The sequence below is a fragment of the Rattus norvegicus genome, chromosome 19, assembly GCF_036323735.1.
Source record: "Rattus norvegicus strain BN/NHsdMcwi chromosome 19, GRCr8, whole genome shotgun sequence".
NCBI classification, from domain to species: domain Eukaryota; kingdom Metazoa; phylum Chordata; class Mammalia; order Rodentia; family Muridae; genus Rattus; species Rattus norvegicus.
Window position 1 is genome coordinate 68,280,386 of NC_086037.1, and position 139,310 is coordinate 68,419,695.

The 139,310-nt window shown below is 50.3% G+C and overlaps 6 protein-coding genes and 1 pseudogene across 16 annotated transcripts in view; 6 read left to right on the forward strand and 1 right to left on the reverse strand.

The window, feature by feature from the left end:
* The first annotated feature begins 1,492 nt into the window (after positions 1-1,492).
* Spire2 (spire-type actin nucleation factor 2) lies at positions 1,493-40,042 on the forward strand. Its single transcript, NM_001127538.2, has 15 exons — positions 1,493-1,754; positions 15,019-15,062; positions 22,279-22,635; positions 24,942-25,022; positions 25,133-25,297; positions 25,914-26,000; positions 26,360-26,483; positions 27,626-27,795; positions 28,795-28,984; positions 30,325-30,425; positions 33,864-33,998; positions 34,101-34,168; positions 37,536-37,563; positions 39,068-39,183; positions 39,703-40,042. Exons 1-15 carry the CDS (start codon positions 1,499-1,501, stop codon positions 39,923-39,925), a joined length of 2,145 nt encoding a protein of 714 aa, NP_001121010.2. The 5' UTR covers positions 1,493-1,498; the 3' UTR covers positions 39,926-40,042.
* A 3,361-nt stretch (positions 40,043-43,403) lies between these two features.
* On the forward strand, positions 43,404-77,841 carry Tcf25 (transcription factor 25). Of its 9 annotated transcripts, none has more exons than XM_006255792.5 (19): positions 43,410-43,958; positions 51,288-51,452; positions 52,459-52,533; positions 53,240-53,358; positions 54,310-54,375; positions 58,665-58,747; positions 59,701-59,831; positions 60,746-60,845; positions 61,530-61,623; positions 62,969-63,061; positions 63,180-63,285; positions 65,219-65,378; positions 66,420-66,507; positions 71,077-71,235; positions 72,255-72,345; positions 72,964-73,043; positions 74,289-74,361; positions 74,726-74,839; positions 77,169-77,841. In XM_006255792.5, exons 1-19 carry the CDS (start codon positions 43,767-43,769, stop codon positions 77,172-77,174), a joined length of 1,995 nt encoding a protein of 664 aa, XP_006255854.1. In that variant the 5' UTR covers positions 43,410-43,766; the 3' UTR covers positions 77,175-77,841.
* A 2,723-nt stretch (positions 77,842-80,564) lies between these two features.
* On the forward strand, positions 80,565-83,492 carry Mc1r (melanocortin 1 receptor). Its single transcript, NM_001401091.1, has one exon. The coding sequence runs from the start codon at positions 81,356-81,358 to the stop codon at positions 82,307-82,309; it is 954 nt and encodes a 317-aa protein (NP_001388020.1). The 5' UTR covers positions 80,565-81,355; the 3' UTR covers positions 82,310-83,492.
* Positions 83,493-85,301: 1,809 nt separating this feature from the next.
* On the forward strand, positions 85,302-94,356 carry Tubb3 (tubulin, beta 3 class III). The gene is made up of 4 exons (NM_139254.2): positions 85,302-85,407; positions 90,722-90,830; positions 91,218-91,328; positions 92,920-94,356. Exons 1-4 carry the CDS (start codon positions 85,351-85,353, stop codon positions 93,993-93,995), a joined length of 1,353 nt encoding a protein of 450 aa, NP_640347.2. The 5' UTR covers positions 85,302-85,350; the 3' UTR covers positions 93,996-94,356.
* An 8,551-nt stretch (positions 94,357-102,907) lies between these two features.
* Def8 (differentially expressed in FDCP 8 homolog) lies at positions 102,908-123,748 on the forward strand. 2 transcript variants are annotated; one of them, XM_006255769.3, is made up of 12 exons: positions 102,908-103,051; positions 108,631-108,764; positions 110,139-110,236; positions 112,824-112,973; positions 114,565-114,706; positions 115,749-115,913; positions 116,709-116,836; positions 116,967-117,080; positions 118,926-119,006; positions 120,012-120,152; positions 120,306-120,415; positions 121,943-123,748. In XM_006255769.3, the coding sequence occupies exons 2-12, from the start codon at positions 108,641-108,643 to the stop codon at positions 122,043-122,045; spliced, it is 1,356 nt and encodes a 451-aa protein (XP_006255831.1). In that variant the 5' UTR covers positions 102,908-103,051; positions 108,631-108,640; the 3' UTR covers positions 122,046-123,748. The 2 variants fall into 2 exon arrangements, with proteins under 2 accessions (XP_006255831.1, NP_001019945.1); NM_001024774.1 differs by lacking the exon at positions 102,908-103,051 and adding an exon at positions 107,951-108,019.
* LOC120098741 (U5 spliceosomal RNA) lies at positions 107,433-107,555 on the reverse strand (annotated as a pseudogene).
* Positions 123,749-136,715: 12,967 nt separating the features above from the next.
* Positions 136,716-139,310, forward strand: part of Afg3l1 (AFG3 (ATPase family gene 3)-like 1) — a 27,160-nt gene continuing 24,565 nt past the window's right edge. Inside the window, exon 1 of one of the 2 annotated variants that reach the window (NM_001108456.3) lies at positions 136,716-136,876. In NM_001108456.3, the coding sequence (NP_001101926.3) occupies positions 136,739-136,876 (138 nt within the window). In that variant the 5' untranslated portion in view covers positions 136,716-136,738. Of the gene's footprint in view, positions 136,877-137,374 lie in introns of those variants that run through there. The other variant, XM_063278164.1, reaches the window with a different exon arrangement.

A 139,310-nucleotide genomic window follows, 5' to 3' on the forward strand; every position in this document is an offset into this window, starting at 1 on the left:
GTGTGTGTGTGTGAATTTAAATGCACTTTGAGTGTGCACGTGAAGCCCATTGTTTTAAATATTACTGGATGATACCCCGGAAGTACTTAGGGATTCTCTGAACAAGTTCCAGATGCAAAAGTCAGCAGCTGCTGGGGCCAGCACTTACTATAGAAGAACTCAAACACTTGTAGCCAATAAAGAAAATTCAAAGGTTTGAGAGAAAGAGAGCAGGCATGGAAGATATTTTGTTGCTGGGACACAATTCCTTAAGAAACAAACAACTAAAGGGGGCTGGAGAGATGGCTCAGTGGTTAAGAGCACTGACTGCTCTTCCAGAGGTCCTGAGTTCAATTCCCAGCAACCACATGGTGGCTCACAACCATCTGGAATGGGGTCTGATGCCCTCTTCTGGTATGTCTGAAGATAGCTACAGTGTGCTCATATACATTAAATAAATCTTTAAAAAAAAAAAAAATTAAGAATCCAGAGGAGATTGTCAGCCACCCCACACCAAGTCTCTCTCAAACGAGGTGAAACTATCTTACACCTATGTTCCAGCCTTAGCTGTCCAGAACTTCAGGGAACTCCACAGTTGAGAGTTTCACTCCAACAGATCTGGTCAGATCCGGTCCTAGCCTTGTGCTTCCTAGGTGATTATTCTACCCCCACCCCCCACCTCGTAGCCAAGCCTGAGACCAACTGCCTTGTTATTGATCTCCCAGCTGCATCTTTTTGCTCTGTTCTTCTCAACAGTGGTAAATATGGCTGAAATCGCTTTCAACAAAGCTTGTGTGCTGTGCTTAGCTTGCTACCACTTCTGTAACCTGTAGTAGCTGGCCTGGAATGAAGGCAACACACTCTGGAAATGAGGTGTTGTGTTAGCACGGTCACATTGTCACTAAGTCACTAAGGGGTTTAAAGCTCATCCTTCCGAGCAGAGAAAGGACCATTTACGAAGTACTCCATCCCTGAAGGCCTGTATCATCTTTGCGCCAATCACACCATAGCGACCTCCTAAGGTCCTTTGCTATCCAGGCCTTCCACAAAGGCTATCACAGGCACTGTCTGCTTTAAAGAGCCAGAGCCAAGGAGTGCGTGAACGTGTGTGTGTGTGTGTGTGTGTGTGTGTGTGTGTGTGTGTGTGTTTTCACGGTCCCCATCATGCTCAAACCCACCCCTCTTCAATCCGCTTTCTTCCTCTCACTCCCCCAACCCTCCTGAGTCCTCTGCTCTTGTGCACCCTCCCTCTCCCGCTGCCCCCTCTAGCTCTACCCCTCCTCCCCCGCTCGCCCTTTCCCTACTGGTCTTCTCTCCCCACCCCGCCCGGCCCCGCCTCTTCGACAGTCAGCCTCCTCCTCCTCCACTAGCCCCCGCCCTCACCTGCAACTGCCCGCGAGGGGCGGGGCCGGAATGACAAAGCACACGGGCGGCGCGGGACCCGCCCCCTCGCTCGGCGGTGCGTCGCCCCGCTGTTATGGAGACCCGCCGCGCGCGCGGGCGGCGATGATGGGCGGCCATGGCCCGGGCGGGCGGCGGCGGCGCAGCAGCTCCCGAACGCGCGGGGGGCGCGGCGCGGCCCGAGCCGTGGGAGCTGTCCCTGGAGGAAGTGCTGAAGGTGTACGAGCAGCCCATCAACGAGGAGCAGGCCTGGGCGGTGTGCTTCCAGGGCTGCCGCGGGCTGCGGGGCGAGCCGGGCGGCGTGCGGCGCATCCGGGACACGGCAGACATCCTCCTGCGTAGGGACGGCTCGGTTGGCGCGCGGCTGGAGCCCGGTAAGGCGCCGCGGAGTGGGTGGGGGTGTGGCCGGCGCGGCGGGCGGGCGGGCGGGCGGGCGGACGGGCGGACGCGCCGGGGGCACTAGGGTGCCAGGTGACCGGGCCTCGACCTTTCTCTCATCAGTGCTGATGGCTGTCTGCCGGACCGGGAAGGCCCCACCCTGCCCTCTGGATCGGGGACTCCTTGTCTTCTCTTTTGATCCAGGAGAACCCCAGTCTCCCCTCTCTTTCTCTCTCTCTCTCTCTCTCTCTCTCTCTCTCTCTCTCTCTCTCTCTCTCACACACACACACACACACACACACACACACACACACACACACACACACACACACACACACACACACACACACACACACAGGGTCTGGGATAACCCTACCAGCAGACCATCACTCCTGATGTGAAGCGGCCCGTTGGCAGCTCGCGCCCAGGGACGCTTTCCCCAGGGGAGAGGGACTTTGGTTAAAAGCCAGAGTATCTTTTACCTTAAAGTCCCTGAGCACAGCATTCCAGAAGCCTCTCGATAGCCAGTTCCCTTCAAGATGGGTTTGGGGGAGTCTGTAGTCCTCTGGCCTTGCTCTGGCAGGGCCCCTGGGTGATTCCTTGCTATTCACATGAAACTGGTACTCTCCGCTGGGGACACTGCAGACCTTAAGGTTACTTAGAGATGTGTGTCTTTTCCTCGGGGCAGGGAGAGCAGGAGAACTGTGCCTTGTTCTGAGTCTGTACTGAATAGATACTAATTTCCTGAGTTTAATTGTTAAGTGCAAGTAGATTGTATAATCTGATTTAAAAAAAAAAACCAACCTTAAACATCAGTGAGAACCAACCGTTAAGCTTTTGAAAGATTATTGAATTCTATTCAGAGTGGTGAGTTCAAGCTTCTATTTACCATTTCCCCCCTGCCCCCCTGAGAATTGTAGTTCTAGTATACAGCATACAGTGATAGTACCCTAAAAGTTGATACCCTGTTGGGAGCACAAAGGCAGGCTGTGTGTTTGCTGAGTGAAGGCTGGCCTCTCTCCAACCCTGAGAGCTGTGGGCTTGCAGAAATTCTCTCAAGCAGGCATCTGCGGGGGACTAGGAATGACAAGCGAGGAGGAGAAGTGGACAACAGCTGCCTCTGTAACAGGGAGGGCGCACTGTGCACACACAGGAGCCACCATCATTTCCCAGGCTCCTCAGCCTGTACCCGTGTCCTTCCTCCTTTCTCACCCCTGCCTGACACTTGCAAGTTGTTAAATTTTGCACAAAAGCACCCATATGTTTCACAGGGAAGTAATAAACACAACCCCCTGGTAGGCGGAGGTTTAACCTTGGTCAGTTCGCTCAGAAAGTAGCATGATTTGCATAAAGTGTCTGGCTCCCTCTTCCAAGGCTGGCCTGAAGGGACAGGTGCGCCACCATCAACTCTCACAGCCTGCAGACTCGTGAAGCTTCTGAGGCTCCGGCCTTCTCACAAGACTATTCCTGGGCTCACCCCATTGCTTGCCATACAGACTGTAACCCAGGATCTGGCTCTCAGCACTGCAGAGCAACTCAGGAATACAGGCAGCTTGGTCTGGCCGTGATGTTCAAGACAAGGAAACTGAGGGTTAAGGTTGTAAGTGGCTTGCCACTGTCATGGTGATGGGCTGCACCATGAACAAACCAAGCAGAGCTCCCTGCTGGGTTTCTCCTGAACCTCAAAAAGGATACTCATAGCCTGGCTCTCCACCCACCCACCACCCAGAGTTGCATGCCTTACCGTCTTATTGTTCTCAGACTAGTAGCACTTCCTGCTAGGTCAAAGTTCAGAGAAAGTACTCTATGTTGACCTTTGGGGAGAGGAACCTGTCTGTGTCAGGCACCAAGGGGTCCAACTTCACTTTCTATCCTCTATTATCTTTGGTGTCTGTCGTTAAACACACCCCACGAAGGCGAATGAGGGTCATGACTTGCTTTGGGGTTTGGTTGGTTGGTTTAGAACAAGATCTTGCTATGTTGTTTGGGTTGATATTGAACCCTTGAGGTCAAGGCCCCCGATGATGCTGGGACTACAGGGCTTGCTGGATCCTGAAGGAAAAAGTAAAATATATTTACCAGAGCGGTCTCTGAACTTCATAAAGCTGCTGAAACTTGGAGGTAGCCACCCCCTGAAAGTAGCTAGCCCAGCATTTTTCTGGACTTGAGGGACCAGTGAATTCCCTACAGGATTTTTGTAGTTTATTCCTGAAGTAGCTGTTTCTGACCTGCTGAGTAGAGTTTCTTAACCTTCTGTGTCAGATGTTTGATACCCTGGATGCTGTCACTCAGGTCAATCTCTGAGCCATGCAGGTCTGATCCTCCACCTGACTCTCTCACTAAGCCTGAAGCCCACTGTTTCTGCTTGACTGGCAGCTGCGTGGTGTACCACACTATCTCCAGACCCCAGCACTAAAAGAAGCTGCTAACCTCAGCTTTCTTTTTAAAAAAGGTTTATTTACTTATTATATATACATAAGTACACAGACACACCAGAAGAGAGCATCGGATCTCATTTCAGACAGTTGTGAGCCACCATGTGGTTGCTGGGATTTGAACTCAGGACCTCTGGAAGAGCAGTCAGTGCTCTTAACCACTGAGCCATCTCTCCAGCCCTAACCTCAGCTTTTACATGGGTACTGCCGATCCAAATTTAGTTCTTCATGCTTGTGCGGCAGGACTGTATCCACTGAACCATCTCCCCAGCCTCCTGATTTTGTTTCTTTGACACAGCATCTCCTCATGTAGCTCAGACTGGTCTTGAATTTGCTATGTAGCTCGGATGGCTTTAAACTCCTCCCACCTTTGTGTCCTGAATGTTGAAATTTCAGACGTGAAATTTCTGGCAGTCTCTTAATCTTAGATTGGAAGACTTCTTGATAGTCACTCCTAGGTGTGTGTGTGTGTGTGTGTGTGTGAGAGAGAGAGAGAGAGAGAGAGAGAGAGAGAGAGAGAGAGAAAGAGACAGTGACAGAGAGGTTCTTGGGACTCAAGTCCCTTTTTTGCCTCAGCCTCTTAAGTGCTCAAATTGCCACTATACCTGACCTCTCTTTTCTTTTTTAAATTAATAATTATTTTTATTATTTTTAATTGTGTGTGTGCGTGTGTACATGTACACATACACGAATGCAGGAGGAGTCTGCAGAATTCAGAGGTATGAGATGCCCCCAGGAGGTTGTAAGCTACCTGATATGGGTGTTAGGAATTAGAGTTGGGTCTAAGGACAGTAGATGCTTTTTTTTTTCTTTTAAAGATTTATTCATTTATTATATATAAGTACACTGTAGCTGTCTTCAGACACACCAGAAGAGGGCATTGGATCTCTTTACAGATGGTTGTGAGCCACCATGTGGTTGCTGGGATTTGAACTCAGGACCTCTGGAAGAGCAGTCAGTGCTCTTAACCGCTGAGCCATCTCTCCAGCCCCAGTAGATGCTTTTAACCACTGATCCACTTCTCCAGTGTGGAGGATGAGTATGTTGAAGAAAGGGTGACTTATTTTAGTGTGTGTGTGTGTGTGTGTGTGTGTGTGTGTGTGTGTGTGTGTGTGTGTTTCAAGACAAGGTTTCTCTGTGTAGCCCTGGCTGTCCTGGAACTCACTCTGTAGACCAGGCTGGCCTTGAACTCACAGAGATCCACCTGGCTCTGCCTCCCGAGTGCTGGAATCAGAGGTGAGCGCCATCACCACCTGCTGTATCTTCGCTGTTATTGCTGGACGATGCTAAAGTCACAGAGAAGTGGTGGGAGGTTAGAAGGAGGCCGAGTGTGCTCACTCGGGCGTATCCAGAAAGAGGCCAGCGCTCCTGGGTCCTCTCCCCACTCCTCAGTTGTGTTGCTGTCACTGTAACTGCATGTGTAAATGGGTCATCTGTCGCACCTGGGTGTTCCTTTGTCTGTCTCAGCCCAGTGCCCCCTCTTTGAGCATAAGTAGATCTTTGGCTACTAAGAAATGTCACTGAACCTCTGGAGTTGGAATCCTTGGCCTTTATCAGGTACCAGGGGCTCCCTGTTCCGATGGCTTTTCTTCTTTAAAAGCTCAGCACTGCATGTGGCCCTATCCAAGGACAGTGCTCTCCCAGTCATTGTGAGGGGACCCAAAACCGATTAGGAGGAGGGAATCTGTCCCTCCAGAGTCTCCTGGGTGTCAGAATATTTGTAGTTGAAACAAGCTTGTTTGTTGAGCGAGGTCCTTCCCAGGCAGCTCCTGCTCATGTTTCTGGAGTCCTGGTCGCAGCTGTGTTGTCTGCCTCATGACTTCAAGGCACCCAGAGCTGTACATCCTGTGCCCTGTGAAGGTCACAGTGCTAAGTGATGGTGGGCTAACGTTAGGCTTCCTCGGATGGGTGGTTGGAGCATGCTCAGAGACGCCAGTGAGGGGAGTGCCCAACAGTGTTAGGCTCACTCTCCCTGCCATGCCAGAGCATCCTGTGGAGATCCCCACTCTGCCTACCACATAGGAGAGACAGCTGCCCAAAGTCAACAAGATGGGCACGACATGGCGCCTGCCTCAGAACTAATGTCTGTGTGTCTGTAGCCTTAGAGCTCACCACCAAAGGAGAGCCCTGGCCTGAGGTACAGCAGCAGGTGTCTGTGGGCCACACCCTTGTGTACCTTGGCCATGCTGGGCCTGGGATACAGTATCCAGGGTCCATGCACAGGAACCCTTGGCACAAATGCAGGCTGTAGCCTAAGGAATGCAGTCCTGCAAAGGGCTCCCTGTGTACTTCTTGATGGCCAGTGGCCTCTCCCTGGGACTTCCGACTCAGAAAAGGAAAAGTGGGGGTATTTTGTGGGGGGAGTGGGGTCTTAGTGCTGTGGGGTTGTGGCAGGATGCCTGATGTGGGTGTGAGCTGGGTATGAGTGTGTGGACAACTCTTCTGACTTATTTTCACCTCTGAATTAGGCCTTGCAGGAAGACACTTTTTAAAAAAATTTTTTTTTGGTTCTTTTTTTCGGAGCTGGGGATCGAACCCAGGGCCTTGAGCTTCCTAGGCAAGCGCTCTACCACTGAGCTAAATCCCCAACCCCAAAAATATTTTTAAGATGTATTTATTTTGTGTATATGAGTTCACTGTAACTGTCTTCAGACACACCGGGAGAGGGCATCGGGTCCCATTACAGATGGTTGTGAGCCACCATGTGGTTGCTGGGATTTGAACTCAGGACCTCTGGAAGAGCAGTCAGTGCTCTTAACCCCTGAGCCATCTCTGCAGCCCAGAAGACACTTCTTCAAGTGTATTTTCCCTCTGTGATACTTCCTGGGGCCAAGGTTGGCAGCCCAGAAGATTTCAAGACACAGAAAGGCAGGATGCTGGTCCCTGGCCCACCTGCTTGTCTCTGTGTTCTGTAGAGCCCTTCTGGAAGGATAGAGCCTTGGGTCTTAGGCAGCCTGTGGGGGCCCCGGGTAACTCGCATGGTTCGGCCTGTAGTAGGGGTGCGGCCCCGGCATGCTGCCATGTTCAAGGCCCTGGTTTCCACCACACTCATCTGTCACTACCCCACCTCACCCCTGCCCTGATGTGCACAGAGAATCATTTCATTGTCCAGCTCAGCACAGGTGTATTAACGGTGTGGGCACAGTGAGGGTCCTCTCCACCCTTCATACTGGGAGTTCTGGCCCTAGAATGGAGACCATTTAAGCATCTCTGGCCATTCCTCAGAGGAAGTTGTCCTCTAGGTAAGACAGTGGTGAGGGGGATGGCCTTGCTGCCTGGAAATGCCACCATGATGGTTAGGTAAGCCAGCCCCAGGACCAAAGTACCCGGAAGAGGTGTTTAGCTCCTGCTTTCTCAGTGACCAGTGACTCCTACTTTATTCCAGGGCAGAGGGCTTGTGGTCCTTTCCCTGAGGAAGCAAGAGGAGAGTGTGGGCAGAACTTTCAAGAGAATGTGTGAGGTTCCTATAACTTTGTAAATAGACTCTTAAACCGCTGGCTTAAAACAACAATAGTATATTCACTCCCAGCTTGAGAGGCTATAAATCCAGAATAATGTCTTCCCTGAGGCTGGCTATTTCCTTTACCACACATCACAGTCTATCCACAGGATAGAGCATGCCCGTGTGCAGGTGTCGGATCCCCTGGACCTAGAGTTACAGTCGTAAGTTATAAGCCTCTGTGTGGGTGCCGGGAGTTGAACTGGAAGAGCAGCTAGTGCTCTTAATGGCTAAGCCACCTCTCCAGCCCTGACTTGCAATGTTTTCATACATGAACATAGTGTATTCCCATCAAAATCTCTCATTCTCTGTGTTATTTTTAGTCCATTTCAAGGAAGTTGTTGACACCCCCTCCCCACCACCCCCGCTAAGTACTTCAGTATAGATGTCATTTAGCATTTGCTCAGAGCCCACATGCAAGCTTGGGATGGAACCCAAGGCCTTGTGCTTGCTGTGCACCACTGAACCGTAACCAGGCCCCTAGTTATTTCTTATAATAAAATAAAAACCTCGCCTGCAGCTGGGCATGAGGGCACGTTCTTAGGAGGTCGAGGCAGGAGGGTCAGGAGTTCAGGGTTCTCTTCAGCGACATAGTGAGTTCAAAGCCAGCCTGAGCTATATCAGATCTCAACGAAGTGAAATAGAAAACGGGAAATGAAATTAAAGTCCCATGTAATGAAACACATGAATGTCATGGTTCTATTGGTCTCTCAGCTCTGTGCCAACACTTCTGCCGTGGAGGCTGTGGAAGCCTTACCCCATTGTTCACGTTTCCAGAACAGGTCACCTTTGCGTGGCCAGAGATCTGTATCCTACACCTGCCCCGAGCTTGGTTCCAAACTGTACTTGTATCAACTGCCTTCTCGTTGGTCACTGGTGGGCATATTGTACCAGGCCTTGACTCCTACCACCATGTGTTCACTAGTTTTTTTTTTTTAAAGATTTATTTATTATATATCCATACACTGTATGCTGTCTTCAGACACCAGAAGAGGGCATCGGATCCCATTACTGATGGTTGTGAGTCACCATGTGGTTGCTGGGAATTGAACTCAGGACCTCTGGAAGAGCAGCCAGTGCTCTTAACCACTGAGCCATCTCTCCAGCCCGTGTTGGCTAGTTTTCTGTCAGCTTGACATACGTCATCTGAGGAGAAACCTTGATTGAGAAATGCCTCCACTGCCGGGGGTGATGGCACACGCCTTTAATCCCAGCACTCAGGATGCAGAGGCAGGTGGATCTCTGTGAGTTTGAGGCCAGCCTGGTCTACCCAGTGAGTTCTAGGATAGCCAGAGCTACATAGTGAGGCATTGTCCCCAACACCTCTCAAATAAAGAAGCTTGGAATGACAAATGACCAGAAGCTGAGCATGGAAGTTTAAGTAGAAAAAAAAAATAAAGTTTGAGGCTGGAGCGATGGTTCATGGGCTGAGAGAACTTGCTGCTCTCGCAGAGGACTGGGTTTGGTTCCCAGAGGACTGGGTTTGGTTCCCAGCACCACCAAGCAGCAGGCTGCTTTAACCAGAGCCAAAGGGTCTGATGCCCTCTTCTGGCCTCTGTGGGCACTGCATGCATGTGGTGAGCTTACGTATACGCAGGCAAAGCACTCATAGACAGGAAATAAGAAAACAATTGATCTTTAAATATATTTATTTTGTGTGTGTGAGTGTAGACCCCATGGCAGGCATGGAAATCAGAGGGCAACTTTCAGGAGCCAGTTCTCTCCTTCCATAATATGGACCCCAGGGCTTGAACTCAGGTTGTTTGACTTGGTGGGAAGGACCCTTATCCACGGAGTCACCTCATCAACATCCCACACCAAGGAATAGCATCTGTCTAACCTGTTTTCACAGTTTCTCTCTCTCTCTCTCTCCCTCTCCCTCTCTCTCTCTCTTCCTCTCTCTCACCCCCCTCTCTCTCTCTCTCTCTCACACACACACACACACACACACACACACACACACACACACACACAGACACGTCATGACGATGAGCATACCCGTGCCAGCCATAACACAGGTGGATAGCTTCCAGATCTTTCCTTCCTCTGCGCTTCTGAGGCTGGCACTCAGGTCTTCAGAACGAGCACTTTTACCGGCTGAGCCATCTTGCTGAGTCTATGTCTGTCGACTCTGTGCATTGTCTTCCTGCTGGGACCAGTTGGGGCCTTGGTCATGTCCCTGGATGTGCTGTCAGAGGTTGGATATGGAGCTGTGTGGGGGCACAGAAGCCAGGCCTGCCCATTGCTCTGTCTTGGTTGTCAATTTATCATCCCCACTCCAGTCTCCGAGATTAGCCCATTGTTAGAGAATTATGAACACTCAAGGTTCGGGGTGCAAGGCAGATCTCAGCCTTGTGCGCTGCTGACGTGGGTCACCTCCAGATCTGCCGCTGGTGGACGGGGTTCCTGCTGTTGCAAGGAGCTTCCTGGGAGTGGTGTGTGGGCATCGGGCGTGTGGGTGAGTGCTTAGAGAAGCCTGCTGTTCTCACTCAGGCCAGGATCGGCCACCGCCCAACTGTGGAGGAGCAGGGCAGACACACCTGTATCCCTTTGCCCCACAGAATTCGTTTGTCAAACAAACACGGGACTCTGACTGTGTGCCTTCCTGTGGGTGGTTCTCCCTCTCAGCTTTCTCCAGTTTCCAAGGCTGATGCTTGACCTGGGTCACAACTCAGTTTTACAGTTCATTTCTTGACAGTGGAAGCTACCCACCCGTATGTGTGGCTTACTTACCGAGAGCCAGTCCCTGGGTGTGTTTCCACCCAATCCTGACAAGCCCTTTGTGGTAAGTGATACCACTTCTGCGAGAGGAAACTGGTACTGCTCAGTCACATGACCTTTGACTCCAGTCTCTCAGCTGGAGGCCGTAGCCAGACCTAGGAGAAATGTAGGTGCTGCATTTTCTCTCTCCCAAATTTATTTATTTATAGGGTTTCTCTGTGTAGCCCTGGCTACCCTGGAACTGACCCTGTAGACCAGGCTGCTCAAACTCAGAGAGATCCACCTGTCTCTGCCTCCTGGGTGCTGGGATTAAAGGTGTTTGCCACAATGTCCAGCCCCAAATTTACTTCTTGAGTTTAGCAAATCCACGTATTTTAAAATTCAGATGGCCTCTGTTTAAATTTTATTTCACGTGTATGAGAGTCTTCCCTGAATGTATGTACGTGTACCGTGTGCGTGTCGGATGCTCATGAAAGTTAGGAAGGGCGTTGACTCCTCCAGAACTGGAGACTGTTAGTGTTGTGGGCTGTCCTGTGAGGGCAGAGACATGTCCTGACAATGTCAGTTCTCTCTCAGAGCAGCCGGCGCTCAAATTCAGAGAGTTTGGGGAAGACCTTGAAGGAGTCCTTGTGCCGATGCGCCTGGGTGCCCGTCCTCCCTCCCCACAGGCTGCCAAGAATGTGAGGGTTTCCTGCACATATCAGGACTCGGGCTGTGTACTTCCTGCTAAGGGCAGCCATTGCTCTCTGTTCTGTCTTTTCCCCCTGAGTGGGGGCCTTGGATCAATTCAGCACACAAAAGACATCTTATTGGTTGTTTGAAACAGGGTCTTTCTTTCTGTGTTACTGAGGTTGACCTTAAACTGGAATCTTATTGCCTCAGCTTCCCAGATCCAGTTTCAAGTAAATTTTTTTCTCTTCTCTTCTCTTCTCTTCCTCCCTCCCCCCTCTTTCTTTCTTTCTTTCTTTCTTTCTTTCTTTCTTTCTTTCTTTCTTTTTTCTTTTTTTGTTTCTCCGGGCAGGATTTCTCTGTGTACCCTTGGCTGTCCTGGAATTTACTCTACAGACCAGGCTGGCCCTGAACTCAGACATTCACCTCTGCCTCTCAAGTGCAGGAGTTAGAGCTGCGCCACCTCCTGGCTCAAGTAAATGTCTTAATCTGACCCCTTGCCAGGCCATCTTGTTCTTTTTGGTGTCACCTACTGTCCCAGGTGCAGGTGCCCTGTGTGTGTATCAATCTTTAGAGGACTCTAAAGATTTTTTTTCTGTAGGATAGATGTAGCACTGAGTGATCTCGTAGGTGTCGTGATGCAGGGGTGTGCCTTCTAAAAGCTGGCGTGCTAAGTTAGAAGGTGAGAGAGCTGATGACTTTGAGAGACTTGGCAGGCCGCCTTCTGAGGGCTGTGGCAGTTCCCTTGTCTGCCGGGGACTGTGTCTGCCACTCCTTCATTGCCCTGTGCCTGAGAGGCAGGGCAGGAAGTCTTTTTGATCTTAAAAAGGCTCTGCTCCTTCCGTCCCTCATTCACTGTCCGAAATACTTCCAGGAGCCCAGGCATGGGCGGGGAATGTGTAGCAAGAGGCCTCCCTAGGATGTATAAAGTCCTCCTTAGTAGAGTCAGGGCTGGGGCGGGGTTGAACCAGATGGATGGTTAACCCTGACCCTGACCTATACCCCACAAAGGAGTTAGTCAGCCACTGCACGACTGCATATCCATCTGGTATCCCCACCCTAGGAAGTGTCTCTGCGTCTGTGAGCTCACTCCTTCCTTGAGGTGATACCTTGAGTTAGGCAGGAAGGTGCCATTTCTGTTCCCTGGATGATGAAGTGATGTCATCCACTTGCCCCATAACCGTGGCCTGGTCAGAACCTGACAGCTGGCTCCCCGGAGGCAATGCCACCTCGCACCACTGGCGGCAGACACACCTTCCACTGGAGGGGGCTGGGCAGTCCTCCAGCTGAAATCTTCCAGAGACACTCCCCAGCCCCTGGACTTCTCATTTGCTCTTCAGCTAAAGAATCTGGAGTGGCCATCTCTTTCAGGGCGAGGATACCCTGCTTGGGTAAATTAGCGCCAGGCTGCGGCTGCATCTGACAGAAATGACGATGATGGAAACTGAGCGCTTGCTCCAACTCCGTCCTGACCTAGCATTTCAGACATAACGGGAACTCGTTGGCCCTGCTCCATTATTTATTATCCCTATGGTTTCAAGTAAATTCCTCACTCTGCCTGAGCTCCAGTTTCCTCGTGTGTAGAGAAGAAATCTGGGCAGCTGGGTGTGACAGCACACATAGGTCTCACCCCTCAGCCCCAGCCGAGGACTAACATTTGTTAGTTTTGTGTTATCTCTAGGCCTGGCTGTGTGCACTGTCACCCCAGGAACTCACAAAGCCATAGCTTGCTCATTAAAACCCAAGACCCCACGGAATAGTGGTTACCCCTGTAATCCCAGCACTCAAGAAGCCGAGGCAGGAGGATTGTAATGACTTTGAGCTAGACAATAATAGTCTGCCTCAAAACGGCCATAAGCAAACTCCTTAAATCTTTTGCAACTTGAAGCTTAATTAGATCTGTAAACAATTTTGGGACATCTTTTGTTAACATAGTGACTATTGTACTGGCTGGCTTTGTGTGTCAACTTGACAGAAGCTAGAACCACCAGAGAGGAAGGAGCCTCAGCTGAGGAAATGCCTCTATGAGATCCAGCTGTAAGGCATTCTCTAGTCTCTCAATTAGTGATCAGTGGGGGAGGGCCCAGCACATGGTGGGTGGTGCCGTCCCTGGGCTGGTGGTCCTGGGTTCTATAAGAGGGCAAGCTGAGCAAGCCAGGGGAAGCAAGCCAGTAAGTAACATCCCTCCATGGCCTCTGCATCAGCTCCTGCCTCCAGGTTCCTGTCCTGCTGGAGTTCCTGTCCTGACTTCTTTGCTGATAAAGGGTAGTGTGGACGTATGAGCTGAGTAAGCCCCTTTTCTCACCAACTTGTCTTTTGAGCATGGTGTTTTGTTGCAGGATTAGAAACCCTAACAGAGACAACGATTGACGCACTAAAAAACGTTCTTCTCGCAGGCCAGGATGGCAGCACCGTCGGTAGAGCCATCTGCACCAGCATGCACAGGAGGTGCGGGCTCAGTCTCTACCACATTAACCGATGCATTTGCACTGGAGGTGGAAGCAAGAGGGTCAGAAATTCAAGTTTCTCCTTAGCTACGTGCTGAGTTTCAAGTCCAGCCTGGGCTCCATGAGACATTGTCTTTTTACAAATTCCAGCCAGAAAGCTGCTCTGGGCTGAAGACTAGGACTGGCTGGGTGCTCAGAACCAACTAATGTCCACCAGCCTGCCCCGCCTTCCTGATCCCCAGCGTGACCTTTCCAGGAGGCTCCCTCTTCTTGCTCAACGTTCGTTCATCTTTCCAGTGCCTGGATCCAGTCACAGCCACAAAGTTTTGCTAAGCATTCATTGTGGGTGGGGGACAGTCCCTGGGATGACAGATGACAAACCTCCAACAGCATGCTCTCTCAGTGCTCGCTCTCTCTCTCTCTCTCTTGCCTCACTGATTTGGGGGATGGGCTGTTCCCCATTATTTTTATTTTTTTCGGAGCTGGGGACCAAACCCAAGGCCTTGCGCTTCCTAGGCAAGCGCTCTACCACTGAGCTAAATCCCCAACCCCTGTTCCATTATTTTAATGGGGCTCTCAGTGTCTTTGGCGGCCTTCCTGGCTCCGGTCGCAGTCTGAACGCATTTGTGGAGTCAGCAGGTTGTTTGTTGCTCTTCACTCTAGAGCTTCGGGAAGCTGCGGTTCACATCCTTACACGGTTCTACCTCTACACCCGGTCAAAGGAGGCCTGGGAACGGGACGGGGATGGCTGGAAGTGGGGTAGTTGAGGGGTTGCTGGCAGCCACATTCTAAGGTCTCTGGCCTTCCTCCTTGAGCCACCCTCACCTGCCAGCCGAGGCACTTGATTGTCAACCCCTTCACCTGTTGCCTTCGGCTCCTCATCCATGAAATGGGCCGAAGCCACCCATGGCCTGGGCTGTAGCTGAGCCCACGACACTCTTCTTGGCGTTCACACTGATGTGTTTGGTAAATAGAACACAGAGTCCAGCTTCCGCCTGCCCTCCAAACCAGGGACTCCTCCTTTGAGAGGTGCCTTCGGAAAAAGCCCAACCCCTGGGTCACCCGTGAGATGAGGATTATTTGCCTATGGACCCACGGTTTCCTATCTTCCTGTGCGTCCTTGCTCACAGGACCCCAGTTCTAGGGAAGCCGTCTCAGACTATTGGTCTCCCCCACAGTGACAACTGAGCGGCCCCCATTCTTCAGCTCGCACCCAGCCCTGCTGACTCTCCGTCCCTGACTTCCTCCTCTGAGCTGTTGTATGGACCACGGGAGGGAGACCTGCCTACGAGGCTCCACCTCACTCATGCTCTGTAGCCTGAGCCCTGCCCACACTGGCTTAGGCTTGGGGGTGCCAAGTATCTGTGCTTTCTGGTGCTCCTTTGGGGGTGCCCTGTACAGCTTAGGGAACATGGAACAGAAGGAGTGAGTAGCCATGTTTGTGGGGTCTCTGGGCTTCCGAGATAATCTCGATTGTTTTCTCTTGCAGAGCCTTCGACCATGGTGGTCCCACCCGCCAACTCAGAAGCCCAGGTATTGAAAAGCCATTTTAAACTTCCTGCTATAATAAAATCTGGTCTGTTGTGCTGGATAGGTTTTGTCAACCTGACACAAGCTGTATCATCCGAGGGGATGGATCTCAGTTGAGGGTATGCCTCTATAAGATTGCCCTAAGGGGCTGGAGAGATGGCTCAGTGGTTAAGAGCACTGACTGCTCTTCCAGAGGTCCTGAGTTCAATTCCCAGCAACCACATGGTGGCTCACAACTATCTGTAATGGGATCTGGTGCCCACTTCAGGCTGCAGGCAGACATGCAGGCAGGCCACTGTATACATAATAAATCTTAAAAGAAAAAAAGTTTGGCCTGTAGGCAAGCTTGTGGGGCATTTTCTTGGTTCCTGATTGATGTCATTGTGGGAGTGCCACCCCTAGGCAGTGGCCCTCAGTGGTGTGAAAAAGCAGGCCGAGCAAGCCACGAGGAGCAAGTCCACCGTAAGCAGCACCCCTCCGTGGGCTCTGCTTCAGTTCCTTCCCTCGGTGGTGAGGGTTTACACCCTGAGAGTTGTAAGCTGAAGGAAGTGTCTTTTTTTTTTTTTTGGTTTTTTTTTTTTTTTCGGAGCTGGGGACTGAACCCAGGGCCTTGCGCTTGCTAGGCAAGCCTTCTACCACTGAGCTAAATCCCCAACCCCAGAAGTGTCTTCTTCAATTGCTTCAGTCGTAGTGTTTTATTGCCATGATAGGAAACTAATTAAGATGCCTGTATGGTAGAATATCAATATGAAGTATACAGAGTTATTCTATCCTTTGGTTGAGCCTCGTGTGCTTAGAACACAACATACTGGATCCTTCCCCTGTTTGGGAGTGGGATCATTAAGGGAGCCCGTCTGCTGACCACAGCCCGTCTATTGACCATACTCTCTGGGCCGCTGGAAAACAATGTGGTCTGCTGACAGGCTTCTCTGCAAGGAGTTCCTGGCACACGGAAACCAGCCAATGACCAATGACCAAACCTTGCATTTCCACGCATTGTCTTGAGGTAGTGGTCTGATGTTTATTTCTCTTGTTGTATTATATGGTTTTGTGTAACCCACACAGACCCCAACTTTACATGTAGCCATAACTGGCTGAGACTTTGAAATCCTGATGCTCCTGCCTCAGTTTCCCAAGTTGTGCACCACCCTGCTTGGCTTTCCACTGCCTTTTTGCTCTGTTTCAGTTCTGGTTCTTTTTTTTTTTTTTTTCAGTGAGTGATATTTATCTGTTGTGATATTCCCGCTGTTTCTTCTAATTGTTTCTCAAGAGCGGAAGCCACTTATGTCCTAGGATGAGAAGGGACCTTTGGGGACCAGAAAAGAGCAGTGAGTGCAGAGTTAGAAAGTGGGGTCCCAGTACACATGGCCTGCTCTGCTGTTTTATTCCTTTGAAATGTGGCCTTCAAAGTGTAATTTATAAAATAATTTATAAGGCCATAGGCAGTGGTACAGACCTGAAATTCCAGCTTCTTGGGAGACTGAAGCTTTGAGGGAAAATACTGAAGGGATGTGAAGGGAGGGAGAAAGGGAGGTGAGGAAGGAGGGAGGGAGGGAACCTTTGCATTTATGTATTTAGCATGATAGCATTTCAAGGGCGAGGTAAGCATGGATCAGGGGGATTCCGTGTGTTACATAAAGACAGCAACAAAGCCAGCTCAGAATCTGAATGCCTCCTCCTCCCCCTTCTCCCCACTTCTCTCCCTCCTCTTCTTCCTCCTCTTCCTTTTCCTCCTCCTTCCCCTCCTCTCCTCCTTCTTCCTCCTCCCCTCCTTCCTCCACCTCCCCTCCCTTCTCCTCTTCTTCTTCTCTAACCTACACCTTTCCTCAAGAAGAAAAATATACTTCCTTGTATTTAATTAATTTGTTTGTCTACTTGGTTTTTCTGAGGCAGGGTCTCTCTACCTAGCTCTGGCTGTCCTGAAACTCACTGTGTAGACCAACTTGGCCTCAAACTCACAGAGATCCTCCTGTATCTGCCTCCCAAGTGCTGGGATTGAAGGCAAATACCCATGTACCCGTCTGGCACTGCATCTTACCAGCACACATAGTTCTCAACGCCAGCGACAAGAGGCAAGACACCCCGCGACCTTGACATGTCACACTGAGTGCACTGCCAAGCGTTGCTTATGAACTCTGTGAAAATGGCGCTTTTATAGATCGTTAGCCGGAAGTTGGGAAGGAACAGCTGTGCTTCTAAGACCTCCCTATCGCCACGTGGCCCTCGGCTGTCTGTACTCACAGCTGTATCAAACTCGGGGTAGCTGATTTCGCTGATCCCAGGTGGGCTGGCCTGGGACATCAGCTGACCCTCGTTATCCAGAGTTCACAGAGGTGCAGCTGCTACCCGCCTCCTGGAGGACGCCTCCAATTCCACGCCATGACATACCTGTAAAGAGCTTTGAACGGGGAGTCCTAGATGGGCGTTCTCAGAGGCCGCATGTGAGCCTTTCAGCTCTGTCTCCTGAGTACAGTGAGGGAGCCACTCAATAGTTAAGCTTTGTCCTGGCTTCTCGGGCTTCACGAACTGCCCGCCTGGCTGGGCAGCCCCTCTAATTGCAATCAGATTCCAGGCTGATGGCCATGCTGGAACTGGTAGGGTTGGAGGTCCTGATACTGGCCAGCTGCCCAGCTCTCCTAATGGTAAGCATTCTCCATGTCCCAGAGAAAGTTTCCAGAGAGCTGGGACACAGAAAGGCTTTTACCAAAGCAGCCATCAGATAAGAGGCTTGGCTGGACAGCCTTTCCCCTGGCTTGCTGCCAGTGTAGGCCAGCAACCAGAAAAAAGAGTGGCTGGGACAGATTGGTGCATTGGGATGGGTGGGGGGCTTCTGGCTCGCTTCTCAGTCTGTCTCCTACCCATGGAGTCATGTGGAGACCCTACCAGTGCTATGCAGCTGAGCATCACACAGCCCCGAAGCACATGGACACCTTGTAGCCCCTCACTCTTACCTGGCATCTACCGCTACACAAATGAATTTACTGCGTGAGCTCTCCATGCTTCTGTCCCCTCACCTTGCTAGCCCTCCCTTTCTGTGGTCATAGCCAAGAGCGGTCGGTCCTGAGATGGTCCCTGGAGTCTCCAGTTTCCCAGAGCACTCTACCGTGACCGCGACTAAAGCCCTGTCGCCATCTTCCACCTGTCAGGTGTGACCAGCCACTAGATGAGTGCCAAGCCCTCTTACCCTGCATTCATGGGTGTGCCCTGGAGCCAGTCTGTGACTCTGACCTGCTTAAGGTAGAGAAAACTCGAATGAAAGCAGCCCAGGGGTGGGCCAAGGTTTGCTTACTGTGGCTTTATTTACTCTCTCCACCAGTCCTCTTGAGTCCAGTGTTACCTTCCCCAGGTACCTTAGGCTCCAGTGATCTCTTCCGAGATGTCCCTGTAGGACCCAGAGACCTTATCTCTTGCCCAACCCCGGCTTTGACCAATTATTGCTCTGCCTGCCTCAGGCTCAGGTTTCCTGGGATACCGGGCCAACCAGGAATGAGTGGAGAGACCACTGGTGCATGCAGAAAGTTTAGAGCATAGCACAGGCGGACCCAGCTCCCAGGTCTAGCTCGTCCAGCTTCTAGTTGCGATTAAGCAGTTTGAGCTTTCTGTCCCTCTGTCCCTCTGTGCATGAGATGGGAGGTTGTGTCAGGGGGTTGTCGTGAGGTTAAGTAGGAGGAGTCTTATAAAGGCCCAGGATAATGTCTGACATGGTAGAGCTCTATTTGTGTGCGTGCCTTTGATAGGCTTTCCTTTTTTCTTAACAAGTATGTGTTTTATGTATTTGTGTGGTTTTGGGTCTGTCTGTCTGTTTGTTATCCATCATCTATCTATCATCTAACTATCATCTATCTATCATTGATCTATCTATCACCGATCTAGCTATCATCTATCTACTATCTATCTATCTATCATCCATCTACCTATCATCTACCTATCATCATTGATCTATCTATCATCTATCTATCTATCATCTATCATCTATCTATCATCTATCATCTATCTATCTACCTATCTATCATCTATCTATCATCTATCTACCTGTCTGTCTATTTATCTATCTATTTATCTATCTACCTGGCATGTATGTTGTACTTTGTGAATACCTAGTACCTGAGGAGGTCAGCAGAGGGTGTTGGGCCCTTTGGAACTAGAGTCATGGACGTTTGTGAGCCACCAGGCAGGTACCAGAAACTGAACCCAGGACCTCTGGAAGAGCACCCAGTGCTCTTAACCACTGAACCATCTCCAGCTCCAGATAGTCTGCCCAAAGGAGGAAAATAGGGCAACCATTCATTCAGTAGTACTGGGAATTGATCCTTAGATCTTGCACGTGCCATGCAATATCCTCCAGCCTCGGTTTATCTTTTTATTGTGAGATGGGATTTCACTAAATCGCTTAGGCCCGCCTCAGTCTTGCAGTGTAGTCCAGAGGCAGGTCTTGAACTTGTAATCTTCCTGTCTTTGCCTCCCGAGTCCCTGAGGTTTACAAACTGAGTCACTAAGTTTGGCCTGTAACCCTTACGTTTATATTTATTTGTTTCGAGACAGGCTTTCAGTCTGTAGTCCAGACTGGCCTCAAGGTCAGAATTGTCTTGCCTCAGCCCCTCACATGCTGGGATCACAAGTCTGTGCCACCTCAGCCAAATTTATGGAAGCCTTTTGAAACATCAAATTTATGGAAGCCTTTTGAGACATCAAATTTATGGAAGCCTTTTGAAACATCAAATTTATGGAAGCCTTTTGAAACATAAGAGCAAGGCTAGGCAGATGAGGGGTCCTGTTACCCCTCCTACGTATTCAGATGTGCCAGCGCCCATTGCAGTGTTCCATGTCTGATTAACCCTAACTGGTGGAGGGGGATAGTCACATGGGCATGGAGGAGAATCTGGAGGCAGCATCTGGAGGACAAACAGGAAACAACAGCCTCCAGTGCACTCCCCAGCCGCCACCGTCCCCAGGTCATTGTCGGCGGCTCTGAAGGTAGCTGTGAGGGTTCCTTGCCAAGTGAAGCAGAAATGCTGAGGTAAGAGGACTCTGCAGAAAAAAACCTCAAAGATGCTTCATGTGCTTTAAAAAAGAATTACTGAGGCTGGAGAGATGGCTCATCTGTTAAGAGCACTGGCTGTTCTTCCAGAGGATTTGGTTCTGATTCCCAGCACAGACAGGGAGGCTCACAATGTCTGTAACGCCAGTCTTGGGGGGACCTGGCATGCTATTCTGGCCTCCACAGGCACACAAAACACCCATACACATAAAATAAAAATAACATGAAAGTTTAAAAGACTTATTGTAAGGCGTGGGGACATGCCTGGAATCTTTAGGGAAGTTAGAACAGAAGGCTTAGAACTTTAGGGACAACCAGGGCTATGTCATTTGAAACTTTGCCTCAAAATAAATATTATGGAGAATTTCAGGAAACCCAGTCAACTGAAGCACCGAGGGCCTCTCACAGTGAGTTCCACCAGTCCCCAGGTCCTGACCCCGTGCCCTCCATGCCTTCTTGCCCATCACATGCCCTCAGTGAGGTGGTTTTCTCCCGGCTTTGGTCAAGCATGTATATATTTCCAGAAAAGTTATGTTCCTGTACAAAGATGTGAGGCTGGGTGTGGTGTGGAGCACTGCTGCAGTCTCAGCACTCAGGAGGCTAAAGCAGGAGGGTCATGAGTTTGAGGCCAGCTAGAGCTACATAGATACCCTGACTCAGGCTGGCTGTTACTGTAACAAACTCCTCAGATGATCAGAAAGGGAAGATTTGGCAGGCAGTATGATTCAGTGGCAGAACGCTTACTCAGCATGCCACATGGGTCTGGTTCAAGCCTCCCCAAAGCAAGGAGAGATTTATTTCAGCTCACAGTTTCAGAAGTTTTAGTTCATGGCTGCTTAGTTCTACTCCTCTGGACCTGTGGTGATGTAAGACACCATGGCAGGATTTCATGGAGAAGAAGGCTGCTTATCCCTTAGCTGGGTATAAAAAGAACAAAATAGCTGGGTATGAAAAGAACAAAAGTTGGAGGTCAGTTTCCAGCAGCTCTTCCTAGGCTATGCCTTCAGTGAGAGAAAGACCCCCCCCCCCCATTCAACCTCACCTCTTTATTTTTATTTATTTATTTTTTGGTTCTTTTTTTCGGAGCTGGGGACCGAACCCAGGGCCTTGCGCTTCCTAGGCAAGCGCTCTACCACTGAGCTAAATCCCCAACCCCTCACCTCTTTATTTTTGACAGGGTCTCACTATATAGCCCAGGTTAGCCTAGAACTCACAGAGCTCTGCCCTTCTCTGTCTCCCAGATGCTGGGATTGAAGGTGTATATAGCCATGCTCCAGCAGTTCCCCCATGGAAGCACATAGGCCTTTGGTGGGGGGACGTCTAAGAATTTAACGCTAGGCCTGGGTGTGCTGTAGTGGTAGAGCACCTTCACATCATGTGTGAAGTCCTGGGTTCGATACCCAGCACTACGAAACCAAGCTCCCAACCCCCAAACTACAGTAATCAAACAGCATCCCAGCAGCAGTCGGAGCCAGCTGGTCTTCCTGCTCTGATTTATGCCGCACCGTTACATGACAGGAGATGCTAGTGCTTATCTAGATTACCTCTTTACTAATTATGTTTTGGAGGACATATACACTGCAATCAGCACCAGTGCCAAGACAAGTTCTTTTCTTTCACGTAAAAGGCATGAGCCGTCCCATCCCAATTGGGCCCTGGCTCAGGGAGCTCCTAATTTTTCTATTGACCTCGATGGGCTCAGCTTGCTTAGAGTCAAGCCAATGGGTCCGCAGTATATCAAGGCTTTTCATCTCATCTACGGTGTGTGTTTGTCTGTTCCCTGTATTACGATGCCCCGCTGTGGACACATGCCACCTTGTCTCTGCTAGGAAGAACAACACATGACTGACTAGTTTATAAGCTAGTCTTGTGTGGATGTACTTTCCCGCTTCTCTGGGTTAAATACCTGGGAGGGGAGGGCACACATCCAGTGTATGTTAGTAAAAATTTTCCTGTTTTCTAAAGTAGCTGTGCTGTTTGGGGAACATCTTTTTAACAGTGGTCTATGGTTTGTACCACGATGATTCCTCTGTGGCAAAGCCAGGCTGAGATCTCTTTTCCCAGTGTCTCATTCTGTCTGCTGTCTCATTGGTCTTCTGGTGGAGGGTGCTGCTGGTTGTGGGCTCCAGTATCCTTGTGACTCAAAATCTCTGGTGACCATATGACATCTCTGTCCCTTAGATGGTGCAGTCACTGGGCTTTGCCATCTACCGTGCGCTGGACTGGGGGTTAGACGAGAATGAGGAGCGAGAGCTCAGCCCGCAGCTGGAGAGGCTCATCGACCTCATGGCCAACAGCGACTGTGAAGACAGCAGCTGCGGGGCAGCAGATGAGGGCTACGGGGGTCCAGAAGAGGAGGAGGAGGCTGAGGGCGGCCCCCGAGCTGTGCGCACCTTTGCTCAGGCCATGCGGCTGTGTGCCTCACGCCTGACGGATCCCCACGGTGCGCAGGCCCACTACCAGGCAGTGTGCCGAGCTCTCTTTGTGGAGACGCTTGAGCTCCGTGCCTTCTTGGCCCGGGTGAGGGAGGCCAAAGAGGTGAGGATGTGGGTTACAAGTAGTTGGGGCTGGTGCTGGGCGGAACAGGGGAGATGGATGGGAGGTGGGTGTAAAATCAGGTGGGGATGGGAGTAAGGAGGTGATGGGGCCTGTCTTTCGTCATCCAACAGGCGGGAAGAGCCTTGGTACCTGACTGTACCTTCCTAGGAACACCTATAGCTTTGCTCCTCCCCCAAGCTGGGCACTGTCCTAAACGTTCATACATTTTAAACTTTGTGCTTTCTTTCTATCGGGTGTTCAGAGAAGGGAATCAGGAGTGGGCCGTAGCCTTTATTCCTACAGTATCACTCCTGTTTCCTCTAAATTAGCCATTACCCTCCCAGACCTGGCTCTCAGCTCTGCAAGAGGGAGATCTGCTATGGCTGGCCTCTCTAGGCCCAGCTCCTTTGGAAAGTGTGGTGTTAAAGACACATGAGGAAGTGGCTGCTTCTCCCTTGCAGACCACACAGACAGGTCCACCAGCTTGGAGAAGTGAACAGGCGCCACCTCTGAGAGTTGGGGTTCCTCGTCCCAGTGCCAGAGCCTATTTAGAATACAGTGGGTCCCTGAGCTAGATTCCCTCTAGGTTTCCATAACCCAGAGTTCTGGCTTGGCACCTTTGACTCTATACTTTGTTGAAGAACTTGCTACAGCTTGAAAAGAACCACTATTTTTTTCTGTGAAGTAGGCCATCCTGCACCCCCAACATTTCAGTGATGGTGAAGGGGGCACTTAGCAGAGGTCAGGTGAGGCCAGCTATTCTCTTAGTGTGTTAGCGTGTTAGTGTGTTAGAGTCACGTCTTTCTGTCTTGCTCAGGTAGAAGCTCATCTGTAAGTGAGTTGATGCTGACCTGGGATTCCACATTGCCCTTTTTTTTGCTGGATGGCTCTTCCTGTACCCTAGAGGTCATAGCTAACGTCCTGACCCTCTGGAGCCTGCATGGGCTCTGAGGAGTGTTGGAGTAACAGAGTCTGGGATCCAGCTTGAGCCAGTTGATCCTCACTTGTAACTACAGCATGCCAACCTTGGGGGGCTCTCCTTTCAGCTCCCAGGATTCAGTGTACCGACCCCATCTTCCCTCTCCACTCCTCCCTGGCACCTTAGAGACACTCTCCTGACTATGTTCCCTGTGGCTGTCAGGTGGTCCTTGGGCACAAAAGTTCTCTGCACACAGTCTGTTCTGTTGCACAAATCAATCTCTTACGCAGACAAAGGAGCTATTGCTTAAGCAGGGACACACACTTCTACACTCCATTCCCCTGGTCCCAGAGACAGGTCAGGGAATGGGTGCTGGAGATGTAGGGTCCTGGACAGACACGCCCGGGCTAGTCTGGGCTAGTGTTTCGGCCAGGAGCAGGTCCTTGGGGTCAGGTGTAGCTATTCTAAGTAGGCCAGGAGAGCACCCTCCATGCCCTTTGCCCCAGGAATCCCACACAGTAGTGGGGCTCTCAACAGTTTGGCTTGGGGAGAAAACCAGGGTAGCTTGCTGGCTCTGCCCTTGTTGGGTGGGAGCTTCTAAGGAGTAGATATTTCCCTACAGCGAGGACTCAGTGAGAGCAGATGCTCCTGGCTTCTGCCTAGAGTCAGAGCCCCCAAGGCAGTAAGTTCAGCATCTTTACCCCCCAGTTCCCGGGCCCCTCACCATGATGTTAGCACTTTATACCTAGACTGCATCCTGGGACCTGCGGGCAGCTCACCCTGTCACCTGACTACCGTCAGTTCCACCCTTACTTGAAGACTAGCACTTGCCATGCTATGCTGGGCTCGAGACTTAGAACAGCAGCTAAGGGAGCATACACAGTTTCTGAGACGCTAGTTGGCGGTGACCTCCAGTGTGGGCCATGCATAGAGAAGCAGCCACTAACACACCAAGAGAAAAGCTGGGCTCATGGCTTGCCTAGGGTGTCCTGAGGTGCTGGGTGAAGTGAGATCTGGAGGGAAACGGGTACTTCCTTTTCTGCATGAACAAGCTGTCTGGGACAGTGCCCCTCTGAGGCATGTAGATCAGATGGGAGCCAGTGCCATGCGGACACCAGGCTCTCACCAGGCCCTGCTTAAGAGAAGTGACCAGAGAGAAGATGAAAAGTCCCTGTGCCATTCCAAAGCTTAGGTACAGTTTCCCAGATTTCCCAAGCCACAAAGCCAGGGTCAGGCGCCTTCATGGGTCTTTTTTAGCTGGTCAAGTGGTGGATGTGCCTCCTGCTGGGTGGGACTTGCAGGCCTGCTGTGCGTCCCTCCGCCCTCCACACTAAACTAACTAACTAACTAACTAACTAACTAACTAACTAACTAACTATGGTCCCAGATGCTGCAGAAGCTAGGAGAGGATGAGCCACGGGTAGAGAAGCCGCTGGCCGAGCTCGACCACCTGGGACACACAGACTGGGTAAGACACGGGTTCCTCCGGCCTGGGACAGAGAGCACAGTACACCCAGAAGGGTTCGTGCTGGGAGGGCCATGAGTGCCAGAGTGGAGGCCATTTTCTTTTCTGGTCAGGCCCGGCTGTGGGTCCAGCTCATGCGGGAGCTCCGTCACGGGGTGAAGCTGAAGAAGGTGCAAGAGAAGGAGTTCAACCCCCTGCCCACCGAGTTCCAGCTCACGCCCTTCGAGATGCTGATGCAGGATATCCGTGCCAGGAACTATAAGCTGCGAAAGGTCATGGTGAGCCAGGGCCCTGTTGTCCTTCGCAGCAGCCCGGCCTGGTCCCCTCGTCCTGCCGGCTGCCGCTCCCTTCGCTCCCCACTAGCAGTCCTTGTCCCTATCCTTGTGCGTGGTCAGAGTTTGATATTCATCTGCAGATGTGAACAAGGCAGATGTGTTTCCACATCTCTTGGCTGTACTGGAACACAGTATATGAGGGCATGAAGAAGGTTCCTGAGGATCAGGGGGGCCCTCAGAGCCAGTCGCAGTTTCCATTTTATACACATGGGCACAGCCTTTTGTGCACTGGTGTCAGCCTTAACATTTCATACAAAGAAGTTCATTCCATCCCTAGAACAACCCATGAGATGGGCCCCACAGCGCCATTTCCTGAAGACACTGGATCAGGTAGCTGTGGCAGTCGTTACGGCTCATTAGACCTTGAATGCCATGCTGTAGCCACTGCTGGGTGTGGCCCACATCTCTGCTACGCACCTGTTAGAGAAGCACCGGGTCCCAGAGAGGGAAGTTGGCCATGATGACCAGGCTGTACTCAAAGCTGTGTGAGCCACCCTGGTCACCCTAACACCAGCAGTTGGCCCTTGCAAGCTCAGGGTGGCCCCGCCCCTCCCGGCAGGTCGATGGCGACATCCCTCCCCGAGTGAAGAAAGACGCCCATGAGCTCATCCTGGACTTCATCCGTTCACGGCCTCCACTGAAGCAGGTACAGGTCCATACCGTCTCCTCCGGATGCTCTGGGGCTGCTGCCCTCCCGACCACCCTGGGAGGTGTCTTAGTGCACCTCTGCCTGAGGTGCCGTTGAGGGCGCTTTTGCCCGCTAGCTGGAAGGTTGGGCATGATCCTTAGCATAGGGCTTTGGGGTCTCTATCTTCTTCCTCTCGGGGAGAGGTTTGGGCCATTTACACCCCACGCCAAGTGTCACAAAGCTTCCTTGGGTAGTTCTTCCTTCTGGGTTACTGAGCGGTAGCACCGAGTCTCCCTGACCACTCCGGCCTTTCCCTAGGGCGGGCCCATGTCACCTCCTGCACCCCTTTCCCACTTAGTGTGTCATGTCGATGGCAGGTCTCAGAGAGACGGCTTCGCCCTGTGCCACAGAAGCAAAGAACACTGCACGAGAAGATCCTGGAGGAAATCAAACAGGAGCGGAGGCTTCGTCCAGTAGGGGCCGAGCACTTGGGAGCCCGTGGTGAGCAAAGGGACAGGGTGCATGGTGGGAGAGAAGACATTCCCCAGTAGACCTAGCTGGGGCCACAGATCAAATTTTGGGACTGGTTTTAGCCCTCAGAGCTCCTTAAGTTTATTTTATTTTAATTCGTAAACTTTTTTTATGTAAACCTGTGAAGTCTTAACCAGAGGCCTGTAAAAGTGAAGTAATCTTGCACTCTAGGCGCCGAGCTGATTTTGCCTTTATGTGTTGTTATAATGGATGACAAATCTCAACATTTGAGAGGCAAATGAAATAAAAGCCAAGTTTCTAAGTGCTTGAAAGCCAGGTGTGTATTCAAATATCTGAGACCTGGTCTTTCTGGCAAAATGAGGCTGGTGAGTTCAACCCTGCTTCTTTGGGTTAGGTGGGTCTCTCGAGGCCAGAGTTACCCATTGTTAATGGATGACCAGCCTTCGGTCCCCTTCTAAGTGGAGAATTAAACCAAGTGGTACTCATGAAGCTGTTCACACCCATGTTGTCCCCTGTCCTCACCCTGGCACCCTCCTCATAGTCCTCTTCATCCTCCTCCTCCTCCCACTCACCATCTACTCCTGCCCTGAGAGACTGTCTTCCCTTAGCATCCACTGCTTTGCCTTTCTTGCCTGCCCCCACCCCCAGTTCAACATCTCTTCTTTTTTCCCTTGAGAGAGAGAGGGAAGGGAAGTCTTCCTGTGTAGCCCTGGCTAGCCTGGAGTGCTGTGTAGACTGGGCTGGCCTCAGACTCACAGAGACACCTACCTCTGTCTTCTAAGTGCTGGATTAAAGGTGTGCACCACCACTCAGTTCAACGTCTCTTCCTGCCGTGCTCTCCTTCCTCTTCACTCCTGCTCAGGTCTCCTCACTTCCCCGCTTACCGTCCACTCCTACACTGGCCTCCTTGTCTTTCCTGACCACCGTCCACTCCTTCACTGGCCTCTGCATCTTCCTTATTCATAGCCCACTCCTGCCCCGGCCCCCTTGTCTTTCTTGCTGGTCCTGCACTCTGGCTTTGGGCTCCTTGCCCTTCCTGACTCACATCCACCCCTGCCCCGGTCTCCCTGCCTCTGCTGCTCACCGTCCGCCCCTGTGCTGACTCTCTCTCCACTCACTGTCTACCCTGCCTTGTTTTTTCCTGCCGTCAGGGTTTGGTTCTCTGCCCTGCATCCTCAACGCCTGCTCCGGGGACATCAAGTCCACTTCCTGCATCAACCTGTCTGTCACAGATGCTGGGAGTGGGAGTCAGCGCCCACGGCCCCGGGTCCTGCTGAAAGCCCCGACCTTAGCAGAGATGGAAGAGATGAGCACGCCTGAGGTCAGGGGGTGGAGATGCTCCATGAGACCACGCCGACGGGGCTGGGGAAGGCCGGACAGGACAGGGGTCTTTGGTCAGCTGAGTAGGCATGCTCTAACCATTGGGTGGCAGGGTCCCCTCCCTAACTTCTCAGATCAAGGGTACCCTTGGATCAGAGGGACAGAGCCCTCTGAACAACACAACCACAGAGGCTGAAGTGGAGGTTGTTGTCTTGTGGCCAGACGAGTAGCCTGAGTAGCCGCAGATGCTGTGAGAAGCTGGTCCCGGGAAGCTCCCTGGCCTAGGATGGCAGGGGACCTCAGTGCTGGCCATCTCCGAGGGCTCAGCCCCCTGTAGAGCTGCCTTCTCCAGGATTTTCTGGAAGACCCGAGGGAATGGTTTGATCATTGATCACACTTGCTATGAGCTATCCAAAAGACCAGAGGGCTAGTGATGTCTAGAGGACAGCCTAGGGCCTCAGTGGACTCAGTTAGCACCCTTGGGTTCACTGCCTTGGTCCAAGGTTGAGCAAGGGGATATGGAGAAAGTAGTCAGAACTGGAGGTGGGGCAGTGGTTAGGAGGGGCAGTGGTCAGGCCGAGACAGTGGTCAGGAGGGGGCAGTGGTCAGGAGGGGGCAGTGGTCAGGAGGGGGCAGTGGTCAGGAGGGGGCAGTGGTCAGGAGGGGGCAGTGGTCAGGAGGGGGCAGTGGTCAGGAGGGGGCAGTGGTCAGGAGGGGGCAGTGGTCAGGAGGGGGCAGTGGTCAAGAGGGTTAATGGTCAGGAGGGGGCGGTGGTCAGAGGGCAGTAGTCAGGAAGGGCAGTGGTCAGGAGGGAGCAGTGGTCAGGAGGGGGCAGTGGTCAGGAGGGGGCAGTGGTCAGGAGGGGGCAGTGGTCAGGAGGAGGGGGCGGTGGTCAGGAGGGGGCAGTGGTCAGGAGGAGGGGGCGGTGGTCAGGAGGAGGGGGCGGTGGTCAGGAGGAGGGGGCGGTGGTCTGGAGGTGGGTGTGCTGCTGTGCTTTCAGGAAGAAGAGTCCCCATGTGGTGAGGTGGCGCTGAAGCGGGACCGCTCTTTTTCGGAACACGACCTGGCCCAGCTTCGGAGTGAGATGGGATCTGGCCTTCAGTCAGCCACTCAGCCCCCAGGAGGGACAGAGCCTCCTCGGGTCAGAGCAGGCAGCATGCACTCCTGGAGGCCCAGCACCCGAGACCAGGGTAAATACTGCCTTTTCCAGCACCTGCTTTTCTCATGCTGATCCCGGGGACTTTGTGTTGCAGCCTCAGACTCACAACATCTTCGAGTGAGCGGGCAACTACCCAAGGTGTGAAGCTTGTGCCCTGCAGGGAGAGCATGGCAGGGAGAGCACGCTGCAGCCTGTCACCACCTAAAGCAGGCATTCTTGCTTTCCAGTTGAGACTAACCAGCCTGTATTCATTGCAAAACATTTTCTAAAGCACTCGAGTCCTTGGAAGATGGAGGGATGGCTTTGTGGTTAAGGGCACTGGCTACTCTTGCAGAGAAAGGGGGTTCAAATCCCAGCTGCCACACGGTTACTCCTACCATCTTGAGTTCCAGTTATGGTAAATCCAACGCCCTCTTCTGGCCTCTGTGGGTACCAGGCACACAAGTGGTCTTTTACCTAGAGAAATGATTATCAACCTCCTGAGGCACAGTAAGAAAGCTGGCCTGACACTTTATTCCTTTCCTTGGTGGCTCTTGAGGCATCTGCTTTGTCACCAGCCCTGTCCCCCACCGTGCTGGCCTGGTTGCACATGGTTAGTCCTATCCTATCAGCGGCTGGGCTTACCCTGGAGTGGTCAGTGTTAGGAATGGGTCCAGGGGCCCGAGAACATGACCAAACAACCCTAAGGACTTTGGCAAGGCCAAAAGTTTTAGTTTAGCAGAAGTGTGCATAGCCGTATCAAATCAAGCGGTGATGTCCTATGAGTTTTTATCTGTAAAGGAGTCCAGTGTCTCCCAGTGGTTAGAGCTTAGCCTCTGGTTCCCACTACTGGCTAATGATGTGACCTTGATCAGCAGAACCCATTGTTCACTGAGTAATGTGTGCAACTTTGTAGCACATATTTTGATACTAGGAGCTGAAAACCCTGGAAATCTTCTTTTGTGTGGCTTCCTCACAGAGGTCTTTTAATTAATGTAAAAACGTTTTTATCTTATATGTATGGTGTTTTGCTAGTATGCCTGTGTACCGTGTGCATGTATATGTGTATATGTATGTGTGCCTGGTACACCTGGTTTCGTGGTTTCTGCTGAGGTCAGAGGAGGGCGTTGGATCCCCTGGAACAGATGGTTGTGATTCACCATGTAGGTGCTGGGAATCGAACCCTGCTCCTCCACAAGAACCACTGAGCGGACTCTCCAGCTCTCCCCTTGACTTTTAGCTTGTTTGCCATCCCCACTGCGACACACATGCTGTCCCCATTGTCCATTTGGCACAGCACCTCCTGTCAGTTGGAGCTGGGGACCAACCCAGGGCCTTGCGCTCGCTAGGCAGGCGCTCTACCGCTGAGCTAAATCCCCAACCCCCCTCCAGGTCTCTGTTCTGTGAGTGGCCAGTCTCAGCCTCACCCCAGCAACTTGAGCTCAGCGGATGGACCTGAGGCTTCTGCACCAGATGCCAGACATCTATGGCTGGTAAGTGACAGGGCAAATAGCCCCGATGGCTTCTTCAGCATCCACTTCATCCTTTCTTTGTGCTCAAGAGGAGAACATGTGTAGCATCCCAGGGTTCCTTTTTGTCTGCGGGTGCCAGAGTCCAGTCCCTGATTCTGGTGAGGTTGTTCTTTGTTGCCACCTGCTGGTACATGTTGGTACTGCAACCCCCAACTGCAGAGAATTTGCCTTTCTACTGGTCTAAAGTGGTTTGTTTAATTCCAGTGGGGTCAGGATAGACAATGAACCCGAACGGTGTGACTTGAGGTCTTTCAGGGGGTGTGCTGTTGGCTGAGACTTGGACATGCTGTCCCATGAGTTTTGTGTTGTTTGTATGAAGAGCTAATAGTTCCGGCTGCCGAGGAGCCCTGATTCATTGTGCAAATTTATCAAATGAGGTAATGGGAAAAGGCTGATGGTGGGCAACAAGGCTCCCGCAGGTGTCAAGGAAGGCTGATGGCTGATGCCGTTATCTCACACACAGAGGCTCAGATTAAACAAAACATGTTAGAGTGCTTCGAAGATTGTAAGTTGTATGTAAGTTTGAGGTGGCCTTATTAACTTTAAAGGAGTATTTATTTATGTATATGAGTGTTTTGCCTGCATGTCTGTCTGTGTACCACATGGATGCCTGGGGTCTGCTGAGGCCACAAGGCATCAGATTTCCTGGAACTGAAGCTATAGATGTTAGCGGGGTGCTGGGGACTGAACCCAAGTCCCTCTGAGAGAGCAGTAAGTGATGTTAACCACCGACCCATCACTCCACCCCTGCATTATTTTTAGTTGAAAGGTGGTGCCCATACATGGTACGAGAGAACGGCTCCAAGAAGTTACTCCTTAACGTCCACATGTATGTACACATACATACGTACACACACACACAAACACACATGCACACACACATATATACATGAGATAAATAAACCTTAAGAAACTGTTACAGAAGAAGCCCCTTGTGTCCTCCACTGTGGTAAAAAGAAGGTCTGGTTGGACCCTAATGAGACCAGTGAAATCCCCAATGCCAACCCTCATTCAGCAAACCTGGTAGCTAATCAAAGATGGGCTGATCATCCGGTAGCCTGTGTGTGACTGTCCGTTCCTGGGCTCGCTGCTGGAGAAACAACCAGGGAAAGGCCAGGTGTGTGGGCGTAGGGAAGCAGGGCGTAGGGAAGGGGAAGGGTACTGCCAACCTCGGATACCCGAGAAGGTGACCTGGGTGAGAAGGATGAGGATCCTGCGCTGGCTTCTCCGGAGACACCGGGAATCTAAGAGGATTGACTGCCATATGTATCACAGCCTGTACCTGAGATCAGAGAAATGCATTCAAAAACAAGCGGATTCCCATGGAGCAAATCCACAAACTGAAGGCAGACAAAGCCTGCAAGAGCTACTGGCTGACCAGGCTGAGGCTCGCAGGTCTAAGGCCAAGAAAACATGAAAGTGCCAGGCAGAGAAGGAAGAGATCATCAAGGCTCTGTCCAAGGAGGAAGAGACCAAGACTCTTGTCTGTACAGTCATTAAATTAAAACAAGCCTTTGTCAGTTAAGAAAAAGTAAGTGACTTCTCAATTTGTCATCTTAAAATAGCAAACATTATCTTATAGTTTCTGAGCATTAAAACTACAGAAGCAGCTGATCGGTGGCCCACACCTTTAATCTCAGCACTGGGGAGGCTGAGGCAAGTGAATCTCTGTGAGTTTGGGCCAGCCTGGTCTACAGAGAAAGGCTACAGAGTCCCTGTCTCAACAAGCAAACCAAAACCAAAACCAAAAACTTGCTTGTTTGTCTTATTTATGGGTGTTTTGTCTGCATGTAAGTCTGTGCACCACATGCATGCACTGCCCATGAGGCCAGAAGAGACGGTAAGATTCTCTCGGACTGAAGTTACAGATGGTCGTGAGCCACCATGTGGGTCCTGGGAATTGAACCTGGAACTTCTGGGAGAGGAGCTAGTGTTCTTTTCTGCTGAACCATCTCTCCAGCCCCTTTATTTTTTATTTTGAGACAGTCTCACATTGTACCTCAGGCTTGCCTGGAGCAAAATTATGTAGCTCAGGTTGGCCTAGAACAAAACATGTAACCCAGGCTAACCTCAAACTTGTTCCTGCTTCCACCTCAGAAGCAGTTTAACTCAGGGACATGGGTAGAGTCTCCCTGAGGTTTCAGGTAGAATAAAAACAGGGCTACAGGCTCCATAGAGGCTGTATGACCTGGAGAGTCCTTATGTCACGCCAGCTGAAAGCCACAGCATATTTTATAAACGAATGACAGTAGCAATGACGTAGTGTCACTATGAACCAAGTGTAGCCACTTCTTTTTCTTTTTCTTTTGGGACTGAGTTTCTCTGTGTAGCCCTGGCTATCCCGGAGCTCCTTCTGTAGATCAGGCTGGCCTTGAACTCACAGAAATCTACCCGCCTCTGCTCCTGAGTGCTAGGACTAGGGGTGTGCGCCATTGCCCGGATAGCTGTGCAGCCATTTCCTAAGACTAGAAAACCAAGGCCCATTTTTTGTTCAAGGAAAGGAAGGGCGTGTTGTAAAATTCCACAAGTCCACAGTGGCCTTTCAGTTCTGAGATCTCACAAAGTACTTTCTGAAAGGTAGGCCATCAAAATCAGAAGAACCTGCCTGAGTCCCTGGGAGGCAGCTGCTACCCTGTCTGCATTTGGTGTGAAAACTCCCGGCCACAAATACCATGAGAAAGGAGCTGGAAGTCCTGATGCCTCAGATCGGGTGGAGCATGAGAAACTCCTGACCAACCCGCTGCACATCTGAGGAAAAAACACCTCAAGGAGCTGAAACAACCCCCCTTCACAGACAAAGCAGATCTACTGATGAGTTCTATGTTAGACCAGGATAGCTCGCTCATAACACCAGTTAGGGCAGATGCCTGCTTGGGTGTAGAAGAGCATACGAGTCAGGCAGGCAGGGCTCACCAACTGCTCTTCCAGAGGTCCTGAGTTCAAATCCTAGCAACCACATGGTGGCTCACAGCCATCTGTAATGAGATTTGATGCCCTCTTCTGGTGTGTCTGAAGACAGCTACAGTGTACTTAAATAAAATAAATAAATAAATCTTTAAAAAAAAAAAAGAGTCAGGCAGGTAGAGGATACCCAGGGCTCCCAGGGACAGTACAGACCAGGGGAGAGGAAGGTTGAAAGATTCGGTGGTGAAGGCTTCCAAGGAGAAAGAAGGGTAGAGCCATTGCATTTGCAAGCAGAGTGGGTAATGGAGTTTCTCTGGCATGGATGGGGTTAATGAGGATGGAGTCCTGGGGCCTTGGGGTTGCAGAACCTTACTACCCAGTGGTAAGAGAGCTGACACACATACTTTAGTAAGTTGCCAAGTTGTTTGGACTGAGACCAGGGGACTGCGGGATCCCCAGGGTGTTGAGCAAGCAGGACCCTCCCCATCCCACTAGGAGTTCAGCCATCCTGTGGAGAGCCTGGCTCTGACTGTAGAAGAGGTGGTAGATGTGCGGAGGGTGCTGGTGAAGGCAGAGATGGAGAAGTTTCTGCAGGACAAGGAGCTCTTCAGCAGCCTTAAGAGGGGGAAGGTAAGACCTGGGTGCTCTGGGTGCAGGGCAGGAGCTGCTGGGAATTCCTTGTTGGGATCGGGCCTTCACACAGCCATGCTCTAACCTGGCCTCTCCCTGCAGATTTGTTGCTGCTGCCGAACCAAGTTTCCCCTATTTTCCTGGCCACCTACCTGTCTCTTCTGCAAGAGGTGAGCTTCTGTCAGCAGACAGACAAACAAGGGGGATGTTCCGCCACATCCAGCCAATCGATGTTTTCTCTTCTCTGCCTCTTTTTCTGTCTGTGTCTCTCTGTCTCTCTCTGAGACAGGATCTTACTGTGTACCCCAGACTGGCCTCAAACACGATCTGCCTGCTTCAGTTTCTTGAGTATCAGGGACAATAGGTCAGTGTCACCACACCCAAGGTTAAATTTATTTATTTTTATTTGTTTGCTTGTTTTTTGTTTTGTTTTGTTTTTCTTTTGAGACAGTGTTTCACTATGTAGCCTTGACTGGGCTAAAATTCACTATGTAGACCAGGGTAGGAACCCATAGAGGTCGCCTGCTTTTGCCTCCAAAGATTTGGGACTAAAGGCACGTGCCACCACATTTGGCTTAGGTTAAATCTAAGTAGTGAAGGGACACCCATGTTTAGCCAAGATGGGGCAATAGCTGCTTTCTAGACGAAACAGCCCCAAACAGTTAAACAATGGATATAAAACATTAGGCTTTACAACTGGGTATCAGGCAGTGGTAAGAAGCAGACAAGGGAGCCTGTGCTGGCCTGGGGATGTTTCTCTTCACCAGTTGGACCTGGGGTAGGAGGGCAGGGCATTTAGAGGTCTTAGAAAAGGGTTGGGATGGGGTTGGGGATTTGGCTCAGTGGTAGAGCGTTTGCCTAGGAAGCGCAAGGTCCTGGGTTCGATCCCCAGCCCCGGGGAAAAAAAAAAAAAAAAAGAAAAGGGTTGGGAGAGGAGAGAGTGGCACAGAGAGACCTGGAGATCTGCCTTAGAGATGTACTTGTGCACGAAACAGTAACATGCTTGTTACTGTTTCTCCAAAAACTGAAAAGGGGGATCATGAATTTGAGACTAGCCTGAAGTAAAAGAAAACGTATTTAAGGGGTTGGGATTTAGCTCAGTGGTAGAGCGCTTGCCTACCAAGCGCAAGGCCCTGGGTTCGGTCCTCAGCTCCAAAGGAAAAAAAGAAGAAAATGTATTTAAGAACTCCATTAGTTCAAAAGAAGGCAGAAAATGGAAAAAAAAAGGAACAAATATATGTGTAAAAATAGCAAGATGATAAACTTGAACACAATTCTGCCCAACTACTACATTAACTGTAAATGGCCTAAATAAGCCAATTAAAATGCAGACTATGCTGGCATGTTGTGGAGGATAGTTATGAATGTAATCCAACACAAAAACTGTAAATTACATTACAAAGTACTGAAGTGCAAGCTTTATAGATGACAACGTCGATAGGTTGAACATGCGAGCTGGAGAGATGTGTCAGCAGTTAAGAGCTTTTTTGCAGAGGATCTGGGTTTGATTCCCAGCTCTCACAAGGCCACTAGCAGCTGTCCCAGGGCATCATCTGACCTCTGCAAGCACTGTATGTTGTGCACAGACACACATGCAGGCAAATACCCATGCTTATAAAATAAAAATAAAGTTTTAACTTTTTTTTAAAAGTCTGGACATGCCTGAGTTGTACAGTTTTTGAGTTTGAACAAAAGCGCAAGACCCAGAGCCAAAGTTTAGTGGCGCATAACTGTAACCCTGGAACTCAGGAATCTGGGACAGAGGACTGGCAAGAATTTGAGACCAAATCCTGTCTCCAAAAAACCAAGACAATGAAGAGAGTAGATTTTAGAGCCAAGACTAGTGATAAAGCAGTTCATCCCCTAAGAAAGGACCACAATCTCTATCATTAATAATCATAACAGGTTCCAAGCACAAGCAGCAAAAATAATGGGACTGCAACATTTGTACTTAGTCATCTAAGCGCTTCGCACTCCATAATCAATAAAACCAGCAGACAGAAGCGGAAGGAAACAGGAGATTTGGACAGTGTGTGCTTGAAAATGTCTTGCCCCACAGCAGCTGAGTGCACATTTTTGTGGGCTGTACGTGTGACATTTACCAAGGTTATTACCTTGGACCACAAAATAAGTCTCAGTGTTTCGTTCAAGCTGAGCTCGGTGATGCATACGTGCACCCTCGGGACTTGGGAGGTAGAGGAAGGAGGGTCAGGAATTCAAGGTCATTCTTGGCTATACACTGAGTTCGAGGCCTCTACGCACTGCTTGAGGCCCTGTCTTTAGGTAAGTGAGGGTACTGGAGAGAGGGCTCAGCAGTTAAGGGTACTTGCTGCTCTTAGAGGACCCTGGTTTGGAGTCCAGTACCTACACAGTGGCTCACAACCCTTCAGAACTCCAGTTCCAAGGGATCTGATGGCCTTCTTCTGACCTCTACCGACACCAGGTGAATGTGCGGTCCACATGCACACATGTAGGCAAAACACTTGTAGACATAAAATTAAATACATAAATCGTTAAAGCTTGTAGCTGGGTGGTGGTGGCTCACCTTAAACCCCAGCATTTGGGAGGCAGAGGCAGTGTATCTCTGAGTTCAAGGCCAGCTTGGTCTACAAAGTGAGTTCTAGGACAGTCAGGGATACAGAGAGAAACCCTGTCTAAACAAAACAAAACAAAACAAAAACAAAAACTGAGAACAAAACCAAAACCCAAAACCCTGCAATACTCAAGTCCTACAAAATATGTGCTGTGACTACAGTGAAGTAAAATTAGGTTGACCCAGGAATCCCCCACCCCATCTTCAGTCTGGATATTTAACCTAGGACGAGATGCTTGGTAAACGTGTACTCTCCTATTGAGCCACACTCCCAGCCCCAACCTAGGGATTTATCGATGGGAAATGAATTATAGGGCATTCCCCCCAGGAACATGGCCCATTGTTTTAGAAGAGGAATTTTGGCCACCTTCATTAATACGGTGAAGAGCGGGTGGTATGTTTGTAGGACAGTTTGTACACCTCATTGTCGGCAATCGTGTTTGCTTTATTGGCATGTGCCTAAAGCCATCTGAAGGCTGGGTCTCTACAGAATGGTCCTCTAAATTTAGGGTTGAGTTTTTACAAGAAGGAATTTGTTATCTTTTAATGAGACAGGGCCTCACTGTGTAGCTCAGGATAGCCTCCAACCCACAGTCCTCTTGCCTCAGTTCCAGAGACAAAGATCCATGTTACGTGCCAGGCAGGCGTTTACCTCTGAAGTTGGATATGGGAAATTTTAAAATACTAATTGCTGTATAAAATTGGACATTGTATGGTGCTTCTGTGGTGAAAGGAACCGGAAATAGTTGAGGCCAGATATTCCCAAGAGGGATGGGGCGGAGGTAAATGAATATCCCAGAGAGATGGGGGAGGATGAAAGGAAAGTACCCAGTGACTGGGATCTGGCTGAAGTGATGATGGTTGAGTCACATATGAGGGGAGAAGGACATCTTTCCTCCCTACACTTCCTTACCACTGACATTGTTTTTCTCTGTCCCTTCCAGAGCCGTGTGCACTTCCTGTAGCGTAAAGGTGAGGATTTGGGGGAACCTTTTGGGACTTGGTGAGGTAGGATGGGGCACTGCTGTTTCCAATTGGATGTGTTGGGCAAACCCCGCTCCCCCTACCCCCATGAGGCCCTTCCTCCATTCTCTTCTAAGAAGTAATCTGCTCTTGCTCTACCCAAGCCTGTAATTACTGCGCTTGCTTGTTTTGATTGTAAGATAGTCTCTCATAAACTCTCTCTATATCTGAGGAGGACTTTGAACTCCACCACTTCCTCCTGTCTCTGCCTCCCAAGCGCTGGATTTCAGGCAAGAACCACATACCTCTGTGTGTGTGTGTGTGTGTGTGTGTGTGTGTGTGTGTGTGTGTGTGTGTGTGTGTGTGTGTGTCTTTTAGACAGGGTCTCACTATGGAACTCTGGCTGAGCTGGAACTCGCTATGCCTGGCCAAGAAACACTACAATTTCTTAAAATCTTTATAGGTAGCATTTATTTTATTTTAGACTTTTTGAGACAAAGTCTTCCTGTGTATAGCACTGGCTGGCCTGGTACGGGCTATGTAGACCAAGCTGGCTTTGAACTTAGAAATATGCCTGCCTCTGTCTCTTGAGTGCTGGGATTATAGGTGTACACCACCTTGCCCAGTCCTCATAAGTAGTCTTAACACTTGTTAAGGTGCTGGAGAGATGGCTCAGAGAGTAGAAGCACTTGCTGCTGTTACAGAGGACCTGGACTTTGTCCCCAGAACTCACATGACAGCTAACAAGTTTGTAACTCCAGTTCCAGAAGATCCGACACCCTCTTCTGTCTTCCAATGGCCCTGTGTGCACATAGAGCATAGACAGAGATGCAGCAGGACACCCATACGCAGAAAAGAAACATAAATAAGTAAAACATTAAGCATCCTGTGACTGGGCTGGAGGCGCAGTTTCTCTCTCCCTTCTAAACACTCTTCAGTAAGGCCAGGCTGCATTTAGATGCATGCTTCTACTCAGAGGAAACAGACAGAAACTCTTGGAAGTGTACCTCCTTAGCTCAGAGAGAGGAACCTATATTTCTTTCTTTTTTAAAAAGATTTGTTACATATTTATGAGCACACTGTAGCTGTCTTCAGACACACCAGAAGAGGGCATCAGATCCCATTACAGATGGTTGTGAGCCACCATGTGGTTGCTGGGAATTGAACTCAGGACCCCTGGAAGAGCAGTCAGCGCTCTTAACTGCTGAGCCATCTCTCCGGCAGAACCTACATTTCTAAAAAGTCCATATAATCTGTCCCTGGACCACAGGAACACTCCATCCTTGTTGATGTAAAATATTGGTTGCATGCAGAACCTAAAATTATACCCTTTGTGGTAGAAATATAATGTTCCAAAAAAAAAAAAAAAGATACAGTTCCTCCTGACCCTAAAATGTTACCCATGCTGGGTCTTCATGTAAGAGTATAGAGAGCGCCTGAACCTTTCAGTGTCTAGTCCCCAGGATAGTGTGCCTGTGTGTCTGCTGAGGAACCTTGTCCCTTCCCTGTGTAGATGAAGATGCCTTCCAAGAAGCATGGACACATCCCTGTGTACACACTTGGTTTCGAGAGTCTCCAGAGGGTGCCAACTACCAAAGCCTCGCCAGCACTGAGGAGAGACGCCTTCCAGTACGTTCCGTTGCCTTGCGGCTGGTATCCTGTGGTGGTGAAGCATTGAAAGTAACTGGGGAACTGGGGCAGGTTCCCACGGACCTGTGAGGATTTTCCCACGCCATTTGGCTCTAGAGGCAGAGTGGAGGGAACTGAGTTTGGGGGGTCTGGGCTCGGCACCTCCGTGCCCGTCGAGGAAGGGCCTTTGCAGGGGTGCACGTTGATTGCCAGGTGTGTTCACTAAGATTCCTGTGGATGAGGAAGGAGAGAAGAGGCGGTTGCAGCTTGCAGGGGTGGCTGTGGACATGGAAAGTGAGGTTTGGGATTCTGAGGTGGCAGGACAAGGCCTCCCTCTGGGAGATCCTAGCCCCATAGGCTTCTCCCCTCTCTTTTTTTTTTTTTTTTTTTTTTTTTCCGGAGCTGGGGACTGAACCCAGGGCCTTGCGGTTGCTAGGCAAGCGCTCTACCACTGAGCTAAATCCCCAACCCCAGGCTTCTCCCCTCTCATGGTTCTTTCCTGGCATCTCTCCGATCTAGATGCCTGCAGGGACCGAAGTGGCGGAGCGTGGAGGAGGAGTTCCCCCACATCTATGCCCACGGCTGTGTCCTCAAGGACGTCTGCAGTGACTGCACCAGCTTTGTGGCTGACGTAGTGTGCTCCAGCCGCAAGAGCGTGGATGTCCTCAATGCCACGCCACGGCGCAGCCGCCAGACGCAGTCCCTCTATGTCCCCAACACCAGGACTCTCAACTTCCAATGACTGTTTGATGGCCTCCCTGCACCCCACCCTGGAACACAGCTGCCATCAGCCCCCCTCGCGCATGTACATATATACATATATAGATACATTTATAATATATATATGGCCTATATTTATATACATTGTCTCGTTCCCTACAGTTCATTCAGGGCCAAGCTTACTCCAGCTCCCTTTCCTCTCAGGAGTCCTTGGAAAGGGGGCGGGGTAGGGGATGGAGGGAGGGCAGGGGACTTGTGGTCTCAGGAGTCAGCTTTCCAGGCCCCTTACCTTGGTTCTCTTCAGCAGTGAGTGTGGGGCAGCCTCTCCTCCCTGGGTAGACTGGGTCTACCAGGACTAGGAGCTCAAGCCTCAGGCACCAGGGAGGCCTCTGGGCATGTGGCATTCTGCTGGGAAGAAGCCCAGGTGCCCCCAAGTCAAGCTTGCTCTTGGTCTCTTGCTAGCATTGTGACTTTTCCTAGGGGGGTATGAACAAGCATCCAGATACGGCACTGATAGACCAAAGAAATGATTCCACTCAAGTCCAACTCGTTGAACCAATCAGTTTACTGAGATTACAGTACTATAGCAAGTGGTTACTTATGGGAACATAAGTGACTCTCAGGTAGTCACATGACCTTGAAGCACCTTCCCAGCATGGGCTGTCACCCATGAAAACTACATCCCTGTAATTCACACCCCCAGCCAATTTTCTACTTCCTATACCAAGACCATGGTGCATCTGGGGTGAGTGGAATCTCCTGTGAGGGCTTGGTGACATGCTTCCTATCAGGGAACGTTGATAACCCTACAGCCATTACCACAGGCTTGCATACCGTACTATTTCCCTGCCGTGGTTGCAGGCCAATGTGTTCTGTAGGTTAGCACGGCTGCTCGCCAAATGATGGTGATGTCACCTTCTTTAAGCCCGGAGGCAGCACCTCGTGGACTCCAGGGCAAGCCTGTCTCACCCCACCTTACAGATTAGGAAAGAAAGGCTCAGTAAGGTAAAGAGACTTGATTGCTTATCTCAGAACATGACAAAACTTCCACTGAAGCCTGCTAGCCGAGGCCTGCAGGCTGACTCCAGCCTCTAACAGCCCGCTTAGGACTATAGGAGGCACCAAGGGCTCATGACTACGACAGACAGACAGATCTGTGGAAGTTATCTTTGAAATTAGAACACCCAATAAAAGCGGCTAGCTCCCAGCACTCACTCATTTGAGCACCTCACAGACTGCCTTTGTATTTTGACATTTTTGAATTTTACAAGATATCCTTGCTTCTGTTACATTTGCTTACATTAATTTATATAAACTACATATGTACAGGAGGCCATGGAAGCTATCAAACTGGGGCTGCAGGCAGTTGTGGGTCACACATGGGTGCTACGAGCTGAACCCAGTTCCTTTGTTTGGACTGCAGCAAGCACTCTAACCACTGAGCAATCTCTCTGGCCCTTTGTTTTGTTTTAAAAGAACAGGCAGAGAAGGTCAGGAATCTCACTGTCACTCAGCCAGCAACGACAACAACACTCACGTTTGACCAAGTGTGGAGGCTCACAGTTGTGAGGCCAGCACTTGGGAATTAGCATCAGGAAGATCATTAGTTTGAGGCCAGCCTGGGCTACAGAGCAAGCTACAGACATCTGAGCTACAAAGTGAACTCTCGAACAAGAAAACCCTCATGGTTGTGTAGTGCCCTCATAGACAGCTGCTCCCAGAACTAAGTACAATGGTTGATCTACAGACTCAAAAGCAGCCACATATCCAGCTCACACTCCAAGCACAGTGTCGCCAGTTCTGATCCTCACACAACACAAATGAAAGCCATAAACTCACATCTTGGGAAACACCTCGCCAAGCTGAGGGGCAATGCCTGTGTTATACGGTGCCCTATAACCACTTCCCGAGGCTGCTTAGGCAGCGGGGGCAGCCTGTAGGTTGGTTGTGTGTCAGCCCACCGAACTTTCCTCAGCCTCTTCTATCAGAAATGACGCCAAATACAGTGGTTTAGAGCTGAGATTCCCATAAGGCCCAGATCTGCAGCAGTTCAGGGAAGACCAACTCCATCCTTCAGGATCCATGACCTCTGCCTCAGGAGAAGCAGTTCCAGACTGAGACCTCCCGTTTTATTCATAGGTAAGGCCTGTGTACGCTGGCCACAGCACTTGTTCATGGAGGACACAGAAGCCAGCCTGGTCCTGATCAGTCAGGGTGGTGGTTTGAGCCTGGTGTGGAAGAAGCTACAACCTCTAACATTGATTAGAAGCAGGGAAGAGGGCTGTCAGGGGCACCTTGAGACAGCAGCTGTGGATCAGTGGCTTTGAAGTACCTAAGGAATCTAGCATAGCATGGGCAGAGAGCTCATCATCAACCCAAGGGAGGAACTAAGGCTCCTGGGAGAGGCAGGCTGGAGAGGAGCACATGGACAGTGAGTGGACTCACACCAGAGCTGGAATTAAGGGATGCTGCCCTGCCCGCCTTCTCTGTCCTCGCCAACTGCCTACCTTGGGTGGACTTTGGGAGTCACATGAATTCAAGGCCAGGTTCTCTCTGGGGTACTTAAAACTCCTTCAGTCTTCACCTGTAAAAGGACATCTGTCTCCCAAAATGAAGTTGGAATTTAGAGTGGTGACTGACCTAGCTCCTCTCTCCACACCCACACAGCCCTCTCCTGCTCTCAAATTGGGAAAAGGTTCAACCCAGCACCATTTTACTTTGGAGGTACTCAATCCTGGCTTGTCTAGGAAAGTTTTCCAAAACACTAAAAAAAAAAAAAAAAAAAAAAAAAAAAAAATGGGGCCTGGACTTGGAATAGCTCTGTAACTCCAGCCCTTCAGAAACAGAGGATTTGTGCAAGCTTCAAGGGCAGCAGGGTTACACAGCAAAATTTTTTTTGGGGGGGTGTTGTTTTATTTTTTTAAAAAAGGGTGTGGTCGCACACACCTTTAGTCTATCACTTGAGAGGCAGAGGCCAGCCTGGTCTACAACAAGGCGAGTGCCAGGACAGCCAGGACTACACAGAGAAACCCTGTCTCGAAAACCAAAACCAACCAAACAAAAAGAACATGGAAAAAGAAAGGATCTGTGCAGAGTGTCCCTGTTTCCTCATTGTGAAAATCTTCCTTAATTAGAATACACGTAGGAAGGACTGCCGCCTCGACTTCAGACCATGGATCCACACCTAGATAGCTCCTGATCACCCAATATTAACATGGTAGTCCCTGTTGCGTTCGCGACAATAAAAAAGCAACCCGGAACACCTAGGAGAACAGATATTCAGTCTTGAAGATGTTAGACTGTTTCTATTAAGGCGAAAACTGTCCCTTTGCAGTCTAGTAGCATCGTGGAGGTGGGGATCATCGGGCAGGTCGAATGGGTAGGCTACACAGAGATGGGCTGGCGACTGGGTCCCTCGCTCCTATCACAGCAGAAATCTTTGCGCACGTGCCTTGCGGCGAGCGCACTTGCTCTCACTGCCTCTTGACCTGCCCCGCCCTCCTGCCCGCCCGCTCGCCCGCTCGCTCGCCCGCCCGCTCGCTCGCCCGGGGATTCTCGTCCGTGGCGTGCAGCGTTCTGAGCCTGCGCGTTGCCATCCGCCGCACAGCCAGCTTAACGCAACCCATACACCTCGAAAGCTGAAGTGCCGCACTCCAGCCGCCGCCAGGGCTCGACTCTCGCGAGAACTCCCTGGGCCACCCTCGCACCTTCCACGACTCCTCCGGGGATCGGGAGGAAGTTCCGGAGAGCCGCGGCGCGCAAACGCGACACGCCAGCCTTGCGCCAGCGCGCCGCAAGTGCGCAGGCGCCGCCACTCTGCTGCTCTTCCTCGTCCCTCTGCCTACATCTGGTTGTCGGGTCCTATGTCGCGCCGGGCCCTCCGGAGACTGAGGGGGGAACAGCGCGGCCAGGAACCCCTAGGGCCCGACGCCCTGCAGTTTGTCCTCCTTGATGACGATGACGCAGAGGAAGAGGGACCAAAAACGGGGCTGGGTGGCCGGCGCCCCGGGGGTGCAGGGAAGGAAGGAGTCCGTGTCAACAACCGGTTCGAGCTGGTGAGGAGCTGGGCAACCAGAGGGGGATGGTAGGGGGCATGACGTCATGCGAAGGGGCATAAAGTTGGGTCTGGACTGCAGTCGGTGGGCGGAGAGAAGAATTGCGCCGCATCGGGGGAGGCGGGCCTTCGGCTGGGTGGGTGGGGTGATGAGGCCGTGCTGAATTGCAAGTCCCGGAGCTGTCGAGGGGCGGCGTTCCCCATCCTAGATCTAGCTGGGGGTTGCTGTCAAGGGGCTGAGTGACAGGACTTTGCTGCAGTATAGGGCGTGTCTCAGGGCAGGGTCTAGCGACCCGATGTGACGTAGGGGCAATACAGGACCGTGACGTCAGTGTGGGCGTGGCGTGACATCGGAGACAGCTAAGGGGAGGGCCACTATGGGCGGTGAGTGGGAGGTGGGGTTCAGTTGGGTCTGGGCTTCACTGAATAGGGTCGTGGTATCTAGGGCAGTGCTATAGTAGGGTAGTCATGGTTTCCTATCTGCTACCCGAGGGGAGGTCTCTCTATTCTAGCTCGTTTGCAAACATTTCGGGCTTATTCGTCACAATTATTTCTGTGTGTCCCAGCTAGTTATACCTCAGTGGGTCCCAGCTCTTTGTACCTAGCGCATTCCTGGCAGCAGAAAGACGTGTAGTCCTCCTGAGGCCCGCTTTTTTCCTTACATCTGACTGATCTGGGTCTGCAGTTTCATATGTGTGGGAATTATGATCTAGACTTCACGTGTGGGCAGGTAAAATGTTTTGCTCGTTTTGTATCTCCAGCGTGCACATATGGTAAGGTGTCAGTGATCATTTTCGAGTGAGTTAAAACTTGTAATGTGTCTGATGCAGTGAGGTGTCCTCAAGTCGCAGATAGGAGACCATGTCTCTATGGCACCGCCCTAGACAGCACAACCCCAGTTGTCCCCTGCTTTTTATCAGCAGGTTTAAAAGTTCCTAGCCAAGATAAAGAAGAGTGTGGGAAATGTCACAGACGCTTTGGAAGTTTGGGTCAGAGATTGGCAGTGTTGAAATAAGTCGCTCCCTGGTACAGTCAGAACTCTCCTACCTCCTCTGACTTTCAGCCTGAAAGTCACCCCCATTCCTACTATTTCTTATCCCTTCATTGTAACTGATTTATTAGGTTTTGCTTGTCATTATTTCTTTTTCGAGATAGGCTTTCTCTATGTAGCCCTGACTGTCCTTGAACCCACTCTGTAGACTGCTTTGAGATGCTTCGTCTCAAACTCAGAGATTCACCTGCTTCTGCCTCCTGAGTGCTGGGATCGAAGGAGTGTGCCACCACCTTCCAGCTAGGTTTAGTTTTCAAACACACACACACACACACACACACACACACACACACACACACACACACACACACACACACAAAGGAAATATGGGGCTGGAGAGATGGCTCAGTGGTTAAGAGCACTGACTGCTCTTCCAGAGGTCCTGAGTTCAATTCCCAGCAACCACAGGGTGGCTCACAACCATCCGTATTGGGATCTGATGTCCTCTTCTGGTATTGTCTGAAGACAGCAGACAGTGTACTAGCATACATAAAATAAATAAATAAATCTTAAAAAAAATAGGGAAATACAAAAAAACCCATATGTGCCCATTAGTATAATTGTACTGCCTGTTCCCTAAGAAGAGGTGGTTTCAAAGCAGAGCCCAGACATCACATCATTCACCCTTGCACAAGTCTTCCTTGGTATTGGGATTCCTCCCCTGACAGCCGGTGGTATTAGCTCTCAGACCTTAGGTATCCGAGACCATTGGTCTACAGATTTCACAGCTGTCCTCGATTTTGCCGTCCCTGGCTCTTAGCAGCTTTTACCTTTAGCCTCAGCTCCTGTCTGCTTCTGCCCTCTGTCCCGTCCCACACTGGTCAGTTGCCTCTCTTTAGTTGTCAAGCAGCAGCTAGCTATCTTGCTGCCTTTGGGGCCCTGGCTGCTGACCGCTCGGCCACTTCTTTGCCCACACTGCTGGTAGGCAAGCAGGGGGGCTGGAGATACAACCCAGTGGTGGAGAGCCCTTGCTGCCTCTCCAGAGGACTGGGGTTTGGAATTAGCTACAAATCAAAACCAAGGCTCATGGCAGCCGAAGGCCAATAGGAAGGGAAGCGGTATTTCTGAGACTGCGAGTTTCAGCGCGAGCAGTCCGCTGTGATCATGGCGTGTGTTTCCTCAAGATCTCAGGGATGTTCAAAGCAATGCTGACTATGGGCCATCTGGCTTATGGTTTGGCAGATGGTTCTCTTCCTCAAGGCACCTGAAGAAGAGTCCCAACAATTGCCCAACAGTTAGAGAACCGAAATGCTCCGTCCCCTCAAATCATTACTTAGTTACAGGAAACTAACATCAGAATGCGAGGAAGTTAGAGATTCTAACAGTGCCTTGAATCTGTACAGTGCTGGGGTGGAGTGAGACCCCTTTATCTGCCTCCAGTCACAGGGAGAATTCAGCATTGCTGTGATCCGTGGCGCAGTCTGTCCCGAGTTCACAGTGATGTCGGGAGCAAGGTTTGTGCAGCCTGCTAAGACAGCGCTCCCTGCCTTGCCTTTTTTGCTCACTGTTTGAGCCATCCTGTCCTCCCTTTGCCTCCCCTCTGGCTGCAGTCCCCAGTGCTGAGACACTAAGATGAGTCTTCCTCCCCCACTCCCATGGGCATGCTTAGGTGTGACCCCAGGTGTGTCTGCTCTTAGCATCTATACTGGCTGCTTCTGTGTGTCAACTTGACCCAAGCTGGAGTTATCACAGAGAAAGGAGCCTCAGCTGAGGAAATGCCTCCATGAGACCCAGCTGTAAGGCATTTTCTCAGTTAGTGACCAAGGAGGGAGGGCCCAGCCACAATGAGTGGTGTCATCCCTGGGCTGGTGGTCCTGGGTTCTATAAGAGAGCAAGCTGAGGGCTGGAGAGATTGCTCAGTGGTTAAGAGCACCGACTGCTCTTCCAGAGGTCCTGAGTTCAAATCCAGCAACCACTTGGTGGCTCACAACCATCTGTAAAGAGATCTGATGCCCTCTTCTGGTGTGTCTGAAGATAGCTACAGTGGATAATAAATAAATAAATCTTTAAAAAAGAAAGAAAGAAAGAAAGAAAGAAGGAAAGAAAGAAAGCTGAGCAATCCATGGGAAGCAAGCCAGTACGTAACATCCCTCCATGGCCTCTGCATCAGCTCCTGCTTCCTGACCTGCATGAGTTCCAGTCCTGACTTCCTTTGGTGATGAGCAGCGATGTGGAAGTGTGAGCTGAACAAACCCTTTCCTCCCCAACCTGCTTCTTGGTCATGATGCTTGTGCCATGACTAGAAACCCTGACTGGGACAGCATCCACCTAGATTTACAGCCAACCCCGTTCACCTTCCCCTTCCCCTGGCAGCTCCCAGCAGCCACACTGCTTCTCTCCTGTGTGTGCCAGTTGTCTCCCACTGCTAGACACAGAGACTTGTGTTCACTGATGTGTCGCTGCCCCTCAGGACAGTGTCTGCCACCCAGGATGCACGTTTATCTGTGCTGATTTTAATTTAAAAAAAAAATTAGTACTCAGGCAGTGGTGGTGCACACTTTTAATCCCAGAGGCGGGAAGATCTCTCTGAGTTCAAGGCCACTGTGGCTGGTCTACAGAGAGAGTTCTAGCACAGCCAGGGCTACACAGAAAAACCCTGTTTCAAAATAAAATAAAACTTGCCTTATCCTGTACAAGGGTGTAGAGTCAGAGCCGCCTGTCCTGGCTGTCCCAGGACACTGAATGAAAGTGTGGGGGATATTCCTGCTAATTCATGGGGCCATATGAAGACCACACCTTCCAGCTAGGTTTAATTTTCAAACACACACACACACACACACACACACACACACACACACACAGAGGAAATATGGGGCTGGAGAAATGGCTCAGCCTGTAGCATGTGCTGGGCATGTGATCAGCACTCAACAATGTCGTTGTGTGCAGTTGGAAACTGAGGGGACTGAAGAGCTCTGGAGACACATGACCACAAGCGGTTTGTTTGATACATACTTAAGGGCTGATGAGGGAGGAAGCTGATAAGATGGCCTAGGGCCACGCCTGACTGCATTAGAACTCGACTGGACCATTTCAGTCAGAAGACTTTAAAAGTCCGTCTATTGCTAGACGTGACAGCTTACACCTCGCGCGGGTCCCTGCACTAAGGAGGATTCCTGAGTTAAAGGACATCTCGGCCTACATATCAAGTTCTAGGCCAACCAGGGCGACATATTGAGACCCTGTCTCAAAAAAAAAAAATCAACTTATTGAAGTTATATAATAAAGTACATGGAGTACGAATTTGACATTCCCAACTGTGCAAACTGTCCGTGCCTTCCACGTCTGGCGTATGCTCACTCAGGCCTGGCGCCTTGCTCAGAATATACCTTTGAGATCCATTCAGTTCCAAGGGTTTATCGTTTGTTCTGTCGAACTGCTGAATAGTGAGTAATATATTGTGTTCGTTTTGCAGGGATGGGGTTGAACCCAGGGTCTCAGGAAGTCCTTACTTTCCTGTTTGTTTACGTGACATGGTCTCCTGGGCTTGGTGGCACCAGGAGTAGGCAGATCTCTGTGAGTTGAGGCTAAACTAGTCTACATGGTACGGTCCAGGACAGCTAGGGCTACATGCAGAGATGCTGTCTCCAAGAAAACCAAAATAAAAACATAATTTATACTATATATAGACTGATATATATAATACATACAGTATATAGAAATATATGCTAATGTAAATATATAAGACTATAAATATTCATGGAGTATAATATAAAGTGAGTACATATAAAATATATAAATAAATGTATTTAATGTAATAAAATACATACTTTACATAAATATATAAGTAATAAAAATATATTAGTAATAGAAATATATATCATATCTACATCATAAATTTATATATGTGTGTTTGTTATAATATAAATTTATATATAGTAATTTGAATAGATTACTAATATATTTATAGTATATAATATTTACAATATATATTTGTATTACTTGTATATTTTTAAAAATTGATTCAGAGTTGGGTGTGGTGGCACATGGAGGCTAATGTAGGAAGATTGATGTGAGTTCAAGGCCAGCCTTGAGTATGTAGTTATATTGTCATAATTAATTAATTAATTAATTAATTAATTGGATGGTCTGGGGAGATGGCTCAATGGTTAAGAGCACTGACTGGGGCTGGAGAGTTGGCTAAGAGGTTAAGAGCACTGACTGCTCTTCCAGAGGTCCTGAGTTCAATTCCCAGCAATCACATGGTGTCTCATAACCATCTGTAATGGGATCTGATGCCCTCTCCTGGTGTCTGAAGACAGCTACAGTGTACTCATGCATAAAAATAATTTTTTTTTCTTTTTTTCGGAGTTGGGGACTGAACCTGGGGCCTTGCGCTTGCTAGGCAAGCACTCTACCACTGAGCTAAATCCCCAACCCTATAAATAATTTTTTAACAACAAAAAAAAGTTTGAGCTGGGAGTGGTGACACTTGCCTTTAATCCCAGCAGAGCCAGAAGCAGATGGATCTCTGGGTTTGAGGCCAGCCTGATCTACAGAGATAGCTTCAGGACAGCCAGAGCTGCACAGAGAAACCCAGTCTCAACAAAACCCAAACTAATCGAGAGTTAACCAGCACTTTTGCACACTGCAGTGGTTTTATTGTACGAGAACAGTGTGTAAAGCAGTCCCTCACCTCATCCAAACCTGCATGAGCAGGATTCTCCCAACTGCAGAGTATGGGGGACATCACACAACTGCCCTTCTGACATTCATTCCAACTGTAGGGGTGCTTGGGGCCACCTTTCAAGCACAGTAATTTGTGAGAAATACAAAATTCACTTTGTTCTTAGAGATTACACCAGGGAACATTTACAGAGTAAAGTCCCAGAGCCGTGCCTGCACTGTTGTGTACAGGTGATGTTCTCACTGTGACGCTTCTCACGCATTGACAATGTGTATAGGGCATTCCCAGCCTTGTGTCCGTGTTGAGGTTTTTGTTTTGTTTTTAGCCCCAGGGGTTACAGGTTGAGCTTTGTACACAGTGTGTTGGTGGAGTTCACTAAAAGGGGCTTTAATAACAGCTCCCATGGCTGCCCTGGATCTGCAGTACTTCAGGAGGTTGAGTTACTGCCTTTGGATGCCCACCTTAGATCTTGTTGCTATCATCTGACTTGGCCTCACGACCCCTGTATATGCTCTGGTCTGTGTGGGTTGAAGCCCCAGTAGAGAATACATTGCTTTGGGAAATTAGCAGAGCCTTAGATTTAACTACTCAGAGACCGGAGCAAAGGCCAGGCCTCCATTTGGATAGGAGGGTAGTGACGGGTGTGTTATTTATTTTTTTTAATGATTAGTTTTATGTGTGTGGATTTGCTTTGTCTGCATATACATGTGCCTGGCGCCTGGGAAGGCTTGAAGAGCGCACTTGATCCCTTGGAACGAGCTGTAGATAGTTCTAAGTGAACGTGTAGGCCCTGGGACTCAAACCCAGGTCTGCAAGAGCAGCTGGGCTCTTAACTGCTGAGCTCCCTCCCATCCATGTTGATGGTTTTTGCCTTCCACCCTGGAGGGGTTATCCTTAGCAAGGCTTGCACAGTGAGAACTACTGTGAGGAAAGAGCGAATGTGTTAGCATTCTATTTGCGAGAGTTTTTCAGAATGAAAGAGGGAAAATCTGTGATGTTTTCAGTCTCGGTCACTTCTGCCCTTATGCCCGGATACATAATCGCTCTTCACAGTGAAGAGTTCTGCTGGCTTCTGCCGATGCAGAAAGTAAATTCGCTTTATAGGAGTCCTTTACAGGAATCGTGGTACCTTGTCGGGAAGTCTAAACAATTGAAAATAGTTTATTGAAGCTGGAGTTGGCTCTGTAGTCAAGACATTGGGCGCTCATCCAGAGAACACAGGTTTGATTCCCATCACTCACATGGCAGCCTGCAGCTCTCCCATTTCAGGGTTATGACACCCTCCTCAGGTCTCTGGGCACCAGACACATACATGGGACACAAACGTGTATGCAGGCAGGACACCTATACACATAAAGACAAATTAAAGTTGCCCTGTGTGATACTCAATAAACGGGATTCTGCCTGTCATGCCTAAAGGTGACATACAGCCTCAGTCACTGACTCAGCCAGAGCTCATCCACAGGCTCAGAAGTGCTGTAGTGCTGCCTGGGTCAGCTGCTGCCCTCCACCACCTCATTTGGAGCCTTTCACAGTCCTCTCTGTTGTCAGCTGGACGGAGTCTCTATGCGCTGCACTGTGGGGCTCTGCAGTTTCCCTGTGCGCCGCACTGTGGGGCTCAGTTCCTTTCATCTCCTTCTCATCCTTTTTTCCAGATAAACATTGAGGACCTTGAGGATGACCTTGTGGTAAATGGGGAGAGGTCTGACTGTACCCTGCCAGACTCTGCATCATCAGGGAACAAAGGAAGGGCTAAACATGGAAACCCAGAGAACAAGCAGGATGGAGATGCTGCAGCCAAAGCAGGGTCCTCGGAACAGGTACAGAGGATCAGTCACGTGGCGATGGGGAACTGTAAGACACACCAGAGGGAGCCCCAAGATGCTGGCCACACACACTCTGTGCTACCAGTTTCCTGACTTCTTCTGAGTTTGAGTTCATCAATGTTTGGTTGCCCTGAAGAACCTGGATGGGTTTCTTTAGGAATCTGCAGACCAGGTAGCTCAGGATGCCCTACAGAGTGTCCTCCTGCCTCTTTGGGGAGTGCCTGGACCAGATGAAAACTTTCGGTCTGGTGGCACTCAAGTGCTCACAGGACTTGGCTACAGGAGGCCCTGTGGGAGAGCAGAGGCCTCATAGGGAGCCACCCTGGCCCAGTGAGTCCTTCTTCAGGGTCTGTAGAGTGCAGGTTGCCAAAATGAAGACAGAATGCCAGTGCCCAGGTGGCTGGGTGGTCCTGTGCGCCATCTACTTGTAGGCTGTGTGAAGTCCTATAGGGAGGACTCCCGAAGCAGATAGGGAGGGGTAGACATTGAGGGAGGGCCATGGTAGGTGTCTCTTACTACTGAGAGTGTAGGAGGAATGGGGACTGCCACAGGGGGTTGGGGGGATTGGGGTTGCTTACATTTGTATCTGTATATTTTATTTATTTGTTTATTTATTTACTTTGCGCTTTTGAGACAGAGTTTCTCTGTGTAGCCTTGGCTATCCAAGAACTTGCTGCTCTGTAGACCCGGATGGCCTCAAACTCAGATCACTTGCCTCTGCCGGGATTAAAGGCATGCACCACCACTGCCCAGATTAAATTTTTATTGTTATTTTTTGTTGATTTTTTTTTTTTTTTTAAATTCAGGTCTCACTGTGTAACCCTCACTACCCTGGAGATCTCTATGTAGACCGGGGTGACCTCAAACTCAGAGAGATCTGCCTCTGTCTGCCTCCTGAGTGCTGGGATTAAAGGCGTGCGCCACCGGGCCTGGCTGCTGGGTATTTCTTAATGTTTATGATTTTATTTCTTTCCATTGATTAAAATGTCTCTTCCATTAGTCTAATGCAAGTGGCAAACTCCGAAAGAAGAAAAAGAAGCAGAAAAATAAGAAAAGCTGCACAGGAGAATCCTCGGTATGTCGTCAAACGGCCTGGTTCCTCAGCCTGAGCCTCGCTGTTCCCTGCCGCCCCCTCAGGCTGGCTCTGAGAGAAGGTTTCCATATACGAGCTCTCTGATAGCTTCCCACAGAGGTGTAGCTCAGAGGTCAGGCGAACAGAGGGGAGGACCCCTTAGAGATCCTGTGTCTGGCTTGCTCCCTTTGCCCCTGGTGTCAGACCCCACTCCAGGTTTGGAGTGTAGTGTTCCTTGTCTCATCCTGATGACTGAACTTGGCAGTGAGTGTAGAAGCCATGGCAGGCGGACCTGCCGTCATAGGTGGTGCAGTCCTCTTGCTACCTCATGCCCCATGTCTTACTGTCAGTTCTGGAAAAAAAAAAAGTCATAGCTTTGTTTCTGCCAGTGAGGGGTCATGACTCAGTTTACCAAGGAAGCAAGGCACTGTGTGGTGTTTGGCCTGTGCTTTGCAGGACCCTCTGGGTCTGTGACTCCGGCTCTTCTGGATTTCTCTAGTGAAACATGTCTCCTTTTTGAAAGTATGTGCAGCGTATGATAATGTCTTTCAGGAAGTAAGTCAATGTAATCATTCTTTTTCAAAATCAATCATTCTGTCACTGGTGGTATAACACTGACAGTAAAGGCAGAGCCAGGCGCGGTGGTACACGCCTAGAATCCGGGCAGTGAAGGCCAACGCAGTGACTGACGAGCTCTTCTGGCTTTTAGGAGAATGGACTAGAAGACATTGATCGCATCTTAGAGAGGATTGAAGACAGCAGTGGGTTCAGCCACCCAGGCCCCCCTCCACTGAGCTCCAGGAAGCATGTCCTGTATGTGGAGCACAGGTACAGCCCTGCCCTCACTCCACAAGAGGAAAGCAGTATTTAAAGAAAGGCAGACCAGGCTGTTGTGGTGCACACCATTAATCCTGGCACTCAGGAGACAGAGGCAGGCAGATGTCTGTGAGTTCGAGGTCAGCCTGGTCTACAGAGTGAGTTCCAGGACAGCCAGGGATATACAGAGAAACCCCATCTTAGAAAACAAATAAAAGCAGAAGAAAGTTTTGCTGTCTCTTTTTAGTCATGTCTAGTGGCAAACACCTGCAACCCTCAGCCTCAGCACTTGTGAAGCAGAGACAGGAGAGTTGAGAGTTCAGGGCCAGCCTGGGCTGCATAAGAGAAACTCAGAAAGAAAGAAACGCACTGTTTGGAAAGTGGTAAGGTGTGGAGATGCGGCGCAGGGATAGCATGCAGAAGACCCTGGATGCCACCTCCCGAACAGCAGCTTCACACTCAGTGCCTTAAAACACAAGCTGTGTAGAGCTGGGCGTGGGCTTTACACTTGTAATCCAGCACTCAGTGGACACAGGCACCAGTTCAAGGTCAGCCTGGGCTACGGAGTGAGACATTCCTCCTCAAAACAAACAAATAAGCTCATTATCAAACATCTAAGACATGAGGAGGAGGAAGGACTCCTCCGTGTTTCAGAGGACTTCTTTACTTGGATTCCTGAACTGTAGAGCCCCATTGCACATTTGGGTGAGTACCCATCTGTGGTCTTCCATACACTCAGTAAAGTGTAGTTCCTGCCACAGCTGTTTCCAGCTTCTTGAAAATGGGTCTCAGTGCTCAGAGCTAACAGGGACCGCTGCTTCCCTCCTCAGCCTTCTGAGCACTGAGATGACAGGCAGGTACCACCGCTCCAGCCGAGCCCCCTACTAGGTTTATGTGGCTTTATAAAAACGTCAAGTTATTATAAAAGAACTTAATTCTTCTTTCTAAACTCTTTTCTCTCAGACACTTGAATCCAGACACCGAACTGAAGAGATATTTTGGTGCTCGAGCGGTCCTGGGTGAGCAAAGGTGAGGTTCCGCTCAGTCAGTGTTCTTCAAGTTCTGTCTGTCTTTCTCACACTCTAGACGGAAGAGTGTGTTGAGGGAAACCAAGGCAGAAAGATTGCCATGGGTTCTTCATAGGGGGAAAATATTTACACTCATGGTGATCAGATAGGACTCTTAGCAATAGGTCCGAACCGATCAGAGAAAAGGCTTGTGCAGTCATCAAGACTCCCGGAGCTGACTCTGTCCTTCTCACCTTCCTCTCTAGGATGTACTCGTATTTGCAGAGATGCCAAAGACATTGTGGTCGCTGACTTAATAGTTGTTAGTGCTGATGTCATGCCACAGGGATGGCGATGCAGCCTGCCTCAGGAACGTGTGCGTGCGTGTGTGCTCTCTGCTTCTCTGTCAGAATGCCTAGGAAGCCTTATCTTTGTTTGACTGTTTATGACAGGGTCGTCTCTGAGACCCAGGACTTGAATTCTCTGTCCTTCTACCTCAGCCTCTCAAGTGCTATGGTTAGAGGCTTATGCTATCAAGTCTAGCTTAGTACTGTCCTTTAAAAAAGATATTATTTATCAGTTATTATAATCATTTGTTCTGATAAAATATATAAAAATAGAGTGCTTCACGAATGCAGTCCTAAAGTGGCTGCCTGTCTGAAAATGTACTATGTACATGCACAAGCCAGAGAGGGCGTCAGGTCTTCTGGATTTGTGGTTACACAGTTTGGAGCACTCTGGGTTGTGGGAACCAAGCCAGGCCTTCTGTGAAGGCAGCAAGCGCTCTTAACAGCTCAGTCCTTTTCCAGCCCCTAGCATTGTCTTTTAAGGTTTGTGAGGGTTTTTCTTGATTGTAAACAAGTGCTTCTTGTTAAGAAATATAATCAGTTTAGTCATTTGACCTTGGACTCTCACTCTGTCACCACACCCTGAGTTATTTTTAGTAATTGATTATAGCTTGCAGGGCACATGCCAGTCTTTGCTTTATGTGACCATGAGAGAATCCTACTGGCTCTGTAACATCCTGTCTTGCACATCTGGTTTTTGGTGTGCTGCGACATGCCAGGGTTGGTCATTTAGCCCAGGTGCTGGCTTATGTGCAGCCCAAGGCTGTCATCTCTGTGCACCCTGCACACATCCTGTGACGCTGAGACCTGCCTGCTGCTGAGCTGCCCTCAGAGGGGTTGTGCACTTAGACTTGCACTCCGACAGGGTCAGTCTCTTCTCTTCCCCGTAGCAGACACAAGAGGATTTTGGTTTTTTTTATGTCATCGCAACTCCTGTCTTTTAGCCTATGACTTAAGTCCACTGGCTTTTCATTCACAGTTAGCTGCTACTTTCCTTGTGTTTCCTGTGAGGTTTCGTTTGTTTGGGCTTTTTTGTTCTGTATTTTTGAGATAAATCTCACCATGTAGCTGTCTAAATCTCATCATGTGTCTGTTCCTGTTCCTACACAAACATCATGACTGAGAAGCAAGTTGGGGAGGAAAGGGTTTATTCAGCTCACACTTCCACATTGCTGTTCATCACCAAAGGAAGTCAGGACTGGAACTCAAGCAGGTCAGGAAGCAGGAGCTGATGCAGAGGCCATGGAGGGATGTTACTTACTGGCTTGCTTCCCCTGGCTTGCTCAGCTTGCTCTCTTATAGAACCCAGGACCACCAGCCCAGGGACGGCTCCACCCACAGTGGGCTGGGTCCTCCCCCCTTAATCACTAATTGAGAAAATGCCTTACAGCTGGGTCTCATGGAGGCATTTCCTCAAGGGAGGCTCCTTTCTCTGTGATAACTCCAGCGTGTGTCAAGTTGACACACAAAACTAAATGGTACATAGTCCTACTTGGCCTGGAACACCAGACTAGCCTGAAACTCAGAATCCACCTGCCTCTGTTCCTCAGGTATTGGGATTAAAGGTGTGTGCCACCGTGCCTGACTTACCTGTTTGTTTCTTGCTTTTTTTTTTTTTTTTTTTTTTTCCCGGAGCTGGGGACCGAACCCAGGGCCTTGCGCTTGCTAGGCAAGCGCTCTACCACTGAGCTAAATCCCCAACCCCTTTGCTTTATATTTTTAATGATGAATTTTTTTAACTCGTGTCTTCCTCTGGGAACACTGATGAAAATGATTTCTATTTCAGATGTTCCCTCTGGGGCTGGGGTCCTGGGCTCATTTGGTAGAGCACTGGCCGGTTATGCGTGAAGTCCTAGGTTTGATCCTCAACACCATGTCACCCAGGCGGTAACTGTGCTGCAGCGCCTGGGAGGAGGAGGCAGGAAGATCGATCAGGAGTTCAAGGCCATCCTCAGCTGCGTAGTGAATTTGAAGCTAGCCCCGATTACATGAACCCCTATCAGTCAGTCAGTCAATTTTACAGTCTTTTGTTGTACTGCCCTGGGCCATTTTCTGTTTTCTTATATTATTTCCTGTCCTTGTATTAGTGACAAAGTATCTGAGAAAAGGAACTTGAGGGAGGGTTTGATTTGGCTCGCAGTTTGAGGGGATACCGTGCATCATGCTGGGAAAGGCATGGAAGCAGGATGTGAGGCAGCAGGTCACATTGTGTCCAGTCAGGAGGCAGAGAGAGAGAGAGAGAGAGAGAGAGAGAGAGAGAGAGCGCCAGCCAGCCAGCCAGCCCAGCCCAGCCCAGCAGCTCTCTCCTTCCTCACTGTTTGTTGAGTCCAGCATCCCGCCCATACGATGGTGCTGCTCACATTCAGGGTCAGTCTTTAGTTTCTTTTAAAGATGTATTTATTTATTATATACGAGTGCACTGTAGCTGTCTTCAGACACATCAGAAGAGGGCATTGGACCCCATTACAGATGGTTGTGAGCCACCATGTGGGTGCTGGGATTTGAACTCAGGACCTCTGGAAGAGCATTCAGTGCTCTTAACCACTGAGCCATCTCTCCAGCCCAGGGTCAGTTTTTCTGTTAGTGCCCCACAGACGTATGGAGATGCGTCTTAGTAATCATAAGTATTGTCAAACTGACAGCGAGGGACAGTTTACCCTCCTCCCCACCTGTCCACAGCCGTGCTTTGTCTGTCTGCCATTTTATTACAGTTTATATGTCCTGTTTCTGTAAATTAGTTACTGACATAATTAATAATTACACTTCTTTCATCCTATGTAGTGCTGCGGTTAGACCCACAGATTACAGAGCCTGAATGCACACTGAGCGTCACCCAGGCCCTGTCTGAACAGCTGCATTTCTCACCAGGACCGCGGCTCCTTTACCTTTATAGCATTTTACTTTGAATTCTATTTCTTTCTTTAAAACTAAGTTGGGCCCGAGCTGGAGCTGCCAACTTCAGGTGAAAGGTTCACTGCAGGACGGGGCGGGAAGGCCGGGGACCTGGGGCCGATCTCTTGGCACCTCCCACCAGGAACTCTGCGTGAGTTAGCTGCCTGCCTCATTTCCTCAGAGTTGACTGTTTGTCTAACGCACTTGAGGTTTTTTCTGCAGCTGTTTCCTTTTTGAAGCTTTTCTGCCTTGTTCCTGAAAGTACAACTTGTTACTCATTTCTGCATAGCTCAAATGATCAAGGAAGCCTAGAGAGTGTCAGGGGTTCACAGGTCACTCCCTCGGTCAGCCTTAAGAAAGAAGGCTCCTCTGACCTGACACAGGAAGGTGGGGAGGGCTTGGCTCCTGTGATCCACGCAGGATCTATGTGGGGAGCCTGCCCTTCCTCTCCTGCACAGCCTGGTGTCCTTCCAGAGCACCAGTGCCGCTGTGTTCCTCACCCTTGCCATGGCTTCCTCCCCACTCTCCTGTGTTAGTTTATCCGCCACACGTTCGCTCATCTCAGCACTACGCGGAGTCCAGGTCTGCTTCTGTTGAGGTGGAGCGCGTCACAGCTCACTCCTGTCCACAGCGCAGCAGCCCGGCTTCTTCCTTGTGTTAGGCTACCACTTTTCGGGTTTCTTTATTGATGCTCCCACCTTTTCACTCAAGGCATGGTCGTACTGTGTAGCCTCGGCTGTCTAGAGCACTATGTGTGTAAACCCGGCCAGCCTCAGGCTAGAGATCCACCTGCTTCTGCCTCCCTCATGCCTGGGCCCTCCAACTTTTTATTGGACTGCTTGGACTTTCTCTTTTGTTTTGTTTTTGCTGAGGAGGAGCCTCATGTGTGCTGGACAAGCTAATGCTGGGTTCTGTCTGCCCTCGTCTTACCCACTAGGCACCCATTCCCTTCCTTCCTTTCCTTCCCTGCCTGCGGTTTGACTTTCACAGTTCCCGTGGGCACCAGGTAGACAGACCAGCCTGGGCCCTGTCTACCATGGAGAATGACACTGTGTTGTTCTGTTCTACCCAGACCTCGGCAGAGACAGCGCGTGTATCCCAAGTGTACATGGCTGACGACCCCTAAGAGCACCTGGCCCCGATACAGCAAACCAGGTAAGGCCCTGCTGTGTTAGGCAGTGGCTTAGATCCCAAACTAATGTTCTCAGTTCTCCTGGGCGCAGTTTATTTTAACTTGTTATGGTTTTATATTTCACAGAAAGCTAGCACGTATGTGTATTTAAAGAAAGAGGGCAGCAGTATGGAGAGAGGCAAGAGAGCATGACGTAAACATCCTTGGCTGTGTGGCATGGCTGTGTCCATTATCTTGATTGACAGACATAAAAGTCCCTCACAGGGCAAAGGCAGGGAAATGCATATTGGTGTGTGACTGCGCTGGTGACAGTGCTGTGGTGGGCCTGCCCCTCCCAACACCCCTGCCTCTGCTCTGCCTGGGACCCTGTGTAGGAGCTCTGGGCCTGTACACTGGTGCCTAACAGAACACCTGTGCACCGGTGCAGACAGGCTTATTGACCATGGGGTCGTGCCAGACCCTGGCCTTAGGTAGAACCACTTTAGGACAGGAACTTAGAATTACTGGCCAGCATTGTACATAAGGGACAGCGAACAAGAGTCATCAGCCAGAATCACCTGCTGGACCTGGTGCAGAGCTCACTCTGGTGCAGAGCTCACTCTGGTGCAGTGCTTACTGTACAGACACTGTGGATGCTGGTCCCTAAACCCTGGGCGTGTCACCCACGCTGTAATCCCTGGTATTGCTCCTAGCCAGCCACAGTGATGTGCACGTTTCCCTTCTGTGTATACTCAGGTGGGTCTTCTGAGGAGCAAATAAGACAAGCTCTAGGGCTTGGTGCAGCTCACAGTCTGAGCAGGCCTGCGCACTCTGCAGGAGCTCTTGGCAGATGTTAGCTTATAGAGTGGTGGGAGGATGGCCCCAGAACTGGCCAGCCTGTATCGGTGTCAAGAACAACAGGAACGTTGTTCTAGGTCTGTGGAGTCCTGCAAGGCACCACAGCCTGCCCTCCCTGAGCAATATTCCTTCCTTGCAGGTCTGTCAATGCGGCTGCTGGAGTCCAAGAAAGGCCTTTCTTTCTTTGCATTTGAGCACAGTGAAGAATACCAACAAGCACAGCACAAGTTCCTGGTGGCTGTGGAGTCCATGGAGCCAAACAACATCGTGGTGTGTAACCCTGTGGCTCCTGATGGGGGGTCAGGCCATGTGCTGTGCCTGGTCCGGGTCTGGTCCTGATCTGTGATTGGGGAGTTATGTCTGAGGCACAGCTGCTTCCCCCAAGTGTGGAGGATCCCTGTGTGCAGCGCAGTTGGACCGTGTGTTCAGAGGGAGTGTGCTTGGGACTACTGGTCTAGCCTGCCCTTCTCAGAGGAAAGCCTTCTGGGGACCGTATACAGGCCCTGTGGGATCTTTCCCCAGTGCCTTTGCCTTTGGTGATAGAGCACGAGGGATGCTTGGTCCCTTCTCCTAGGCAGCCCGTCCTTCTGTGATGAGCAGTCTGTTCTGTCTGTTCATCCTTGGACCGCAGTTAAGTTTGCAGTCACTGAGGACGAAGAGAAGCTCATCCTTGGCACCTTTGTGTACCTGACCCCTGAATGATGTCATAGTTCTTAGGAGAGAAGAGAAATTCTGGTTTCCATGGCTTTTGACTGGGTCATAGAGAGCTAATTAGGCCAGTTTCTGAGTTCTTACCTTGAACTAGATCAGTGGTTCGCCTGAGCCACAACATCACATACTTTGAGTTAATAGTGAGTCATGAGTCAGGCATGTTGGTGCACGCCTTTAATCCCAGCCCTTGGGGGGCAGAGGCCTGTGGATCTCTGAGTTAGAGGCCAGCATGGCCTACATAGTGACTTCCAGGTCAGCCAGGGATACATAGTGAAGCCCATGTCTCAGTAAACAAACAAACAAATACAATTAAACAAACAAATGCAATTAAAAAGAAAAAACAGACTTTCCATTTGATCATCTTCTCCAGCACGGGGCACGGCCTGCGCCCTTTGTAGCATGTTTCACGGGGATTTCTTTAGGGCTGTGTGCTACCTGCAACCTCTCTCTAGGGCTGTCTTCTGTCCCAACAGGCTCTGCTCCAGACAAGCCCCTATCATGTCGACTCACTTCTTCAGCTCAGTGATGCCTGCCGCTTTCAGGAGGATCAGGAGATGGCTCGAGACCTGATCGGTGAGCCAGCCTACCCGCACCTGCTGCCCATGGAGAAGAGTTGGTGCCGTAGGCCTCACTGGTGTAGCGCGTATAGCTCACTGTTTACTGTATGCGGCCATCACCACCATCTGCGTCAGTTTTAAAGCAGGCCCCGTTCTTTAGTCCCGGGAACTGCTTCTGTGTTCTGTCTATGGTTGTGCTTGAAGGGTCGAGTCCATGCAGCACGTGGCCCTAGCTTGACTTCCTTCATTTCCTACCTCTTTTGTCCCTGCTGGAGCATGTACCGTCCTTGTACCTGTTTGTTGCTCTATAACACTCTATCTGTGTGTAGACCAGACCTTCTGTGTCTGTCACCAGTCGGCGGACATTTAGGTCGTTTCCTGGCTGTTGGAAACGGTGCCGCTGGGAATGTGCTTGTGCAGGTTTTGTGGTGACGCATGTTGTTGAACAAGTGGGTATCTGGTGTGAACAATCACAATCCCAGTTGTATGTCCTGGTGTAGGAAGCATTTCCCTCTGAAGCTTACATTGCACTAAGGTAGAGCCATTCAGGAACACCTGGGAAGTCTGTGTGTGCTGTCCCTTTTTCAGGGTCCCAGTTACATGACCTCTTTCCTCCCAGAACTTTCCTTGTGAGCTGTTAGAGGAGGGAGTTGTAATCATTGTGTCAGTAACACCGTCTTCTGATGTTTGTGGCCCACAGAGAGAGCCCTGTACAGCATGGAGTGTGTGTTCCACCCCTTGTTCAGCCTCACCAGTGGGACTTGCAGGCTGGATTACCGCAGACCTGAGAACAGGTGAGTCTGGTCCACCCTAGAGTGGGTTATGGGTACCCTCAAGTCACATGATGACTGATACGAATTTAGTGGGAACAGGTGCTACAAGATTGTCCTGTCCCGGGGCTGGGGATTTAGCTCAGTGGTTAGAGTGCTTACCTAGGAAGCGCAAGGCCCTGGGTTCGGTCCCCAGCTCCGAAAAAAAGAACCAAAAAAAAAAAAAAAAAAAAAAAAAGATTGTCCTGTCCCTGTGTCCCTGAGGATGGATCAGGGCCCTGAAGGTCCAGGGTGCCTTTTACACTTTGACGTGTGGCCAGCTGAACAAGCGTCAGACCGGTACGATTAAACGTAAACCTGTACACCTTAGAAGTGAGCCTGACAAGCCACAGGCCAGCGAGGTTAAAGTACGGCAGCGTGCTCTGTCGTGGTGTCTCCTGGTTTGTAAATCTGAGATGAGCACAGCGTAGCTTGACTTCAGCGATCACAGAGCACTCCCTTCCGGTCTTCTCTCAGTCCGAGCAGCCTCTGGTTTAGCCCAGGTGTGCCCTTCCATCCTTGAGACCGAGTGCTCTGCCTCTCTGCCTATCCCTGGGCTGCCACAGCAGGCCTCCCCACCTTAGTCACAGCCATCGTCCACTCCTGCACTGAGTGTTGGGTTTGGATCTCCTCTGGTTCTGAGTATTTATTGCTTTTGTCTCTTCCAGTTAAACTCTTACTTCTTGGAAACAGGGTTCTAAGTTAAATCAACAAGATGACTTAAAGCCACCTAGCTTTATGAGTCCCTGTGCTATGACAACTGTTAAAATCTGAGCACAAGTGAATATTATAATTATACAGGTTAAACACCTTCCCTTAAATGGAAATCAGTAAATAACTAGCTAGAAGACAGGTTTGCGAGCACAGAGGCATGGGCTGCAGTCTCAGCCCTGAGAGGTCAGCTTTGGTTATTACAGAGGGAGTTTGGTGCCAGCCTGGGCTACATGTAATTGCCTCTCAAGAAACCAGAAAAGAAAGAAGAAAAAGGAGTCAGGAATTTCACATACGCTTGGTTATGGCCGAGCATGGGGCACCTCTGTATAGGTTTGGCATTCGGAAGTAGATCTCTTGAGCCAAGGAGTTCAAGGTCAGACTTTGCAGCATAGTCAGATCCCGTCTAAAACCAGAAAAACTTGATTTGTGTGTAAGTGCATCTGCGACTAATGGAGAACACATATTTCTTCTGGACACAGAGAGAGTTCACAAACACTCCATCTGGTCATGGAGGAAGTGCTGTCTTGACCCAGAGGAGACACAGCGCTGGGCCGTTCAGGCCACGCTCAGTTGCTTTTCTGTCACGCTAACGCACCGGGAACTGTTTTCAATCTAGGAGCTTCTACCTGGCCCTCTACAAGCAGATGAGCTTCTTGGAGAAGCGTGGCTGCCCACGTACTGCACTCGAGTACTGCAAGCTCATCCTGAGGTAAGTACGCACGTTCACTGCATGGCCACCTGTGCTCAGCACAGACCTGCAGGGGCTCCAGCCATGACAACATTTCCCTGTCTCCCTTGGTCTCCACTCACCGTGCTGCCTCCGGAAGCCTTGAGCCGGATGAGGACCCCCTGTGCATGCTGCTGCTCATTGACCACATGGCCTTGCGGGCCCGGAATTATGAGTACCTGATCCGCCTCTTCCAGGAGTGGGAGGTACGTGTGCCATGGACCCTGCCTTGAAGGTGCAGCTGTGCCTCCCTTTCCTTTCTGTCCACACCGTAGATGTTTGGGGACAGTCTTAGGGTCAGATGCTGGGAGCCTGAGTCAGAGCTCAGGTAGACCCTAGGGCCTCCTGCCTTCTTGGCTTTCTTGTTAGTTTTGCTGAACAAGATCCAGTCTTCTAGAGGTGCTCCGGCAGTCCTGTGAGAACCACTCTTCACAGACCTGCACCAGTTACGTGTGCAAAACAGTGGCGCAAGTGGTGGTGAAAGGTTGGGGAACCCCAGGACTCACTGTGGTCACACAGGAAGCAGTCATGAAGCAAGGCGCCATATGAAATTGACACACGAGCACCCTCAGCACACGGACTCACGTTCTGTGGAAATCCTGGACAGACGGACAGGCAGACATATAACCATAACCAGTCACTTGTGCCTTGCCAGGTTTGCATGGAAATAAAAATGGAGGGTGAACTGCACCACACTGCCACCTGGCCCAGCTGCTGTGAATGCCCCGCACACCTGGGGCTAATGGCCCCAGGAAATAACATGGATTTCGTAGTTCATGGCTGTGACATGTGTTGAAGTGACGCTTTCCGTTCATTGGGGTCGCTGCCATGCTTTACGATCAGCCTGCTATTCTCCGTAGTGCAGCCACTAGACACTTAGAGGAGAGCAAGGTCCCATCAAAGCCACTGTTGGCTCTTGGAAAGGAGAGCTGCATGGGTTTGTGCTGCTTGCTTCCAGCAGGGCCTTGTAAAGGAGTTGGTTTGTTTTTTCACAGTACATGTTTTCACATTAACTAAAAAGATAAATCGTTGTAAGTTACTTACTGCTTTGCATAGCTGGCCAGATTTTGCTTCTTGGGGTCTAGTTTAATCCTGGAGCACAAGAACGCATGGCTGTAGGAGATGTCATGTGGGGCTGTAGGTGAGCTGTAGGTAGAATTCTGTGATGATGACAGTTCCCAGGACAGAAGTGACCAAGACAGTGGCTGTCAGTAAAGTGCTCACTGTACAAGAATGAGGACCTGAGTTTGGATAACCAGAGCCCACATGAAAAGCAGGGCACAGTAATGTGTGATGTAGCCTGGTTATTGCAGGGACAGGGCAGGGGCACTGGCTATCAAGTGCAGACAAATGCACGAGCTGCAGGTGTGGTGAGAGGCCTTGTCTCAAAACATAGAGGTGGAGAACCACAGAGCGGCTTGACAGGCAAAGCACTGACACCACGCCTGATGACCCGAGTTGGATCCTTAGAACCCACATATGGAAGGAAAGAACTGACTTCTGCAGGTTGTCCTCTGGCCTCTACACATGTGCCATGCTATGCATGTGTGCATGCACACCAAATAAGTAAATAAGGTCTAAATAAGGAAATATAATCGCAGAAAGACCCCATTATTGACCTTCAGCCTCTGCACTTGTACACGTGTGTGCACCATACATGCATGCACAGTAGAGACATGTGCAAGTCAGCCTCTGCACTCATGTACATATGTGTGTACCATACATGCATGCACAGTAGAGACATGTGCAAGTCACTTGTCTTCTCAAAACAAAGAAGGGAGGGCACTGGGAAAGGCGTGTGTGTTAGGTGAAGTCAGACCTCTCTCCTGCCGAACTGACTTTGTGAGCTCTGCGCTGACTTCCCTGCTTCCAGGGCTGACCTGCTAGGCCGGGGTATCTGACCTTAGAGGCCTGAGCCCACCTGCTGCTGTAGCATCATCAGTCATCTAACTGGACTGATTCCTGCCCTTCTGGGTCCCTTTGTCTGTTCTGCATGGCGAAAATGGGTTTTCTTGTCTTAAGGTCAGAGGCCCAGGAGGAAGCAGCTGCGGGTTACGTGGTGTCCACTGCACATCTGTAAACCAAGTGTTTGTCTTCACAAGCTTGAGGCTTCAGACTTTGCTCCTTCATCCCTTACAGGCCCATCGGAACCTGTCCCAGCTCCCAAATTTTGCCTTCTCAGTTCCATTGGCGTATTTCCTTCTGAGTCAGCAAACAGACTTACCTGATCATGAGCTCAGCTCTGCCAGGCAACAGGCTTCCCTCCTGATACAGCAGGCGCTCACCATGTTCCCTGGAGGTGAGTGCCACCTCTTGTGGGGACAACTTGTCTTCTTGGGGACTGAGTCTAGGTAGCCCTTTCCATACATAATGCAAAGATTGCATTCCCTTAATGGCCTACTGACTCAGCGTAGCTCTCGTTAGACTGTAATCTCCTCACTTCAGGGAGCCTGCTACAGTAAGGAGGTGTGAGAGGGGAGGAAAGAGGCCTGAGGCTAGCCCAAAGGCACTTCAGAGGCACTGACTGGGAGGAGCCAGGAAGAAGCTGGTGCACTGCCCAGGCATCTCACAGGCACGCCACCAGGAGCACACAGTGAGGGAGATATTTCCTAAGAGTGTACACAAAGTGACACTGACTGGCAACCTCAGGCAGAAATTCTATTTGGTGACCCAGGGAGGGTCAGTTCTGTCACTTTGAAGCTGCCTCTGCCATCCATGTAGCTTGCAGTGCCTTTTCTGTTGTGGACCAGCTAGTGAGGCCGAGACTGGAAGTCCATGTGCTGTGCTGCAGAGTGGGCTCTCCCTCCTCACAGGACGGTGCAGCATGAATGTGACCCGGAAAGTCAGGGGAGGCTGTGCTTGTCCTGGTAGAGCACCAGCATGTGAGCTGTTGAGAGAAGCTAGCACAGGGGAACAGCACCACATGGAGAGAGCGCCTTCTGTCAGATCCTGGTCCTGTGGAGTCAGCTGTTACAGGGAGGGCAATCAACCCCCCTCTCTCTAGTCTGTCTTCAAGTCAAACTGTCATATGATTAAAGTGTACAGCCATCTATGCTTGGAGGTGACAGATAAGGGTACATAAGTGACAAACAAGTCAGCAGGACATGCATCCTCCATACATCCACTTCCCGAGAGTTTAGAGGTGCCTTGGAGCCCAGTGTGAGAGACCAGCTTATGTATGAATTTTGTAATGGTGCTCAGAAATGTCTCCTGGGCTGCCCAGCTTCCTTTACCTTCAGAACCCCTAGGAGTATATATGACAGCTACCGTCCAGTGTCTCTTTTTGCTGTGAGACTGGACAAAGGCTGCAGGATCCACGGAACTTTTGCTTCCTTTGCAGTTCTTATGCCATTGCTGGAGTATTGCAGTGTACGACCTGACGCCACAGTCTCAAACCACCGCTTCTTTGGGCCGGATGCCGAGATCAGGTACAAAGTCCTGCAGATGTGAGAGAGACTGTAGGGTCTGTTCCCTGGAGTCCTGCATACGTGAGACAGACTGTGGGGTCTGTCCCTGGAGTCCTGCAGATGTGAGAGAGACTGTGGGGTCTGCTCCCTTGAGTCCTGCAGATGTGAGAGAGACTGTGGGGTCTGTCCCTGGAGTCCTGCAGATGTGAGAGAGACTGTGGGGTCTGTCCCCTGGAGTCCTGCAGATGTGAGAGAGACTGTAGGGTCTGCTCCCTTGAGTCCTGCAGATGTGAGAGAGACTGTAGGGTCTGCTCCCTTGAGTCCTGCAGATGTGAGAGAGACTGTGGGGTCTGCTCCCTGGAGTCCTGCAGATGTGAGAGAGACTGTGGGGTCTGCCCCCTGGAGTCCTGCAGATGTGAGAGAGACTGTAGGGTCTGTCTGTCCCTGGAGTCCTGCAGATGTGAGAGAGACTGTAGGGTCTGTCCCCTGGAGTCCGGCAGATGTGAGAGAGACTGTGGGGTCTGCCCCCTGGAGTCCTGCAGATGTAAGAGAGACTGTAGGGCCTGTCCCTGGAGTCCTGCAGATGTGAGAGAGACTGTGGGGTCTGTCCCTGGAGTCCTGCAGATGTGAGAGACTGTGGGGTCTGCTCCCTGGAGTCCTGCAGATGTGAGAGAGACTGTAGGGTCTGCTCCCTGGAATCCTGTAGATGTAAGAGAGACTGTAGGGTCTGTCCCTGGAGTCCTGCAGATGTGAGGGAGACTGTAGGGTCTGCTCCCTGGAGTCCTGCAGATGTGAGAGAGACTGTAGGGTCTGCCCCCTCTAGTCCTGCAGATGTGAGAGAGACTGTAGGGTCTGCTCCCTGGAGTCCTGCAGATGTGAGAGAGACTGTAGGGTCTGCCCCCTGGAGTCCTGCAGATGTGAGAGAGACTGTAGGGTCTGCCCCCTGGAGTCCTGCAGATGTGAGAGAGACTGTGGGGTCTGTCCCTAGAGTCCTGCAGATGTGAGAGAGACTGTAGGGTCTGCTCCCTGGAGTCCTGCAGATGTGAGAGAGACTGTAGGGTCTGTCCCTGGAGTCCTGCAGATGTGAGAGAGACTGTGGGGTCTGTCCCCTGGAGTCCTGCAGATGTGAGAGAGACTGTAGGGTCTGTCCCTGGAGTCCTGCAGATGTGAGAGAGACTGTAGGGTCTGCCCCCTGGAGTCCTGCAGATGTGAGAGAGACTGTGGGGTCTGTCCCCTGGAGTCCTGCAGATGTGAGAGAGACTGTAGGGTCTGCTCCCTGGAGTCCTGCATGTGTGAGAGAGACTGTGGGGTCTGTCCCCTGGAGTCCTGCAGATGTGAGAGAGACTGTGGGGTCTGTCCCCTGGAGTCCTGCAGATGTGAGACTGTAGGGTCTGTCCCCTGGAGTCCTGCAGATGTGAGAGAAACTGTAGGGTCTGTCCCCTGGAGTCCTGCAGATGTGAGAGAGACTGTGGAGTCTGCCCCCTGGAGTCCTGCAGATGTGAGAGAGACTGTGGGGTCTGCCCGCTGGAGTCCTGCAGATGTGAGAGAGACTGTAGGGTCTGTCCCTGGAGTCCTGCAGATGTGAGAGAGACTGTAAGGTCTGTCCCCTGGAGTCCTGCAGATTTGAGAGAGACTGTGGGGTCTGCCCCCTGGAGTCCTGCAGATGTGAGAGAGACTGTGGGGTCTGCCCCCTGGAGTCCTGCAGATGTGAGAGAGACTGTAGGGCCTGTCCCTGGAGTCCTGTAGATGTGAGAGAGACTGTGGGGTCTGTCCCTGGAGTCCTGCAGATGTGAGAGAGACTGTGGGGTCTGCCCCCTGTAGTCCTGCAGATGTGAGAGAGACTGTAGGGTCTGTCCCTGGAGTCCTGCAGATGTGAGAGAGACTGTAAGGTCTGCCCCCTGGAGTCCTGCAGATGTGAGAGAGACTGTAGGGTCTGCTCCCTGGAGTCCTGCAGATGTGAGAGAGACTGTGGGGTCTGTCCCTGGAGTCCTGCAGATGTGAGAGAGACTGTGGGGTCTGTCCCCTGGAGTCCTGCAGATGTGAGAGAGACTGTAGGGTCTGCTCCCTTGAGTCCTGCAGATGTGAGAGAGACTGTAGGGTCTGCCCCCTGGAGTCCTGCAGATGTGAGAGAGACTGTGGGGTCTGCCCCCTGGAGTCCTGCAGATGTGAGAGAGACTGTGGGGTCTGCCCCCTGGAATCCTGCAGATGTGAGAGAGACTGTAGGGTCTGTCCCCTGGAGTCCTGCAGATATGAGACTGTAGGGTCTGTCCCCTGGAGTCCTGCAGATGTCAGAGAAACTGTAGGGTCTGCCCCCTGGAGTCCTGCAGATGTGAGAGAGACTGTGGGGTCTGCCCCCTGTAGTCCTGCAGATCTGAGAGAGACTGTGGGGTCTGCTCCCTGGAGTCCTGCGGATGTGAGAGAGACTGTAGGGCCTGTCCCTGGAGTCCTGCAGATCTGAGAGAGACTGTGGGGTCTGTTCCCTGGAGTCCTGCAGATGTGAGAGAGACTGTGGGGTCTGCCCCCTGGAGTCCTGCAGATGTGAGAGAGACTGTAGGGTCTGTCTGTCCCTGGAGTCCTGCAGATGTGAGAGAGACTGTAGGGTCTGTCCCCTGGAGTCCGGCAGATGTGAGAGAGACTGTGGGGTCTGCCCCCTGGAGTCCTGCAGATGTAAGAGAGACTGTAGGGCCTGTCCCTGGAGTCCTGCAGATGTGAGAGAGACTGTGGGGTCTGTCCCTGGAGTCCTGCAGATGTGAGAGAGACTGTAGGGCCTGTCCCTGGAGTCCTGCAGATCTGAGAGAGGCTGTGGGGTCTGCCCCCTGGAGTCCTGCAGATGTGAGAGAGACTGTAGGGTCTGTCTGTCCCTGGAGTCCTGCAGATGTGAGAGAGACTGTGGGGTCTGTCCCCTGGAGTCCGGCAGATGTGAGAGAGACTGTGGGGTCTGCCCCCTGGAGTCCTGCAGATGTGAGAGAGACTGTAGGGCCTGTCCCTGGAGTCCTGCAGATGTGAGAGAGACTGTGGGGTCTGTCCCTGGAGTCCTGCAGATGTGAGAGAGACTGTGGGGTCTGCTCCCTGGAGTCCTGCAGATGTGAGAGAGACTGTAGGGTCTGCTCCCTGGAATCCTGTAGATGTGAGAGAGACTGTAGGGTCTGTCCCTGGAGTCCTGCAGATGTGAGGGAGACTGTAGGGTCTGCTCCCTGGAGTCCTGCAGATGTGAGAGAGACTGTAGGGTCTGTCCCTGGAGTCCTGCAGATGTGAGAGAGACTGTGGGGTCTGCCCCCTGGAGTCCTGCAGATGTCAGAGAAACTGTAGGGTCTGTCCCCTGGAGTCCTGCAGATGTGAGAGACACTGTGGGGTCTGCCCCCTGGAGTCCTGCAGATGTGAGAGAGACTGTGGGGTCTTCCCCCTGTAGTCCTGCAGATGTGAGAGAAACTGTAGGGTCTGTCCCCTGGAGTCCTGCAGATGTGAGAGAGACTGTGGGGTCTGTCCCTGGAGTCCTGCAGATGTGAGAGAAACTGTAGGGTCTGTCCCCTGGAGTCCTGCAGATGTGAGAGAGACTGTGGGGTCTGTCCCTGGAGTCCTGCAGATGTGAGAGAGACTGTGGGGTCTGTCCCCTGGAGTCCTGCAGATGTGAGAGAGACTGTAGGGTCTGCTCCCTGGAGTCCTGCAGATGTGAGAGAGACTGTAGGGTGTGTCCCCTGGAGTCCTGCAGATGTGAGGGAGACTGTGGGGTCTGCTCCCTGGAGTCCTGCAGATGTGAGAGAGACTGTGGGGTCTGCTCCCTGGAGTCCTGCAGATGTGAGAGAGACTGTAGGGTCTGTCCCCTGGAGTCCTGCAGATGTGAGAGAGACTGTAGGGTCTGTCCCCTGGAGTCCTGCAGATGTGAGAGAGACTGTAGGGTCTGTCCCCTGGAGTCCTGCAGATGTGAGAGAGATTGTGGGGTCTGTCCCCTGGAGTCCTGCAGATGTGAGACTGTAGGGTCTGCTCTCTCACCCTGTTCTGGGGGGTGCCTGCCCATCTAGAGTAGCAGATGATAGCCCTGGAACCACATCCATGTGCAGGGCATCTCCCTTCTGTGGGCAGGTGAGCAGCTGCCAATCTAAAGAGTGCGATTCACAGGATGCTTCCTCAGAAGAGCGTGGTCAGGGCATGAAGCCAGGAGGCTTAACCCATGGGACGAGTAGGACGTGGCGGAGCTTGTGACCTTCAGAGTTATCAACTTCCCCAGATTTCTATGCTGTCCCATTTCTCAGAAACAAGGAAAAACACAGAAAAAGATGTGTCATGTGGTGACTGCCACCCTTCTGCAAGTTCCCAGTCAGCAGCCGTAGGCCGGCCTTTGGTGCTCTCTGCACAGAAACAGAAATGTACATGCATTTGTGTCTCTTCTCACCTTGCTGTCGAGTGACTTCCAGTGCTGAGTACTCAGTAACTCAAGCCGTGAGAAGTGTGCCCAGCCCCTCAGACGGTGGAATGTCCCTGTGGCATCTGAGGGGTACCCTCCTTTACTCCAAGGCATTAGACTTTTCCTGGAAATCCCTTTGTCTACCATGGAGCTCTGAGAAAGGTCCACTTCAACCCTTCTTTTCACAGCCAGCCTCCTGCCCTGAGCCAGCTGGTGAGTCTGTACCTTGGGAGGTCACACTTTCTTTGGAAAGAGCCCGCTATCATGAGCTGGCTGGAGGAAAATGTCCACGAAGTTCTGGAAGCAGTGGATTCTGGAGACCCTGCCGTGGAGGCCTGTGAGAACAGGTGAGCCAAGCCTGACAGGCACGTCAGAACCTCACTCAGGGAGGGCGCCCTGCTGGCTCAGTCCCTTCTGCATGCCCTCCTGGGCCTTTATCACATACACTGGGCCTCAGATTTCAGTTTAGCTTTTGAAGGAGCCACCAGCGGTTCTGAGCAGTGGCGGCTGCTGTCCACACAGGAGTGAAGGTGTCTGGCTTGCTGGTTGGTTGTTTTTCTGTTTCCGTATTTCTATGGTGATTGCTTTTCTTGCCCTTCTTGACACACATTGGAGACCAAAGGCCACCAGAGCAGCCTGCTGACTCTGTCCCTCTGTGGGCTTCTGTGACTTAGAGCTCATACGCAGCGTTTGAGAAGCAGCAGTCCTGTCCCATCCTGTCCTTCCCCTCCCCTCCCCTCCCCTCTCTTCCCCTCCCCTCCCCTCCCCTCTCTTCCCTTCCCTTTTCTTTTCCCCCCATTTGCGCAGCTTTGCTCGTGGTCTTCATGAGTGTCCCAGCTCCCGGGGCAGCTTCAGCCAGGGTTCTGAGGGCTCTGCTGTGTCCTAGCTGTGTCACCTCCCTGAACCAGGGAAAGGAGGTCCACAAGGACAAACTCTGGGCTGTCGGGGGCGGGGGTGGGGTGGGGGTTTCTCCTCCAGCCATCCGTCTCCTGAATGCTGTCTGGGCTGGCTTGCCTCCCCTGCACTGCTTCTCCGCTCCATGCCAGCAGGAGGCAATCCCCACACAGTAGCTAGCGGTAAGGGCTAGCACACCCACACCCAGGGATCCATTGTGGACACTCATTTTAGTGTCTCACCAGACAGCTATCCTCACCTTTACCTCAGGGATGAAGGGGCCAAGGCAGAGCTTGCTTTCAGAGTCCACTTTCGCCACAGAGCTGTGGGCTGTGGGCAGCTTCAGCCAAGAGCAACACGGGAGCTTACCAGAAGGCAGACAAGCCAGTGCGCACTGGGCTCTCCAGCTGGGTAACTCGGCACTTTGTACTGTGAGCCCCACTTGACCTGCTTTTGTCTGCTCTGGCCTCAGGCGGAAAGTGCTGTACCAGCGTGCACCCAGAAACATCCACCGCCATGTGATCCTGTCTGAGATCAAGGAGGCTGTCGCTGCCCTACCCTCGGTAAGACGGGTGTGGAAGTGTGTGCTGGTCGTAGTATAGCTACCCACGGGTCAGCCTGCATGCCGTGTGGAGTGGAACCGGTGTGTCCCTGTAGCCAGTTTCTCTGGGCCTTCCTCGCCCTGTCACTGCCCGGGTGAGCTATTCCAGCATGGTGTCACGACTTCTGTGACAGACCTAGGTCTTCCTCACAGAACCCTGCAGGAGTTGATGTAATGCACCTCTGCAGCAGAACTTCACCTCTGCTCTCACAGATTCCTGTGTTTGGCACTCTGGGGTGTGGCCAAGGCTGGATCAGTTGGGGAACCAGCAGCTCAGTGGGACCCAGTGGCTCTCACCATGCCTAGACCATAGTCTACAGGCAGGACAGTCACTGGTGACATAAGCACAGATAGTGCCACCTGCGTAAAGTACCTTTTGCCCTACGTCCCATTGACTGGGACAAAATGTCACATGTTCCCCTGACTGTTCTCTGGGAGACCGTTCAACCCAGCCATCTCTGTCAGTGTAGTCACCGCCTCCCGGCAGACAGGTCAGTCTGAGGTGAGTCCAGCTGAAGCTTGGGAAGGCAGAGGCTGCCAGCACTGCTCCAGAATCTCTGTTTTGTGTCCCCTCTTAAAGGATGTGACCACACAGTCTGTTATGGGGTTTGACCCTCTGCCTCCCGTGGACACCATCTACTCCTACGTCAGACCGGAGAGGTACTGTCCCTGCTTTGTCTTCAGACCCACACGAGCCCACTTTGGTACTTTGGGGCTCACTGGAACTGCCCGTCCAGACTAGAAGGAAAATGGCAAACACAGGCTAAAGTTGGGCCAGTCCACTCAGGAGTAGGAGAAACAGTGTATCAGACCTGACTTCCCCCAAAGGTCTGAGCACTCCCCTGTAGGTTTTGTAGCAAGTAGAGAAGGCAGAATAAGAAGCCACCTCTGACGTGGTGCACTGTGCACACAGCAGATACCAAACCTAGAACCAGAGATGGTCACTGGTCACATTTCTGTAGAACCTGTGGGAAATGCCTAAGAAGGACATGCCTCACTAGGGAGTGACAGTCACCTGCTTTGCAGAAAGGTGTGCTCCAACCAGACAAAGGGTGGCAACTGGTCCTCTGCTGTGTGCAAACCGTCTTCCAAGAGCACAGTGTAAGGTCCAGTGAGCGCTGAAGGAAGGCCCCTGTGGCTGTGCAGAGAAGCGGGTAGTGGACCAAGCACTAACATGGACGTGCCTGACTCACAGGCTGCGTTGCATGGGGGCAGTTGTTAGAATCTGGGTCGTGAAAGAGCTCGCTTCCCTTCCCTCCTGGCCTTCACTGCTGCCCTACCTGGACCCATTGCTCCCATGTCTGCTCAGGTATTAAGTAGAGGTTCCCATTAAAGTTTTAGGTTAATACGAGAGTTTTCAATGGGCTCTGAAACATCCTAACAGGCTGTCACAGCCCAGCCATTCTAGCCGTGTGCTGTGCTCATGGAGTCCCCGATGCAAGTGTGACCACACCGCTGTAGAACTGTGCCATGGCTGGTGCAGGGAACCCTCCATGATGCCCTAACCTTTCCTGCCTGACCTGTCTTCCCCAGCCATCACATACTGTAGTCACCTGTTTTCTCTCCATGTGACCCAGCAGACGAGGTCCCTAAAGAGGGATATTACCTTACCCAGCTTCCCTTGTTGAAACTTGGACAGGCTAGCATAGCAGTCAGCATTGCCACCCCCAGATCCTGATGTGCAGGTGAGGGCCCGGAGCCTGAGTTCCATTCAAAGGCTGCCTGTCCCCAGCAGTTAGGAGACTGGGTAGGGACAGCTGACAAGGGCTGGAACCCCACAGTGTCTGTTAACCTTCATTTTCTGACCCCTTCCTTCCTTCGTTCCTTCTTTCTTCCCTCCCTCCGGCTCTCCCTCCCTCCCTCCCTCCCTCCCTCCCTCCCTTCCTTCCTTCCTTTTATTTTCAGGCTGAGTCCAGTCAGCCACGGAAACACAATCGCCCTCTTCTTCCGGTCATTATTGCCAAATTACACCACAGAGGTATGTTGATTGAGCACATTGGTCTTCCCCTCCCAAGTTAACATGGGTGATCCCGCTCAGGGGAGGCGAGGCGGCTGAGGCTGTCCTGCCTGTGTGCCTGTGGCATCATGCTTGCCAGTGGGGACTCTGCCTGCTGGAATCGCATAGCCATTCTGAGGTGAGTGGTGTGAGAGGCGCTCGGCATCATGGTAGGTCGGCTTTGGCTAAGTGAGTGCATCTGGCTTTCTTTCTAGAGCTGCTTCTTCTGAGCAGGGACTTTGGGAGGGGACAGGCTCAGTCCTAGGGCCTGAGTTGCCTCAGCCGCTGAACCCAGGGTCCCAAGTCTATCCACACAGTCCCCACTTAGATATGTCTCATTGTTCAGGGGGAGAGGCTGGAGGAAGGAGTGGCCGGGGGTCCGAACCGCAATCAAGGCTTGAACAGGCTGATGTTGGCCGTGCGTGACATGATGGCCAACTTCCACTTCAACGACCTGGAGGTGCCTCGGGAGGACAATCCTGAGGGCGAGGGGGACTGGGACTGAACTGTTCAGACACTGTGCCCAGAGCTGTGCAATCATGTTCCTGATTTCGTTTCTGGTTGGAGTTAACCAGTTCCCAAGTAGAAATGCTGACCATGCCATCACGTGTGTTTTTTTCTCCCTCTAAATGGAGTGGGTTATGCTCTGTGAGTGAGCGTCCTCCAGTGTCCTCGGAAATAGCCCCAGAAGCCGTGAGCCCCACACTGAATGAACCATGTGCCTCACACTTTGGAGTTGGTAACATGGTGCAGAGAAGGGTTTTCCCCGAGTCCGCAGTACCAGGACCCTACCTGCTCCTTGCTAAGGGCACTGAACCTTCACACATGCTACACCCAGCATGTTGGCAGTGCTGGGGTCAAACCCAGGGCCTGGCACACAATCTACCACTGAATGACAGTCCCAGCCTGAGGATCTTACTAGAAAACTTGGAGGGCTGGAAATGTGTCTCAGCTAGTAGACTGTTTGCTTCGTGTGCACAACCCTTAGGATTCGATCTCCAGCACAGCACAAACCAGCAGTGTGAGTGTTCATGTGTACTCAGCACCCAAGCACAGAGCGCAAGAGGATTAAGAGTTCAGAACCATCCTCTGCTATAGTGAGCTCAGAGCCGGTCTTAGTTCCATGAGATCCCATCTCAACAAAGGGTTGGGGCATGAGGGGCCTAGGATAGGAAGAGAAGTAAAAAAAAAAAAAAAAAAAAAAGTTTGAAGCAGGAAATTGTCCTAAGCAGGTAAGAAATACTTTACAGAGATTAAAGGGTGTTTGATCTAGGGATGAGTGGAGAACCCTGACCAAGAACCCCAGTCCAGGGACGGACGAAGACTACAGCCAGGCAAGGCCTGAGGCCCGTGTCTCATAAGCCATCTGTCTGTGGAAAGATCCAGGCTGCCGAGGTTACAGGCTGTCAGGTCTCTCTAGGCAGTGCTGAGGGTTTGCACCCCAGCAGAGGCTGGAGGAGGCACCCATGGGCTCTTGTCTGGGAGCAGGGTCTTAGCTGTGTGAGGGCCAGTGAGGGCTCCTAAGCCTTGGTCCAATGATGCCTTCCTGGGAGTCTACATGTTTCCGATATCACTGGATGATTTACTATGGAGTAGGAACAAATAAAGCATGATTTAGGAGTGTCCTGAGCTATCACAATGGCTCAGTGAGTATAGGCACTGGCTGCGTCCAATCCCCAGGCCTCCCACAGTGGACAGTGAGAGCCAACTCCTGTAGCTTGTCTTCTGACCTCCACACACATGCACATGTGCACACCGACGGAAATACACCCAAGAAATGGAAAAGGGATGGCTTGGGTTAAAGCACTGTGCAGAGGACCAGGCTGGGAACTTAAGCACACATGGTAGGTGACTCATAACTACCCATAATTCCAGCTCCAGCGAACAAACAAGGGCATAGAAATTAAGAAAAATACTTTTAGGGGTTGGGGATTTAGCTCAGTGGTAGAGCGCTTGCCTAGCAAGCGCAAGGCCCTGGGTTTGGTCCCCAGCTCCGGAAAAAAAAAAAAAAAAAAAAGATTTTAACAGGTGCTCTGGGGCAAGGGGTCCTAGATGTGACTGAACAGGGTCCCAGAGCACTGCCCCTTCTACAGGATATCGAGGGCTGACTGGTACCCATCTATAGTCAGCCTATGTGTCATAGCCCATTTTTTTTTAAGTTTATTTATTTATTATATTTAAGTACACTGTAGCTGTCTTCAGACACACCAGAAGAGGGCATCAGATCTCATTCCAGATGGCTGTGAGCCACCATGTGGTTGCTGGGATTTGAACTCAGGACCTCTGGAAGAGCAGTTAGTGCTCTTAACCACTGAGCCATCTCTCCAGCCCTCATAGCCCATTTCTAAGTTGGCCATTTGCAGGAGGGACTCCGTGTTCAACGTGCATTCTTGGTAAGAGGTCACAGGTCACAGGTCACATGAATTGGTGCTGTATCTCTGTGTTTTTCTCCAGCATGAGTTGGCAAGGCCATGAAGTCTGGATGCAGGTTCTGCTACTTTTGCTCGTGGGTCAGCAGGACCTGGGGAAGGCAGGCCTGAGGGGCATAGCTCCTACCATTTGCCTACCCACTCCTGGGTTTGGTGGGATGGTCATACCCTGTCCCAGGGAGGGTTACTGCGGAGATAGATGGTCCTAACTCAATGTGTAAATCCCAGTTTCCGAGTTGGAATGCCCTGTGGTGAGTTTGAGCTGAGGGGAGGAGGGAGGGATTGCCTAGGAATGGGGTGTGTTCTGGAAATGACAAGCAAGCACAGAAAACCTGGCATCCTGCCTCTTCCTTTCAGCAGCTGTAAGTCCATCCAGATGAGGATGTGACATCTGGAGCTGCAGCAGCTGTTCTGCAACCTCGAGACAACACATTCCAAAATGAAGAGTCACACTCTAGAAACAGTGAAGCAGAGGATGCCCTAGGCCTTCGGAACCATCCCACCTCCAGGCCTGTCTCCTGAGAGGCCGTCGATGGTCAGCCTCAGCCTCAGAACTGTTGCTCAGACTTTCAACTGAATCCATTTCTAATGGTGAAAAATAAAACCAGTCCCTCACACCATCTGTGGATCATCATCGGGAAAAGTAACTTTTTGAGACAGGGTCTCACTGTGTAGCCCGTAGTGGCCTGGAGCTTGCTCTGTAGTCCAGGCTGCCCTTGCTCTGTAGACCAGGCTGGCCTCAGATCAGCCTGCCTCTGTCTCCCAAATGTTAGGATTAAAAGAGTGTACCACCACACCTAACCTGCATGTCATCGAAACAGCTTTAAAGTCTGGCCTGTCGCCCAGGTAGGGGCGATAGTGTATCCCGCTCCTCCCGCTCCTCCCTGGTCCCTCCTCAGTCTCACAAGAGGTGCCTGCCTATGTGTCCTGTGCAGAATTGTGGGTTCTTTGTGCATTTCCATGTAGTCAGGGAGAAAACTTGTTTGTTGCCTCTCAGAGAAAGTTCAAAAGAAATGAAAGACTTTCAAACAAAGACATGGTGACATGGCCTTTTTAACTTTTTTTTTTTTTAATGTGTGTGGGTGTTTGCCTGAATGTGTGTCTGTGCACCTTGTACATGCCCACAGAAACCAGAAAAGGATATACAAAAAGGCTGTTGGATACCTTGAAACTGGAGTCACAGTATTTCTTTTTCCTTTCTCTTTTTTGTTGTTTGTATATTTTGAGACAGGATTTCTCTGTGTAGCTCTGGTTGTCCTGTCCTGGAACTTGCACTGTAGGTAAGGCTGGCCTCGAACTCACAGAGATCTGCCTCCTGAGTGCTCAGGTTAAAGGTATGCGCTACCATGGCCCAGCTCTCACAAACATTTCTTAGTCACCTTGTGGATGCTGAAAACCAGACCTGTGTCCTCTGGAAGAGCAGCCAGTGCTGTTCACCACCAAGCCGCCTAAGGCATGGGATTCCTGAGACTGTGCCGTCCTGTGTGACCAGAGCCAGAAGGGACATGTCTATTGCCTGAGGGCTTTGCAGATCTAAGGACAGCACCAGACCTCTCCCAGTGGAACGCAGGCTGCTCTGCGTCCTGGAGAGCTGCCCCCTTGGCAGTCTGCAGGCAGTCCCTCCCCCCCCCCCCCCCCCTAAGCAGGTTCTCAGTCCTCTGCCATTTTTCAGGTATTTCTCCCAGGACCACTGAGAAGTCAACCTTGAAGCATGCGTGGGGCCAAGGATAGCTGGCCCCAGCCGACCCCAGCACAGCATGAGCTGGCTTTCCCAGCACTGCTTCACTGTTCCCTTCTCTGGAGGTTCTAGCAGTTGTAACATCACCATCCAAATGAGTCCCACAGTGTGCATGGTCACCCTCCTCAACACTCATCAGCAGGGGCTTGCCAGAGAGGATGTGGCTGCCTGTGCCAGAGACCGTTTGGTTCTCCCACCCTTTGAAGTTAGATTGTCCGGAGGGTAAACTGTGCTTGTCTCAAAGAGTTCATTCTGAAGCCAGAAATACCAGCATCTCTGAAATGTGATGGCACGGAAAGTTAGGGCAGGGGACACTCAGTCTTTCATGTCCCAGAAGTAAAAAGAAAAGTTGAAGGAGGCCTAGGCATCGTGTGGCCTCAGAGGCTAGCCACGCCCTAGACCCACACACCTCCACAGCCATGGCTATGGCCAGCCCTTCAGACTTGAGACCTCCACCAGAAGCAGAATAAGGCACAGGTTGTAGGTGGCAGGCAGCCGTTCAGGCATCTGTGGAAGCTTGGGACACTCGGGACAACGCAGAGTTCCTCTCTCATCCTCTGTCCCTCTAACACGGGATACCTGAGGGTGTGAACAGTTTGTGAGACAGGTCCACCAGCGGTGTGGAAGGTGATTTGGCTGGATCTGTTAAAGCGGAAGGCACACCTGCCTCGTGCCTGAGTCTTCCGGTGGCATTCAGCATGAGCACGTGCTAGACGGTGTACAAGACAACTAGGTGGCTTAGTGTGCAGTCTAAGCTGGAAGACTGCTCTATGTAATGTTCCGAAATAGACCATTGACTGTTAGTCCTGAGGCCCAGGGAAGGCCCAGCATAACTGGTGTAAGTTGTGTCATATTTATTGATCCGGGAAAGTAGACCTGATCACGCTCGGCTTGGAGGCTGTCACTTCTGTTTGTCATTCACTGCAGGGTTGTTAAAAAGGTAAGTGGAGCAAAGGTCTGTAACAGGGTTACATAGTGAGACCCTGTCTCAAGACAACAGAAATGACTGTTACAAACACTGAAAGGGCCTCCAGCTAAATCCCACCCAACTCCACCGCTGCCTTTTTTTTTTTTTAAGATTTATTCATTTATATAAGTACACTGTAGCTGTCTTCAGACACACCAGAAGAGGGTATCAGATCTCATTACAGATGGTTGTGAGCCACCATGTGGTTGCTGGGAATTGAACTCAGGACCTCTGGAAGAGCAGTCGGTGCTCTTAACCGCTGAGCCATCTCTCCAGCCCGCCTTTTTTTTCTTTTTAAGATTCATTTATTTTATGTATATGAATACACCATAGCTGAGTTCAGACACACCAGAAGAGGGCATCGGATCCCACTACAAGGAGTTGTGAGCCACCATGTGGTTGCTGGGAATTGAACTCAGGGCCTCTGGAAGAGCAGTCAGTGCTCTTAACCTCTGAGCCATCTCTCCAGCCCCACCGCTGCCTTAAGTTATTCTCCTCACCTGTTTGCAGAAGGCGACATCCTGTGCCAATGAGACAGCATTGGGTACCATGGAGAGAGTCCAGCAGCAGCCAAGGGTGGGTTGATACCAGCACTGCGTGCTCTCCTGACCACTGAAGAGTCACATGCCCAGCTGCTGGCCCACAGAGGCTGGAGACAGACATCTGCCCTGATGTGGTTCCTAGCTCCAGGGCTGGCATGTGCTCCACAGCGGAAACGAGACTCCTCAAGGGAAGGGTTGGGAGCAGGGGGCATGAGAGTAAGAAGACAGGATGTGACTGTGACCAAAGCATGCTGGTAAATATAGCCTTTGGATCCCCTCTAGTCAGTCAGCTCCCAGGAACTATGAAGCTTCCCTCCACACCCAGAACTGTAGCTAAGGGAGGCTTTAGCAAGCTTGGGCCCATGAAGGACATAAGGTAGTGTCAGCCCTGCCAGAGCTCTTCTGAGCCCACTGGTATGGGGCTACTTCCTGCCTCAGCCCAGCCCCTAACACTAACCTGAAGTCAGTATTGCTGCACGAACACAGCTTCAGCTTCAGGTAGAAATGCCACTGCCATGCTTCTAACAGAGCGTGTGAGTGATGGTGGGAGGCAGGGGGGCCTCATTCACAGGCAGCACAGCATGGGAGTGGAAGGAGGTTTTGGACGACTCAGGAAAGTGATTTTTGAGATGGGTTTGGAAGTTTAGGTAGGGCTACACAGGGCAGGTTCTATCTAGTGAGGCTGGATGCCTGAAAGGGATTGTCAAGTCACAGGGGCTTTGAACACAAAAGGGAGATGCAAGACCCCGGGTTGGAGTCTGAAGCTAGGTTTTCCAGTTTCTCCTTGCTACTTATGCCCCCTAGAGGCAGTCTAGGGTGCTGGGACACTCGCACATGCCCATCATGTGGCTACCCTCAGAAGGAGGGGCTCCAGGGACAGTTAAAAGATTCAGAGAAAGGCATTCTTCCCCAGACCTCAGCCTACCCTGGCTTGGCGAGGCAAGGAACCGAGAAGTTGGAGGTGTCAAGTTTAGAAATGTCTCTACCTGAGCCACTTGGGGAGAGACATGGGGAACAGCAGAAAGCTAAGCTCCTTCACACTGGCAGTGAGACTCCGTGAGTAGAGCTCAGGGTCCTAGCCAGGAAGTGTCTAGACTGCCTATGCCATGCCTAGGCTGACCTGTCCAGGCAGACAGGGCACATGTGTGAAGGAACATCGGAGCATGCCCGTATGGAAAGAGGAAGGTCTGGGGAATGTCAGAGACCCCTGACAACAACATGAGCTGAGTCGGAAGCTGGAAGCTCATACCACCTGGAGCTGCAGCCTCCACGGACTGCTTCCTACTTCCGGAACAAGACTATGCCCACTCAGGGGCCCCCGAAGAGGCTTCTGGGTTCTCTCAACTCCACTTCCATCACCACCTCTCACCTCGGACTGGCCACCAACCAGACAGGGTCTTGGTGCCTGCATGTGTCTATCCCAGATGGCCTCTTCCTCAGCCTGGGGCTGGTGAGCCTGGTGGAGAACGTGTTGGTTGTGGTAGCCATCACCAAAAACCGCAACCTGCACTCGCCCATGTATTACTTCATCTGCTGTCTGGCCCTGTCTGACCTGATGGTGAGTGTGAGCATCGTGCTGGAGACCACTATCATCCTGCTGCTGGAGGCAGGCATCCTGGTGGCCCGCGCGGCTCTGGTGCAGCAGCTGGACAATGTCATCGACGTGCTCATCTGTGGCTCCATGGTGTCCAGTCTCTGCTTCCTGGGTGTCATCGCCATAGACCGCTACATCTCCATCTTCTACGCGCTGCGTTACCACAGCATTGTGACACTGTCCCGGGCACGAAGGGCCGTCGTGGGCATCTGGGTGGTCAGCATCGTCTCCAGCACCCTCTTCATCACCTACTACAAACACACGGCCGTCCTGCTCTGCCTCGTCACTTTCTTCCTAGCCATGCTGGCACTCATGGCAATTCTGTATGTCCACATGCTCTCTCGAGCGTGCCAGCATGCTCAGGGCATTGCCCGGCTCCACAAAAGGCGGCACTCCATCCGACAAGGCTTCTGTCTGAAGGGCGCCGCCACCCTTACTATCCTTCTGGGGATTTTCTTCCTGTGCTGGGCCCCTTTCTTCCTGCACCTCTTGCTCATCGTTCTCTGCCCTCAGCACCCCACCTGCAGCTGCATCTTCAAGAACTTCAACCTCTTCCTCATCCTCATTATCCTCAGCTCCATCGTGGACCCCCTCATCTACGCTTTTCGAAGCCAGGAGCTCCGCATGACACTCAAGGAGGTGCTGCTGTGCTCGTGGTGAGCAGAGAAGTGGCTTTCGGTCTCACGGCCAGGACGCTGGGCAGAGGGTGACAGTGATATCCAGTGGCCCACATCCTGTTGAGATCACAGGTACTCATCCCTTCCTGATCTCCCTTTGTCTAAGGGTGGACTGGATGAACTTTAAAATAGAAACACAATGTGCCCGGGGCCAGGAGAAAGGGTAGCTGTGACTGCAGGGTCACCCAGGGCGGCCATGGGAAGTGGAGGAAACAGGGATGGGGACTCTATCCCTGGGCAAGGGTCAAACCATAGGCTCCTGGAGAGCTTCACCTCTCCACACTGACAAGGCAACCCCTACTCAGCCCTTCGGGTCATTCAGCTTGGGCCCTCTGCTGCTGGGACAGACAGGAAGTCTCTAAGTTAAAAGAATAACAGACAAGAGCTGTGGTGGAACATTCTTTCTGGAGGAGGCTTCTGATAGGAAGATTTGTGGCCACAAAAACCCAGCCAGAGCCATGCTGTAGACTGCTTAAGGAAGTGAGGCCCCTCCTCAACACACGGATCAGAATTGTAAAATGTGCATCTTGAACAAGGGACCTGCCCATTTGCCCAAGCGGTGTGGGACTGACTTAAAGACCCATAGTACGGCTCATGGGAATCCAAAGAGGTGGGGACCCAGCTGCCCAAACCCACAGGCTACTGTTTCAAGTGCCTCCTCTGGCCTCAGGAGGGACTGTTGGCTTATCACTGACCACAGCCTGTGGCTCTGAGCCAGGATGCAGTTGAAATGCTAAGGTTGGATGGAGCCTCTTCACCATCTTCCCTAGCTCTCTCCAGAAGTTGAAGTTTGGGTGGGAGGACAGGGAGAGGAGTCACGTTAGGGAGAGGTGAGTCTCAGAGGCCACAGTCCTAAAGGGCACCAAGTACCCCCCAATCAGGCCCTCTTGGCTTCCTCTCTCTGACTACAAACTCCAGCTCAGAGCAAGCAGCTGTGGGTTCCCCTTGCCTCTACGGTGACAAGACTCTCTTTGTTCAGGCTCCTTCCAGTGCATGCACACACAGTAGCAGGACCGCAGCATCTCAGCCCCTGATATGACCCATCCGTAACCTTGGCCAGAGCCTGTCCCTTTCCTGCCCCCATTGTGTAGCACCTTCATCCTACTTTGAGTTGCCCCGAGAATCCCAGAGGTGGAGAGACCCTGAAGCACCTGTAGTGTGGACCAGGGGCTGAGATCTATTTCTATGGGACACTGCCCTTGTGGGAGGAGGTCGGGTGGTCTCAGGGCTCTGCCAGCCTTGGGAAGTATTCAGACAAGGCCTCTCAGGATAGAGGAGAGCTCAGGAGTATATGAGTCTTGGGAGAGTGGTACCGGGGTGAACCAAGAAGCTTCTGCAGTGGAAGGGCGGACCCCTGCGCCTTTCTGCGCTACAACCCAGGATTCCGGCAGCAGAGTCTTTCTTGAGTCCCTCCCCATGGATGCTGGACACTCATTTGTCATCCTCCTTAGGGTGGCCTCAGTCTGGGCTGAGATGCCCTCAACCATCAAGTCAGGAAGTGGCACCAGGCCAGGCCCTAGCCATACTGTCAGCTCTAGCCTTGCTGGACTGGGGTTGGAAGCTGGTTCCCGGCAGGGCCATCCCTTACTGGAACACAGGACCGTGAGTCAGCCTTTATCCTGACACCATAGCACTCTGGGGACACAGAGAGCTCTGGCCTGATGTCATCCATCAGGGAGGCATCCCAGGCCTCTGGATGCTTCCAAGCATCTTCCCTGTCCAGACAAGGAGACAGCCAGATGCTCGCCCAATACTTCTTGAGCCAGGCCATCTGGAAACCAACCACAGAAAGGCACAGCATGGACACATCGTGGGGGAGGGGCATCTCTTGAGAACAAAAGACCCATTTCTAAACTCGGCTAACTTGGATGCTTATCCTCAGAGAAAGTTGTAGGCACAGTCACTCTACCCAGCACGCACCCGGGTGTGCAAGCTGGACGAAGGCGCCTGCAGGTGTTTTGTTTTGTTTTGTTTTGTTTTGTTTTGTTTTAGCTTTTTATCGGCTCTTGTGAAATGGATGTTTGTGGACCGTCCAAGTGTAGTACTATTGTCTCAGAGTCTTCCCAGAGAATTTCTGTCATTGAAATATCAAAGAGTCCTCATAAGGTGTCACTGATCCTAGGTAAATATTAAATCAGCACTGTATGTGAACACCTTGCATGTCCTCTTTTGACCGTTTGACTCTGCTTCTCCTCCACACACAGTCTCCTTACCTAGGTAGCCCCCCCCCCCGTCCCACCCCCGCTCACTCCATACCCCCTCTTTGCCCTCACTTGTACCAAATGTGCAAGGGTACCAATGACATCAGGCATGGCTCAGACAGAAAAGACTGTTCGACATCCTCCGCTGAGTGGCTTGGATATCCTTAGGAGAATTTTCCACAAAGATATTCATGGAGCAGGGGTACTTGTCGGGTATTGTGCATCTTCCCGCCCCAGGTACATACACACCCTCGCGGTAGCCTTTTGTGGAGCCATGGACTGGTAGTCCTCTCTCCTCCAGAAAACAGTGACCTCAGAGCTATAATCCACCACCTTCCGGACTTGCGTTCTCAGGTCTGCACCGAGGTCTCGGGAAGGTTTCAGCTTCCTCTGCCTCTCCCACCTCAAGCGACTCAGCAAACTCAGAGAATATGGGTCTTGATTCTTAAGCACTTGAGAGAAAGAAAGACCCTCCTCACAAAGCTGCAGGGTGGGGTTGGGACAGGGACAAAATGGGGAGGGCAGCTACTGGGGTGGGGCACTAAGGGGCCTGGGTTCTATTGTCCCCAGAGCGGATCGGCCTCCGATGGCCCCTCCTCCGAAGGCGCGGCCAGACATGCCCCGCATTGTGCGGGCGGATCTCGGTGCCGGTGCTGATGCTGCAGAGCCTGCCGCATTGTGCGGCGCCCCAGCATTGGCCCACAGCGCTTACATCAGCCAGCGAGGGCGGGGCAGTCTCTTATAAGAGGGCGCGGCGGAGGCTGCCGATCCTCCGCAGCCCGCTGTCCGCCTGCCTCTTCGTCTCTAGCCGAGTGAAGTCAGCATGAGGGAGATCGTGCACATCCAGGCCGGCCAGTGCGGCAACCAGATAGGGGCCAAGGTGAGCCTGAGCGGTCCGGCGTCCTGCGTCCCCACGAGCGCCAGCCCCAGGGAGGGAGGGCGAGAAAGGCGGCTCTAGGAGCCGCTAGCGGAACAAAGGGAAGAGCCCAGCCCCTTGCCCGGCTCCGGGGACCCCGGGGTCCCTAATCGGTTCCCCTCACTTGCGTCACTCTGCTTTGCGCTCAGGTTGCAGCGGAGGGCTGGGGGTAACCCTTCTGATTCTCATTCCCGTCCATTCTGCGCACCCACACACACCATGGTACCATCAGGTACAGGGGATGTGGTTGGGGGGCGCCGGCTGGGCGTGGCCTTCTTTGAGGCTGCCACTTAAGCCTTGAGTAAGATGGGTGTGTCGGGCAACTTTGGGTGGGGCTCTCCCCTAAACCATAACGACTGTACTTGCCGGGATCCCCACTGGAGAACTAGACGGTCTTCAGGGAGCAAGGCCGCCCTCCTATCCCAACCTTGTTCAGCTCACCCCGTTTCCTTGCCCCACCCTTATCCTTTGTTGGAGGAGTTCGGCCCGCACTTCAATGACCTTGATCCAGAACTGGACTCTATCTGTGCAAATCTCCCACCCCTAACAGTGCCCTCAAGGCCTCCCAGTCGGGATGGAGCACAGAACAAAGCCGACGACGAGGATTGCCTCGATCTCCCCTCTATTGTTAGCCCACCTCCAGGTGTTGAAGCCGAGGCAACCCCCCCCCAAAAAAAAAACAAAAAACAACCCCAAAACGGGTGTGGGGGGAGGGTTGGTGCAATGACTCCGCAATTTTACTATCATTAGTGAGGTAGACATCCTGTTTCCAAGTCGTAAGAGGCTGTTCCTTACCCAAGGTCACACAGCGAGTGGAAGACAGAACCACTTGATTCCTGCAGAAGGCCAGCCCCGGGCTGGGTTGCGTTTGAGTGGGTGGGGTCAGCTACCCCAATCTTCTCCCTACTGAACAATGTGAAACGGAGCTTTGTCCAAATGGATGCTGGACTGGACGTAGCTTAGGGATGGTGTGTAGCTAGCTCCCAAAGGAGGAGGTTGGGTAGACAGGTTCTGGGAGGGAGGGGACTAAGCAAAGAGTACCTCTGGAGGCTGTTGCCATAGAAACCAGGCAGGAACAAAAAAGCTAATTACCACGGGCTGGGCCAGTCACGTGGCTGACATGTAAATTACAAGTTTGGCTCTAGGGTGGAGGTTCCTCTAGTTAAAGGGGGAGGGAAACAGCGCCACGAAGACTCCCTAATCACAGAGGAGACAGCTGTTCCTATCCTACAAGGGAACTTTGGGTGGGGTTTGGGGGGGTGGAGGGTAGGGGGGCTTACAGAGGAAGCCTAAGGCAGGAGCCTCAGCTCAAATCGGGACTCCTGGGATGATCGCTGTCCTGACAGCTGCCCTGCCCTGAAGGGAGGGTGAGGGCTCATTAATGTGGTCACAGGTGCCAGGCCTTCCCTGAACATCTGCTCCTGCAGAGGCCAGGGGTGAGTGGGGGAGGGAAGGTTTGCTATCCGAAGGCCCATTTGGTGGCCTTGCTGGAACTGTGCTGTATTGTGCTCTCACAGGGTCTCCCGTTCAGTAAGGGCCTAGGAGTTGGGTCCACGCCCAGGCTCTGTGTGATGCTCTATGGCTGCAGAACACGCCTGAGTTCTGGACCCAGCTGAGGTCTGTTCTGCTTCTCAGCACTGTGGTCCATAGATTTGCCCATTTTTAATATTTAGTTCTTTATTTTAATTTATGAGTGTTTAAATTTTTAATACCAATTCTTGTAAACAATGCAAATAATGAATAAATTTTCTGGAGAGGGGCGTCTCCCGTTTCCACCGGCTCCCTTCCTTCGTAGTAATCAGTTGAAGGCATTTGAGCAGTTCCCATCCAGCCTCTGGACCTGAAAGATCTCCCAGAGACCAGAATGAAGGCCCAGGCCCTGTGGGGAGTTACCTGTTTAGTGTCTGCCCCAGGCAGAATCAACTTCCTTAGCCAGATTTCCTTCCTATTTTTGTAACTGGCCTTAGGGTCTCTGCTACAGGCTACAATGGGGAAAGTTCTTCTTTGTCACCTGCTGCGACCGAGGGGAGTGGGCACAGAGGGCTGCTTATTTGCTTATTGGTCTTTGGGTGGTGCCTGTCTTAGCACAAAGGGCTGCCGGCTTCAGAGCGGTGGTTGGGTGGAAGTATGGGTGGGGTGGTGGCAGGGAGAGAAGTGTGGAGCCAGGAAAAAAGACTTGGAAGCAGCAGAAGGGAGGCATTAGCAATTCATAAGGCTCTCACCCCGTGAGTGTGTTCCAGCACCAGGCCTGTGCACTCTTACACCTTGTGAAGTGTGTGGCCTGGGTGTCACCCTCCCTTAAGGCTGAGAAGGGTGAAGGTTCTGGAAGCTGAGTCACTCACCTCGGATCACACCACAGATTTGGGCAAGGCAGGAATTTTAATCTAGGTGGGTGCAGATGTGTCAAGTCGGGTGGTGACATGTGCCCCCACCAACCGGAGCAGATGTGACTGCCCCGCCCTTTGTTTGCTCCCTTTGTTAGGGCCTGAGATCTTAGATGCATTCTCCGATAAAGGGGTCCCCTAGAAAGTATCTTTAGGGAGCTTTTGTCTACACCTCCTGTCTGTGCCCCATCAGCCGCCTGAACACACCCATTCCCAGTAGAAGTCTCTGAAGGGCGTGACCCACCTGGGAGCCAATGGGCCTGGTGAAGGGCACTGAGAGTTTTAGGGGAATTGAGCATCTTACCTCTAAGACGGGAGCTACACCCCGACTCTGCTTCTGTTCATGTCCCACTACCCTCCTGTCGCCAGCGACCCTCTCCCCAAGAGGGTCAGCACCGCGGACAGCAGCCTCACGGTTTGCAGCCGGAAAGCCTGTTGTCTAAGGGAAGCTGAAACCACGCGGTGGTTTTCTTTTCTGTAGTGATGCTACTTCATTTAAATGATTATATTCATTTACATATTAAATATTCTATGTGGCAATATTTTCTCATAAGGTTTTTTTTTTGCGTGTTATTTTATGTTAGCATCTCAGTGTGTAGCTCAGACTGGCCCCGACCTCATGGTCCTCCAGCCTCTCTGCCTTCTAAGTACTGGTATTACAGCTGTATACTTCTGGACCTGGGTAGATTTTATTTTGAATCGCACTTTATTATTTGTAATGTACAAATGCAATGGTTGATTTTTTTTCCTCATGTAAAAACTGAAACACAGGCTGCCAGGGGTGTGACTAAAGCACGTGTTTAGCATGTAACAGGCCGTTAGCTTTGCTCTCCAGCAGAGCGAATGAGACCAGATCTGAAATGTGCCGAGAACTGAGTGTGCAAGCACTGAGTGTGCAAGAACTTTGCATGCTGCTGCGCACTCATAGTTCCAGTTACTGGAGAGGCTGAGGCAGGAGGATTGACAAGATTGCTTCTTGATTCCAAAAACATAATAATAAAATAAAAGGAACACTGAAGGTATGGTGTCCTACCATATATAATTGTGTGTGTGTGTGTGTGTGTGTGTGTGTGTGTGTGCCTGGTTCACATACAGGTCAGAAGAAGGAATCAGACCTCTGAAACCGGAATTATACCCATTTGTGAGACACCATGTGGGCGGTGTTTGGGATGCAACTTGAGTCTTCTATAAGAACAGCCATGTCTCCGGCCCATGGTGCACACAACTGCGTGCACACACATGCCCTTACCTACACTCAGACACACTCACACAACTGAAAATAAAATAAAAACTTAAAAATACATCAAAGAGAAGATGAAGTCCGGGCCCCTTTGATGAGGGACGGTTTCTGAGATGGTTCCCTCAGAAAGAGTTGTCAGATCCCTGTGTGTTCTAGAATGATGATCTGTTTGGACTGTTCTTAGGTTTTTAAATAATATTTTGAAAGATTAAAAGACTGTTTTATGAGTATGGGTGTCTTGCCTGCGTGTGCATCTGCGTGCTGTGTATGCACAGTGCCTGAGAAGCCAGAATGGATGATGGATTCCCCGACCCTAGAGTTTCAGATGATTGTTAGCTGCCATGGGAGTGTTGTGAACCAGTCTTGGGTCCTCTGCAAGAGCAACAAGTGTTCCTATCTGCTGAGCTATGTCACCAGCCCACTTAAAAATGTTTTTCACAATTTTTTTTTGTAAAAATAAAAGCTAATGTCCACATGACAACAACAAAAAAATCCAACGACACCAAAATGTAGACAATGAAAAGTCTCTTTCTCTCAGGACGGGCACTTGCAGACTGTTTTCTAATGTTCGACTCTGAGCAGTCTTCTCCTCCGCTCACTCCCGCAGAAAGGCCCTTTGTCTCTAGACTTTTATATCAACACCTTATCTGCAAATCACTCCCGTCTGACCAGTAAGAAATACACAGTGAGAGGGATCTCAGAGCCCAAGGAGGCAGGCCGGGTAGTCTGTGTATCCTGATAAAATGTCTTCCCATGGGCAGCCCTTTCACCTCCTCCCTCCCTGGCTCCCAGGACTATATAACAGCACTGATTATCTGCTTCTGCTGTTCCTCTGCTCTGTGCAGAAGGCTGTGTTCTCACAAGAGCCTGTTATCATGCAGTCAGCCCGTTGTACAGAGTGGGACACCAAAACACACTAAGCACGTAGGGGACAGCTATGGATCCTGCAACTTAGGCCATGCTCGGGACCATCTTCCCTTGATGAAGTGATGGTAGCACTGTGTGAGGAGTATTGTACTCTTGCACAAGAGTCTGAGTGTAGCAGCAGTGAGCCAGTGATCCTGGGTGTGGCCAGGCTCCTGGGTACGGTGTGACCTCAGACAAGCCATTCTGCTGCTAAAAACTCCTGTGGTCCTTCACAGACCCACCTGTGGGTCACATTGCCTGAGGTTGATGAGACAGCTGACACGATGGGCTCTGTCAGAGTGCATGACTTGCCCTGGCACTGAGGGTCACACGTAATGGCTGAGAACCTGATGCTGGATCTGACCTCTGTCCTTTCTGTTCTTCTACCTGCTCTGGGCAGCTTTCTACCTTCTGTGTGTTTCCGATTCCTTTCCTGAGAAGAATTAAAACGACCCCAGGAGATACCTGCATTTGCCTACAGGCATCGAGCTGTGTAGATAGAACCCACCTGTGTCTTGAGTCCTAATCCACTCTAGGGGCCCCAGTAACGTCAGCCAGGGGTCTCGACAACGTCGGCAGATAGTGCAGAGAGCAGACATGCATATTCACTCTTTTCTAAAGCCTTAGTCTGGACCTAGGAGCATCCAAGAGCTCTAATTTTCGCACTGGGAGCTTTAAGACTTCAGAAGAGCAAAGGCCCAGCAGAGTTTCAAATGTCTGTGAACTTTTTCCTACCGTCCTCACACAGTTCTGGGAGGTCATCAGTGACGAGCATGGCATAGACCCCAGCGGCAACTATGTGGGGGACTCGGACCTGCAGCTGGAACGCATCAGTGTCTACTACAATGAGGCCTCCTGTGAGTACCGCTCCACATCCATCCCCGCCCTGGCAAAGAGGGCTCCTGTGTAAATAGAGTTCAAGCATCTATAGCTCTGTCCGTCTCTTCATGGTGGAGATGGCCTTATTTGGTCTAGGGGCAGGCAGGAGGCTAGATGATGCATCCTTAGCAGGGGTCACTGGGGACTCAGTTGAAGCTTCCTGATAATGGGTACAGTCCTAACCAGTACTGTAGAGCCTACCGTCCCGGGTGTTACAGAGCTGACCATGGATCCGTGCCTATGATATAAGGGTAACAGCATCCCTTGGGGTAGCAGCAGGAGACTAGCAGGTGGGAGTCAGGATTCAGAGGAAGTAGATAGATCCTTGGCTCTAACTCCTGTCACTGTATTCTCTTTCCCCTTAGCTCACAAGTATGTGCCCAGAGCCATTCTGGTGGACCTGGAGCCTGGAACCATGGACAGCGTTCGGTCTGGGGCCTTTGGACACCTATTCAGGCCTGACAACTTTATCTTCGGTAAGTCCCCTTGCTCCAGGCTCCGACGACAGAAACCTGGTCCCGGAGAAGCCAGGCAGACACACAGACAAAATGTCTGAAGGGGATAAAGTCAACTACTGTCCCCTGGGACCCTGGAGGGTGAAAGTGACCTTCCCACTTTACAGTGGGCATCAGAGGTCCAGAGAAAGGACTCTGTGTAGGAAATAATCCCTCTCACATTTTTACAAAGAATGAGGTACGAAACCCTGTTACAGATTTATGCAGACAAATCTAGAGTCTCTGGAGGGACGTGAGTATCTGACCATGTCTTTAGAACTCATGATGGTCCCTGAGCCCATGCCCAGTGACGGGTCCTCAGTGCTCACACTGACACAGGAAGATGGGGGCACCTCACTTCTCCTTTCAAGACCCTAGCACCATGAGCCAGTAAGATGACCCAGCAGGTAAAGGGCTTGCTGTCAAACCCGAAGATCTGAGTTCAATCCCTGGGATCCAAATGGCAGAGAGAGAACCAACAACAACAACAACAACTACTACTACTACTACTACTACTACTATTACTTCCTCCTCCTCCCCCCTCCTCCTCTTCCTCCTCCTCCTCCTCTTCCTCCTCTTCCTCTTCCTCCCCTCCTTCTCCTCTTCCTCCTCCTCCTCCTCTTCCTCCTCCTCCTCCTCTTCCTCCTCTTCCTCTTCCTCCCCTCCTTCTCCTCTTCCTCCTCCTCCTCCTCTTCCTCCTCCTCATCTTCCTCCTCTTCCTCCCCCTCCTTCTCCTTCTCCTTCTCCTCTTCCTCCTCCTCCTTCTTCTTATTCTACAAGATTTATTTATTTATTTATTTCATGTATGTGAGTACACTGCCACTGTCCTCAGACACACCAGAAGAGGGCATCAGATCCCATTACAGATGGTTGTGAGCCACCATGTGGTTACTGGGAATGGAACTCAGGACCTCTGGAAGAGCAGTTGGTGCTCTTATCCACTGAGCCATCTCTCCAGCCCTAGAACCAACTTCTTTAAGTTGCCCTCTGACCTTCACGTGTGTACTTTGGCACATACACACCCACACACGTACACACAACCACCACATGCATATTCTTCTTCTCTCTCTAAATAGACAAGTGCAGCTCGTTGCTGTTAAAGATCTTAGACTAGATGAGTAGGTGTCCTTGTCCACAATAACTGCACGGGGATTCTTTTCATTCCGGGAAAGAGGAGAAATTGGCTTAGAGGGGTTAGGACAGCAGGCAAGGTGGCTGAATAAGAGACACAGCCCTCATCTCCCTTCAAAGTCTCACAGAGCAATGACAGAAAGGTGAGTCAGAGAGTGAAGGCCAACCTATTTATCCAGGATGTCCTTGAGAGATAGCAAGGACCCAGGTCTTATCCTGGATTCTCCATTCCCTGCTCGAAGCATCTGCAGCTGGGATCCCCTGCACTAAACAGCGATGCCCGGGGTGGAGTGAGGAGGTGTGTTATCCTCTGTGTACATTTTATAGAATGCAAGGGAGTCAGCTTTCTGGGGGAGTGCGGGGGCGGTTGGCAGGTCCCAGAGGTGTCTCTGTGCTGTAGACCCTTTACCTTGTCTACAACCTGCCTCTCCTCACTCTACAGGTCAGAGTGGTGCTGGCAACAACTGGGCCAAAGGGCACTATACAGAGGGCGCCGAGCTGGTGGACTCAGTCCTGGATGTCGTGAGGAAAGAATGTGAGAATTGTGACTGCCTGCAGGGCTTCCAGCTCACTCACTCACTGGGTGGGGGCACGGGCTCAGGCATGGGCACACTGCTCATCAGCAAAGTGCGTGAGGAGTACCCTGACCGCATCATGAACACCTTCAGCGTGGTGCCCTCACCCAAAGTGTCAGACACCGTGGTAGAGCCCTACAACGCCACCCTGTCCATCCACCAGCTAGTGGAGAACACGGATGAGACCTACTGCATCGACAATGAAGCCCTCTACGACATCTGCTTCCGCACCCTCAAGCTGGCTACACCCACCTACGGGGACCTCAACCACCTTGTGTCTGCTACCATGAGCGGAGTCACCACCTCCCTTCGATTCCCTGGTCAGCTCAATGCCGACCTCCGCAAGCTAGCTGTCAACATGGTGCCCTTCCCCCGCTTGCATTTCTTCATGCCCGGCTTTGCCCCACTAACAGCCCGGGGCAGCCAACAGTACCGTGCCCTGACGGTGCCTGAGCTCACCCAGCAGATGTTCGACGCCAAGAACATGATGGCTGCCTGTGACCCACGCCACGGCCGCTACCTGACCGTGGCCACCGTCTTCCGTGGGCGCATGTCCATGAAGGAGGTGGATGAGCAGATGCTGGCCATTCAGAGTAAGAACAGTAGTTACTTCGTGGAGTGGATCCCCAACAACGTCAAGGTAGCGGTGTGTGACATCCCGCCCCGAGGGCTCAAGATGTCGTCCACCTTCATCGGCAACAGCACGGCCATCCAGGAGCTGTTCAAGCGCATCTCCGAGCAGTTTACGGCCATGTTCCGGCGCAAGGCCTTCCTCCACTGGTACACGGGCGAAGGCATGGATGAGATGGAGTTCACCGAGGCCGAGAGCAACATGAACGACCTGGTGTCTGAGTACCAGCAGTACCAGGACGCCACTGCCGAGGAGGAGGGGGAGATGTATGAAGATGACGACGAGGAGTCGGAAGCCCAGGGGCCCAAGTGAAGTTGCTTGCAGCTGGGGTGTGGGGCCAAGTGGCAGCCAGGGCCAAGACAAGCAGCATCTGTCCCCCAGAGCCATCTAGCTACTGACACTGCCCCCAGCTTACCTTCCTACCAGCTCTTCAGGGCACCCTAGGGCTCCCGGGTTAAAGTCCTTCAGTATTTATGGCCATCCCCCACCCCACGTGAGTCCACTTGGCTCTGTCCTCCCCGTTTTAGCCACCTTTGTATTTATGTTGCTTTTGTGTCTGTTTTATTATGGCTCCAGGCCTGATGTTTTATGTTTTTTTTTTTTTTTAAAAACTGGGTTGTGTTTATATTTGGAGGGGGGTCTACTTAATAAAGTCACTGCTGTCTGTCACATACCTCTGCCTGGTAATGGAGATTTATCTTTGTCGCTCCCCTCCCCCACCAAAAACAAAAAAAAAAAAAAAAGCAAAAAACGACAGGGGCACCGCATGCTTCATAGAAATAAGGTTTATGGGGTTGAGGATTTAGCTCAGTGGTAGAGCGCTTGCCTAGCAAGCTCAAGGCCCTGGGTTCGGTCCTCAGCTCCGGGAAAAAAAAAAAAAAGAAATAAGGTTTATTTTTGTTTCAGGCAAGAGGAATTTAGATCTGAAAGTGGAGAGAACAAGTAACGGTCGTCCTTATCTCCCAGGCTGGTGGCTAAGGTTGCATCCCAGGGGCGTCAGGGGGCGGAACTAGAGAAGAAAGCTTTGCTTCGATTAAGTTCCATTGCGGTAGAACCCGCCCCCTCCCCCCGCATATCTTTTGACTCAGAAAGCAGCCCACCCTGTTCTTGGTCTCTCACAAGTTGACTCATATCCCAGCTGTCTACACTGAAAGTCACATGTAAGCAGCCAACGTAAAGAGACTGAAGCCTGAGACTTGAACTGGAGAGACGGGGAAGAGAAAAAAAATAAAGCGCCTGGACTTAGCTTTCGAGAAGGGCTAGCTGGGACTAATGCAATAGCAGGGTGAAGGGGGCGGGGACGGGGGTGTGGCGACGGACTGGATTCAACCGTGTGCTGGCTCCATGTGCCCCCTAGTGGTGGTTTTCCAAAGCTTCAGAATGCCCAGTATCCAATCAGAAAGCTTGCCCACTCCAGAGATGCCTGCCCAGCATTCTCTCTCCTCCTCAGGGAGAAAAACCCAGAGAGAACACACATTAGAGGCCCACAGTATTCGGAGGTGGGTGAAAGCAGGACTTCTAAACCCAGACTCTCTGCCGTCCGTTGGGTGTCGTCAAAGCTTGAGCCCCTACTCTTTGTCTGGTGGCACCCGAAAGAATTTGGCGTACACAGTGTCTTCTCCCATCCTATCTCCATGTAGCCATAGGTGCTGAAGAAGGTATACTGAGGATGTGCTAACCCTGGGTTCAGATTTGGGCTGCTGCCCCTAACGGGGCACCCTGTCTTCAGTTCTGGCCCTGCTGTAGACTGAGCTCTGGAGTTCCACAAGGATACTCCTGTGTTGTCTCAGTTGTGGCTCTGAGACAAACATCCCTGAAACTTAGTGACCTGACTTGAAATCTAGAATAGCAACCTATCCCGTCAATAAAGGTTTTGTTTTTGTTTTTGTTTTTGAAACAGGGTTTCTTTACATAGCCCTGACTCACTATATAGATCATGCCGGCTTCGAACTCATAGAGCTCAGCCTGTGATGATCCCAAGTGCTTGGATTAAAGGCTGACCGCGAAGTGACTGTTTTATTTCCTGTATGTTGGTTGGGATAACTGTAAGGTCCAGAATTTCACTCTGTGACTTCGCTGGGATGAAACCAAATGTCGGTCTCTTTCCTGTGGGTGCCTGTGCATGGCTACCTGGTCTTTCCAGCCTGTGGTGATTGTCTCCGCCTTGCTCTTTTGTCCTGATCATGAGGTGACTGGATTTGCTCTGTCTACTTTGCACTCCCTGCCCCGGTGGGAGGGGCAAAAGGCAACAGATTCACAGGAACACAGGATGCATGCGGTCTCCAGAACTGAGCAAAAGGAGCAGTTCTTCCTTACCAGCTGATTGTCTTGGGCATTTTGTCAGAGAAATGGAAAACTATGCAAGGCAAGCACTTTCATGGCAGTGATGTTCAAAGGTTAGGGCAGAAAAGGACACTCGGCTTCTGATCGGTACTCAGGGCATTCCTGGACTATGCTGGTGGGAGCCCACACACCTTAAGAGATACTATGTGGATGTTCACGCATCTTTGTTAGGTGACTTCGACATGAGCCACCCAGTCCCCACAGACATCAGTGTTTAGAGTCTCTATCTACAGTAAAGGTGAACCTGTTGGGTATCAGTTACATCCTGCAGTCCTCGTGAGCACAATAAGGGCTTCTATTTGATGCCAGTAGGTATTTGGTGGTCTGTTCCATAGCACAGATAGTGGACTGTGGAAGCTCTGGTCTACTTGACCTTGGTGTCTCTCCCTTCCTTCCTTCCCTCCCTCCTTCCTTCCCTCCTTCCTTCCTTCTTCCTTCCTTCCATGTGTACTGGTGCTTTACTTGAATGTACATCTGTGTGAGGGTGTCAGATTCCATGGAACTGGAGTTACAGACAGTTTTGAGCTGCCATGTGGGTGCTGGGAATTGACCCCTCGTCCTCAGGAAGAGCAGCCAATGTTCTTAAAGGATGAGACATCTCTCCAGCCCTTAAGTGTTCGTGTTCTCTCTCTCTCTCTCTCTCTCTCTCTCTCTCTCTCTCTCTCTCTCTCTCTCTGCCTGTCTTTGTCTCTGTCTCTGCCTGTCTTTCTCTGTCTGTCTTTCTCTGTCTGTCTTTCTCTGTCTGTCTCTGTCTATCTGTCTCTCTCTATATATTTTCTCTTTCAAAACTTACTCTGAAGACTATACTGGCCTTGAACTCAGAGATCTGCCTGCCTCTGCCTCGTGAATTCTGGGATGAAAGGAGTGTGCCACCAGAGCTAGGACAGTCAGGGCTACATAGAGACACCCTGTTTCCAAAAACAAAAAAAAAAAAACAAACAAAAACAAAAACAAAATAAAACAAACAAGCAAATACCACCACCAAGGAACTCCTCATCAGGGGCCACAGGGCAACAAAAAAGAGCCTGGCATTCCTGCCTGATTATGCACCTGCCCCTTTGTCTTAAACATTTACATCGGACATTTGCTTAACCCCTTAGACATTTTAGCCACTCCAGGAATAGCTGCCCTGCAAGGAGGCTGGGGATATAATTTAATTGATATAGTGTTGCTTGCCTACCATGCAGGAAACCCTGGGTTTGATATGGACCATGCAAAGAACAAAAACAAAAACAAACAAACAAAAAAAACAGATGTGTGGTAATTCACTTCCCAGGAAGAGGAGGTAGGATGATTAGAAATTTAAGGTCATCCTCAGCTACACTTAGAGGTCTGCCAGCCTGGGCTACTTAAAACTCTGTGTAAAAACAAACAACAATCTTTAAAAGGAGCTGGGAAATCTCCAGTCATTGCTGCAAACCTGTAAGTCACCTTACAGCAGTGGAGGCAGCGGCAGCGGCTCTTCCCAGGCACAGAATTCCAAGATGAGCACATCCCTCAGCAGGAGCCAACATCTCCTGGGAACCGGGCTGTCTCAAGCAGCAATCTTACCCGGCAGACCTGGATTCAACTGAGGCAATGATCAGCCAGATTACAGTTGAGGGAAGACTGTTGAACTGTGCACATCTCCCATCCCGCTGCTTAAATTAAATTTTTCCTTTGTGTAAACCTAAAGCTTACGTCCATATTCCATAGTTGAGCTGAGGTGCTTCTAATTCTCTTGCCAATATCGTTATATTAATCAAAATATTTTTTTGAGTCATGATCTCACATTGCCTAGCTTATGGCAATCCACCTGCCTTGGCTGTTAGTGTAGGGTCTACAGATGCGTGCCAGCAGGCGGGAAGAGAATCATCTATCTACAGGAAGGAAATCTATCTATAGGAAGGAATCTATTTGAGGCAGGGTCTCATTATGTAGTCTTGACTGACCTGGAATTTATCTTCTTTTCTTTCTTTCTTTCTTTCTTTCTTTCTTTCTTTCTTTCTTTCTTTCTTTCTTTCTTTCTTACTTTTTCTCCTCCTCCTCCTCCTCCTCCTCCTCCTCCTCCTCCTCCTCCTCCTCTTCCTTTTTCTTCAGGAGAAACAAAAGAATGTCTCTGCACAAAGGCTTGCACCCAGACATTTATAGCAGGTTTATTGTAACAGCAAACACTGGAAAACTGCCCAGATGTTCATCAACAGGTGAATGGTAGAGCTAGACCATGAGCCTATCAATAAAGACCTGTGTGTGTCAACTCTGTGGAGTCAAAGGAGGAAAAGGGCTGGAGAGATAGCTCAGCGGTTAAGAGCGCTGACTGCTCTTCCAGAGGTCCTGAGTTCAATTCCCAGCAACCACATGGTAGCTCACAACCATCTGTAATGGGATCTGATGCCCTTTTCCGGTGTGTGTGAAGACAGCTACAGTGTACTCACATACATAAAATAAATAAACATAAAAAGAAAGGAAAAGAAAAAAAGGATTGAAATCTATGCAAGTTCTAAGGGTCTAAGAAAATAAATATGTAAATGCTAAGTATAAAGGTGTAAGAAAATAATTTAAGGTATTTGAAAAATGGAAAATGTTTTGGGTTTCTTTTCCCCTTTTTATGCTATTGCTACAGTAAGAGTTCAAAAATTCAGAGTTTTAACATTGATCGATGGAGTTCTGATAAGTTCTGTCCAATCAATGTATCTCTCTCTCTCTCTCTCTCTCTCTCTCTCTCTCTCTCCATGGCTTCTTGAACAGAGAGGGGAAATTCATGCTTTTTTTTCTTTTCGGAGCTGGGGACCGAACCCAGGGCCTTGCACTTGCTAGGCAAGCGCTCTACCACTGAGCTAAATCCCCAACCCCGAAATTCATGCTTTTTAACACAGAGAGAGTCTACTCCAGCTGTCTTACAGACTCCTGTTAGCTGCTTTTTCTACAATGTGGATTTCAGTACAGTGGTAATTTTAATATATCTAAAACTTATCTCTTTTTGTAAACTAAAAAAGAGTCATGTGAGCTTCTGGGGCTCAAGGGAGTCAGTCATAAGGCATGGACCCACCTCTCACAGGTCAAACGGACTCCCAATAATTCTTATAAAAGAAAGCATTTAATGGGGGCTTACAGTTTCGGAGGTTTGTAAAGGTAACTTATTGTCCTATATAATTGCTGTCTCCCAGGCTTCCTCCCTCAGTCTGCTAACCTAGGCCTACCCTGGAAGCCTCTAGCCTCAGTGCACCTTATCTAGGCCTAGGATGTTCTCAGTCTGAGGCTCACTGCTGACTGGGTTCATACTTTCTTGTTCTTTCTGAGCTTTGGCTGGCTGGTTCAACTTAGCTGTTCTGGCTCCAACTCCTCTCCAAGCTGACTGATTCAAACTGGCCTCTCTCTCAGCCTCTGACTGAATTGGTCTGCATGGCCTCATCCTAACCTTGTCAATCTGTTCTAATCTTCTGGCTCCTTCTCGTTCTCTGGCTTGCTCTGTCCTCACCTGTGTCTACCTTGTTCTCTCTCTGCAACCTGTTTTTATACAACTGTCCCCAGTAAAACTGCTCTCTTTCTGTCTTTCTGTCTTTCTGTCTTTCTGTCTTTCTGTCTGTCTCTCTCTCTCTGTCTCTCTGTCTCTCTCTGTTTCTGTCTCTCTCTGTCTCTCTCTGCCCCCCCCCACTACTCCCTTTTATGTTGCCTCTTTTTCTTCTCTCTTCTCATAAGAGTTGGGTGTATCCTGTTAATTGGTCTGTCACTTTGTCCCTCAATTTGACATTACTTTCAACCATGGGTGCTTCCTTCTGTAACCTAACTAACTTTCCCTTCCTTGTTTGGGAATAAAGGTGTGTGCTAAGGGCTTGTCTGTATTCCACTCAGAGGGATTAAAGGTGTGTAATAAAGACTGAGCCACACCTCAACTAGAAAATAGGGTTGTTGTTTTTTTTTCAACAATCTCAGGGTTCACAGTGTGATCAAATGTCCTGCAACAAAGGTTTAGTCTGCTTTCATCATGGAGAGCAGCATGGTAGCATGCAGGCTGATATGGTGCTGGAGAAGGACCCAAGAGTTCTACATCTGGATCCTCAGGCAGCAGAAAGAGTGAGGCGTTGGGATTTGCTTGGGTTTTTGAAATCCTAAAACCCACCCTTAGGACATACCTACTTCCAATAAGGCCACACCTACTCCAACAAGGCCACACCTCCTAATCCTTCCTAAGTAGTCCCAGTCCCTGAAGACCAAGCATTTAAATTTATAAGCCTATGGGGGCCATTCTCTTGCAAACACACCACTACAATTTTCCTTTCCTTTCTCCTTTAAAAACGGGACAGTGTCTCATGTACTCCAGAGAAGGCTTAAACTCTCATGTAGCTGGGACTTGTCTTGAACTTCCAGTATTCCTTTCACTGCCTTTGAACTGTTGGAGTTACAGGCTGTATTGTATGTGCTGGTTTGAATGGGAATAGTCTCGTGGGTTCATATATTTAAATTTTTTTGTTCAGAGTGCATAGATAGCTTGCTTTAGGAAGGATTAGGAGGGGACTTGGGGACTTAGCTCAGTGGTAGAGCGCTTGCCTAGCAAGCGCAAGGCCCTGGGTTCAGTCCTCAGCTCCGAAAAAAAGAAAAAAAAAAAAAAGGAAGGATTAGGAGATATTGCCCCTCAGGGTGGTTTTTGAGGTTTCAAAAATTCATGCCAGGCCCTGTCTGTCTGCCTCTGTCTGCCTCCAACTGTGAATCAGGATACAAGTGTTTAGCACCAAGTCCCCAGTGACATGGTTTCTTTGGTAGGCATTGCCTCGGTCATGGTCTTTGCAGCAGTGGAACATGGACTAAGACACCACATCTTCAAATCTCACTTTCTAAGTGTTTTTCTAAGATTTATTAAAATTTTTTTAAGATTTATTCATTTATTATATATAAGTACACTGTAGCTATCTTCAGACACACCAGAAGAGGGCATGGGATCTCTTTACAGAGGGTTGTGAGCCACCATGTGGTTGCTGGGAATTGAACTCAGGACCTCTGGAAGGGCAGCCAGTGCTCTAACCGCTGAGCCATACCTCCATCTTTTGAATCTTTTTTTTTTTTTTTAATAAGCAAAGGTGAGGTTTATTACGGAGATCTATTATGGGGATCTCCGTGCCGACACGTACCCCACGCAGGAGACAGAGTTGTCGACCCATCTTTTGAATCTTAAGTCAAACATCCAGTCTCGCTCTCTAATCTCAGGCCCTGCCTTCCAGCCTCTGGGTTTCCTTCTCAGTGCTCAACACATGCCCGATCCATTTGCCTTTTCTGTTTGTCTGTCTGGTCTGTAGGTGATGCAGCCTCATCAAGTCTTGCCCTGACTGTTTGCTGGTGATGTGCCTGAGCATGGCATACAGTTGCTACTCATTAAAAGTGCTGTTGAATCGATTGAGAAATAGTAAAGACACTTAGTAAGAAGGCATAAGAAGGCAGAGGTAGGGGTTGGAGATTTAGCTCAGTGGTAGAGCGCTTGCCTAGCAAGCACAAGGCCCTGGGTTCGGTCCTCAGCTCTGGAAAAAAAGAAAAAAAAAAGGCAGAGGTAGACCTGGGTCCATCCTGGACTCCCCTTGAAGGTGAGGGACAGGGCCCAGTGCCAGTATAGACACTGGCTCACTCCTATCAGTACGTGTTACTAACTGTGCCTATGGAGTAGTCCACCTGCTGAGGAGACCATCTTCCGGTCATTCTGTCCTCCTCTGGAGACTTAATTGGTCTTCTGTCCAAGCTCTGGTATAGGTCTTGCAGCATTTAAGAAATAATGCAAAATGTTGCCTTTAGCTCTGCCTTTGGGATGAGGAACAGTCAGTCAGTAGAAATGTCAGAGGAGCATCAATTAGACAGGGATGAATGGCGCTCAGACATCTCTGCCCACAGCTGAGGAGGAAGTTCCAGGAGAAACGATCGGCTGTGGTTAGGAGAGAATGTTTCATAGAGGCCGTGCAGGAGAGGCTGAGCAGTGCGGACCTGGCCTGTTAGGGGTCAGGAGGGTAAAATCTGGTGAGAGTGCTGGGAGGTGAAGTCTGAGGCAGATTTCTTCCCCAGAATCGCTCCAACTCCTGGGCTGAGGAAGGAAGGGCTCAGAGGGAGGCTGAGGGTGCTGAGGCTGTCGTGGCTGTGGTGGTCACCATGGAGTGGGGAAGAAGGGCTGGTCCTGAACACGGTGGAAGGCAGGTCAGACAAAGCTTCTGGGGAATGGGATCAGGAATGCGCTGAAGGCTGGCCTCAGGTGGGAGTGATTTATTTGCTATCAAAGAGAGAAGTGTGTGAGGTGTGGATGTGAGGCCTGTGTGTGTGTGTGTGTGTGTGTGTGTTGTATATACGGTATGTGTGTGCGGTGTGTATGGTATGTGTAGAATGTGTATGTGGTATGTGTGAGGTGTGTATGTCAGATGTGTGTGTGGTATGTGTATGCTGTGTGTGGTGTGTGTATGTAGTATGGTGTGTGTTGTGTGTGTGGTGTGTAAGGTGTGTGTAGTATGTATATGCAGTGTGTTGTGTGGTGTGTGGTGTGTAAGGTGTGTGTAGTATGTATATGCGGTGTGTTGTGTGTGTGTGGTGTGTAAGGTGTGTGTATGTGTGTGTGAGGTGTGTTGTGTGTGTTTTGTGTATGTGGTGTGTTGTCCTGTGTGTGTGTGTGTGTGTGTGTGTGTGTGTGTGTGTGTGGTGTTATTGTTATCTCAGATAGGACCTTTGGAGCTTGAGATGCACCTTAAATGTCTCTATGGTGGTGTCCTGGGGACAGCTGAATGTCAGTGTTGGGGATGTGGGGACATTGAGGGGTTACCACTGTGGAGCCATTCGCTTGAACGCAATTACTGGGATGAGGGTGATTCAGGAGGAGCAAAGACTCAGGGCAAAGGTTAATGCACTCACTCCGTGGACCAGAGGAGGAGACTTGGAGGCGCTCCAGTGAGCCAGTAGGGCAAGCGGTGTCATGAACCTCCTGGCCGGAGGCGGCAGCAGCGGGCGGCGGAGCCGGTACAGTGTAACAGCGGTGGCGAACTACAGTGTAGCCAGCCGGTCCGGTACAATGTAGCGGCAGCCAGGTAAGCAGCGGAGCTGTCTCCGCAGGTGTCCGGTGGGTCTGGTGGGGAAGAGGGCGAGGGTCCGGATCTCAGCATGCAATTGCCACTGGCCGGACTCCGGGATCCGGCTTCTGCCCCGCGCTCCCAGGGTGCAGAACTGGCAGAGGCCTCAAGCAAGACGTCCAGCTCCCGGCTGCCGCCTGCTGGCTCTCTGCTGTGCGCAAGGCCTTGGTGACCTCATTGGTCCCAGCATTACGTGGGGGCAGAGCTTAGCGTCCACAGATGGGGACCCCCACCTCCAACCACCGGGTGGCTTCAGAGGCTGAGTATGGGACTCTTGGCCCAAGGACTCACAGGGACCCGCCCTCTGCTATGTTGAGCTTCTCTGATCCTCCGGTTTCATAATTATGAAATGGATGAGGAAGGTCGTTGAGAACTGCTCCAGTGAGGACAGGCGCATCCTCAGTATAGCGGGTAGAAATGTGAGGTGCGCTTTGTTGCACCTTCTGGGGTAGTTGAGAATGATTAACACTGATCCTGCTTGGTCCGGATTATCCATTCATCCTTGTTACCTGTGTGAGCAGATAGGATGTACCTTGCTCCTTCCTAGGACCTCCTGTAGCCCTTGGACTAGCACTTTTTGGTGGCTTTACCCAAAGTAATACATGGGAGGCGAGCTCTTATTCTCAGTAATCTGTCCTGAACTTCCACCCAGTGCCTCTGATGTAACACAGACCCTTGATCTTTACTCTGAGGGTTTCAGTTGTCAACTTGTAATTATTAATTCGCTTTAGGAGAGGCCTCTGCAGGGGTTTGATGGAACAGAGTTTTCTTTTGTTTGCCCCTTTCTTGAGTTTCTTTCCTGAGGCCAACCGTGGATTCTGGGTGCAGAACTCTGTAAGGCTGGTGTGGAAATAGGAGATGACGTCATACTCAAAGACAGCTGTTGCTTCCACAGGCTTGTGCTGGGCTGGGGTTCTCTCTATTTGTCGTCAGCTGAAAAGGCAATGTGGCTCTCCAGACTGGTTCCAGACAGACTAGGCAGACGGGTCAAATGGCTCCATTGCTTAATTCATCCCCTGCTTTTGTTCCAGGTCAGGGGTGGCAGTGCCAGTCAGGACATGCATAAGGGAACCATTTTCCTGGGAAAGGTAGCCCAGAGGAGAGTATCCAGCAAGTTCTGGCCAAGGTCTTCATGCCCCTCTGACTATATTCTAATACATCAAGAGGTTTTCAAGGAAGGCTTCTGGGAAGGGCTCCTGCCGGCTCCACCCACTTCCTTTATTTTGGGTTGGTCACCACATGGTGTCATAGACACTCGCAGCAACTCCAGTTTCTGTTACCAAACCACACACTCATCCTTCCGCCCAACCTTGGGCTTCTCCCTGACTTCTAGGCAAGAGACTAGGACCACACATTGATTCGTTTTATTATTTTTAATAAATTCTTACAATTACACTTACTTGTTTGTTTTGTGTGTGTATGTGTGTTCGGGCACATGCATGTCCCTGGCCCACATGTCGAGGTCAGAGGGCAGCTTGCAGGAAGTGGTTATTTCCTTCCATCATGTGGTTCCTGAGGTTGTCAGACGTGACACCAACTGTCTTTACCCACAGAGCCCATCTCACGGGTCCCAACCACAAGATTTAAATCAGAGTAGCCTGCCTCTCGAAAGTTCTAGTAATGCTGGCAGTAACGGATATGTATTAGGTGCCTACACTGTTCTGGCCAGTGCTGTGGGCTGTACAGTTGTCCGTTGACCACATACATGCTTGGTGCCCAAAAAGGTGTAAAAAGGTGCTAGTTGGGGGCTGGAGAGATGGCTCAGTGGTTAAGAGCCCCCGACTGCTCTTCCAGAGGTCATGAGTTCAATTCCCAGCAACCACATGGTGGCTCACAACCATCTGTAAAGAGATCCAATGCCCTCTTCTGGTGTGTCTGAAGACAGCTACAGTGTACTTACATATAATAAATAAATAAATCTTTAAAAAAAAAAAAAGGTGCTAGTTTCCCTGGAACGGGAGTTAAAGATGGTTGTAAGTGGCTATGTGTGTTCCAGGAATCAACCCAGGTCCTCTGGAAGAGCAGAAAGTTCTCTTAGCAGCTGAGCCACCCCCTGCTTCATCCCCTGTTCTTGGAGCTTTTTTTTTATTAGCGAATTTTATCGTTTTAACAATCCTGATACCAGGCCCGCTGGAGACTGGCCCACTGGTGATAGAAAAGAGACCACAGTTTGTGTGTGAAAGCTTAGGCAGAAATCTCAACTACAAAGGAGAGATTTTGAGAGAAAGGGAACACCCCTTTTGAGAAGCTCATGCTGGCAACAGAGAAAAATGAAGGGATTTTGTGGTTTTTGTTTGGTTTTTTCAAGACAGGGTTTCTCTGTGTAGTCCTGGCTGTCCTGGAACTCACTCTGTAGACCAGGCTGGCAGCCTTAGACTTGCCAAGGTCTGAGACAAGGCCAACATAAAGAGCTCTGCCTGCCTCTGCCTCCCAAGCGCACCACCACTGCCTTCAAAGAACATAATGTTTTGTTTTGTTTAAGATTTATTTATTCTATATAAGTACATTGTAGCTATCTTCAGACACACCAGAAGAGGGCATCAGATCTTATTACAGATGGCTGTGAGCCACCATGTGGTTGCTGGGATTTGAACTCAGGACCTCTGGAAGAGCAGTCGGTGCTCTTAACCACTGAGCCATCTCTCCACCCCCGAAGAACATAATGTTTAAAGAAATGTCTTTCTATGGGCTGGGGATTTAGCTCAGTGGTAGAGCGCTTACCTAGGAAGCGCAAGGCCCTGGGTTCGGTCCCCAGCTCCGAAAAAAAGAACCAAAAAAAAAAAAATGTCTTTCTCATGGTTGAAGGGGGTTTTTCCTATGTAAGATGAAGATAAGTGGCCAGTTTGTCCCTGGAGACCTCCTGGTATTGTCCTATGCCTGGTGGAGTTTTCTCTTGCAATAGCAGGGTGGGCCGTGGGCTGGTCCCATAGGTTGCCAACAAGAGAGAGGAGGAACTGAGGGAGTAACAGGCTTTATGGATTAAGGACTGAGAGTCTGTCTCTTTGCTGCTGAGTGTTTCTATTATTGCTTAGCCCCTATGTGGTGCTATTATTCCTCTTCTGCGACGATGTGAGAAATTGGGATCAGAGAAAGGCTGGGGGCTGGCAGGGGTCGCGTGCAGGTTGAGGCTGTCCATCTTATCAGTGCGAGGTGACTGGAGTGGTCTGTTAGGATCTATTTTGACTGCAAGAGGCAGAGCTCTCCCTTCTGACAGCAGTGGTCTAAACAAGTTTGCTTCTGCCCAACCTGACTGACATCACATTGAGGTGAGCCTAACCTGACTGAAACATCACGGTGAGCGGCCGGAGCCAGGGTGGAAGTGCTTTAGATCTCTCACTTGGCAGTCCTCCTTCATGGCTTCTGTCACAGCTCAAGGAGGCTGTGTCAGCTTCACTCATGACGTCTGCGTTCCAGACAGAGGAGGAAGGGAGGAAAAACAATTCTGAGAAGTGCTGAGTGATCTTTCTGCTCTTCATGTTCTATTGATCAGAACTTAGTCATTTTACCGTGCCTAGGCGCAGGGCAGCCCGGGAAATCATGTGGCAAAGTAATGACCTCTCACTCAGGAAAGGAGCTTGAGTGTGCCCTGGGACAGTTCGATCTCACCTACATTCTGGCTGCTCCTTAGGATGCTTGGGAGATGCTGGGCATTAGTTGGGGACCCCTTGACTGTAGCACCCAGTGTGACTGACTTACCTCAAGGTATCAGCCCAGAGGACCAGCATCCCCTTAGGCCTTCATCAGCAGCTCATAGTTATTAACAGACTGGAGCTGTGGCTTCCTCCCTGAACGCAGGCAGGGCCGGCAGGACATGGTCCATGTGGCTCTGAAGAGAACTTCTGCGGAGTGGCTGAGGTGACCATCAGTCTATGTTACCACCCCACATGGTGAGGACCTAGCAGGGCCTGCCCCTCTGGACTTAGTGCTTTTATTTCTCTTCAAGTGAAAAAGTAGGGAGAGAGAGTTCATCTTATTTCTGACTGAGAAGGCATGGAGAAAGCACACCAGTACCCAGGCACCCACGGCCCAGGTCTACACTCACCTCTGACTTCCTATCATCATAGCAAACCTTGTAGAGATGTTTGTTTGCTTGTTGTTTGTTTTCTTCTTTTTTCTTTTTCTTTTTTTTTTTTTCGGAGCTGGGGACCGAACTCAGGGCCTTGCGCATGTTAGGCAAGCGCTCTACCACTGAGCTAAATCCCCAACCCTGAAGTTCTGCTTCTTTGTTACCATTATTAGCCTTGTGATCACAAGGCCTCAAAAAATTGGGATGGGGCTGGGGATTTAGCTCAGTGGTAGAGCGCTTACCTAGGAAGCGCAAGGCCCTGGGTTCGGTCCCCAGCTCCGAAAAAAAGAACCAAAAAAAAAAAAAAATTGGGTTAAGACTCACAGTTGTTCCTCTCCACGGAAATCTTTAGTAAAAGGCGAAAGATTTATACGATCTGAAGAGAAACCAGAGTGTTGTTGTTTGTTTTCAAGGCGGGGTTTGCTCTGTAGACCATGCAGAGATCTGCCTGCTTCTGCCTCCCAAGAAGTGCACGAGACACCACACCTGGCCTACATAGAGTTTGTTTTGTGCTGAGGGTCTGTGAACTAATTTCACCCACTGTGACTCACCTCTGGATGAGGAAACAGAGGCGGAGAGAGGCCATGGAATGTGGCCTAACTAGATAGGTGGAGAACTACATTCCAACTGCTTCTGGTTTATTCAGACACAGACAAGCCCCTCCCTTTCTCCCGGGAGCTACCAGCTCTGTGTTCCCTCAGTGTGCTAAGCCCTAGGGAGGGGAAAGAGTGTCTGGTGATCTTAACTTCTGACAAGGGTGAGCCTAAACACTTGTGCTACCTGGGATCCCACGGCAGGGAGCTATAGGAACAACTCAGGCCATGTGGTCGTGACTTAGGGCTGGAACTGAAGCCTGAGAGGTACAATCTTGTATTAGAACCTACTTGCATTGCTGGGGCCAGGGAAGGGGCCTAGGTCACCCTGTTGATAGCAGAGTGAGGGTTGGCCTTGGATTTGACTTCAGGGGATTCACTGGTGACCAAGCTAACAAGGATGGTGTTTTGGGGGTGTTCTGTTTTGTAGGGAACATCTTAAATAAGGGGACAGGAAGAAAGATCCAGTTCCAAGAGGTGTGTCTCCTAGGAATAGGCCAGCAGCAAGGGCCTGACTAGACTGGGGCCAAGTGAGAAATTTGCCATTTTGAGGCCTAGAAAAGAGCCTTCTGAGGAGTTCCAAGGTCAAAAGAGCCCCTACCAGGAGTAGGGCCTTAGATCTCATACCCTGAGATAAGCCTGTGCCCCTGGGCTAGCCCTTATCACTGGGAGGAGGAGGGGTCTTCTAAGGAAACTACCCAGGGAGCGTGGTTAGAGGTAGCTGTGCTGGCTTTGGGCGAGGATAAGGATTGAAGCTGCTTTGTGGGGGTTGCCCTGCTCTACCCCATGTCCCCAGCCTCTGGGAAGTGAACGAGATGGGATGTTGGAGAATAGGGATGAGCCTGGGACGTTCATCTCAGCCGTGCTGGGCCCTGCAGGTGGGATGCTATGGAGTACGATGAGAAGCTAGTTCGATTCCGGCAGGCCCACCTCAACCCCTTCAACAAGCACCTTGGACCAAGGCATCATGAACAGGAACCCAACGAAAAGGCCCAGGAAGTCACTTCTGAAGGTGAGCTTTGGTGCAGGGTGAGGGCTGTGTGGACTGTGTGACACCTTAGACCAACCCTGTTCCTCTCCCTTCCCGCCCTCACTGTGGTCCTTCCCAAGGGTGGGCATAGTCATATTTCATCTGCTCTGAGGTTTCCCTCCGTCTTCCTTACCAGAATGAACACTCAAGAGCAGGGGTTCTCAAGCCGCGGGTCTCAACCCTTTTGAGGGTGGTGTAAGCCTTTTCACAGGGGTTGCCTAAAACCATCAGCAGTACGTTTATTTATGACTTATAACGGGAACAAAGTTACAGTCATGAAGTAGCGATGAGAGTAACTTTATGGGCTGGAGAGATGGCTCAGCGGTTAAGAGCACTGACTGCTCTTCCAGAGGTCCTGAGTTCAAATCCCAGCAACCACATGGTAGCTCACAACCATCTGCAATGGGATCTGATGCCCTCTTCTGGTGTGTCTGAAGACAGTGACAATGTACTCATATACAGAAAATTAAATCTTAAAAAAAAAAAAGAAAGTAACTTTATGGTTGGGGGTAGAAGTCTACGCAGCATGAGGGGCTGTATTAAAGCCTTAGGAAGGTTGGGAACCACTGGTTTACAGTAGGACAGGGATCTGAGAATCCCAGGGCCTCACACAGTAGATGTTTAGTGAACTCTGGGAGCAAACTCAGAGCCGAAGGAGAAGAGTGTAATGTCTGTAATGTCTGCTGATGGACCCTCTCCTTCTTGAGATCAGAAAGGCAGGGGGGGCAGGGACTCTGGGTAGGGGAGTTGGGGAGTTCTTGGGACCAGGGTGGTTGTTAGGGTGGCCTGAAGTCCATGCAGGACTTAATGAAGTCGTGAGGTAGCCAGTCAGTGGATTTTCTTCAGTCTAGTCAGGAAGCATCTACCTTAGAAATTGGGTTTGTTTGTTTGTTTTGGTTTAGAGACTGAGTCCATCTGTGTAGCCAAGGCTAGCCTTAGACTGAGACTGGTGATTCTGTCTCTGCTTCCCAGCTGCTAGGATCACGGGCAAGTGTGGCCACGCCCAGTCTGGGTTTCTGTACTATCTTGCAGACCGCTCTGAGCGCCACACAGTGTTCACAAATCTTTTTTTTTTTCCCTTTAAGCGAAGCCCACAAGAGTCAGACTTTTTACGGGGAATCAGAAACTGGAATAACCCTTGCAATTTTGACTTAGTGCTTTCTGGTCTTCACAGTGAGACAGACTCCTTTACAGGCAGCCAAGTGGTGCCTAGCTCTTCCCAGTACCCCCTTTTTGTGGGCCTCCCAACACCCCTGGCTCAATTCTATCCTCCACAGCTACTTCCCCAGGGGATGAGGAGAAAGAGGGAGCAGGCAGACTGTTTAACCACCCTTCATGCCTGTCCTCTTACTCCAGACACTCTGCCTGAGCTGCCCGCAGGGGAGCCTGAGTTCTGCTACTCCGAGCGCATGATGGATCTTGGCCTGTCTGAGGACCACTTTTCCCGCCCTGTGGTAAGGTTTGGAGTCTGGGCCCTTAGGTGGTACTCTCATCACAGCACTTGCCAGTGGCCAGTGGTTCAGCTACTCTCCTGAGTTGGGGTACAGTTTCCTTTCTAGCTAGCCATACCATTGGGCTCAGTGGCCCCCAAGTCAGCCCAGTCGCCTGGGTTTTGAATCTGAAACACGCATGGCATCTGTCCCTCATCTTCAATATTTGAGGGTCTGGAGACAGTTGGGAGGTGCGGATCCTTTTTTCTCTTAAGTTGCAGGGTTTTTTTTTTTTTTTTTCTCTTTTTTTCTTTTTTTTTGGAGCTGGGGACTGAACCCAGGGCCTTGCGCTCGCTAGGCAAGTGCTCTACCACTGAGCTAAATCCCCAACCCCAAGTTGCAGGTTCTTAAGGAGTGAGTGTGGCTGGGCGTTGGAGACGCAGGCCTTTAATCCCAGCACTTGGAGGCAGAGGCAGGTTGATATTTGAGTTTGAGGCTAGCCTGATCTACAAGAGTGAATTCCAGTGTAATCAGGGCTCCACAGAGAAGAGGGAGTTAGAGTTGATTCCCTTTGGAGTCCCGAGGGATGTTTTATAAATGGTACCTTACATACACACCTCTCTGGCTTAGTCCATATTTTGTTCAACAGAAGGCTTGTTTTGAAGAGAAAAGGAGGAAGGAGAGACCTAGTATGTTTGACAGCTCTTTAGTTTATGCACATCGTCTCTACCTTCTTTGAGAGAAACAGAGTGGCATTCTCTTCTTTTCTTTTGTTTCTGTGTTCCACCCTGGAACGCAATCTGTAGACCAAGCTAGCCTCAAATTCAGAAGTCGGCCAGCCTCTGCTTCCTGAGTACTGGGATTAAAGTGCACACCTTTAATCTTTTAAAGGTGGTGACCCAAGTCTTCAGAAGTTTCTAAGGCTAGCCTTAAACTTGCTTCGTAGCCTAGGCTAGTCTTGAATTTTTTTTTATCCTCCCGCCTCAGCCTCTCAAGCAGTTGGATTTCATGCCCAGGCCATCGAGCCCAAGGTGTTTTAAGTTTCTTATAACATGTCACACACTTCCGCTTAGCCGCAAAATGAGCTTCAAAGAGGAAGGATGGGCAGTACTACCCTTCTGCCTGAGTCTTTAGAAAGCCCATCTTAGGGAGGGGGGAGGGTGTCTCCTGAGGACAGTCAACTGACCTCCCTAGCTCTGAGATCTGAGCCTGTCTCTCCCAGTGGAAGCAGAGCATTCTAGGTGTGGGGCCTTAGCTCGACTGAGCCTCTGGGCCAGCATCTGAGAAAGCACCCAGAGGTGCTGATCCAGGGCGACTGTGTGCTCTTCAGCTGCTTTGCTTGTTTCTTAGCCAAAAGCCTCTTCCTCATTTTCTCAGCCTTTTTAGAGATGAAACAGCATGGCTAGATGGATTTGGATTTCTAAAGAGGAAGTGTGTGCTTATGTTTGTAATGTTGGGGCCTCTGGCACGTTAGATAAGCACTCTACTTACCTGACTGTTTATCTAAGTGATACTCCCAGCTCCTAGGAATTACCCATGAAGACAGAGTCTCTCTGTCTAGCCCTGGCTGTTCTGGAACTCACCCTGTAAACCAGGCTGGCCTTGAACTCAGATCTGCCTGCCTCTGAGTCTCCCAGCACTGCCTCCGAGTGCTGGGATTAAAAGTGTGTGTCATCAGGCCTGGTGTGTGTGTGTGTGTGTGTGTGTGTGTGTGTGTGTGTGTGTGTGTGTATACACACAATTTTCTTGTCAGTTAGTCAGTCAGTCTGTCTGTCAGTCATCTTTCAGAGATAGGATTTCACTATGTAGCCCTGGCTCACCTGGAATTCACTAGACCAGACTGGCCTTGGACTCACAGAGATCCTCCTGCCTCTGCCTCACTTGCTCCATCTAATTTATTTTGAGACGGAGTCTCTCACTGAACCTGAGCTCCCTTAGCGAGAACAGCTGGCCCAGAACTTGAGGGATCACCGTTTCCTTTCCCCAGCACCGGGATGATGGACGTGTTCTTCCGTGCTCGGTGTTCTCTCCATGTACTGGGGAATCAGTCCCTCCTCAGATCCTCATGTTTACATAGCAAGCATTTCACTGTGGAGTCATCGCCCCAGCTCCTAGTTTTGTCTTTAAGCTAATCTCAAGTGGCCCAGGTTGGTCTCAAACTTGCTATGTGGCTGAGGATAAACTTTTTTTTTTCCCTTTTCGAGACAGGTCTCAGCGCAGTCTGTCCTCCAGTTTAACCTCTGAACTTCCTGCCCCCACTTTATCAACCAAGCCACACTCCAGCTGCAGAAGCTGCCTTTGACACGTAGCCTGAACTTAGTGTTCAGAGGCCTGTGGGCAGATCAGTCCAGCGAGGAGCAGGGAGCACGAATAGATTCTTTTTGTTTGTTTGACATAGGGTTTCTCCGTGTAGCCCTGGCTGTCCTAGAACTCACTCTGTAGACCAGGCTGGCCTCGAGGATGGGTAACTCTCCTGGGCCTTGTGCAAGTTTTCCTCTGGGGGAGGGAGCTGGGGTCTGCTAGATACCTAACTACTCATGGAGACAGGCCTGCCTTCCTTGGGGAGAAACTTCTAGATGGTCATCTGACTGCTTCCTTCCAACTTGGGTAGGGTCTCTTCCTGGCCTCTGATGTCCAGCAGCTGCGGCAGGCGATCGAAGAATGCAAGCAGGTGATTCTAGAGCTGCCAGAGCAGTCGGAGAAGCAGAAAGACGCCGTGGTGAGGCTGATCCACCTCCGGCTGAAGCTCCAGGAGCTGAAGGTGGGTTCCGACCGGCTCCGCCACAGAGGTGCCTGGAGCAGGGTATGGAGACAGGAGGACAGGGAGCCTTTGGCTCCTTCCCGGGGCGGTCCTTCTGTGTTCTCTGAGAGGCTGAGGTAGGGACAGAGAAGCAGGGTGGACGGGTAGGCTAGTTACTTCCCTGATAGTACAGCCTCTCCTGATTGTGAGGGGCAGAGACCCAATCCTAAGGCTCTTAAAGGCTAAGGAAGAAAACATGGGGGCCTGGAGAGATGGCTCAGTGGTTAAGAGCGCTGACTACTCTGTCAAAGGTCCCGAGTTCAAATCCCACCAACCACATGGTGGCTCACAACCATCTGTAATGAGATCCAATGCCTTCTCTGGTGTGTCTGAAGACAGCTACAGTTTTCTCACATACAGAAAATAAATACATCTTAAAAAAAAAAAAAGAAAGTGTGTTTTATTAACAATTTGGGGTTGGGGCTTCTAATGAAGTGGGGAATCCTGTATCCTTCTGCTCTACTTCCTGTCAGTCAGCCTCAGGCAGGTACTCTTAGGTGACAAAGATGACATTGGCAGCCAATAGCGATCTTTCTGTGAGTTTACCTTTCTCAGGTAGGGCAGGTCAATCATGATTTATTGGCCAGGCCTGGGTCACAAGCTTAGGGAACATTCATAGTGACTGGCTAGTCCTGGGTCACATGATGATCTTTGAAACCATCGCAGCCAGGGGTTAGTTTTGTGACCACCCGTGGAAGCGTATGTTGACATAATTCCTCTCTGAGTTGTTCGGCCTAGGAGGGCGATCACCTGAAGGTGTCAGCGGGAGGAGACAGTATATGGTAGATCCAAAACCCACACAAGGCCAGGATGCAGTCTGAGCCTGTGTCTTTTGGTTTGGCTGTTCCTGTGTCTCACTGTGTCTCTTGTAGGGACCCTGAGCCTCTGGGAGTTTAAAGTGGATTCATTGGGAAATGGGTAAGGATATATAGTAGCAAACATCCCAAGATACAGAAGTGTAAGAACATGCACATGTAATTTTCCTAATGAGAGACAAGCATACAGTGGGTCTAGGCAATAGCCAAAAGTGTTAGGACCTAGGCCATCTTTCTGTTACTCTTCCAGATCCTGAAGGGAAGGGAGCCCAAGGTCACCCTAGTGTAGCAAGCAGAAGGCAGAGGCAACCTTCCTCCCACTTACAGGTCCTTGGATCTATACAGCACATGGATACAAAGAGGCTAGAAGAAGCTGTGTGTGTTTTTTTTTCTTTTTGATTTATTTATTCATTTATTATATATAAGTACATCGGATCTCTTTACAGATGGTTGTGAGCCACCATGTGGTTGCTGGGAATTGAACTCAGGACCTCTGGAAGAGTAGTCGGGTGCTCTTAACCTCTGAGCCATCTCTCCAGCCCCCTGTGTGTGTGTTCTTAAGGGCTAGTGCCTAACTACGATTCTGTTGCTAACGAGAGAAGGGGGACCGTGCATGGGGCCTAGACTCAACATCTCTGCACAGGCAGCTCCTGGAAGGCACGTGTTGGAGATCCGGAGCAATGGAAGGAGCTACTGCTTAACCCACCTATGACTTTTCCACTGCTCTTTCCCTACAGGACCCCAATGAGGAGGAACCCAACATCCGGGTTCTCCTAGAGCATCGCTTCTACAAGGAGAAGAGCAAGAGCGTCAAACAAACCTGCGACAAGTGCAATACCATCATCTGGGGCCTCATCCAGACCTGGTACACCTGCACAGGTGGGCACAACCAAGACCCGTTCCTTATAAGCCCTGCTCCCAGACGTGGGTCCCGTGTCGTGAGTTCCGTAGTGTGTACAGATGACCAAGCATTGCTGTGCAGTGGAGATAAGAGAAGCAGAGGAGCCCCACACGCCTGCCTTACTGGCCTTGCATCTAGACCTGAGCTATTTAGTGTAGTGGTGATGAATCGTGGAAGGGCTTTGAAATTTACATCCACAGGAGTCCATGTGAAGCTGGCGGCTACCATATCGGATAGTACGGAGACAATGTTGCAGAATGATGGTACCGTTCTGTATGAGAGGCCAGATTAGGAGATGACTGGTGTGCTGGGCAGTGCCCGTAAAGGAAAGTGTAAGGGAGGTAATGTTTATAAGGGTCCAGTGGGCCCTTGGAGGTCAGGGCAGACACTAAGAGTATATCTAAGAAGGAAGGGTGTGGTGTGGAGGAATTGTATATGCAAAGGCCCTGTAGTAGATATGTGTCCATTGCCTTTGAGGAGAAGCACTATGTCTAAGGGTAGACGTAATATAGATATACTCAGAGGTGACCAAGGGCATTTGAGGACCGTGTGTGCTGCATACTTAGACTCTGGTTGCTAAGCCGAGCAGAAAGGAAGAGAGGGCTGGTTCTGATGAAGGTTTGGGTGAGCAGTGGTGAGATCAGTGCTGGCTACAGAAGCAAGTGAGGAGTCAGGATGACTTACATGGTGGTCTCAGGCCCAGAAGGGTGGAGTCACGGAAACTGGGGATAGGAAATGGGAGAAAGCAGGGAGATGTAGGAGAGGAACACCACTGGATGCTTTGGGTTTGATGCACGCTAAGGGAAGGTGAGTCACGAGTTAAGAGACAAAGCTTGGGGTCCAGGGACATGAGTTTCTTTGAGACGCTGGCCGCACAGTAGTTCTGGGAGGAAGTCCTGAGTTAATGTGGATGGTGCAGGGGGACTCACGGGGTGTGTATGTGGAGCATTCCAGATGAAGTCCTCCTAGGCTGTGGTGATCTGTACAGCTTTTGAGAGAGATGGGTATTTCCTGCTGCAGGGTGTTATTACCGCTGCCACAGCAAGTGCTTGAACCTCATCTCCAGACCATGTGTCAGCTCCAAGGTCAGTCACCAGGCTGAGTACGAGCTGAACATCTGCCCCGAGACCGGGCTGGACAGCCAGGACTACCGCTGCGCGGAGTGCCGAGCTCCCATCTCTCTCCGTGAGTGAAGGGTGGGGGTCCTCTTCCGTGCTGGGTAAGGGCAGTGCAGAACTGAGCCAGGAAGGCACCTGGTGGGTGTGTGAGAAAGATGCCCTTGGGAGAAAGGGCCTGGGGCCAGCGCAGGCCATGCACCTTGTTTTGGGGAGTGTGACCAAGGAACGTGACTGGCATTCTTTCGAGACTCATAGAAACAGGCAGCTTCTGGATGTTTCGTGACTCCTCTAGGTCTCTCCAGGGCTGGTCTCTGTTCTCCAGTGACAGTTACCACTATCAAGGGGTGCCCACAGAGACAGGGTCTAGGGGAAAACAAGGAAACCGGAATACAAAAATCACATTTTATTTTTAAAGAGTCATTTATTTTATTTATGTGAGTACATGGTTGCTGTCTTCAGACACACCCGCAGAGGGCATCAGATCCCATTACAGATGGTTGTGAGCCACCATGTGGTTGCTGGGTTTGAACTCAGGACCTCGGGAAGAGCAGTCAGTGCTCTTCACTGCTCTAGCCCCCAACAATCACATTCTAGAGATGGAAATTGTAACTACTAATAACTTATGGGGTTCCAACTTCAGGGGTTCTTTCTGTCTTACTATTCTGTCTGGTTTTGCAGACAGGGTTCTGAGACACTTGGTGGCCTAGGTCCTCTTGGGGAGAACCCCTAGCATAGCTTGCTCTCCACTGCAGCCTTGGTGAGGGAAGATGGACCATAGGATGTGAGTCCTTGGCTAGGGTAAAGCAGGCGTTAATCCATCCCGAATGGCTACCCTGACCTTGTCACAACCTGGTCCCCGCAGGAGGTGTGCCTAGTGAAGCCCGGCAGTGCGACTACACCGGCCAGTACTACTGCAGCCACTGCCACTGGAACGACTTGGCTGTTATCCCTGCCAGAGTAGTACACAACTGGGACTTTGAGCCACGCAAGGTTGGGTTTTGGAGATAAGGTAGTTGTTGGTGGGGAGGTGGGGGGATATTGGGGAGGGGTGTGTGCAGGAGAAGGTGGGCGTGACCAGTCCTAGCTCTGCAAGCTGGTCACTCAACTGCCTGCCCTGTAGGTGTCCCGTTGCAGCATGCGTTACTTGGCACTGATGGTGTCTCGGCCAGTGCTCCGGCTCCGGGAGATTAACCCCTTGCTGTTTAACTATGTGGAAGAACTGGTGGAGATCCGGGTGAGGCTGGGGCCCTGGTAAGGGTCCGGAGGGATTTGTCTCCCTGTGGGAGTGGGAGGTATGCCTCATTCACAGGCCTCTTAGCTGTTGGATCAGCAGGGTTGAAACTGTATTAAGTTCCCTAATAATCTCATTGTAGAGTAGGGTGACGTCTCATCCCTGTGATGTTAGCATTGGGAACTGGGGTAGAATGGTCACCAGTATGAGGTTAGCCTGAACTGCACAGTCAGAGCTTGTCAGAAAGTGTGTGCGTGTGTGTGTGTGTGTGTGCGCGCGCGTGTGTATGAGAGAGAGAGAGAGAAGAGAGAGTTAATTTTAATTCTATCCACTAATCAATTTTCTATTTACCTCCCTACCACCTGTCTACCTAACTTACCTGAAAGGCTGGGAATGTAGCTTTGATGATAGAACGCTAGCTTAGATGCAGGGAGCACAGGTTCAATTCCCAGCAGTGTGTGAATCTGGCATAAGAGCACATGTGACTCAGGCTGACCTTGAATTTGATTGAAAGCTGAGGTTGGTCTTGAATTCCTGATCCTCCTGCTTCTACCTCCTAAGTGTGGGATTAGAGCACGTCTGTGTTTCTATCCTTATATAATAGCATATTTTCTTCAGCTTAGTAGAACCAACATATTATTACTATTTTTTGTTGGTTTGTTTTGTTTTTCTTGGTTCTTTCCCCCCCCCCCCCCCCCCGGAGCTGGGGACCGAACCCAGGGCCTTGCGCTTCCTAGGCAAGCACTCTACCACTGAGCTAAATCCCCAACCCCTGTTTTGTTTTTCAAGATAGGGTTTCTCTGTGTAGCCCTGGCTGTTCTGGAACTCAGTCTGTACACCAGGCTGGCCTTGAACTCAGAGATCTGCCTACCTCTGCCTCCCGTGTGCTGGGATTAAAGACATGTGCCACCACCTCCTGGCTGAACCAAAACATAATATACAGTTAACATACAGAATTGTCAGGATATGTTACTCTTTTTGTGTTCTCTATGATTTTGAACTGTAGAGTGTATCCTACACTTACAGCCATCTAAGTGATGGCTGGGCATTTCAGCAGCTCTACATGACTGTTGTTCACTCGGACCAGAAGAGTCAGGGCTGATGTCAGATAGAGCTGTAGTTCAGGCAGGAGTTGATGATGTCATGAGCAATGTAGAGAAGTCTTTTTTGTCTTTAAAGATTTATTTGTTTATCTTATGGACACAAGATATGAGTGCACTTTTGCAATCTTCAGACACACCAGAAGAGGGCCTTGGGTCCCATTACAGATGGTTGTGAGCCACCATGTGGTTGCTGGGAATTGAACTCAGGACCTTTGGAAGAGCAGTCAGTGCTCTTAACCACTGAGCCATCTCTCCAGCCCTAGAAAGATCTTAGAGTCCATGTTTTAGGGGAAGAGTCTGAGGCAGAGCTGGGTGAATGGTCAAGGCCAAGGCATTGATGGGAGATATGGTATCTACCTAGGATCCACACTATGTTGGCTATGACTTTGTGCTGTCATGAGGCAGGAGGATGGGCTCAGTGCTTGCCTGTGGGACTGGGCTAATATGAATGGGAGATCTCAAGAGCTACGTTTAATAAACCCAGGTTCCTATGTAGCCCCCAAAGTGATGTGTACTTGAGGCTGGATAGACCAGCCAAATGTAGGACCACCTAGTGGAGCTTGAGGGCACTTTCCCCAGTCCCTACTGACCTTACTCTCACCCTCAGTATAAGGGAGGAGAAGCCACCCTGTGAACATGGCCCCTATGAAGCCAGTAGAGAAGCAGCCCCTTAGCCTTACAGACCCAGCTGTGGTGCCACCCGTGTGTCATGGCTGATATGCCCACCTGTTGTCTGAGTTCACAGAAGCTGCGCCAGGACATCCTGCTCATGAAGCCATACTTTATCACCTGCAAGGAGGCCATGGAGGCACGACTGCTGCTGCAGGTCAGACTGCTAGAAGGACCTGTCTCAGGTGGCCAGGGTGACGGAGCACTTCATGCTCAGATTCCTCAGATAACCCTGTAGCTCTAGATACATTGTACTTCTAGTAGCCTTTTGAACGCTCTCTTCTGGGGATGTTACATCTGTAATAAACTGGCAGACATTTTACACAACAGCAGTATTCTCTGAGGAGCTTGGTTTTTCCAAACTAAAGATAAATAATTACCATGTTTAGCCTTAGGTAAATGGCCTTGAGTTTAGCCTCCTCTAGCAGGTTGAACAAAATGCAAGGTTTTTTTTGTTTGTTTTTTTTGAGACAGGGTTTCTTTGTGTAGCCCTGGCTATCCTGGGACTCACCCTGTAGATCAGGTTGGCCTCAAACTCACAGAGATCACCTGCTTCTGCCTCCTAAGTGCTGGGATTAAAGGTGTGCACTCAGGCACGCACGGCACGCGTGCACGCACGTACGTACGTACCACCATGCCTGGCCAAAATACAAGCTTTAAGACTCACTGCTTTGATCAATAAGTGATCTCAGACGCTGGCCTAAGTTTATGGGGAACAGTGAGCAAAACAGGCTCTTGGAGAGTGGCCAGTGGTCCAGGAAGGCAAGGGAAATAGGCAGTATGTCACGGTGTGACTGCTGTGTACAGAAGGAAGCAGGGCAAGGGGTGCGTACAACCAGAAGGTTTTAAACAGACCAGAAGGAGGCAGGATGGCAGGGGGAAGTCATGGAGAAAGGTTGGGAGCACTGACCCACTGTGGCTCTAGGGGCATCGCAGGTGTGTGAAATGGGGTACGGGGCATATAGATTAGGAAATGTTATCTTGGCCATATCTTGCCCCTAGCTTCTCCAGAATCTGGAGGTCCCTAAATGGACACCCTATGTAACTTGGTGGGTTCCACGAGAACCCTGGGCCCTGACAACAGGAGTGGCCGCGGGTGGCAAGTCGGGGGGGGGGGGGACCTTGCTCTGCATTGGTGGTAACACCTGCTGGGTCCTCGCAGCTACAAGACCGACAGCATTTTGTGGAGAACGATGAGATGTACTCCATCCAGGACCTCTTGGAGGTGCACATGGGCCGACTCAGCTGCTCGCTAACTGAGATCCACACGATCTTCGCCAAGCACATCAAACTAGACTGTGAGGTGGGTCTCCCTGTCCCCGCTGCAATGGTGGCTCTATCTAGAGGAGACTCTAAGCAGTTGTCCCCCAGTCCCGAGAGCCAGGATCAGCCAGTGCATTCCTGGCCTGACTTGGCACTTCCTTGCCAGTCATTACACCGATTCCCTTTTCAACAGCGGTGCCAAGCCAAGGGGTTCGTCTGCGAACTCTGCAAAGAAGGTGATGTGCTGTTCCCGTTCGACAGCCATACATCTGTGTGCAACGACTGTTCAGCTGTCTTCCACAGGTGGGTGTGGCCTTAGCTCACTCTGGGGCGGTGCTGAGGCTCCTCCCCATTTTCTAAGCAGAATGCCTTCCCTTGTCCTTGGCTGCAGCTGGTCTTGTGGAGCCTTGCGCTGCTGCGGGGGTGGGGGTGGGGGTGGGAGGTGAGGGGGTGGGGGAGTGGGACGACGACGATGGACAGACGGATGGGGCGGGGGGGGGGGGCACGGACAGACGACACGGAGGTGGGGCTTTTGCTGTCTTTCTTTCAGAGGTCTTGACTGGAGTTAGGCCCTGATGTCTGTGTCTAAACTAAAAGCTCTATTAAGGGGCTGGGAATGTAGCCTAGCATCCATGAAATCTTGGGTTTGATTTCTAGCACGGAATAGAGCTAGGCCTAGTGGTAAACACATGCAATCTTTTTGTTTACATAACTCATAATGATTATAATAATAATTATTATTATTTAATTTTTTTTCTGACAATTCCTCATCCCATTCCTCCTCCCCCCTGCCCTCGCAGCTCCAAGAGGATGCCCCCACCCCACCCCCACCTTGACACCTATAATCTTATCACTTGTGATGCAGAAGTTCAGTCATCTTAGGCTACATAGGAAGTTTGATGCTGACCTGGGCTACATGAGACCCTCTTTTTGTTTTTTGTTTTTTTAAAGATTTATTTATTTATTATATATGAGTACAATGTAGCTGTCTTCAGACACACCAGAAGAGGGCATCAGATCCTATTACAGATGGTTGTGAGCTACCATGTGGTTGCTGGGATTTGAACTCAGGACCTCTGGAAGAGCAGTCAGCGCTCTTCATCGTTGAGCCATCTCTCCAGCCCGTGAGACCTTCTTTGAAGGAAAACCAAGTTCCATTAGGAATGAATGCCTACCTGTGCCGGGCCGCTGCAGCCTAACTTATTCCAGAGTAACCTCTGAAGCCCTCCTGGCGCCAAGTTGCTCACAGCGTCCACTTACTGCTTAGTTCTGTACCTACATTAAAGTTACTCTTTCCGGCTCAGCGTAGACCGGGTGGGCCCGAACGTTAAGTGATAAGGAGTCTGCAGAGCCATGCAGACTCACAGTCATACCTCGACACACAGTTTGGAAAACAAGGGAAGAAAGCTTCCTAGTGTTGATAAGTTATAGTCATGGCTGAATAAGTGAGAGCTAGAGGGCTGACAAGATGGCTGGGCAGGTAAAGGAGCTTGCTGCTAAGCCCAGTTACTCGAGTTCGATCCTACAACCCACATGGTGGGGAGAGAACCACCTCCTACCCGTTTTCCATGGGTGCATCACAGCAGGCACGTGTGTGCTTTTGCGTGTGCAGATACACACGTGTACAGATTACGACGAGGCCTGAGTGTGGCTGACCCTGGGTCTTTAGTAGAAGGCAGCAGCTACGTACCAGGCTTTGCGGTAAATCCTGCTCGGAGGCCGATTTTGCTTCTGCCCTGTGGCAGGAGCCTCTCTGAAGTTGTAGGAAGATACTAAGGCCTCGGGAGGAAGCTTTTCTGGGCAGCACCCAGCCTGTCTTTCTAACCTCAGGGACTGTTACTACGACAACTCGACCACGTGCCCCAAGTGTGCCCGACTCACCTTGAGAAAGCAGTCGCTATTCCAGGAGCCTGGTCTGGACGTGGATGCCTAGAACACTTGACAAGAATGCCGGGCACCATATCTGCCCCTCCGGCTGTCGCCTACTGGCCTTGCCCACCAGATGTGCATTTGACTCTGGAGACCCCTGAGTGCATCCTCTGGGCCTCTTCGACTCTTTTGGGCCAGAAGGGAGTGACTGGTGGCCACCAGGACTCATTCCTCAGGTGCTTGCTGAGACTTGGAGCGTGCATACCTGGCTGTTTAGTGGGCGTGCTGCTATAAGGGGTCAACGTGCCCCATTGTAGGACTCCTTAGGCAGAGGCGCCTGGGTGTGGCTCTCCAGGAAAGTGGGGGAGTCACTCTCCTATGGCACAGAGCCCTCCAGGCCTTTAAAACCAATCCTTCTGCACCATAGAGATGGCCTTGTTCCTGTCTAGGACACCCTTACAACTCGTCAGAAACTTCGGTGAGATCAGAGGATGCCTCCTGACTGAGTTTTATCTCTGCTGAGGAAGACTTAGGTTCTCAGAGGATCCCAACTCTCTTGGTACCTTGTCTCCTTAGGGACGCCCTGCTTTCTCTGACTGGGGCTGTTCACAACGGTGTCCCATGGGCCCTGCCCAGCATCCTGAGAGTCCTCCTCACCATCCTTAATCTGTCAGTCACGTGTGCTGCCCCACCCCTTTTGTACAATAGGGAGCGAAGGGGTCTGCGGCGATGCTCTCGGCAGACGCACCTGCTTCTGCCACAGCCTAGTCCACTTTATCCTGGTGCTCTGAGCTGGGCAGCTAGGAACCCAGCCTAAGGAAGAAAGTTCAGCCTTCAGTTCCCGTAGATGGGACTGTATCCAGGGAGGAGGTTCTAGGCCAGCTGAACCTATCAGTCATCATTGGCCTGTGTGACATTTGGGAGATTAAAGTTTCCCACAGAGGGCTCTGCTCTGCTGCTGCAGTGGTCTGGTTGAAGGCAACCAGTTGTTGGGTGGTGACATAGGGAGCCTGAGGCCAAGAGCTGGGAATATTTGCTAGACCCAACAGGAGGTCCATGGTCCCTGCAGGAAGGTCCAGGCTTTGAAGGCGAAAGGACCTACACCTCCCGTGAGGCACGTTTCACCTCCGTGCACACCCCCCTTAAATCCTACGGGGGAAGATGTGTGGAGATGAGGGCGTCTCAAAATACTGCTCTGTCTGTCTTCCTGGGAAGCAGGAGTTGATTGCATCAGCCCCTTGCTCCTTGCCGGTGAATCGCTGTTGACACACAAAAGCATGGTGGGCAGAGGCCAGGGCGTGTCATAACGTGGATTTCCTTCACCTTTAATGAGGCACAAGAAGGGACTCCTCCACTGCCCAGTCGAAGCTCAGCTTACTCTCGAGTTCGAGGGATGGATGGACGGATGGATGGACGGACACACCGCCACCTCCTCCTCACTCCTCTTTTCCATTAGGTGGCTTCACTCACGCTGTCTTTTCTGTTTCAGTTCCCCCATCTGGGAAATGTTGAGAAAGTGGAGCTGACCTGCCTCAGGGTGAAAGGTCAGGAGTCCTTTGCGTGTGATGTGGGTCAATAGCGGTCCCCCTGTCTCGCTTCCCCTTTGGCGTTAGAGAGGGTCTTAAAACCAAATGCCTGTTCCCCCCACCCTCAAGTCTGTGTTCCCTGCCATTGTATCACATCTGTCCTGAGGCTGTTGGCCCTTCCTGAGCCTCCTGTGTAATCAACATCACGTTTCCAACTATAAACCATAGTGTCTAAAGAAAATGTTACCCGTCTGGCATTTATTGAACAAAGCTTTGGGCCCCCTCTTAGAGCACACTCCAAACCTCCTTCCTCCATACCTCTCTCCTACCATTGCCTTCAGGATGACGAATCATCCTGTGAGTCCCCAGCTTGGTACGAAGAGTCTAGCCAGCAGCAAAAACCCATTCGCGCGGCTGGCCCTTTTGGAAGAGTATACCCAATGGTATCCATCATGGAACTAGGTTGGCAATGTGGAGGCCTGGTCACAACTGTGGTCTTGGTCTCATTATATATATGGGATTTTATATATATATACATGCATATATATATATACACACACACATATATATACACACACACACATATACACATACATATGTATATATACACATACATACATATGTATATATTTATTTTATATTACATATATACACATTATATATATGGGACATCTAGATTTGTATATGGTGGTGAATCTGGTGTAAAGCAGAGTTACACACAAGCCAGTTACAAGTTTAGGAAAACATCCTAACCTTCCATAGTTCATGGGTTTGAGTATGATTTTTGGGTGAAAATAATATTTAGGGATTCATTGAGGGAAATCTTTTTTTTTTTCTTTTTTCTTTTTTTCGGAGCTGGGGACCGAACCCAGGGCCTTGCGCTTGCTAGGCAAGTGCTCTACCACTGAGCTAAATCCCCAACCCCAAGGAAAATCTTTAGGTGGGTGTTAGACAAGGTCCAAGCCTGCTCTGCCAATATATAGAGAAATTCCCCCAAGGAAGATCAATTTTGGTCCTCCTCTGGGTGAGACTGGACGCCCGCACATGCACCCTCGGGGTTTAGGGTCCAGGAATTATTCCGCTTGGACTTGGCACGGAGAGGATGCTGTGTAATAGCGATGTTTCTCTGGAGTCCCCGACTGGCTTGTGTGCTTTAATACAAGAGCCTCCAGTCGTGTGACCATGGCAGTTTCAACTAGGGTTCTACTTTCGCTCCTGGGGACATCGTCCATCCTTACAAGCCTGCTGCAGGGAAAGTGTCACTCCTGCAGAGCCATTGCCTTTCCCCATGTGCACTGGCCTCAGAGGAGCTCTACACATGCTTCCAGTGTGCCCCAGCATGGTGGTCCACCCAACTCTTGACAGGCACAGTCAGAGGTCAGCTTGGGACACATGGTGGGATAATGCCTTATGATCGCCCCCAAATAAGGCACCCTAAACAATTCCATTCTTGTTGGTCTACTATGCTGTTACTCTCTGCTGGAGAGAGGCCTAAGGACCAAGAGGAATGCCTTTCCCTCTGTTGGCACCACCCAGCACAGCAGACGCTGGGTTGAAATACACTGAGATGCAGTGCAGGGTGGCTGTAGCTGCTCTCTGTGCGCCTTCATCTAGAAGCTCCTTCCTTTCAGATTCCAATGCTTTTGCTTTAAAGTAGACAAAACTGCCTAGTTGTCTATTTTCTGGATTCCCCAGTGTTAACATTTTGTCCTGCTAACATTATTCATTCTCCCTCTCTCTCCCTCTCCCTCCCTCTGTCTCTCTCTGTCTCTCTCTGTCTCTCTCTGTATGTGTGTGTGTGTTGAATTTCAGATATTGTTCCTTTCCTTCTACATTCGGGCTTATATTCCTTTAGAATAATAGAATAATTCTTTTGGAGGCTGGAGAGCTGGCTCAGCAGTTAAGAGCACTTGTTGCTCTTGCAGAGGACCTGGATCAATTCCCAGCAGCTACATGGCAGCTCAAAAACATTTTAACTCTACTCCCTTTAGTTCTGATGCCCTCTTCAAGCTTCCGTAGGCACCAGGCACGGATGGGGCGCACATACATATGTGCCAGCAAAATGCTCACACACATAAAATAAGAAAATAGATGAGGTTAAAAATATTTCTTTCTGGGGCTGGGGATTTAGCTCAGTGGTAGAGTGCTTGCCTAGCAAGCTCAAGGCCCTGGGTTCGGTCCCCAGCTCGGGGGGGGGGGGGGGGGGGAGAAAAACCATTTCTTTCTGGCCAGGTGCAATGGTGCATGCTTTTAGTTCTAGCCCAGCACTTGGGAGGCAGAGGAAGGTGGATTTCTGAGTTTGAGGTCAGCCTAGTCTACAAAGTGAGTTTCAGGACAGCCAGGGTTATACAGTGGACTCCTATGTTGAAAAAACCAAATAAATGCTTCTTTTCATGGCCTTAATTCAATCATCAGAGGAAATTAACATTGACATTAAGATTTTATTTACATGGGCTGGAGAGACGGCTCAGTGGTTAAGAGCACTGACTGCTCTTCCAGAGGTCCTGAGTTCAATTCCCAGCAACCACATGGTGGCTCACGACCATCTGTAATGGGATCTGATGCCCTCTTCTGGTGTGTCTGAAGACAGCGACACTATACTCATATCCATTAAATAAATGACATTTTTTTTTCTTTTCTTTTTTTCGGAGCTGGGGACCGAACCCAGGGCCTTGCGCTTGCTAGGCAAGTGCTCTACCACTGAGCTAAATCCCCAACCCCAATAAATGACGTTTTAAAAAAGATCTTATTCACAGAGCTGGGTGTAATGGTGCATGCCTTTAATTCCAGCTCTCAGGAGGCAGAGGCAGGTGAATCTATGTGAATTTGGGGCCAGCTATGGCCTGCACGGTGAGTTCCAGGACACCCAGGATGCAGATGCAGCTCAGCTGGTAAAGAGCTTGTATAGCATGTATGGGACATGGTTTTGATCTCCAGCCTGCATAAACAGGACATGATAGCACATGGCTGTAATCTAACACTCCCCGAAGATGGAGGCAGTAACATCAGGAGTTCAAAGTCAGCTCTGGGTACATAGAGAGTCTGCTAGCAGCTTAGAGCGTATGAAACCCCGTCAAGACAGAAACAAACAAACAAACAAAAAACCAAAGCTGCCTTTGTTACTGGCAGGCACCTCCATTACACTCAGCTGCCAAGTATCTTTAGGCTTTAAAGCAAAACACTAGCCTATTTGAACAATGTAGGTGTGTATGTGTGTGTAGATGGAACCAGGGGTTTTGCACATGCCAGGCAGGTGTTTTACCACAAAGCTACAACCCCACCCCTATTTTTGATGACTATCTCCAGTTTGCGTTTGTCTCCTGTTAGTTTCCAGCTTTGGATATCGGGCAGGAATCGCACAGTTGTGATGTGTGTTCTCACTATGACCTGAAGGTGTCATGGTGATATGTTCCATTGCTGAAGACCTCGTGTGGTGCTTTGAATGAGAGTGACCCTGTAGCATAGGCTCAAATGTTTGAATGGTTGACAAATTGATGCAACTGTTTGAGAAGGATTAGGAGGTGTGTCTCTGTTAGCAGAGGTGTGGCCTTGTTAGTGGAGGTGTGGCCTTGTTAATGGAGGTGTGGCCTTGTTAGTGGAGGTGTGGCCTTGTTAGTGGAGGTGTGGCCTTGTTAGTGGAGGTGTGGCCTTGTTAGTGGAGGTGTGACCCTGTTAGCGGAGGTGTGTCACTGGCAGTGGGCTTTGAGGTTTAAAAAGCCCAGGCCAGGTCCAGTTTTTCTCTTTCTGCCTCCTGCCTGGGGATCAGAATATAAGCTCTAAACTCCTGCTCCAGAGCCATGCTTGCCTCCTTCCCCACTTGCTGCCATGACGGCCATGGTCTCACCCTCTGAAACCGTAAGCAAACCCCCATTTAAATGTCTAACTAGTCAAAGAGTACACTTGGGGCAACCCATAGCTCCAGCCGCATATGTAGCAGAGGATGGCCTTGTCGGGCATCAGTGGGAGGAGAGGCCCTTGGTCCTGTGAAGGCTCGATGCCCCAGTGTAGGGGAATGCCAGGGCTGGGAGGCAGGAGGGAGTGGGCGGAGGGAGCACCTACATGGAGGCAGGGAGTGGGGGGATGGGATAGGGGGTTTCCGGACGGGAAACCGGGAAGGGGGATAACATTTGAAATGTAGATAAATAGCCAATAAAAAAATGAAAAAGAAGCCTGGGTCTTGGCATTTTATCCCAGCCACAGAAGGTAGCTAAGACGCCTTAGCTGGCCTCCAGTTACTTTCTCATTGCTATACCAAACACTTGAGAGAACAACTCTGGCCAGGTGTGGTGGTGCATGCTTTTAATCTCAACACTTGGGAGGCAGAGGCAGGCAGATCTCTGAATTCAAGGCTAGCCTGGTCTATATAAAAGTTCCAGTTGGCTCAAGGCTTCTTAGTGAGACTCTGTCTTGGGGAGGAAAAAAAAAAAAGAACTTAAAAGGCAAGATATGTTTAGGCTCGTGGTTTCGACAGATTTGACCAGTAGTCCTTGGTTCCATTGATTCTGGGCCTGTGGTGGGGGTGGGGGGTAGAGGAGGAAAGCACTATGATTGGCGAATACTTTATCTCATGGCAGAGAGCAAAGGACCGGAACCACATAATGCTTTCAAAAGCATGCCCTCCACAACCTACTTCCTCCTGCTAGGCTCTAGTTCCTAAACTTCCCACCACTTTGAAAAGCAGCTTCCCTACATGAGGCCTGAACCTATGAACATGTGGGGGACATTTCATATTCAAATGTAACAGGTGCGTTTGGAGGTTTCCTCCATTAAGATTACTATGTGTTGGGGATGGGAATTTGGCTCAGTGGTAGAGCACTTGCCTAGCTAAGCGCCAAGGCCCTGGGTTCGGTCCCCAGCTCCGAAAAAAAAGTAAAAAAAAAAAAAAAAAAAAAAAAAAAAAGATTACTATGTGTCTTTTTGTTGTTAGTATCCAGAGTAGAGGGACTCTGAGACTATGGAACTATCTGGTTTGTGCTGTAACTTCTGCCAATTCTAGCAGCCACTGACAATTTTTGCTTAACTCGGGTATAATTGTGAAATGGTGACTCATTCTGTCTGCTTTTATGAGTTGATGTTTCAGTACAGGAGTATTTAACCTTTTGCCTTCTCAGGGTCACACCGGATAAAGAGCTGCCTTGGATCACATATTAATTATTAAATATACAATAACTAGTGAAATGCTGTGCCCTTTAAGAAAAAGGTATGAAGTAGAAACTTAAGGGTTCTTTGGAAAGTCAGTTGTTTTGGGTGGTGTTTTGCTGGGGCAAACATATTGAAGGAAGTGTTTTCCTGAAGCGGACATAGGTGAAGGGGCAGACTTTGGAGGAATGTTTTGCTGAAGCAGACACAGGTGAAAGGAGGTTCTGCTAAAGCAAGCAGGTGAAAGGACATGTGATGAAGGATTTTTTTCGATAACAACACGCATGTATTGTGTTACATTGTGTAGTTGTGCTGCATTTGTCAGGAGTCTATAGAGACACACTAGAAAACTTCTGGTGGTCTGCTGCAGCTTCTTGTGGCTTCCTTGGACTCAGGCTGATTGGCAGAGTGATGTCAGCTGAGACAGACGAAGGCGCTGAGGCAAGATCCTTGAAGGATGTGGTGTTTGGTGGGTATAAATAGGACTCCACAGACAGGAAGCTGAGATTGGCTTGCTTTTAGAACTGGCTGGCAAGGCTTGTTGGTCTCTTGCCTTCGCTGATCATTCCTTTGCTGAGAGAGACCCAGCTAAGAACTTTTCCTGCTGGTCCTCCCTGTTCCCTCCTGCTGACGTGTACCAAGGCTAAGGCCTGGCTGTCTCTGCTAAGTCATGTCACCACTGCTGCTGATTTGTGTTTGCTATCCTGACTCTACCAAACTAGACTGCCGGTGTCTCTGTAATGTGTTTAGGAGTAGATTGAGCTGCCGCTGTTAACCTGTGAACTAAACTACCAGTTTCCAGACAACACAGATAAGAGTTGCTCCAAAGAACCTTTCTCAACAGGTCCACTTTCCCCATATCCTTTCTTTCCCACTACCTCTGGTGGGTGGTGGGCTACAAAAGAGGTTAAAGCTTTTTTGAAACCATCATTAAAAATAAACTTTTTTTTTTTTTTGGTTCTTTTTTTCGGAGCTGGGGACCGAACCCAGGGCCTTGCGCTTCCTAGGTAAGCGCTCTACCACTGAGCTAAATCCCCAGCCCCAAAAATAAACTTTTAAAAAATTAAAGTTACTTTCTTAAAACTGTTGAGCAGGTCCGGAATTTGTGATCACTGACAAAAGAAAGGTGAAAAACATGAAACTAGATAGACTGTTCACATCACACTTGATAAACAATTCATCAAATTTTGACTTGAGTGTCAATGAGATGCTGCCAAGACTGGTGCCCTGCCTTCAGTCCCTGGGGGCCGACATGTTGGAAAGAGAGAGCTGACTCCTGACCATTGTCATCTGACTGCCACTGCATGCCAAGGCACAGTGCGCACCCACCCCCTGCTGTGGTAAATAAATAAATAATAAATGTGAAATGTCTGGTTTGGCGGAACTAGTTGCAATTTTGTGAGTTCTGACATATCAGATGTTTGGGTTCTAATTTTCCTGTTTCACCCTTGAAAAATGTTGCTCACAAACACCAGAAGCAACAGTGTAAATAAGTCACGACTGTGAAGCTAGGGGATTTTTTCTTAGAGTTTTATCTGAACATTGGAAAGGAACTGGATTGGCAAGATGGCTCAGTGGGTAAGGGTTCTTTCTGCCAAGCCTGACCATCTGAGTTCCATCCTTCCGAACGGTAGGAGAGAACTAACTCCCATGAGTTCTCCAGCCTCTGCACTCCTCTACACAAAGAGTAATACAGAATAAAAGCAAAGAAAGAAAAAAAAAAAAAACAAAACCCAAAACGGGCAAGTAACATGTTCAGGTCAACTCAAAATGGAGTTGTAAACATGAAAAATACTGTTTTCCCAGAAATCTTGAATCAGTTTTCAAGTTCCCGTACCGAATTGAAAAGCAAGGCTACATAGTTTTGTTCTTCTCAGGACAGCTTAGTCAATGTTTGCAAACCGATTGAATAGCGGGCCTTAACTTGGTCTTGCTACTATTCAGAGGTGGCTATCATTTTATGTTATGATTGGAAACATTGTATCGATGAATTGGATTCCCTACTAAAGATACATCTTTAACTCATTTGAGTGAATAGTTATATCTACTACAATACTAATACTGTATGCTTTTTGTTTTGTAATATTTCTTGTTTTGTTTTTTAATACATGATTTCTCTGGGTAGCCCTGGCTATCCTGAGACTCACTGTGAACACCAACCAGGCTCACCTCAAACTCAGATCTGACAGCCTCTGCCTGCCCAGTGCTGGGATTAAAGGCATGTGCCACCACTGCCCAGCTTTTGTGGGGAGGTATGTCATTTTTACTAAGTTCTGGCACAATTTGTTTTTAAGACAGAGTCTCATTACATAGGCCTGCCTGTCCAGAACTTTCTAGGTAGACCAGGCTGGCCCCCACCTCAGAGATCCACCTGTCTTTGCTTCCTGAGTGCTGGGATTAAAGGTGTGCATCACCATACTTGGCAAGCTTTTTAAAATTACACTTTTAAACTCTATGTATGAGTATTTTGCCTGCATGTATGTATGTATGTATGTATGTATGTATGTATGTGCACCATGTGTGTGCCTGGTGCCCACAGACATCAGAAGAGGGCATGGGGGCTGGGGATTTAGCTCAGTGGTAGAGCGCTTACCTAGGAAGCACAAGGCCCTGGGTTCGGTCCCCAGCTCCGAAAAAAAAGAACCAAAAAAAAAAAAAAAAAAGAAAAGAACTGGGCATCAGGTCCCATGGAACTGTGGTTACTAATATTTGTGAGCTGCCATGTAGGTCCCTGGCCAGAGCTCTTAATGGCTGAGCCAGCTCTCCAGCTCTCACAAATTTCGTTTTTGATATCATGAACAACTTGATAACAATGACATAAATCATAAAGTCTCTTCAACATTTGGTCTTGACTAAGTCGTTTTACTCTGAAAGGAATGATATCACCACTAGACAGAATAAACACTGAAGGGATTCCTGGAGCTGCCAACGTAGCCTTGGATGGCTTGGAATCTGCCATGTAGACAGGCTAGTCTCAAATCACAAAGACCCATTTGTTTCTGCCTCACAAGCACTGGGACTAAATGTGTTTACCACCGCACCCACTCATCTCATTTGGGAGGGGGGCACCAGGTCTCTCACTGGGTTGGAGCCTAATAGGTAGGATGGGCTGGTTGGCTACTGGTCCTTGGGATCTGCCTATCTATACTTCCTCCCTGATGGCATTATGAGTGAGTGTCATAGCTGCCTTTGAAAAACTGTACGGGTGGACTGGAGAGATGGCTCAGAGGTTGAACACACTGAGTTCTGAGTTTAATTCCCAGCAACCACATGGTGGCTCACAACCATCTGTAATGTGATCTTGGCACCCTCTTCTGACATGCAGGCAGAACATTGTACAGAATAAATACATCTTAAAAAAAACTCTATGGGTGTTTTGCACATATGTAGTGATGTGCACCACATATGCACCACAGGTGTGTGTCTGTTACCCTCAGAGATCAGAAGGTATTAGATCTCCTGGACCTGGAGTTACAGAAGATTGTGAGCCACCATGTGGGTGCTCACTGGACTCAGGTCCTCTGCAAGAGTAAGTGCTCTTATTCGTGAACTATCTCTTCAGCCCTGCCTCTCCCTTATCCACTGAGTTCCTGGGTATTACATTCTAAACCTTATGCTTGCATAGCAAGTGTTTTACCAACTGAGCTATCCTTCCAACTTTTAATACATTTTTTTAAAGATTTATTTTGGGTTGGGGATTTAGCTCAGTGGTAGAGTGTTTGCCTAGCAAGTGCAAGGCCCTGGGTTTGGTCCCCAGCTCCAAAAAAAAAAGAAAAAGAAGAAAAAAAAAGATTTATTTTATTTATATGAATACAACATTGCTGTCTTCAGACACAGTAGAAGAGAGCATCGGATCTCTTTACAGATGGTTGTGAACCACCATGTGATTGCTGGGAATTGAACTCAAGACCTCTGGAAGAGCAGTCAGTGCTCTTAACCTCTAAGCCATCTCTCCAGCCCCTTTTAATACATTTTAATGCCAAAAAGCATGATACTCTTACACAGTGGTTCCCAACCTTCCTAAGGATGCAACTATTCATGTTGTGGTGGCATCTCAGCCATAAAATTATTTTTGTTGCTATTTCATAAATGAAAGGGTCATTTAACTCATAAAGGGATTGCAACCTACATGTTGAGAACGCTGCTCTTAGGTAACAAACACGGAAGCAGCAGCAGCAGCAGCAGCAGCAGCAGCAGCAGCAGCAGCAGCAGCAGCAGCAGCAGCAGCAGCAGCAGCAAGGTTTCCAGGATGTTAAACACCTGGAGGTGGAGAGTCATAGCTGCCTCTCACCTAACTGTGGTCACTTTCCTTTTGGCTTTACCTTAAGTTTTGGTTACACACTGAAGACATCTGAAGATAGTTGCTTTGGCCGCTGCTTTTCCTCTTACAGCTCCTAGAACAATTTGTTCCTTGGTTGTTCTTGGGACCTTCAGTTTTTATTCATCATGAGGGCTGTTATGGGTAAGAAGCTGTAAGCTGTGATGGCTTTTCCCTGTTAAAAGGCAACTACTCTTCGGGTACAGTTACAATGTAACTGAAGTGTTCTATTGGCCTTCCCCCTGCTTAAAGCATTTGATACCTTAGTATCGCTGCCTAGCTCTACCATAGAGTAAGGCAAACTCGCTTGGTTTCAAACATTTTTCCCTGTAGTATTTGCTGAAAGTTTATACAAAATAAACAGATAAAGACAAGCATTTCTTTCCTTAAAAAAAGGGGGGGGGGTTGGGGATTTAGCTCAATGGTAGAGCGCTTGCCTAGCAAGCACAAGGCCCTGGGTTTGGTCCTCAGCTCCAAAAAAAAAGGGGGGGGGGCAAAGACTTCTTCTAGCAGCTGTTCTGTAGCCAGCAAGCACGGGTGGTGGAAAAATCTCTGCTGTATTCCCTGCCACCATCTCCCACTCCAGTGCCACCAGCTTGTCCTTTGAGAGATCTTCATGGAACTGCAGCAACTGGTCCCCATCAGCCTTGGAACCACTTCCAATGAATGCCACACATCCTTATATTTTAGGTTGTGAGCCTAGCCTTTAACGGCTGAGCCATCTCTCCATCCCTCAATGCCACCTCCTTAGCAAAGAATATAATATTGGTCACATTCGGGTCGTGTAGTATTATGCCTGGAAAAAACTCAGGGTCTATAGACTCCCTTGTCAAATCTTTTCCACATTACTGCTGGTTTGAGCTTCTCGAAGCCTACTGTAATACTGTCCAATGTCTGTGATGTTGTGGTTTCTCCCAATCTCCCCAATCATAGCTGCTTCTTCACCATCTGTTGCTTCTATGACGCCTTCACATGTTCTTCTCAAGTTTTCAGTTCTGAAGTTCCCCCGTGGCCCATGGACTTGAGATGGCTGTGTTGTGATGAAGATATTCTACTTTTTAAAATTTTTATATGTGCAAGTGCTTGCCTGCATCATACATGTATCCCAATGCTGTTGGAGGCCAGACAAAAAGCATCAGATCTACAACTGGATATTATAGATGTTTCTGAGCCAGCATGTGGGCTCTGGGAGCTGAACTTGGTTCTCTGGAAGAGCATCAAATGCTCTTAAATACTGAGTCATTTCTCCAGCCCTTGATATCCTTTTAGATTATGAGAAAAATTGTTCAGATTTACTGGATAATAAGGTACATATGTAGGATGAGCAATGCTTAGTGAGATCACTCTGTTCTTTCAACAGTTTTCAACAGCAGGGTAATAAAAAATGTATCTGGGGCTGGGGATTTAGCTCAGTGGTAGAGCGCTTACTTAGGAAGCGCAAGGCCCTGGGTTCGGTCCCCAGCTCAAAAAAAAAAAAAAATGTATCTAATCCATTCCTAAAAGATGCCTCTGACAGCCCAAGCACTTTTTGTTTATCAAACCATAGCAAATTTGCTTTGAGTATGCCTTCAAAGTCTTGGAGGTTTCCCAGTGGTACACCAGTAACATCCCTAGTTGCATCTGCTTCAAGCAACAGCCCCCAGGGATCTTTGAATGACTTTTTTCCATGCAGTCTCTTCCAATAAAGCTCTGCTTCATCGACATTAAAAACTTACCTGGATCCAAATTTACCTCCCCGAGTGACAGTTTCCAGCACTTTTGGCCAAGTGTCCCTATCTCTGTGGATTGTGTTTACTTTGACATGGGGCAAACAGCGGTGCTCCTTGAATTTCACAAATCTTTTACTTGCACTAACCTTTTCCATTTGAAAAATTCCTCCTTTATGTTGGGAAGCCATCAGATTCTTTCCTTTCACCTGAAATGACCCTAGCTTTGGTCTTTGAGCTTGTACTGGCTGGTTTTGTTTCAACTTGACACAAGCTGGAGTTGTCAGAGAGAGGAGCCTCCCTTGAAGAAATACCTCTTTGAGATCCAGCAGTAACGCATTTTCTCAATGACTGATAAGGGGAGGAGGACCCAGCCCCTTGTGGGTGGTGTCATCCCTGGGCTGGTGGTCTTTGGTTCTAAGAAAACAAGCTGAGCAAGGAAGGGGAAGCAAGCCAGTAAGTAACTTCCCTCCATGGCCTCTGCATCAGCTCCTGCTTCCTGCTCTATGTGAGTTCTAGTCCTGACTTCCTTTGGTGATGAACAGCAATGTGGAAGTGTAAGCTGAGTAAACCCTTTCCTCCCCAGCGTGCTTCTTGGTCATGATATTTATAAAGGAATAGAAACCCCGACTAAGACAGCTACATGCTCAAAAATTGCTCTGTGTTCTCCATTGTGGCCATTCAATAGCAAACCCTCAAAGCAGCTCTCAGGGAATTAGCTATTTTTGAAGTTACCTTTATCCTTTATTATCTTAGCTGAATGCTATCCTAGACACGGAGGGGGTCTAAGGCTTTTGAGGTCTAAGCTTTTCGCCCACTTTTTTTTTTTTTTTTTGGTTCTTTTTTTCGGAGCTGGGGACCGGACCCAGGGCCTTGTGCTTCCTAGGTAAGCGCTCTACCACTGAGCTAAATCCCCAGCCCCATTCACCCACTTTAAAATTGTCTCATCACTTGTAATTTGATTTTGAGGATAACTGCTTCCTTTCCCTTTGACCCTATGCGCTTTTTTTTTTAAGCCAGGGATATGTTTTATGCGAGATGACGAGGTGGGAGGGGTTGACTCGGCCGACCCATGCCAAGGCATCACCCCCCCCACCCCCGCACCCCCAGGTACCAGCCATACGTCGGATATAATGTAAAATAATTTATTTGGGGGCATGGGAAGGGGAGTTGAAAAGGAGAAAGAGAGAAAGAAAGAGGGGCCAGCCGGGAACACGTGGAGAGGGGAAGAGGGAAGGGAAGAGAGGGAGAAAGAGAGGTCAGGGAGAGAAGAGTTGAGAGAGCGAGGAGGGGCCAAACAGTCCCTATTAAAGCAAACCAGGCCTAACTGGCTGTTGCTAGGTAACCGTTGGGCCGAGCGTAGAAGGAATGCTAACAACGGCCCATCCGTGCCTTTGAAACGTAATCATAGCAGCCTTATGCTATTCTTGCATAATTTGGGTACACGCCCAACAGGCGTCTTCCAGCCCCACTATCCAGAAACCGGTTCATCCTGCACACTCACGCCTCCCTAGTGTCGAGTCCAAATTTCTGGCCCGCACAACTGTAGGCAAATCAAAACTGAGGTGGCTCTATTTACCAACCCCGTGACCAAACAAAATTAAACAAAGGTCTATGAGGGGAACAATGAGATGTGTATCAAATAGTTCCTTTGTTCACGAGAGGTCTCGAAGCACATCTAGATTGGATATAAAACACCGAGGAACATCGGAGGATCTAGTGGTACCGATACCCTCAACTAGCGAGAAGTAGGCTCTATATTTAGTTACGTGAGCCGCTTCACCACGAGGACCCGCCCAAACCACTGGTGTCGTTGACAATGCAAACTTTAAAATACGTCTACAGTCCCTAGGTGCCTAGGTCAAGTTGGCCGCGGGCCATTTGTCATCAGCCGAAGCGACATTCCCGTCCAGGATCTTAGGCAGCACAGCCGCGAACCGAACACCTAAAGAGAAGTCCCAACCAATGCTGCGGCCTGCTGCGCACGCGCGCGCTCGGGGGCGTGGCGCACTATGACCCACCCGCTGCGCGTGCGCGCGCCCAGGCGGCGCGAGGTCAGGGCCGGGGGATGTTACTCCGGCTGGTGGGGGCGGCGGGCACTCGGGCCCTGGCCTGGCCTTTCTTCAAGCTGTGGCAATGTGGCGGATGTGCAGGAAGCGGCGGGACAGTCTGGAGCAGCGTGCGGGCCTGTGGCATTGCTCTGCAGGTGAGCAGGGAAGCACTGTGTTCATAGGTTCCGGGCGGCGTGGCGGGGGCTGCGCTGGACGTCGCAGTGACGTCATCTGCCTGCGGCGGGGTCGGGCGCAGCTGCTTTCTTGATTCCTGCCCCAGACTCCACTAGTGCCGCTGATCGCAGCCCTTGAGCGGGTGCGATATAGCCTCTATCCATTTAGCTACTGTAGGACCCCATTTAAAAGGCAGCCTTTATTCATTAAGGAGGCGTACTAAGCAGAGAAAGATGGCCATCATAGGATTCCCGCCGTTGATGCTTCTTTATTTTAGATAGTTTGGCCTTAATAGACATTTTACCACCCATCACAGGGTGTGCATCTGCCAATAGTAAGGAGGCCCACCAGGGAGAAAGATAGCTATATTGAGAATACCCATCCTGATTCTCCATCTTCAATTAAACATGTGTTGTCACTCAGAGGGGCGGTACAGCTCTTCTTCCTCAACTCATTTTTGGTCTCGTTGTTCCCTCTTTTTTTTTTTTTTTTTTTTTTTTTTTGGTTCTTTTTTTCGGAGCTGGGGACCGAACCCAGGGCCTTGCGCTTCCTACGTTGTTCCCTCTTAATATAACGGTAGTGTGGCTTAACTGTCCATGAGCAAGTGTCCATTTACCCCAGATAGGGCACTTAGGATAGGTCAAAAGTGGAATCATTTCTCTAGCTTTGTAAACCAATGACCTTATTGGAATTAAATATGGCTACACGGGGGGAAGGGTTACTTACAGGAGTGACTCAAAAGCAGTTTCATCCTTAAAAGGTAACAACCCAAGGAAAACCTGCATTCCTGGGCTTCCTGCAAAACCTACAATCAGCACCACTGAAGAGGCTCCCCTCCCCGCAGCCGTTCTCTTCTGCCTGTAGAAGTTTGGGGATGGGCCCTGTGGATTTGTGAGCTCCTGAGCATAGGGGTTATGAGGCATCTAAGAGCTTCCTTCTCTGCAGGAGGGAGTCTTTGGGTTTGGAGGAGGAGGTAGCTGCCCAGAGCATAGGGAAAATGCTCACGGGTTTGTTTCTAGTGCTGTGCACTGCACAGTCATTGCGGGTCATGTCACACATCCTGTTCTGGTGGGTGACCTGTTGGAGATCGTCATATAGTGAGCGTTCCAGGTCGTTATAGCTCAGGCAGCTCTTGAGTTACAGAGCTGCTGTGGGCCTATGTCTTTGTGAAAGAAGTATGTTGAATGGTCTTTGGCTGGGTCGGGTGGCCTTTCGTGGAGAGACTTGAGTGCCCATTCACCTTAGACAGAGCTCTGATAACAGACCAAAGAAAGATGTTGTGCGACACTGCTATTAGGGAACGAACATTTACCCACCGCAGGTAGGAGCAGACAACAGACCACAGTATGGATAGCACCAGAGTCCATCTGGTGATCCTGTGAATTTTAGTGGAGTTATTTACTGGAGCAGAAATGACTCTGACGGCTACATCAGAGCCCACGCAAGCATGGGAGGCAGACAGCTCAGGAAAGCTAGAAACATGGGGCATGCCCGTTAGAGAGTGACCTTTCCTAGTGGCTCGGTTGGTCTGAGCCTCTTCCAGACAGCTCAGCTGTCAGAGAGTCTTCTAGGCCGCTTGGATAGCCTCTGTCTCATCCAGGTTGCTAGGCTACTCCCTGCTTCTCTGGGGCAGCTGGGCTCTTCTCAGAGTCTGTCTTCGCTGTGGTTTGTTTTGTGAGAGTGACTCTCAGCAGTGTATTTTTGAGAGGGAAGGGCCTCTGGTCAGTCTCCGGGATTTGCTGAAACTGTTTTGAGCTGTTGTTCTATCTTTTGGAGCGTTCCTGTAGGATTGATGACTACTGAAGTGCAAGCAAACATTCCCACCCAAGCCAAGACTTAGTGGATCACCAAGTTTGTCGAGGCTGCTTAAAGGAACATGGGCAAGCCAGAGGCAGCCGTATCACTGAAAACCCCACCCCAGTGTGGGCTCCACTGGAGAGTCTCCTCTCTGAGCAGTTGTTTTAGCATGTATAACTTTGGTAGTGGCACTGTGGATCTTGTAACTTTGAGCTTCCTGAGACTCTCACCAGGGAATTCCCTGCCTGCAGAACTGTGAGGCTGACTCACGTTCTCTATCAGAAGAACTCATTGTTGATACTTTGTTGGTGAGGGGATATGGTGTGAACAAATCAGGCAAGAGCTGCTCTCGTGGCTGCTGTCCTCAGAAGGCTATATGATCTGTGGGCTGAGAGGTTCCCTTAAAACCTGGAACGCAGCAGCGACCTGCTTTCTAGTTATAGATTTTAACACTCAGGCTTCAAGAGAAGCCTGTGTTGTCAAGTTTTTCAGGTAATTTTATTTTATTTTGAGGCAGGGTCTTACTCTGTGACCCTGGATGACCTGGAATTCACTGTGCTGGTCTTTTTTTTTTTTTTTTTTTTTTTTCTTTTTTTCTTTTTTTTCAGAGCTGGGGAC

Excerpts from the sequence above, each read along its gene's own strand:
- Spire2 (NM_001127538.2), top strand. The coding sequence starts at position 1,499 with ATGGCCCGGGCGGGCGGCGGCGGCGCAGCAGCTCCCGAACGCGCGGGG. Across the intron at positions 15,063-22,278 it reads CCGCCAACTCAGAAGCCCAG|ATGGTGCAGTCACTGGGCTT; the intron begins GTATTGAAAAGC and ends TCTGTCCCTTAG. Across the intron at positions 33,999-34,100 it reads GCAGCCTTAAGAGGGGGAAG|ATTTGTTGCTGCTGCCGAAC; the intron begins GTAAGACCTGGG and ends CTCTCCCTGCAG.
- Tcf25 (NM_001400951.1), top strand. The coding sequence starts at position 43,767 with ATGTCGCGCCGGGCCCTCCGGAGACTGAGGGGGGAACAGCGCGGCCAG. Across the intron at positions 51,453-52,458 it reads AAGCAGGGTCCTCGGAACAG|TCTAATGCAAGTGGCAAACT; the intron begins GTACAGAGGATC and ends CTCTTCCATTAG. Across the intron at positions 61,624-62,968 it reads TACCGCAGACCTGAGAACAG|GAGCTTCTACCTGGCCCTCT; the intron begins GTGAGTCTGGTC and ends TTTTCAATCTAG.
- Mc1r (NM_001401091.1), top strand. The coding sequence starts at position 81,356 with ATGCCCACTCAGGGGCCCCCGAAGAGGCTTCTGGGTTCTCTCAACTCC.
- Tubb3 (NM_139254.2), top strand. The coding sequence starts at position 85,351 with ATGAGGGAGATCGTGCACATCCAGGCCGGCCAGTGCGGCAACCAGATA. Across the intron at positions 85,408-90,721 it reads GCAACCAGATAGGGGCCAAG|TTCTGGGAGGTCATCAGTGA; the intron begins GTGAGCCTGAGC and ends GTCCTCACACAG. Across the intron at positions 91,329-92,919 it reads GCCTGACAACTTTATCTTCG|GTCAGAGTGGTGCTGGCAAC; the intron begins GTAAGTCCCCTT and ends CTCACTCTACAG.
- Def8 (XM_006255769.3), top strand. The coding sequence starts at position 108,641 with ATGGAGTACGATGAGAAGCTAGTTCGATTCCGGCAGGCCCACCTCAAC. Across the intron at positions 110,237-112,823 it reads ACCACTTTTCCCGCCCTGTG|GGTCTCTTCCTGGCCTCTGA; the intron begins GTAAGGTTTGGA and ends CAACTTGGGTAG. Across the intron at positions 120,416-121,942 it reads TGTTCAGCTGTCTTCCACAG|GGACTGTTACTACGACAACT; the intron begins GTGGGTGTGGCC and ends TTCTAACCTCAG.